Source organism: Petromyzon marinus, chromosome 3 (genome assembly GCF_048934315.1).
Source record: "Petromyzon marinus isolate PM22_M1 ecotype Great Lakes invasive population chromosome 3, UKy_Petmar_22M1.pri1.0, whole genome shotgun sequence".
Classification (NCBI taxonomy): Eukaryota; Metazoa; Chordata; class Hyperoartia; order Petromyzontiformes; family Petromyzontidae; genus Petromyzon; species Petromyzon marinus.
This window is the reverse complement of record NC_133669.1, coordinates 16,484,513-16,628,691: the sequence shown is the minus strand read 5'-3', so window position 1 is coordinate 16,628,691 and position 144,179 is coordinate 16,484,513. Positions and strand designations below refer to the sequence as shown.

The 144,179-nt window shown below is 44.4% G+C and overlaps 3 protein-coding genes across 17 annotated transcripts; 1 reads left to right on the top strand and 2 right to left on the bottom strand.

The window, feature by feature from the left end:
• Positions 1 to 291: 291 nt before the first annotated feature.
• LOC116955448 (mis18-binding protein 1-like) lies at positions 292 to 22,980 on the bottom strand. Of its 8 annotated transcripts, none has more exons than XM_032976535.2 (13): positions 22,799 to 22,980; positions 19,111 to 19,328; positions 18,724 to 18,803; positions 15,678 to 15,814; positions 14,137 to 14,224; positions 13,408 to 13,613; positions 11,784 to 12,564; positions 10,320 to 10,495; positions 7,291 to 7,439; positions 4,843 to 4,988; positions 4,280 to 4,358; positions 2,868 to 2,934; positions 292 to 1,818 (listed from the first exon to the last, which is right to left on the bottom strand). In XM_032976535.2, exons 2-13 carry the CDS (start codon positions 19,261 to 19,263, stop codon positions 1,709 to 1,711), a joined length of 2,172 nt encoding a protein of 723 aa, XP_032832426.2. In that variant the 5' UTR covers positions 19,264 to 19,328; positions 22,799 to 22,980; the 3' UTR covers positions 292 to 1,708. The 8 variants fall into 8 exon arrangements, with proteins under 8 accessions (XP_032832426.2, XP_032832440.2, XP_032832447.2 ...); XM_032976549.2 differs by having other exon boundaries at positions 292 to 1,815; XM_032976556.2 differs by having other exon boundaries at positions 2,868 to 2,931.
• Positions 22,981 to 32,605: 9,625 nt separating this feature from the next.
• LOC116955434 (DCN1-like protein 3) lies at positions 32,606 to 48,702 on the top strand. Of its 2 annotated transcripts, XM_076075083.1 has the most exons (4): positions 32,606 to 32,785; positions 37,605 to 37,668; positions 37,907 to 38,700; positions 43,349 to 48,702. In XM_076075083.1, exons 3-4 carry the CDS (start codon positions 38,240 to 38,242, stop codon positions 43,812 to 43,814), a joined length of 927 nt encoding a protein of 308 aa, XP_075931198.1. In that variant the 5' UTR covers positions 32,606 to 32,785; positions 37,605 to 37,668; positions 37,907 to 38,239; the 3' UTR covers positions 43,815 to 48,702. The 2 variants fall into 2 exon arrangements, with proteins under 2 accessions (XP_075931198.1, XP_032832405.1); XM_032976514.2 differs by lacking the exon at positions 37,605 to 37,668.
• Positions 48,703 to 55,115: 6,413 nt separating this feature from the next.
• On the bottom strand, positions 55,116 to 143,040 carry LOC116955398 (myocardin-related transcription factor B-like). Of its 7 annotated transcripts, XM_032976496.2 has the most exons (17): positions 142,753 to 143,040; positions 131,849 to 131,905; positions 103,925 to 104,062; positions 93,292 to 93,357; positions 88,314 to 88,369; positions 86,736 to 86,811; positions 84,336 to 84,497; positions 81,665 to 81,843; positions 80,138 to 80,344; positions 79,234 to 79,484; positions 77,383 to 77,575; positions 75,458 to 76,837; positions 73,884 to 74,045; positions 71,757 to 71,906; positions 68,617 to 68,775; positions 67,400 to 67,454; positions 55,116 to 66,283 (listed from the first exon to the last, which is right to left on the bottom strand). In XM_032976496.2, exons 1-17 carry the CDS (start codon positions 142,781 to 142,783, stop codon positions 65,736 to 65,738), a joined length of 3,870 nt encoding a protein of 1,289 aa, XP_032832387.2. In that variant the 5' UTR covers positions 142,784 to 143,040; the 3' UTR covers positions 55,116 to 65,735. The 7 variants fall into 7 exon arrangements, with proteins under 7 accessions (XP_032832387.2, XP_032832370.2, XP_032832346.2 ...); XM_032976479.2 differs by lacking the exon at positions 103,925 to 104,062 and having other exon boundaries at positions 142,753 to 142,897; XM_032976455.2 differs by lacking the exons at positions 131,849 to 131,905; positions 142,753 to 143,040 and adding an exon at positions 106,015 to 106,825.
• Between the last annotated feature and the right edge of the window lie 1,139 nt (positions 143,041 to 144,179).

Here is a 144,179-nt window from a genome sequence, read left to right as displayed (position 1 = left end):
AAAATAATAAAAATATAAAACAATAAAATTCTCACGACGTTTCGACTGCAACACAAGCAATCATCACCAGGAGTGAAAACCACAGCAAAAACATTTGAAAAAAGTGGAGTTTTTTACGTTAGCACCACGGAGAGCGATTTGGCAGTTATTCAGATGATGATTGCTTGTGTTGCAGTCGAAACGTCGTGATAATTGTATTGTTTTATATTTTTATTATTTTATTGTTTCCCTGCTACGTGACTTTACCAAAAGAACCAAGAATATGAATCCATGCAGTGACAAAAGCATTGGGACTTTAAAAAAAGGTTTATTTGTTCGAAGTCAACATAGGCAATGTAGTAATAATTAGTTATTAAAATTTGTATTCTCTTTCAAACATTCCTTCAAACTTTACTTGAAGGGGATACGGGCATCATAAAAACCATGTACTGTAGTTTACTTCATGTTCAACCTTTACAATATGTCCATGTCGAGCCCTCTTGTCCCCGCACCCTCCGATTTGCACGGTTGGCTACGTACGGTGCGAACTAAGTTAAACATGCATACAAGCCCCTCGTGGAGGGCACACCATGCGGGTTATTTGAGCATACTTTTCGACATTGGATCCGAAGGAACAGTGACACTGCACATGTGGATTCACCTGATTTACGTGAATATTATACTCGTACATAACAGACACGTGAGCTTTGCAAGATTAATGGCAAAAGCATAGCATTCAATCAACCGTATGACAATTCCACTCGTATTGTAATCAACTTGTACAGATTATTAGTGAGTAAGACTGTCGACAACTATTACATAATTTCCAGCACTCAAGAAGCAAGTGCTGACATGAAAAAATCGAGATGGATACAGATGTATTAAGCAGAATAAAACTTTCAAAGAGAAATCCACACTGCTATTTTAATGTACAAGGCGCCTGATATGCTTATGCATTTGTATGTTTACCTGTGTTGGTCCTCTCAAATACCCATTGTGAAAACTATTTGAATATTGGATTCCTAAAGCCCCTTTACTTAATATGGTTACCTTTACTTGACACGGCAATTTTTAAAATCAGTTTTCCTTCAACATGAAGCATACTGGACATCTGTGAAAAAGAGCTTCATAGCACATCGGATTCCTCCAGTCTAAAATAAAGATTTTGATTTTGAATCCCTGCCAGCTGAGCAACATGAAGCACAAAAGTACCTGCAGGCCATCATATGGCCTAACATTGGGAAATATATGCTTAATTCCTAACTGAAAATGTGACTGTAAAACGTAATGTGTGGAAATGTGCTATAGCTCTGCACGTGTCTCAATATTTTTATTTTACCAACATTGGATAATCATTCAAGTACATAAAGCATTAAGAGTAAACTTAATATTAACATTGTTGTATCTTAACATGTCAACAGTAAACTGGCAAATTCAGTGGCTGAAAATGCACCTACATATTACAGCTCCATATATCGCACGTCGGTTTGTAAGTCTGAAGCATTGTTTCCATTCACTTTTTGCAATTGTTACTTTCTCTTAAAGACGAACTACTGTCAATGATAACTGTGAATACATTTTTTTATTATGATATTCATTAGACCCTGGTTACCTAACGAAGTATGCAAAGTGTTTTCATGTACAGCCAATCTGATATGATACTAAGGCACTCCACGTGAGAAAACATTCAGCTGAAATGTGTTTGAATGTGCTCCAAACATTTTGGAACTCAATCAGAAAAGTAATAATCTTCCTCTTCATCACTGTCCTTGTCCAGGCTATTTTGCAAGATATTATCTTCAATTAAAATACCATTGCTAGCCAGCGTTGGAGCTGCTGCTGGAAGAGAAATATTGTAATCAGTAACCTGTGCAGTGACGTTCATATATCCCTTGTTTATTTATTGCAACAAGCTCAAATTTTAGATCATCATGAATTGGCAGAACATTTCAAGCATTCACGGATGATCGTCAATTTAATTTTTTGGGATTGCAATTGCAGGACACTAAAACATCCTGGTCTACACAACAAGTGACCACGTCAGGTTAAAAAAATTAGTTTAGAATTATTACAATTTTTGCACGAATCCAGAAATTAATGCAGTTGTAATGTTTTAATCTTTCCATTCATAAATAAGTTAATGTTACATATTTTGGAATGCGCCACGCATTTGTGGCCAGCGTTTGAATTACGATGAGCATCTGTTATAAGAGTCTGTTGTAGTGTAATACTGTACATAGATAATTCATCATGTAGAAAAATGTGGGCTAATTAAAAACTAAAGTGTAAACTATTTATTTTACCAGGTAAGGCCCACTGAGCTATATAGCTCTTTTTCAGAAACGACCTGGTCATAAATGATAGCTCAGCGAAGTAGCTTATCATGTGCATATTTATATCAGTCAAATACTCTAAAAGCGTGATTCTAAATGAGGGAAAAACCGGAGGATCCGGAAAAAAATCCACATGACCATGGCATTAGGATCGTGATCAAACCCACAACCTCCTTGAGACCAGGCGAGGTAGTTAACATCTCGCTATTGTGGCGCTCCAGAGTAACAGGAGGGAAAATTCATAATGAGAAGGATGAAGCTCAAATCATGTTCAAAGTTTCAATTCGTCAACGTGGCTCATTCCTCCAGGATTTATAAAATGAGTATCACATTATAGATTGCACATAGTGATTGCCATATTAAAAGACTGGTATTTGCCATATGACTGGAATTGACCACGAATAACTTTGTTCCACCAATAAAGATGCAAAAAGCTACTCTTGGTTTGAGTACGCAGACACAAAGCGCAGTATAAAATAGGCTCTATCGCAAAAGTATTTATTTTTTCAAAGTTCTGTTGGTTGTCTATAAAGAGATGTTTGACTTGCAGCTTACCTCTCTCAGTTATGAAATGGTTTATTGGGGTGTTGACTCTCTTGTGGGAATCATCCTTGCACAACTTCTGAAACAATAAAAAGAACATTTCAAATTTATATACAAACTTCACGTGTGTCTGACGATGGTGGCACACTTTCACGGAACATACCATGTGTAGACATGTAAATATGAACACGATTGGCTACGTACGGTGCGCGAAAGAAATTCAACACACGTAAAACCACTGGGTACAAGTTCAGTCAATGAACCTTTACTTCTGGCTGGTCACCTTTGTCATTATCATATGTATCACTGTCATCGCACTCAGGCAAAAGCGTCACGAGTGAGAACACTTTAGTCAGCTTTCTAAGTTGGTGGCCCTAGATCCTTGATAATGTTTAATAGCGAGTTTATTTAATGCGTTTATGGCGAGTGTCGTCTGAATATTGGCCAAGAGGGGGCACTATTGCATCAACTTCATTTCCAAGGGCTGCAAGGACCTTGTGTGGCCTGCACAAATATCTGAATGCAGTAGACTCTTGATTATCCACGATGCGGTTTATCTGATTTGCAGATTAACCGCGCACCTGAGATTTTGACGTAAATTAATAACGTGGATTTTCCCTTAAGCCCAAATTAATAACCTAAAAACAGTTATACATTATTCTTGGAAATGTTTATTACAAGTCACGTGCTTAAACCGAACAAATATGCGCTCCGGTTAATTCGAAATCCACGTGATCGCCGCTACAACAGTGGGCGGAGTTTGGTTGATGTTGATTGGTGTGACTGTGCGATGGAGCACGAAAGTGTTATAACTGAGCACACGCATCGATCGGTTTGATCGTTAGTTTTTGGCATAGAGATCCGTGAAAATTTAATATTTTTGGATTATTCGTGATTTTTAATTATCCGCAAACGTCCTCCCCGTCATCGAGAGTATGCCCATGGGTCATGCAAGACGAGCAATCTTGAGATTGCGTGTGTGCGCGGCACTTCCTGGCTTAAGAAATTTCCGTTCCATCACAAATGTGAGCGCACAAAAACTTTTTTGTATCAAATCCTATTTACCTATGGGATATTTTTGTTAGTGTAAAAAGTTTGAAAAAGTAGAAATAGGTTTGACCTTTTCTGGCAATAAAACAGGTATTAAGATGTTCAAACACCGAATAAGATACCATTTGCAAGGCATAAATTCTGCATTAATCACAAGTACGTGTGGCAAAACATGCAAACAAACATGCTCTGATAATTTATGCATTGTCTTTGAAACTGATTGGCCTACAACCAAGTCATTTTTGTGCTTATATTGAAGTTTGAAATACATGTGACATGTGTCACGCATGTGCTATAGACAACACTGTGATGAAGCGGCTTTAAGTTCCAAAGATTAAAAAAATCAACCACCGACAGATCCATGAAGTCAATACCTTTTGTAGGTTAAGATTACCCCAATTGCATCCGGCCTTGCTGCGTTGCATCTGGAAGATGTATCGGTCTGCATCTTCCCTGCGGGTGAAACAAAAGGAGGAAATGCCATCCTTTAGTGATGCTCTATTACAATGGAAAGAACTATTATAAACAGTCAAGAAGCAATCCGCAACTTTTACGAGACGCCATTTTTATCTGCACGAGATAATATGGGTGAAAAAAATATTTAAACTGATCAACAATAAATACAAGCATGATATTCAGACACAAGTGTTATTTTGTTTCAACTTTGTTCAGTAAGCCTTTATAGCCCTAACACTATTCAATACAAATTAAAGTTTAACACTTAAATCTCAAAAGCTTTGTAAAGCCACATACTGACCTGCTAAAACTTAAACTAGATATCATATATGATTATATTGGACACACCACCACCTCCTCAGGAGTCCAAACCTAAACATCTAAAGTATATTAAACAATCTCAGCCAGTGCCTGTACATTAAAATAGGAATGCGTAGAAACAGATGCATAGATTGTGTCCTTTCATCCTCCTCAGCCATACCTGTGCACAGGCTCCAGCATTCCAGGACTAATGTGGTTGCTAGCCAGGACACCAAAGGACATTGATAATGGAGACTTAGGCGTTGCTGCCCCTGGAGTTTGCAGATGACCGAGATCATCTGTCTTCATCGCCCTCATAGACGGTATCTGTGCCAGCCACAGGAGAATGGGATTACAGCTGACAAAAAGAGGAAATTTCAAAATAATTTTTGAATAATATACCACAATAGCTAAACTTCATGTACTTTGACAATGATGCAATAGACTTCACATAGTCACTGCTGTTGAGCCCTTTAATAGGACTGGAATCCAGTAATCATAATGTATCATTAGCTTTACATTATTGTAGTGACATCGCGGATGTCACTGTGTAATGCCGGTCCTAGAGGGGCACGGCGTGCAGCTGTATTCACATCGCGGGCACCACTCACATGTGAGTGCAGTACCGGCCCTAGAGGGGCTCGGTGAGCACTGACTGGCAGTGCTGGATGGCACCACGCTCTGCGTGCAGTGCCGACCCCTACAGGATAGGGTGTGAGAGTGCCCGGCCATGGGAATGGGGTTACTAAGGGCCATGGCGCTCTGGTTGACCCCGAAGAACACGTGACCCGTAAAGTCTCCACTGGGTCCCCAGGTGGGGGCTTGGGGTGGTCACGTGTCAGGGCCGAGATCCTGCTCGAGGGTTATCAAAGGTGGTCGTGGCTAAGGGCGGAGCCAGCCACACCACGGGGGATAAGCCGGGTCCCCGAGAGGGACCGGCTGCTGTGGTTATCCTGAAGAATCTACGTTCTACGTCCGAGAAGAGTCACCAACACGTGGACCCAAGCTGGGGTCCTGTCCATTGTAGCTACTCCCAGTGTAATTACCATAGTGTAGTTAGCATGGTGGTCCACCACCCTAGGTTGTTATCTGGTGAAGGGGCAGTTACCCCTTTGTGTTGGTATCAATAAATGTGTTGCCTGCAAAGAGTACGTCTGTGACTCAGTTGAACTCACTACATTATTATAAGCAAGGTAAAATACTAAAATATTTCATTAGACCTCCTTTGCCAGTACCACAATATAATAATAGGGTTTTCCCCCTTTTTTCTGGCAACAAAACTTAAACCTTTTTACAAGGATTCATGTCTGCATTAACCACAATACCAGGCATCCTCTGGTCGAGCACCAATTGGGTCGAGGCTCAAAAGAAAGCCGTCCCTTGGTGTGGACCAATCAGTTTCAAGGACAATGCATATATTATCATAGTATGTTTTTTGTTTGCATTTTGACTGCAGGTATTGTGATTAATGCAGACATGAATCCTTGTAAAAAGGTTTCAGTTTTGTTGCCAGAAAAAAGGGGAAAAACCCTATTATTACTAAAAATATTATTATGATAAAATGATACAATTCCTACGTGCCGTCTACTGCAGCAATGACCAATATGAAGTGGGCATAAAATAACAACGAACAGATGATCCATTAAATCAAGATTTGAAATGTAACTATTTCCAAAATGTAATCGAATCTGTGTTTTTGTAAACAAAATTAGAGGCACTGCTGGATGAAGACCTCCACATGCCGTGTCAGTCACGGGGGTTGTTTAACCACACTTCACCACGGTGGTGAGTACAGGTTGGTGAAGGGGAGGGGGGGGTCAGGTTCAGATATCACTTGCTTAGGTTAGCCATGGATGGGAATGTAACTCAAATGTTCATCATCAATGCATAAAGCACTGTCATGGAAATTTCTAGACACACATTTTTCTTCAAAAAATAAATCCTGTATACATAACATCATTTGAGAGTGATACATTTCGCAGTAAACACTTAAGCGGTAATTATATTTAAATGAAGCATTACTAATTATTATTTGGATTTCAAAACTTGAAAGTCAAGGTGAGAACTCAAGAGACAAAGGTAGGGTCATTTGTAAGTGGGCGTTGTGGCTAGTCATGTCTCTGGGCCATGAAACAGGAACAAATGCCATACATGTTCTGTTCCATGCTCCATTCCACATCCCTAATAAATAATGCCCATCAAATTATTAGCAGTATCCTAATTTAATATTCTTGGTACAATAAAATTATTCCATAGGATTTCCTCCCAAAAGTTAAAATATGCAGCCATGTAAGCCATGATAACAATTAATTATTTTACCAGCTAAGGCCCACTGAGCTATATAGCTCTTTTTCAGAAGCAACCTGGCCACAAATGATAGCTCAACGAAGTGGCTTATCACGTGGACATTTATAGCAGCCAAATACTCTAAACGCATTTTCTGAATGTGGAAGGGAAAAACTACAGGGCCCGGAGAAAAAATCCACGTGACAGGGAGAGACATTAAAACTCCAAATATACAGCAGGTGTCAAGGGGAAGGGATCGATCCCACAACCTCACGTATACCAGGCGATGTAGTTCACATCTCGCCATTATTGCGCCTGTATCATTACGCAGACTCAATCTTACCACAATCTTCTTGCCAACATAGACGGGTGAAGAGCCCAAAGCGAAGGGGTCGCTGTAGTCATCCTTCGTCAGATGGTCGAGATATTCATGCACTTGTCGCTTGCGTTTAAGGGTTCCCGCCTTGGCCGTGATCCTCACAGTTTCCTTTGCTGCGAGACAAGTGTTAACGCAAATTAAATTATCGCCCTTAAAACGGTGATACACTTTAGACTGACTGTACGGTTACACTGCACGATCAGCACTATCCAATGCAATGGCAAAAAGGTAAACAGAAAAATATATATTTCCCAACATGTGTGCAAGACAGAAAACAATACAATTGTTATAAAAATTGTGTAATACATGATTTTTGTACATGAAGATGCAAACTAAAATAATGTATTTAGTATGTACAGTGTATTAGATGCACAAAATACTTTAGTGGTGGGGGATGGAGGGGAGGGGTGTTGGGGGATGGGGTAATTGACACTCGGACTAACCAAGTAATGTAACTACAGTACATGACAATGCAGTATAACAGCTTCATTGTATTTTTGCAGGAAAAGGTTGTATATTTGAATAACAAAAGTGATCAAAATCTATTGCTTTTTATGACAAAACATTTATATACAGTTGTCCCATCGCACAATGCGCGTAAGTCAAATCACACTGTATGAAGCCTATTTTCCCACAGACATGCATTTTATAAGGGGGTATGCGTTACCAAAAAAAATAAGTATAATTTCATTTTTTTGCCCTGGATTTATGTAAAAATGTAATACTTTATAATACTGTTAACATTTTAAAATGTACTTAAGGAGTTTAATAACAAATAAAATAAGATTTAAAAGATTACTACTCACAAAGCATACTTAATGAGTAACTTTAGGGCTTCTTGAACGCTTCCGTGGGCTGCTTATACTCAGATTAAGGTGGCTATGCCCACAGCCCGTGACATTGGGCGCTGCCATGTGGTGGTGACACCATCAGATCAAGACTTTAGTTAGTTAACCTGTACATTTTTACTTTTAATAATTAACGAAATTTTTTTTTTATTAAATTTTACAAAAAACTCTTTTCTCGAGCACGTAACTATGAAACGCGTAGCATGAGCATAAAGTATGTCCCTCAAAGATGAATCGCGTAACTGCGGATTCGCGTTGCGAGTGGGGCGTTACGCGAGGGATGCCACTGTAGGCAAACCTCGCCGAACGCGAAGGTTACGTTCCTGGAAACCTCCGTGTTGGGAAAAAACGTGCTCAATAAATGCCGAGTCGCTCTCCATTTCTTGTGTACACACTTTATTTTTCAATTTTACCTCAACACAAAACCTCCGTCTGCATTACTCTTCCTGCGCTACTCGCTCATGCCTAATGCTCGCCCCCCTGACACTGAGTTTCCAGGAACCACGCTCACCCCTATAACAGTCACTTGAGCGTTACCGATTCGCCATCTTGGCGTCCGTATAACCGACGTCCTCTCATCGAGTGGATGGCTAGATGCATGCGGCAATATATTATTATTTGCATTGTACATGAGCGTATAGAATGTGTGTTAAAATATCACACGAACATAGATGGTAATAAATAATTCACACCGGAGTACCTTGCAACGGATGCAGCACTATCACCTCTCGCAAGCCTAAATAATAACGGCACATTTTGAACTAGTCATCACTTTTTCTCTGCTCTATCTTACTACAATCACCACCACCACTTGATTTATGCTTCGGAACCATGATTAAAAAGTGAGACCCCCATGAGTGTTTGGGGGAGGGAATATGGCGACAAGATATTTATCCGCAGCGTATACAGTACAAGCGGATTGTGCTCTACTTTTGATGCGGAGATGAGAATCTTAGCAGTGTCAAACCGTGTATAGCCAAAACATCACCCCCGTGTTCCAGAAAACCGACCTCGTCAAGTAAATGTGTAATGAGCGACTTTAACGACACGTCGTGTAGAGGGCACTTCTTCTTTATTACTCACACTGGGCACAACACAGGCCAACACTTATCCTTTCCCACACTGAGTACCACACTAGGTAGTAACGTCTCTACTGGCTACACACAGCCGATCACTCGGCGAGGTTCCATCGCCTCCACTTGGCTACGCCGCTGGCTGGTGGCGTTACGATGACGGCGATGGAACTACGCAGGAGATCTTCCACGTGGTCGGACGACGGAGAGAGATGTCGGCGAGCAGCGACGCAGCCAGGACCCAAGACCCCACACACGAGCCCCGAGCCCTGGATCCGCTCCCCCTTATAGCCCCCAGGCGTGGCTAAGCCCCGCCTCCGGCCACGCCGCCCTCTCGTGGAACCTTCGAGCAGGTTCCCGGAGTATCTCAGCTAGCCTCACCTTATACCTTTGCCCTAGAATCCTAGATACACCTCCCTCTCTGATTAGTTGTTACTTAACTGTGCCCGTACCCATGATTCCCCTTCCAGGCCAGCAGGTGTCACCCTGTCATTACAAATGTGTAAAGCTGAAACTTGCGTTCCATAAAACCGCGTTGAGTGAGGTTTTTCCTGAACGTTAATTTCACGCCTAGGATTAGCATGGTTGGTTACGTATAGTGGTGCGAAAGAAGTTCAACAAACATACATAAAACATTTACAAACAACACAATAATACCTGAACTCTGTAATGCAGGCAATACACTTTAAAATCTCCAGGCAAATGTTTACAAAATATTTGGTTAATGACAAAGACCCTGACTAAACAATCATTGAATATCTTAGGGTGGACTATATCTTTGACTGCTTCAGTAAACTAAACCCAGAGAATGACTACATGAAATCCACTCAGACTGTACTAATGCACCACTAGCTTTTCATTGACAAGATTAAGACTAATAAAGTATTAAAGCTTTCGTGACTGCATAAAATTACTCATTGGTTTTTTCGGTAATTTTATTTTATTTCTACATACGTGACTTTGCCGAAAAAACCAATGAGTAAGATTAAGACTATGATTTTAAAAAAGATCACCAAATTACCACAGTTATGGGGCCCACAAGGGGCCACCTGAACCACATACAAAACTGTACCTTTTTCTTGAGGTTTGCTAGAAACCTTGGTTGGCTCTGATGTAAATCGGGAAATCGGTAGGAGCTTGGAACCCATTTTGTAACGTTTCTTGCAGTCATCTGCTGTACGGCAGCCCACCGCATCGGACACTTGATTCCACAAGATCGACTTTTTCTTTGGGAAACTGTCCACAACGCTGGCAAACACATTGTTAAACAGGCTTGTGTGATGTTACAATCATTGCGAATAAGTTCAACTACGTGTTAATATTATGTTGCTTTATTAACTTACGCCAATATACAAAATGCACAATTTTATTCAACACTGCTGACAGGAAAAAAAGTCAACATTGCATTGTAAGTCATCACTTTCTCATGAGAGAGAAAATGCCGAACCTTGTGATCTGCAAGGATCAGCATATTTGCGATTATATTATCTGCAGGACTCCCATTTGCATTTTATGACAAAAAAAACAACACCAAAAAATTCAGTAAACCTCCAAATGCTTCTTGAAAATGTTTTGGGTAAATCCACAACTCATCACAAGTGTCGCACATCAGAAACCGCGAAGGGTGTACCCCCCTTGTTAAAGAACAACTAAAGGTAATATCACCCAAAAGCAGGTGATGTCACTGGGAATGTGCAGCTTTTGTTATCTCTATCACAGATAGACCTTGCACCACAGTGAGTCTTTATTGCCCGCCTTGGTATTCAAGCTTTATACAACAATCTTTACTTAAAGCTTTCATGAATGCAGGAATTAATATTCTCTTTGGGTCTTTTGGCATCTACGTGCCTTTACCGAAATGACCCAAAGAACAAACAACAAATCGGGTGGCCTAATACCTTCGTGTTGGATTAAAATGACTTGTTCTATGCGGTCCAAAAACATAAAAGGAAACAAGGTGACCTTAAGGCAAACAGCACCAAATGTGCAAAATGGACCAAGTGAAAAGCACAGAGTTCTGAGTTTTGGTCAATCGAGTCATGTAGCACATACAAAAAAATATTAAGTGCATTCGTTCAATAACAATGTCCATTTGTCAATTTTATAAGGGTACAACACAGTTCAATGTGGCACGTATGACTCATTGGGTGACTGAGGTATAGGCAGATATTGAAACGTTCATAGGAAATGACAGCTGCTCAGTGCACAAACACTGCAATGGGTGTGGGTGGTTGATTGGTCAGGACGGATATGTGACGTTAGATATGCGACGTTCCACTGTACGTTATTTATTGTGAGCATCAAACTAGATTCAAAGCTTTCGTGACTGCGGGAATTACTCTTTGGTTCTTTCAGTAAAGTCACGTAGAGAGAAATTAAATTAAATAATAATAGAATACGACGTTTCGATTGCAACACAAGCAACCATCATCAGGTACCAATATTTGTTTTCTCATTCATTTGTACCTGATGATGGTTGCTTGTGTTGCAATCGAAACGTCATATTCTATTGTGAGCATTATTCACGCAGACATACCTGTACAACCTTGCCAACTCCTCTTTGCTCCATTCAACAGTGGATTCTCTCTTGCGGTGGTTAGATGATGACTTTATTTTCCTGGAAATACCTCGGGTTTTGGATTTAGTCTCATTAAAGCCTTTCTTCTGTGTCTTAAACTTGTGGGTCTTGGAGGCAGGTTTATCCCTATAGCTTCTGTGTGCATGGTCGTCCTTTGAATGGGTGACTGGTTCGCTTATGTCACTTGCACTGGAGGACACGTGCTTTTTTAGTAACTTTGCCTTCTTCAATCCTTTTCTTTCTAGCCAAACCTTGTCTGCATTCTCTTTGTTGAAACTTTCCATGCTTGCATGTCTTCTCATGATGGATGTGGCATGATAATTTCCTTTTCCACGTTTTTGTTTCAAGTTTTTTCTTTGTTTGCTAACAGAGCTCTCAGAAGTCAACGTCTTTTCCTTATTGGCAAATTTGCCAGGTTTCACTGGGTTCTCCTCGGTGTCTCCTCTTGTTTGCACACCCATAAGAGCACTTAGTTTATCTTCCTGAGATCCTCGGCTCATATTGAGGCACGGGGGGGACTCTTGCAAAGGATCCATGGTCAGAGATTTAACACAAATGTTATCAAGCACGACAAAAGAATGTTTCAGTTTCTTGTCATTGATGCTGCACTTGTGGGACTCCAGTACAGACTTAGCACTCGGTTCTTGGGAGCAGAGAGGCTTCTCCAACGGGTCTTTCTTGCGTTTTGTTCGGGTAGAGGAATTATTTTCCGTGTTGCTTCGCCTGTCTTGTCGTTCACCTGGAGGAAAAGCCACGTATGCCACTTTAAACCAGCTGATGCAACAAAAAAAATCAACGCCATCTATTTCAGTAAATTTAAAGGAAATGATAGGCATGACCTATTATCGTTTCAGGATTATAAAAAGAACTGGAGTTGTAGTCAGTATGAAGTACGAATAAAGTTACTTCTTACGTCACCAAGAATGTTTATCAGCAGGATCGCAAAGATGACTTGTTTTTTTAAACAATATTAATACATACGTATATATAATCACTTGTAAATTATAAAACATTAAAGTTATGAAGTCGTTATAATGGGAAACGATAAGTTACAAAGGCTGGGAATGCATCCTCATAGTACTAATGTTATAAGTTATTCAATATTTGTTTTGATACATGAATGCACCAATTGCATATAGGGGTATTACTGTAACCACATTAGCCACTCGGTTTTATTGGAGAGCCAAATTTCAGCGACATTGGTTCAAAACCATTTCTGGACTGGGTTTCAAAATTCAGTGTAGATCATTTAGGTGTTAACAATGTTAAGTTGGAAGAGATATTTAACACTGTCCATAATGTATTTTTCCATTTCAATTCCAGTTTTATCACACTTCATTTCAAATTGCTTTAAACGGATTATTTGTCCATGTTTTCAATGCCTTCCATTAAATATTTAGCATTATTTTGGCTACAAGAAACAAAGCTACCCATGTCAAAGCCTAGCAACAACCAGAATTCAACAGAATACTGGCATGGTACATAAGACTAAAATGCATAGTTTTAGATATTTGCAGTAGGTTTTTTGTAAACCCTGAAAAGGGTCCCATAGATAAAACATGTTTAGTAATGGTGTCCTCACCAAGTTGCTTGGGCTGGAGAGTATGGAGGTGAATGGTACACGGAGTGATGAGACGTATGTCACGTTCAATTCCTTTCATCACGGTGTCACTCGTCCTCTCCGCCACTTGAGAGGGTAGCTCATTCATTGCAGAAGATGTGAGGTAATCCATCTGCTCATCATGGAGCAATGTGGATTCACCGGTGCTGTTATTCCACCTCTCTTTCCTGTAAAATTGGAGTCCATTATATACAATTTTCTAAAAGTGTGAAATAGGCAATCCCATTATAAGGCACTCCAGTCACACTGATGTTTTGTGAAATATAGGCAATGTGCTGCCCAATAATTCAGATCCAAATACAAGTGCTTCCTGTGTCTCATCAAGGGGAAGCAGACCAATAATAAATATGGGAAAGCAATGCTCCTCTAACTTAAAAATTAAAATTTTATACAATTATTTAACAAGGAATAAAGAAAATATTATGAGACTTGCACAATTCACATGTTACAGTTGTTATTATTTTAAAGTCAAAGTTTTCCCATCACCAGTCCCCATTTGGGTGACATCATGCACTAAATGTATCATGTATTCTCCTCAATAAGTACATCTCATGGTAAACTTCTGATGGCCTTATAGAACGCTCTTACAGACTTCTTATGTTTATGCGACCAACTAAATCAGCATCACGACAACACATTTACAATTTCCGGACTCCAAAAAACGTATAATGCGCGCTACGCAAAACTTACTGAACAGCGAGGTATTTATCAATGAATTGTTTCCAGTCTTCAGGAAATCCATGTTTAAATGTTTTTATCATATTCCAGGAAAAGCCAGCTGTGGATAAAACAAGAAAAGGTATGACGAACAGGATTAAACTTGTTTCGTGCAGATTGCGTAGAAAATGTACCGGTGTTTTTAAACACCACAATCAAGATTGCATAAAATGACAAATGGTAATGTTTATTCTGCTGAAAATATTTATCACACAAGGTGCAATAGTACTCTTAAGCACTTGCAATAGCCACGACAATTGTGTTATTTGTAATAGCAAAGTTTTGGCATATTACAAAAAAATAACAATTATGTTGCTACAACTTTGAAGTCTCAGCATATTGTTACTTTCTCATCTAAAACAATCTGGGCATATATAGTTGTTCGTCATTGAATAAATCATGCCGATGAGCTCCTGTGAGTGTGAAATATATCCTCATCTCCCATGGCGCAAACTGCCTCATGTATTTCTGAAAAACTTGATGGTGAAATGATTATCAGCAAATTTACCCTACCATTATATATACATACTCTTTGGTTCTTTCGGTAAAGTCACGTAGGTAGAAAAGATAATAGATCATGACGTCTTGAAGACAATGCTTGGCGGTCACAAGCAATCGTCTTGAAGACGATGCGTGGCGATCAAAACGTCGTTATCTATTATTTATTCTACCTACGTGACTTTACCGAAAGATCCAAAGAGTATGGATTCCTGCAGTCACGAAAGCTTCAAATCAAGATTATATATATTTTTATCATTTTCTAACTTAGGATGAAGTCGTTAATGCGTTATGTCTCTGTAAAATGGGAGCCTATGCAACTCTTTAAAAAATTATCCAATATGTAAATATATATGATATAGTTGACTTGTTATTGAAAACTCACCTGATATAAAATTGGCTAAATTTACCAAAGGCTTGCCCAAAATATGGCACAAAAACAAGCAATAAATGAATGTACCTGTCCGGCAAAAGCAATAACATTGTTGTGTGTTATATCACACGATAGCCTCATAACACGTGACATAATCTTACTACGTGGCTTGGAATGGAACATTATTTTTACCAAATGAAACCATCCCGAGGACAAACGCATGTTGGAGAGTGTTAGAGAATCCATGAACATACGTGATTTTTTTTTATTTCTTGTTTTTTTACGAAGTGAAAAACAACCAGAAATATTATTATACTTGATACAATGCAAAAAATGAAGGTGACTATTATGAACATCGCCATATTTGCAAAACGGAACCCATTTGTTGAGTATGACATGGAATAACTTGATGATACATTGCATCTGGACATCTGTGAAATAGATGCTTGCATGTAAGTATGTTGACCTTTTTCGCACTGTACGTAGCCAGCCGCGCTAATCAGAGGTTCATAGCTCATAGGATTCCTCCCGGATAAATAAAGATTCTGATTTTGACCTAATGAGCCTAGCAATTCTATTTAAACCACGTAATCGGGGGAAACGGCCTGGCCCAGTATTTAAGTCAAGTTTCCAGTTCAAATACCTTCCATTCGTGCATCTTGGGCATTGATGCAGCCTTCAAGTACGTAAATGGAACCTGAAGCAGTCTCAAATCGTTGGGCCGATATCCGTTTCACTATGGCACTACTGTGCCAATACTCCTCATTCTGCGAGGCAGAGCTGTGGGAACACACAACAACACAAGCTTCAAAGCATTCAAGCAAAATAAACGTATCAAATCAAACGTGTATATGTTTGTGGAAGATGACGTATGCACGATTTTTACATATATAACGAGTCTCCGTGAACTAAATATTCAGCGCTAAGTATAGGCATGGTGTAAATAATGGAACCTGGAGATGAGTAGAGCCCAAGTGAGCAGGCAGGGGGCGGTAATAAGAAAAGTCAGACCCAAGGTAATGTGGAGGGAAAAAACGAGCGATGATGACAGAGGGAGGAAGCAAGGAGAACCGTGCACACATGGTGAGAGGGAGTGGAAAAGGACAGGGCAGGGGACCTGAAAAACACGGGGAAATAAGTGAAAATGCGACAAAAACTTGAGAATGGTAGATTGTGGGCAGTAGAGGGCAGTGCAGCAAAATCCACTGTTGTTCCATTTTACTTCCACGTGACCATGTCTGTTCTCCCCTGTTTCAACAACCAGCATTGCCCAGCACGAAGAAACAGAAAATAACCACAATGACCCATATGGAATGAGGTGCTCCTCATCTAGCAGCGGTTTGACAATTTACATGATCTTTAGTTATATGGACTAGAGTAAAATGCCATGACACCTTGTTGTAAAAATATTACTTAAAACTTTCGTGACTGCAGGAATTCATATTCTTTGGTTCTTTCAGTAAAGTCATGTAGATAGAAAAAATACAATTAAAAAATCATAAAAAGAAAATAAAAAACACCACGACGTTTCGATTGCAACACAAGCGGTCGTCATCAGGAAAAGTTGGTTAGCCTCTCAAGGATTGAATGCTGATGTACCCAATGGCGGAGACAGGATTTTCTGGTAGGGGTGGGCAACCCCTCCAGCAATGAAAAATTATAGTTGTTAGTAATAAGTAAGGACTTGTCCCTTGCTTTTTATTCGACGCGTGTGCGGCGATGGCGCAGCCATCGATCAAGGGTCGAATTCGAACCGCGTTGTGTGATCGGCATCGCACTCGCTGAAGGTGTTGATGCCTTCAGGGAAGCCGTGTACTGTATACGCAACTGCGCACAATTCTGAGTCACCTATAACTGCTTTGCCATCACTTATTGCCAATTATGGACTCGGACTATTGTCCTATCATCTCATCCAGTCGCTGGCACAATAATATGCTACACAATGGCAGTGGGGGTCGCAAAATTCCGATTTATTACTAATAAATTCCAATTATTCCGATCGAAATCCCTAATTTCGATCAGATCATTGAGGGGGCACGTGCCACCCCCCCCCCCCCCCACTGGCTCCGCCAGTGGATGTTCTGGCCCTGGTGAGACACTGCCTCACCAACACATACTTCACCTGCAACGGAACCTTCTACAAACTAACTGAAGGCACCCCAATGAGTTCTCCCTTATCTCCAGTTGTAGCCAATGTTTTCATGGAAAAATTTGAGATGGACGCCAGCCAGGCATCCAATCTACGCCCATCCTTGTGGAAGAGGTACATAGATGACACGTTTATCTGGCCAGATGGCCAACCAGCTCTGAACCAATTCCTCAACCACATCAATTCCATATACCCAGCCATCAAATTCACCATGGAGGTAGAAAAGGATGGCAAGCTAACCCTTTATGGATGTCCTAATCGAAAAGAGACCAGATGGCTCAATGAGCCATTCTGTCAACAGAAAAGCAACCCAGACTGATGCCTACCTAAAACCTGATTCCCACCACCATCCAACCCAGAAGAATTCCCTCATCAAAACTCATAGATCTCAATGTATCTCCGACCACGAACACCTGACCAGTGAACTCGGACACGTACACCAGGCTCTCAAGGCGAATGGATATTCTGACAACACAATACGTAAAGCCATCACCCCAACCATGAGGAAGGAGCCATCTGATGATCCAATCAAAACCATCACCTTACCATACATAGCAGGGGTAACCAAAAAGATTTCCAAAATTATGAACAAACACAAGATCCAGGTCCGATTTAACACAGTACATAAAATTCGTGATCTGATCCTATCTGTGAAGGACAAGATCCCTGACATGCAATATCCCGGCGTCTACAAACTAAGCTGTGTCTGCGGCAGTAGTTACATTGGGGAAACTAAGCGACACGTCTCGAACCGTGTTCGTAAACATAAGGCAGATGTGAAACACGGTAGGACCAATACCTCAGCCGTGGCTGATCATTATCTTAATGCGAAATGTATTTCTCGAAGACGAAGGTACTTTGCAAGCCCACTGGCTATCAACAAAGATTCATTCATGAAGCCATCCATGTATACAGACAGACACAATTTCAACAGAGAGGATGGGTACAAACTCAGCAATCGCTGGAAGGACATTATTAACCAGTTTTAGTCATAACTGGCTGTAATGTTTCTATTTTAGACTTGGCAGCCCTTTAATTGGTGAAAGTCCACTACCAGGACCATCACTACCCACTACTGCCATCATCACTAGCAGTAGCCCTTTATTGGTGGAAGCCCACCACCAGCACTATCACGATCCACTACTACCATCACCTCTAGCAGCAACCTCCACCGCCACCAGTGTGAGTTTGTAATTACCTGGCAGCACCACCCTCACTGCCTGCTGGGTCACGATTTTTCAACACTGAGACTACGCCCATTTAAAACCTTTAAAAACAGCTTGCCTTGAGAGGCTAACCCCTTTTTTTCCTGATGACGACTGCTTGTGTTGCAATCAAAACGTCGTGGTTTTTTATCTTTATTTTTAGAATTTTTTATATATTTTTTTATATCTACGCGACTTTACCGAAAGAACCAAAGAATACCTTATTGTAAGCCCTCGTAAAACAAAATCCAAAAAACATTTTAAAACATAAGACATGAATAAGAAACCATAGCAACAGCAGCACAATAAAGTGATGATGGATAGTCAGTACTTACAGCCGACGGCCTACAAGGCAAACTGCAGAGAAATCATCCAGCGGCTGAACAATCCAGCTCGTCAGCACAATCTTCTTGCCCTAAATCGTCACAAGCCCATCAAGATCAGAGTGCTCAGACAAAAATATGCAAACAACTTTACTTGCTTTCCAAAGAACAGTGATATTAAATCCTACAATAACAGATGAGTGCTACATATACTTCTGTGCATTATCTACGTTAATACACTATGCATTGGGGAGTACGATCACCGAATAATGTCATGCTAGACTTCCAAAAAAACAAGCGGCGCTGCATATGTTGGCAGGGTAGAACGGTGACAAACGAAAACACATGGGAACTGAATTACAGCAATGTGTTGATGAGAGAGTGGATGTGCTGGCGTACCGGAGGTTTGGCAGGCTGGTGGCGGACATCCTTACTACTGAGCAGGTCTTCTTTGTATTCACCTCCATGCATCTGTCTGTAACTGAAGCTTTTCCAGCAAGCCTTGTTCTGATTATCTCGAACGAGGCCACGTTGTCTGCTGGTCTCTGTCATAATTTAATTGTTGGCATATCTTCTTATGGCGATTAAAAAAATAATTTGATCTTGGATTCTCAATCCTGTAAAATAAAAACTTTAATTTAAATTGGCATTATTTAATATACAGCGATGCCAAACTGCACATTGTACATATTACAAAATAAATGGACTTTAGCTCCATACTGCCATTATAACGTAAAATAATTTATGTGGTTTACAATAATCCCAGAATCAAATCTGTATATTACACTCCAAATGTAAAGATCCTTCTTAAAAATTTTTACAATTAAAATATAAGGGTGTTTTTCAAATGATGATGTCGCCTTAGGCAATATTTATTCGGTCTTCGCATCGTGCCTCTCTCGCAACGCCGTATACATGTCATATTATGCATCTGTACTAAAGTTACTTATACATTAGTAGACAAGTCAGCATCTTCCTGGTAAAGCGAACACAGGGTAGCAATTGTATCCAATGGTGGCCCTATATCAATGGTGGAAACTGGACATTGATATGGCAGCGGCCAGTTTTTAGCTTGAGACGGATCCTTGTCATTGTACATACAATTGTAGTAACTAACTCGGAGACGATAAGGCTTGGATGCACTTCTTTTATTTACTCTTTGGTTCTTTCGGTAAAGTCACGTAGAATTTTTTTTTTTTAAATAATAGCATATGACGTTTCGATTGCAACACAAGCAATCATCATCAGATATTAATTAAAGAGAAAACAAACCTAGTAAACTTAGAAATATAATGCTATGCAACACAGAGTCGGCTAACATAGCAGTCATCACCCTACCTGGTTTATTACGTTCTTCCAAAGAATGCTAAATTTGAGAGAGACAAAACACAGACACGGAGATACAAAGACAGACACATAAGCAGCGAGAGATAACAAAGACACACAGAGAGACACACACACATAGGCACACAGAGAAACAATGCCTCTATGTCGAGGCCTTAAATAGAGAGAGAGGGGGACAGAGAGAGAGGGGGGTAGAGAAATTAGCATGTCAATGAGAGATTTGGAGCTTTCGTGACTGCAGGCAATACTACAACACGAGGACACAGAGAGAGAGAAAACACACTTAACCAAACAAACTTAGCAAAATATGGAAATGTAATGCAATGCAACACAGACAGTCGGTCAACACACAATTAACGCATAGCCTGGTTGATTAAGTTCTTCCAAAGATTGTTAAATTAGACGTTAAGTGTGAAATTTTGAGAGAAACACAGACACGGAGCCACAAAGACAGACACACAAGCAGAGAGAGACAACACAGAGAGAGAACACCATCAGTATACTACACTACCCTACGAGGGTACACGCTCTACAGTCGCTCGCCTATACACTACCCTACGTGGGTACACACTATTACTGTTGCTAGCCTATACGCAACACTAACCGTCTTAACACTGACGGCGCTGAACCGAGACAGCCAACAACTATCTAGCACAGACATGGGCAAAGTACGGCCCCCGGGCCGTATACGGCCCGTTGGGCTTTTTAATCCGGCCCGCCGAACTTGTCCAAATATTATTATTAAATTAAATTTTACCTTTCTCCTGTAATGCCCCATTTCCCCATTAGACGGCGGTGTTTTCATGATGTTTGATCAGTCACGTTACGACATGTTTTGTATTGTTCATGTTCGTGCAATTTGTTAAATTGCCTTGCAAATAAATGCTTTGCTACCTGTTAAAAGCCAAATCCTTTCATGCAATGATTTTTACACGTCATTTATATTAGTTCACACAAACACTCCATCCATCTGTTCCTGGCCCGGCCCCTCTGTCAAATTTTAGAACCCATTGTGGCCCGCGAGTCAAAAAATGTGCCCACCCCTGACCTGGGCAGCACAATATCGAGTTTAGACAGCGACGATTGGCGACGAGGCGACAGCGACGATCTTGAACAGCACGACGGCGATCCCACTCCAACAACAGCCCTTGAGGAGGTCCCTCACAGGGATCCTTCTTATACTCTCAGCGTGGCCTCGCTCCGCCCCGGCCACGCCTCCCCTCTGGAACCTACTAGCGGGTTGTTCCCGAGGCTTCCCGATGGGCCCCCCCCACCTCCGTGACCTTTCCCCGAGACGTCCCCATATCGTGCCTATCATGGCCTGCTGACCTCAATACTGCCGTACATCGGAGATCCTTCTATCGCCAGCTGCCAGCACTATTCCACTACACAATGATAAACACTGTTTTGCACGTATTCTTTGGTTCTTTCGGTAAAGTCACGTAGATATAAAAAATAAAAGTAAATAAAATATAAAAAAACTACATGTTGTGTTTCTCCTGATGATGATTGCTTGTGTTGCGATCAAAACGTCATAGTTTTATTTTATTTACTTTTATTTTTTTGTTTCTACGTGACTTTACCAAAAGAACCAATGAATATTAATTCCTGCAGTCACGAAAGCTTTAAATCGAGATATGAAAGACCTTTCTAAGCACACCGACCTCCAACAATGTGGATCTCCAAGAGTCACCAGGCGAGCGCGAACCAGGTCCGCCACGCGTCCCGGTGATGGTTTTTTTTATTCCCTTGCAGTTAACTTTCCTAAGTTAGGATAACCAATATTGACGTTCAGTATTCGTGCCTTTAATTTCTCAGAACCACGTTGGGCCCGGCAACGGGCGGTACTCGGTGTGAAACAAAATTCAAATTAAGTCGCCGCACAAACGAGGTGGAGAACCAACAACGCTGCTCTAGTGCAACACGTGCCACAATCCAGCCCACACAGATTGAATGAAACGTCTCGATTCCGTCATCAATGCAGTTCATAAATACCTTACACACCGTTATTTTACAACAATGTTCAGTGGAGTAGGCACAGGTGTGCTGGGTTAACTTGCGCGAGTGTAGGAAAGTTCAACCACTACAAACGCACACGGTAATAATCGAGGTACCGTACCGCATACACTGCACACCGTACTGTACGGCACGTACAGATCGGGATTCCCGTGCACGGCTGCCATCAGTGGCCAGCGACATCCGCAACCGGTTCTGCGAGTGCCTCGCCCGTTTCGCCAACTCGCACTTACAGTTAATGGTGAAGTATGGTCAAATCACACGACGACCACGACCACTCTCATCACCGACCGCGACCGACAACGGCGTGAGAAGCGAGGCCTCCCATTCCAGCAGTTGTGCTGCCAATGAGCTGAAGGTAATTACTAAACGCGGTCTAACGACACTGAATGAATGGGGAACCGCGAGGCTTACAAATGACCACAAAGCAGAGGGACTTCTCCTCACGGTCGCGAGTGAGGGAGTTGAGCGGCGTGAGACAGATAGACAAACAGAGAGACAAGGCCTCCAGCCTCGCTTCCTCACCGAACAACAAAAACTACAAGTTTAACACGTAGGCTTTCGCGACCAATAGCATCCGTAATAGAGGTTTTTGGGTTAGATCGCGTAAAACCCGCCACCACCCGACACAGCCGACTAGTTAAGGGGGTCGTCACGTAAACAGAACGTGGCCGATTCGTCACACCGGTGTGTTGGAGAGACAAGCCGCGACAATTAACAAACATACCACTTATCGGGGGGCGAGTCGTGAGACTGGTCTTGTTCGGCTCGTTCATGAGACAACCACCACTAACTATTATTACGACAACCACAACAACCAGCCCCACCAACTTCTCGGTCTCTCCAAGGCGGCCACCTGCGGGCTTCCTCCCTCAGCGGTTCGTGCGAGGGTTGGGAGGGGGGGGAGGGTGGTGGTGGTGGTGAAGCAGCCAATCAGAGCACGCGCGGAGTGGAAACCAGCCAATCGCAGGCGCGCTACTGCGTTGCGTCACGACTCGCTTCTTTGAATTTGTAACGGTTCGAAGACTGACTGCTGTTGTTGCAGCTGGTGGAGATGCTGTTGTTGCAGCTGCTGCAGATGCTGTTGTTTAAGCTGGTGCAGATGCTGTTGTTGTTGTAGCTGGTGGAGATGCTGTTGTTGAAGCTGGCGGAGATGCTGTTGTTGCAGCTGCTGCAGATGCTGTTGTTGAAGCTGTTGGAGATGCTGTTGTTGAAGCTGGTGCAGATGCTGTTGTTGCAGCTGGTGCAGATGCTGTTGTTGAAGCTGGTGGAGATGCTGTTGTTGCAGCTGGTGGAGATGCTGTTGTTGCAGCTGGTGTAGATGTTCTTGTATGCAGCTGGTGCAGATGCTGCTGTTGTTGCAGCTGGTGCAGATGCTGTTGTTGAAGCTGGTGGAGATGCTGTTGTTGCAGCTGGTGGAGATGTTGTTGTTGAAGCTGGTGGAGATGCTGTTGTTGAAGCTGGTGTAGATGTTCTTGTTGCAGCTGGTGCAGATGCTGCTGTTGTTGCAGCTGGTGCAGATGCTGTTGTTGCAGCTGGTGCAGATGCTGTTGTTGAAGCTGGTGGAGATGCTATTGTTGAAGCTGGTGCAGATGCTGTTGTTGAAGCTGGTGCAGATGCTGTTGTTGAAGCTGGTGCAGATGCTGTTGTTGCAGCTGGTGCAGATGCTGTTGTTGCAGCTGGTGGAGATGCTGTTGTTGCAGCTGGTGGAGATGCTGTTGTTTAAGCTGGTGGAGATGCTGTTGTTTAAGCTGGTGGAGATGCTGTTGTTGCAGCTGGTGCAGATGCTGTTGTTTAAGCTGGTGCAGATGCTGTTGTTGAAGCTGGTGGAGATGCTGTTGTTGCAGCTGGTGGAGATGTTGTTGAAGCTGGTGCAGATGTTGTTGTTGCAGCTGGTGTAGATGTTGTTGTTGAAGCTGGTGCAGATGTTGTTGAAGCTGGTGCAGATACTGTTGTTGAAGCTGGTGGAGATGCTGTTGTTGAAGCTGGTGCAGATGTTGTTGCAGCTGGTGCAGATGCTGTTGTTGAAGCTGGTGGAGATGCTGTTGTTGCAGCTGGTGGAGATGCTGTTGTTGAAGCTGGTGCAGATGTTGTTGTTGCAGCTGGTGCAGATGCTGTTGTTGAAGCTGGTGGAGATGCTGTTGTTGCAGCTGGTGCAGATGCTGTTGTTGAAGCTGGTGGAGATGCTGTTGTTGAAGCTGGTGCAGATGTTGTTGTTGCAGCTGGTGGAGATGTTGTTGTTGTTGAAGCTGGTGCAGATGTTGTTGCAGCTGGTGGAGATGCTGTTGTTGAAGCTGGTGGAGATGCTGTTGTTGAAGCTGGTGCAGATGTTGTTGTTGCAGCTGGTGCAGATGCTGTTGTTGAAGCTGGTGGAGATGCTGTTGTTGCAGCTGCAATTGCAGCTGCTGACGCTGCTGCAGGTGTTGCAGATGCTGCAGCTGCTGCAGATGTTGTTATTGTTGCTGATGCAGCTGTTGCTTGCCGCTGCTTGCTGCTGCGTAGGACAGTGGCGTCGCACCACCAACAACAACACTGGACAACACCACAGGGGCAATGCACGCTCATCATTCTGCCACGTGCTTGTGAAGGAGACCCATTGCCGGCACGCCCAGTGCCGGGTTGCCTGAATTAGAAGAGAAGTGGGACCACTCCTCGGCTGTTTAGCCGTGCGCATGCACGCGTGATAGTACATTGTAATAACACAAACATGGAAACACTTCCTGGCTTTTTTAATTTATCCTCGAAGACACCGGTGTGACCATTAACTGCATCGGATCATAAACAGACCGATGCGCACATCTTCACAAATGGTTGAAGACGAGCCAAAGTCGTGCGATTTTGGCCCTGCAACGTAAACCATTGGTGGGGTTTGATTTAAAGCTTTCGTGACTGCAGGGATTCATATTCTTGGTTATTTCGGTAAAGTCACGTAGAAGGGAAACAATAAAATAATAAAAATATAAAACAATAAAATTCTCACGACGTGTCGACTGCAACACCTGATGATTATTGCTTGTGTTACAGTCGAAACGTCGTGAGAATTTTATTGTTTTATATTTTTCTTATTTTATTGTTTCCCTTCAACGTGACTTTACCGAAAGAACCAAGAACATTCGTGGGTTGTTCCACTGTAGTTAGTACTCTTTCAAGGTAGGAGGTCAAACAAAACCACACTCTCCTAATGCCCTCTCGTCCTGGCAGGCAGACCTTGACATTGGTTGGCATCTAGCTCGTGAATATATTGCTGCCATACGAAAGAATAGTGTAGGAATAATAATAGCCATTTACTTGAGTTCCTCTTGTGTGTCAGTCAATGCTGAAAGGTTTATCGAGTACAATAATTGATGAATGAGGTGAGAGCCCACCTTCAACCCACGCAGATCAGCGTGGGTTGGAGCAAGGACTGTGTCTGATTGCAGTACAATACAACTTATTCTTTGGTTCTTTCGGTAAAGTCACATAGAAAGACATTTTATTAAATAATAATAGAATACGACGTTTCAATTGCAACACAAGCAACCATCATCAGGTACAAATGAATGAGAAAACAAACATAGTAAACTTGGAAATATAATGTAATACAACACAGAGAGTAGGCCAACACAAGTCAACACCTGGTTGATCACGTTCCTCCAGACATTGATAAATGTGAGAGAGAGACAAAACACAGACACACAGACAGACACACAAGCAAAGAGAGTCTCACACAGAGACAAACAGAGAGAGACACAACATAGGCATACAGAAAGACAACGTCTCTGTGTCGAGGCCTTCAATAGAGAGAGACAGAGGGAGGTTGGGGCAGAGGGGGAGTTGTGTGGAGCTGGGCACTGCTGTGGACATCTAAACAAACAAGTACGGAGCGTTGTGTGGAATTCCTTTCCCATTTCTTTCTACGTGACTTTACCGAAAGAACCAAAGAATAATTCCTGCAGTCACGAAAGCTTCGAATCTAGTTTGAACCACCTCTATGGGGAGGGTTTGCCGTGCTTGTTTGTTTCACACTTAACTAATTTAGCAATCTTTGGAAGAACGTAATCAACCAGGCTATGCGTTAACTGTGTGCTGACTCTCTGTGTTGCATTGCATTACACTTCCTAATTGTACTAAATTTGATTTCTACCGTGCTTGTTCCGTGCTTGTTTATGGGTTTATTCTCTCCTCTGGCCGCTATGGGCAGGAATTCCACACATCTCCCCCCTCTGCCCCCCCTCTCTCTATTTAAGGCCTCGACACGGAGACGTTGTCTTTCTGTGTGCCTATGTGTGTGTCTCTCTCTGTTTGTCTCTGTGTGAGTCTCTCTGCTTGTGTGTCTGTCTGTGTGTCTGTGTTTTGTCTCTCTGTCATATTTTGCAATCTTTGGAGGAACGTAATCAACCAGGTGGGGTGTTGACAATAAAACTTGCCACTTGATGTTAGCCGTGGCTGGGAATCCAACTCGGACAATTGCGCTAAACACTTCGCCACTGCACTACACGCAGTACAGAATTCAAATAAATCAAAGACCATTTTATTGCTTTAAACCTGTAAAATAAATATAATTCGCCTAAATTACACATTTACCTTCTAAACGTAATGCCACACTAATTGTAACATCATTCGTCTGTATAGTGCAGTAATAATAACCATTCGCCATTAAGTGTTGGTAACATCACCATAGCGTAGTGCAAGGCTAGGTGCACATTGATGCCACATGAGATACCAATGCTTGCTGGCAAGGAGGTCACGGGACAGACCCGGTGTTAAGGATTGACTGAGATGACTGACGGATGCACCGCCTCTGACCCCGTCGGTCATCACCGCCCCGCGTTCCGCCCGTTGTTGTGAGCGTCGCTCCTCCTCTGCCCTCCGTTGTTGCTGGAGGGCGACTGCATCCAACTGCCTAGTAGCAGCATCGTCCTTCACGAGCCTTTCTCCACAGAGGCCGATCTTGACACCACTGGTACCGGTCATATATAAGTCCACTCAGCTCCACCACATCCTCCTGGGCCGCATCACTCCATCTCTTCTACAGCCCGTGCTGTGCCCGTTTAGCCCCCTCTATCTGGCCAAAAAATAGTGCAGTAATAAACAGAATATTAACACAACTGACGTGCTTGCGTGCGGGGATGGAATTCCTTTCCAGCTCAGACCCCGCCTGCTTGCCCTTGGCCACATATATAACCTCTTGTTGTAACAGCTCTCTCTCTCTCTGTTCTTCCTGGTTCAGCAGTTCCACTGCTGGATTATTTTTTCCGCCTGAGGACGACCGCTTGTGTTGCGATCGAAACTTCGTGATATATTATATTTTATTTTTCTACCTACGTGACTTTACTGAAAGAACCAAAGAGTATGGATTCCTGCAGTCACGAAAGCTTAAAATCAAGATTAAACAAGCAGCTTGGGAACATGCAGTGGCTGGGGCATGCGGGCTACAATGTAATGATGAGGCTATGAAGCCACTGGGGTTTGTCATAGGGATGAAAGGATGTCTTAGGGATGAAGTCCCGGCTCGCTACACTGCATTTTAAGCCAAGAATAAGAGTTATATTTAAAGTCGTGTTGTTTATTAATTGATTTATTCCTATGTATACAGTTATTACTTTGGCATTTTATGAATGCAATAAATAATTCAGCCCTCCTGAGTATTACTTTGAGTTGTGTCTGGAATCGGCTTCATTAGTTCGACTTAAATCGACAGTGCAGAGTGACCCAGCCAACGGAGCCTCGCCTGCCCGAGGGGCCAATTCACGGCAACTAGGTCCAGATTTTATAATACACTATTCATAATAACAATACGACCTCATTCACATACAGCACTGTGGTAAACGTCTCAACGTAATGATCACTTCTTGCACGCCTGTGTCGGAAGATTATGTGTTTTCGTCTCCTAAACGTAAGGACAACAACGACCTAATTTTACATGAAGTACATATTATCGTAATCTATGCATTTTAAGACGTCCGGAGAGTAAGACGCAGCACACACTTTTGGGTAGTTTTTATGTGTTTTATAGTCGGGACATTACGGTACTATGAAGTGTACTCGTTCTCTGTAATGTTGATGTTTTTGCCGTTTTATTATTTCTGTGCTAATGGACCACGGATCTCCCGTGTACAATAGCCCGGAAAACTGGCTACTCGGGATTATCAGGATAACAAATAAAATCTACTCAAACTGTGGAAGATGTACTGTGTTTTCGATTGTCTGTTCCTGGGGGTAATATATTTCAATAGAGAATCATCTTCCGGAAGATGAATCTGATCCACTAGATCAGGGGTGAGGCAACCAAAATAACAAGAGCTATTTTTCGTTAAAAAAAAGTAGACCCCTTAATATTTCAAGAGCCGCAATGGATATCAATTCGAGACGGTCTATAATAAATAACGTCACGAACCAGTCTATAAAGAGCCGCATAGTAAACTGGACTTCCATGGTCGCGGGTCGGCAACCAAAATAACAAGAAGGGCCAATTTTTGTTCGAATTTGGTTAAAAAAAGATCCATCAATACTTTCAAGAGCTGCATTGCAGTCCTTAAAGAGCCGTATGTGGCTCCGGAGTTGCAGGTTGCCAACTCCTGCACAAGGTAAACACATTTTAAACTATTAAACTTATTTTTTTTTTCACCAGGTAAGGTCCACTGAGCTGTACATAGTTCAACGAAGTGGCTTGTCATGTGGACATTTATACCAACCAAATCCTCTAAAGGCATGTTTATAAATGTGGTGGGTAAAACCGGAGGACCCGGTGTAAAATCCACACGACCACGGGGAGAGAAAAATGCGATATCCAAATATACCCATGAACTCCTGTATACCAGGCGAGGTAGTTAAAATCTAGCCACCGTGGCGCCCCAAATGCATGCTCCGAATTATAAGACGCACCTCTAAATTCTGGTTTAAATACAAACTGGTAAAAATAAGCACATCTTATAGTCCGGTAATCTTCTAGGAGTCGTGGTGTAATAACGAGGCTTTGACGCTACGCACATGGGCGGCAAGAGCTCGCGATTTCTCTGAATTGACCACAATCGTTTGCACCACGGTTTGTAGATCTGTATCAAATTAGCGGATAGAATTAGTCATACGATCGTATATCCAAATCTGAGATCTACTACATATTTAAACAGTATGTTTCAAGTTCACTTCTGAAGCAAGATTCGCACGTATTCAAAACAATATATACTGTATACAAAATATTGTACCATTGTAATTACATTAAATAATTATCGATCGTATGATACTTTATGAATGTGCGAGCTACCCCATAATTGCGGTGGAGTAAAATGTGGGTCCTCCCACCCCTTTCAACACGTCTTGTCAGCGTGGAAGAGTAGACCAAATACCCCAGAGTTCTCTCGAGTAGAGGCTCATCCGCCAGCAGTGCCGTGAGCAAGCAATTTTTGGGCCGTGCCTTTACCATAAACATATGGGATTGGATCCAATATTGCATATGCTTATACTATACAGTACATTATTTATCAGATTTAAAAGGAACTGCAAATAATTTATGAAAATAAATATTATTTTATGAAAATGTTTTTAATTCAACCTGAACTTTTAAAGCACGATAATTTCATTTCCTCATTTTAATACAAATTACAGTATTTGGCCAATTTTGCTACAATTAAGACTGTCATGCCTGGACAAATTGCAAACTATTTCCCTTGTCTTTCAACATTTAAAAGTTGAAGTACAATGAGTACAAATACATTTTATATTTAAATGAACATATGTTTATATTGGGATTCAAGCACATTTTAAGAACTCTCAAATCATTTGGGCATTACAGGTAAAATAAGACATCTGCTTAAAAACGTATATAATGGGATATATAAATGCCTTGTTTGTTTAGGATGTACTTCCGAATTTTAGTGGCAGAGAGGGGTGTGTGAGGTAACAGCAATATTTGTTCATGTCTCTCGTGGTGGAGGAGTGGAGTTTGAGTATGTAGAGTGTGCATCAGCAATGGCTAAGTGTTTACTATAGTACTCATTGTGATTGGCTGAGATGGTGAGAAGTGGGGTGAGTAAGCTGTGTTTACTACACCACCTTGCCCCGTGTGATTGGCTGTGAGATAGTGAGTAGTGGGGTGAGTAAGCTGTGTTTACTACACCACCCTGCCCACGTGTGATTGGCTGTGAGATGGTGAGTAGTGGGGTGAGTAAGCTGTGTTTACTACACCACCCTGCTCCCCGTGTGATTGGCTGAGATGGTGAGTAGTGGGGTGAGTAAGCTGTGTTTACTACACCACCCTGCCCACGTGTGATTGACTGTGAGATGGTGAGTAGTGGGGTGAGTAAGCTGTGTTTACTACACCACCTTGCCCACGTGTGATTGGCTGTGAGATGGTGAGTAGTGGGGTAAGTAAGCTGTGTTTACTACACCACCTTGCCCACGTGTGATTGGCTGTGAGATGGTGAGTAGTGGGGTAAGTAAGCTGTGTTTACTACACCACCCTGCCCCCTTGTGATTGGCTGTGAGATGGTGAGTAGTGGGGTAAGCTGTGTTTACTACACCACCCTGCCCACGTGTGATTGGCTGTGAGATGGTGAGTAGTTGGGTGAGTAAGCTGTGTTTACTACACCACCCTGCCCACGTGTGATTGGCTGTGAGATGGTGAGTAGTGGGGTGGGTAAGCTGTGTCTACTACACCACCCTGCCCACGTGTGATTGGCTGTGAGATGGTGAGTAGTGGGGTGAGTAAGCTGTGTTTACTACACCACCCTGCCCCCGTGTGATTGGCTGTGAGATAGTGAGTAGTGGGGTGAGTAAGCTGTGTTTACTACACCACCTTGCCCACGTGTGATTGGCTGTGAGATGGTGAGTAGTGGGGTAAGTAAGCTGTGTTTACTACACCACCCTGCCCCCGTGTGATTGGCTGTGAGATGGTGAGTAGTGGGGTAAGTAAGCTGTGTTTACTACACCACCCTGCCCCCTTGTGATTGGCTGTGAGATGGTGAGTAGTGGGGTAAGCTGTGTTTACTACACCACCCTGCCCACGTGTGATTGGCTGTGAGATGGTGAGTAGTTGGGTGAGTAAGCTGTGTTTACTACACCACCCTGCCCACGTGTGATTGGCTGTGAGATGGTGAGTAGTGGGGTGGGTAAGCTGTGTTTACTACACCACCCTGCCCACGTGTGATTGGCTGTGAGATGGTGAGTAGTGGGGTGAGTAAGCTGTGTTTACTACACCACCCTGCCCCCGTGTGATTGGCTGTGAGATAGTGAGTAGTGGGGTGAGTAAGCTGTGTTTACTACACCACCTTGCCCACGTGTGATTGGCTGTGAGATGGTGAGTAGTGGGGTAAGTAAGCTGTGTTTACTACACCACCCTGCCCCCGTGTGATTGGCTGTGAGATGGTGAGTAGTTGGGTGAGTAAGCTGTGTTTACTACACCACCTTGCCCACGTGTGATTGGCTGTGAGATGGTGAGTAGTGGGGTAAGTAAGCTGTGTTTACTACACCACCCTGCCCCCTTGTTATTGGCTGTGAGATGGTGAGTAGTGGGGTAAGCTGTGTTTACTACACCACCCTGCCCACGTGTGATTGGCTGTGAGATGGTGAGTAGTTGGGTGAGTAAGCTGTGTTTACTACACCACCCTGCCCACGTGTGATTGGCTGTGAGATGGTGAGTAGTGGGGTGAGTAAGCTGTGTTTACTACACCAGCCTGCTCCCGTCTGATTGGCTGTGAGATGGTGAGTAGTGGGGTAAGCTGTGTTTACTACACCACCCTGCCCCCTTGTTATTGGCTGTGAGATGGTGAGTAGTGGGGTGAGTAAGCTGTGTTTACTACACCACCCTGCTCACGTGTGATTGGCTGTGAGATGGTGAGTAGTGGGGTGGGTAAGCTGTGTTTACTACACCACCCTGCCCACGTGTGATTGGCTGTGAGATGGTGAGTAGTGGGGTGAGTAAGCTGTGTTTACTACACCACCCTGCCCCCGTGTGATTGGCTGTGAGATAGTGAGTAGTGGGGTGAGTAAGCTGTGTTTACTACACCACCTTGCCCACGTGTGATTGGCTGTGAGATGGTGAGTAGTGGGGTAAGTAAGCTGTGTTTACTACACCACCCTGCCCCCGTGTGATTGGCTGTGAGATGGTGAGTAGTTGGGTGAGTAAGCTGTGTTTACTACACCACCTTGCCCACGTGTGATTGGCTGTGAGATGGTGAGTAGTGGGGTAAGTAAGCTGTGTTTACTACACCACCCTGCCCCCTTGTTATTGGCTGTGAGATGGTGAGTAGTGGGGTAAGCTGTGTTTACTACACCACCCTGCCCACGTGTGATTGGCTGTGAGATGGTGAGTAGTTGGGTGAGTAAGCTGTGTTTACTACACCACCCTGCCCACGTGTGATTGGCTGTGAGATGGTGAGTAGTGGGGTGAGTAAGCTGTGTTTACTACACCAGCCTGCTCCCGTCTGATTGGCTGTGAGATGGTGAGTAGTGGGTTAAGCTGTGTTTACTACACCACCCTGCTCCCCGTGTGATTGGCTGCGAGTGGGGTGGCGGGACAGGGGACGGGGGGGGGTGTTGGTAGTCTCCTTCGCTATTGGTGGAGGCCCCGGTTCCTCCGCCGGCCAATCCGCGCCCTCGTAGCTGGAGCCGTGGTTGCGGGGCCCAGTCCCCCCCGGGACGGCCTCCACAGCGGCAGCAGCACCACCAGCAGCACTACCACCACGGGCAAGGCCGCGACACTGAGCGCAGAGACCCCCCCCCCCTCTACGTAGTCACGGTGAGTACCGTCGCGATGGGTACCGCCAGTGGGTACCCGCTGCAGTGTGCGGTTGTTATACGGTGGGCGGCGCGGTGTGGGGTGGTAGCTGTCCTCCCGCACGCCACCCCGTGAGGCTCTGTGCTCGTTGAGATTGGACTGTGGGTGTGGGGGAGCGGTGGCGCACTGGTTAGCGCACTGCGATACAACAACAACAAAAACACCCCAAGAGGAAAAGAAGAGTTCGATTCCCGGCCATGCGGCTAACGGTCGGTGACGAGTGATATCTTCGAAGCAGTTCTGGAGGCTCGCCTCGATTGACACGGCCTTTTAAATGAGAGAGTATGCCCGAAACATCAAGCGCGGTGCTGGGGACAACGCCACCCAGCCACTGCCACCTTCGTGTTGCCGTGCCCCCGGCCTTAATAGGCGCTCGCCAACCACAACAGGCGCTTGCGCCCCTCTCTAACCGCGTGTAGGCTGCCGCCTACGTCGTCTGTGACTTCCCGTTGTGGCCTTTTGTTTAGCCGCGTTCGTTCACTTGCCCGTCCCGCGGTCGCGGATGGAACTTGTCGTGTGCACGTACCGACGAGGTTATCGTTCGTGTCGCCTCGTGTGTACTGTGTCGCACGAGTACTGCCGTACCGGCTGTCCCGCCTGTTACAGTCGCCTCGTGTGTACTGTGTCGCACGAGTACTGCCCGTACCGGCTGTCCCGCCTGTTACAGTCGCCTCGTGTGTACTGTGCCGCACGAGTACTGCCCGTACGCGCTCCTCGGCACCGTATTGTCCATCTCGATCCCGCCGTCTCGTTCCGTGTGGACTTTCTGACCTGCTTGTGCTTCCAATGCTGCCGTATCTGTACCGACCTGTCCGTACTGTATCTGTACCGACCTGTCCGTACTGCCGGTGCCGTCTGTACTGTCTCTGCCCTGCGTCTGTCTCATTTGTGCTGTCGGGTGGTGGGGTACTGCCTGTACTGTCGCGTAGATATCGTCTTTAGCGTCCGCGTTCGTTTAGCACCACCTCGTTTGTACCGTGTGTTGTGTTTGCGCTGCCTGTACCATCCCCATGTGTGCTGTGTCTCCTTTGTACTGCTGGTACTGCCTGTGCTGTCTCACGATATGTGATGGGAGTGCGAGCGATATTTTACGCGAGATTTGAGTCTGGACAGTGTGTGAAACCAGCATGCGGGGAGTTAGTGGAAGTGTGAGCTGTCACGATGCGAGATATCACTCGATGTTACAATGTGGGATGACACACGGTGAGATGTGTCACAGCGTGAGCCGTGTGTCGGCCATATATCTCACCGTAACATCTCACAAGTTGTTACAATGCGAGATGTTACGGTGAGATATGTCACAGTGCAGGATGTCGCCGTGAACTATGGCAGCGTGAGCAGCGTGAATTGTGAACCTTGACGGCGTGAATTGTGAGTGTGGGCTATTACATGCGTAAGCTGCGACAGTGTTGGATGTTGCAATGTGTTGGCAGTGTGAGGTTAGAGTGAGATGTGACGGTGGTAGAGAAATGACGAGGTGAGTTGTGACGCTGAGCTGCGACGCACCTGTCATTACAATGTTAACATTCAGTGCGAGATGTGACAATTTGTGTAAGCTCTTACAGTGTAACCTCTTACAGTGTGAGCTATTACAATGCGAGTGGTTGCATCATGTGCTGTGATAGTATGGGATGGGACCGTGTGCGATGGGACAATTGTAACCTTTGACAATCTATAAGCTACGGCATTTTGTGGGCTGTGATTAATTCGTGAGCTATTACAGGATAAGGTTTGGCAATTTGTAAGCTTGACAGTGGTCAGACGTGACACTGCGAGCTGTGATGTTCGTGTGTATGTTGAACTTCTTTCGCACCGTACTTAACCAACGAAACACAACAAGCAGTTCTAAAGAAATGCATTTTTCAATCTAGACAATGCCAGTTGTAATATTTGTTTGTCATTTGTAGCAAAATTTGCTTCCCCGACCACTTTTTTTTTCAAGCATTGAGAATAATTCCTGTTGCAGGGTTTCTTTGAAAAACGGGCATGAGCTGGCAGAGTATAGTTTTTTTTTACTCTTCCTTCTCGCCCAATGTGTTTGTTATCCAGGGATCTTGTTGTCCATTGGCCAGTCAATCCAAAGTTATTACTGTTACCCAGAGCCCCATATAGTTTAGCATATCGGGAAAGAGCAAACAGCTTTATTATAGTAGTGATGTAATTTTGGTCCCAAAGAAGGAAATGCAAGAAGTTTTCTTCAGTAGCACTTGCCTCGTGTCACCCCTGATACAAAATTTGTCTGCACTCAACATTAATTGTGCGTGGCAGGCTATTGAATCTTTTCTCACCTTCTGAGGGGGTGAGGTAAACACTGAACGCTTCCTCTGGTTGGCGATATTGTGAACCAGAGGGTTTCCTGTCGCATCTTGGTTCTTGCGTCACGGATAATGGATGGAGATTGGGTGACAGAAGTGTCAGAATGGCAGGCTGTTGTGCAGGTCATGGGAGGTGATGCTGGTGTATTCGGGAAGATGGTGGGGGCGAGGATTGGGAGGGGTTGTCAGTAATTCCAAGTACTGCAAGATTTCATCATTGTCAAGAGTGATGTATATTTATACAGTGTTGTTGTCAGCAGTCATGTGTCAGCCATATGTCTGCCAGTGAAAGAATAATTAATTGGACTGCAGGCGGCAAACTCCTCAGTGTTTATGTGAACTTGTAGGCATATTCATGGTGTTAAATGAGAATCGACCTTACAGCTGGAAAGTGAGCATTGTTATTGTTCAAACTTGCCAAAAAATGATACCGAAGCTTTTTACACGTTTTCACAATGTAGGTTATAAGTGCAGGATCAAAGCCAGGTCAGATTTTTGAGGCATGTTGTCAGTGGGCAGGAAGAAGCAGATGACATTATGGATGGGAACAATTTATGTAGTCGTATTTTGTTTTAACCTAAAACACAATCTGTTATGCTAAGCACAGCCAGGAAAATTCTCTAGAAGAGTTTAAATTAGGAATTGTTTGTACTATCCTTGCACAAATGTTCTATGCCTAGAAATGAAACTGCACACTGTGGGGGTGTGTATTGTGTAGGTACTGTATCCGTTTTGTGTTCTGCACAGTGTGGAAATGGCACAGCTAAAACCATAGGTTTTCTTTCTTAACAATGTGTTGCACTGTACCACCATACTAATCTATGCAGCTCGTAGAATGTTTAAATACTTTTGGCCAGTGTTTCCCAGTACTGCAGTTCTCATACTACCCAATAGTCAACTTTTTTGCATGTTTATAATGCAATGGGTGTATCTGCATTCACATACAGCACTCAGTTGCTTCGTGGTCTGTGCACTGATCACCAAGTCGATTGTAGACCGCCAGATAACATTTGCGGCAGCATGTCTTTTTATGTCACTGCAATTGACCAATTCCTAAATTTGACAATTACTCTTTACCCAACTGAAGGGGAACACAGTTAATTGTGGTGAATTCTTTGGACGTCATTTCCTCCGAAACGTAGTTTCCTCATTTTTTTTATTTGACCCTTAACTCCTTTTACAAAAACATAGTTCGATTGCCTAAATGTAAACATGAATGAAGAATACTGGTAAATTCATGTTAAAGGGAGTGATGATTGAAACCTCCACGTAAAATTATTTTTTTACTAGGCAAGGCCTGCTCAGCCATATAGCTCTTTTTCAGAAGCGACCTGGCTACAAACGATAGCTCAAAGAAGTGGCTTATCATATGCCAATTTATAGCAGCCAAATACTCGAAGCACATGTTTCTAAATGTGGAGGGAAAAACCAGAGGACCGGGAGAAAAATCCATGCAACCACGGAAAGAACATGCAAACTCCAAATATACAGTAGGCGTCAGGGTCGGGATAGAACCCACGACCTCCTGTATACCAGGCGAGGTAGTTAACATCTTCGCACCGTGGCACTCTTAAAATCATACATTTCTCTCCCTTTGTGCCCAATAAAATGTAACGTTGTGGAGGCAGCGCTATATAGGATTAATGTTGTGTAGCCTCCCGGAGTGAAGAGCCTCGGTAAGGGAATTCATGATGAAATCGTTGGCGTACAGGGATGAAAAGAGGTCTGGGGTAATAAACCATCCTGTGGCCCACCCGGGCAAGCCAAGGCAAAATACTATCGAGCAATCAAAGTCTTGAGAGGCAAGCTCAGTCAAATGGAATAAAACCATCATGATTACCTTTCGCATTGGCACCATTCGAATAGCACGCAAGGCTGTCACGGAGGTTATCTGTTTCAAAGACAATTATAATTTGCTGTGGTTTCACACTTGAGCAGACGAAGTTCGTATATCGCTTTATCGAATTGGGTAATTTGCAAGTAATTTTCAAATGTGATGAATTTTGGTTCATGCTGCCAACAAACACGTCCTACTGTTTTTCGAAAAATATTATGGGATCTTAAATGTCCACTGTGAGTCATGTGATGTGTATATTTTTTAGTTTACTCACCCGCAGCGTAAATCAAGCAGCAAACGCGCGACTACTAGGCCATGTCCACCGCCCAAAGCCAGCAAGGACACGCCATCAATAATATCTGTAGTCAACGTGTGCACTAACCGAGTTGTAACGTGTGGCCAACTCACTGCAGTGTGCTTGTGTAGAGGATCCGAGTAGTTTAAGTGGAGCTTGAGGACTGAACTACAGTCAATTGACAAGACCCATTTCGTGTAATTATAATTGATTTTTGAAGCTATACTTAAATTACCCATAAGCAAAGTTAATTGTACATTGAGGGCATCCCATCCTGTCGATGAGGTCGATCTTCATTATGAGCCATGCCTTCTGCCCTATTATCCCATTCAGATATTATTCGCCACTGACCTTAGCTTTGGCCAGGACTCAAACTCGTGACTTGATTCGTATCACAGTGAGTGAACCACTGCACCACCATTCCTCCCTGGTAATGTTACCCACCACTTTATTCTATATGATCCATTTTATTCTGCCTCCATATATATTTTTTCAAAATGTATTTTTCATCAAAAATTTTGCCAGCATTGTTGTGCCTTGATTGCTGTTTGGTGTCTAAAATTAGCACAAAAGCATGCAGGACTGATTATTTTAAAAAAATGCCTATAATGGTCTGCCTCCAATTTTTTTTGTAGATATCGATCAAGCCAGAAAAACTGAGTTGCTGAAGCTGTCTCTGGTGATGTTCTAACCATTTCGGACGCCGAATGAACAAATTGCAGAGATGGTCAGTTGATACCACCAACGCACGCATGCACGCGACCATGTGCAATATAAGGGGAAAGGTATGTTTATCAAAACTCGGAATGTCAAACAAAGTTACTTTTACGTCTCGGCCAGGAGGCCTTGACTTGGACTTGATGTGCAGCTGCATAGCCCTTGAGCGACCTTGAGAGTGAGGGTAGGAGAGTGGTGGTAGGTGGTGTTGGTAGTAGGCAGAGAAGCCAAGTGGGGAACGGGCTAAAGCAATGGGCCAGTGCATCTTCCGCTGCCAACGGGACGCCAGCTCTTCTAGTGCGTCTGCGTGGCCAAGCAAGAGCAACTCGAGCGCCGCCGAAAAGTCTAAACGAGTGCACGGCGGTGCCAGTCCCCAACGATCCGGCCACGCTGACTCCCCGCTGGACACGTGCGAGCAGCGCACGGGCGGGGCGCACCTATCCAAACCGGGCAGCGGAGACCTGTCCACCACCATGCTGCTGTCGCAGGATGACCGCTCACCCCGGAACTCGGGCCCCAGCCTGCACGAGTCGGAGTTCTCGCTGGCTCGCGCCCATGCCCTCTTCAACAAGTACAAGGACGAGAGGGAGGACGCCATCCTTGCCGAGGGCATGGAGGAGTTCTGCCAGGACCTCTCTGTGGACCCCACCGAGTTCATCGTGCTCGTCATGGCCTGGAAGTTCAAAGCGGCGACGATGTGCAGGTTCACCAGGTGAGGTGGCTCACGCGACACGAGCAAACGATGATGATGAAGGCAACCGAGGGTTATCAATGTAATGTGAACGCGTACATGCACGTACGTCCCTTTGTCATTTCGCTGCTGGATGAGAGCCTCCTGGTTTCTTTGCTTGTTGTGGGGTTACTTGACAACACTTCACACTTGCCAGTGCGAGTTGGGGAAGGCAGAGAGCATTGATATAGGAGTATAGAAGTACAGTACCATAATATATTTGTCTGCACTGACCCTCTGTTACCCACCACGTATCCTTGCATCCTTTAACACCTATTATGCATGGCGGTCACCCATATAATTACTGTACGGGCTCAATCCTGCCCATCTTCCGAGATTTTATGTGATCGGGTGCATTCTGGGTGATTTGGTCATGGGCAATTTGTTTCGTCATGTACGGTAAGTCCTCCCTTAATGCGTGCGCACACAACACGCTTTCACGATAATGTGTTTCTTCCATTAGGGAACAATGCGGAACGTGCCCATTATAACGTGGAACATGCCTGTTATAACACGAAACGGGCACCGTTATCACGCCATTTCTGAGCAGTCAACGACGAACTATTTGAGCTGCTTGGCTGAGCGGTACGGTACAGTAGGCGGAATGACATAGTAACGCAGCGGCGTACCCTCAATTATTTGTGTACATCGTATCTCGCCAAACATTATTATTACATTATTTATAGGGAAATTGTTTTCGCTAAACGTGTTTTTCGCGAAACGCGGCACTTTTCAGGAACGTGTCTACCGCGTTAAACGAGGTCTTGCTGTACAAATTCTGTGGAGTGGTGGCACATTGCTAAGCGCACTGCACTCTGAACCCAGTATCCTGAGTTTTGATTCTAGGTCATAGCTAATATCAGTGGTGATGCCTGATCCTGTCCCTTCCTTTTCTTTACAAAATCGTAATGACCAGGGTGGTGAATTTGGTCAAACTGTCCTCATGACTCGTGTGGAATTGGGAGACCCTCATACAGTAGTGAACTGTCAACTAGCTGTACATGTACAGGCAGACCCTCGCTTAGCGCGACCCTGTAGAACGCCGATTCGTTATAGCGCTCCTTGTCCTGGAGGAGAAAATGTTAACAAAAAATGAAGAGAAATCCAAAAAGCACTTACGGGTGAGAACTCGCAGTGCTGGCCAAGGAAACCGACTCGCCCCCCATTATTCATTAAGCCAATGAGAGCAACGGACACTCTGAGCCATCCAGACCCCACCCACCGCGATTCGTAGTCACGATTATAAATAAATAAATAAAGGGTGCTTTTTTCTTTTCAATAGTAGCCAGGTGAGAACTCACGAGACCAGGATAGTCTTGAGGCTCCACCTCAAAGAATCTGCACCACAGAGATGTAAATTGAGGGGCTTCACTAAGATCACAGAGGTCTTGGAGCTCTTGGAGCTCTTGGCTGACAGTGACCCTGATAGGGAGCGTAGCTGCTCTTCCAGCCTCATCACCGACTGCTGCCTTGTAAGAGGAGTCCAGTTTGAATGCACTCGCGAGTACAGTACATAATACTGATGTTATGACAATAGTTATGATTTATGAAATAATTTTTACCATCTGTATCATTGTTAACGCTATTACCGATATCCCCGTGAACGCCCTCTTTTACAAAATAAATAACACCGTCAGGAACATATCCCCATATATACAATGGGGTATAATGACCCCTTAGAGCGCCGATTTGATTAGCACTCACTTCAGGAACACATCTTGAGCACTAAGCAAAGCCTGCCTGCACGTGTAATTCACTACTCGTTCATGGGTGTCGCTTGATAAATTGATATTACTGAATGGATGCTCTGATGTTGTAGGCAACCGCATTGCATGTGAAGCATGAGGTCAAAAAGGTTGCAGCAATGGGAGTAAAATTCTCGCCGTGTGCTGCATCGACGCATTCTGCCTTATATAAATGAAATCAGTCAAGGATTTATTGAATTGTAAAAATGAAACGACAGTAATTTAATCCACCAATCGTGGCCCTCCATGTTAATGTATCCCTGTATTGTTAAAACAGGGCAAACCCTGAGAGGGAAGTTTAATCTTGCTTGCGGTTCTGTGGCCATCTGGAACACTGTTCCTTCCGATATTAGAAAGCCACTGCAGCCATGCACTTTTAAATATAGATTGAAATCTCATTTCTCTAGAACTGATATTTGTGTTTAGTTTGTTGTCCTTCCACCGATGAGCACGGTTGGTTATGTATAATGCGAGACACACTTTATACATAACCAGCTGAGTACACACAGAGACAGTAATCTCTTGATCAATAGCGAGCTGGCTCTCATCGACAGAGGATAGCGGGCTTGTTAAACAGTTACTGCCCGGTCACCTGGTGTTTGAAACAAGGTCCAGTCACGAGCTGTCTACATGTATCTGGAAAGCTCATTGTGATATGTATTACCTTATTCTCCGGATTACAAAGTGCACTTTTTCCCCGCCTAGATATTTGATGCCTGAAATCTAGCACCTGGACATGCAGGTTACAATTGTGCTCTGTGTCCAATAAATCTGTACCACTCAGCGTATGTGCCACTCAGTCTATACACTTCTCCACTCGGGTTGTATGCAGCCACTTAGTCCACCAAATAGATAATACGAAGAGACTGGAGAGTTTTAAATAAATATGTGCGTTTTCGTATACGCTCCATTCTTACAGCACAAGGGCTGTCACGAAGGAAGGCACAATGTTGCTGCTTTGTCAACTTTACTAAACGTTTCTGTCTTGCGTTTACAATGGCATAGCTGGGTGAGAGTTTGAGATAAATCGGCAACGGTTCTACTGGCACTCTATACAAACTCATTATAAAATTCTATATATATATCCGTGCTTCTACTAATACTGTAACAAACATGACCATTTTCCACATTAATATTTTTGTTGTAATATTTTGTAAAGGAACAAAAAATTAAGAGCAACCAAAAAAAACAGTGTTTAACCGGCATGTGCTGAGTAATGGTAATGTGATTACAAACTGATGCAGGATTACATTTACCTCCCTGTGGCAATGTGATTACAGTAACACGTTACCAACGCTGGACATTTAGCAGAAATCAATCTCGTTTGGCCTTATTTCCAGAGTGACACTGTGTACAGATGTGTCATTAAAACCGTCTTTATCGCTAATGACATTAAAGGCCAATGCCAGACTCCTCAATTTAGCTTAATAATATATTTGATGATATAAGAACCCCGCTGGCGTTGGACATTACAGAGTAATAACAATTATAACGTTTCGCCCTTTATAAATCCACTGCTGGGTAAAGGCCTCACACATGCTCTGTCAGTCAACTGCGTTCGTCTTTGCAGATTGGTGAATTGGGTGGCCCTCAACTCTGCTTTTAGACATTTACTTGCTGCTGGTGCTAGACATGGCTGGGAATTTAACTCGGGTCAGCCGGGTTCGTAGCGCAGCGTGGCCAACCATTCACCAATATAAATAACGTACAGAGAGAGGTTCAGGTTAATGTTCAAATTGTATTAAAATTATTGCAAGAATGTCATTCGTTTTCACATGCATCTATCGTTGGAGAACCTTGTTAATATTGAACTAGACTTCTAAAAATAGTCCCTCTCCAGTCAGGCTGTAGAATCTCTTCATGCAACAGGATGTACCAGAGAGACCCAGGAAGCAATACATTAAACATGAACCAAAACAAATTAGAAATATAAATTATAATTATAAGCCACCTGCTACTTCTGTCCCTTTACTCTCCTGTCCACCTCATCCCCTGCTCAGGTTTGCGCAATGCATTCAACTATCTATCCCAAATGTTCTTGTCCCAGCCAGTCAGATCCCTGTCTGATAATCAAAACACATATGATGCTTAAATCGCGTGTTTATATTTAACACGGATACAGAAAACCTAAATTTATGTAACCAAACGTTATAACAGCGCATTAAACTGGTCGTGTCGTTTTGAACAATCGCATCACTGTACGCTTAGGCTGGCTATGTCTTTGTCCCACGTGTGTGTGCTGGCATTGTCATAAAGACAACGTGGGGAACGGTAGTGCAGTGGTTAGCGCGCTACGCAACGAACATGGTAACCCAAGTTTTGATTCCTCCTTATGGCTAACATCGGTAACAAATATCCAAACCGTTCCTTTGCCTCCCCTAGGTCTCATTAAATAAGTGCCTGATACATAGTTGGCCAGGCATGGTGCCGACCACCCCCCCCACCCCCTTGCGTGCCGTACCGGCCTTCAAAGAAGCTCGCGGTGCCCCGGTGATACCCCGGGGCACCAAATAATACAAAATGGCCGAGGCAATTAAATATTTTATTTCTGGGACACTATTGTTTCCAGGGGTGTAACTTTACTCCGCGACTGGGGTACCAATCAATCCGAAATCAGTGTTACTCCGCGATGTCGAAACGCAGCGAGGACGATTGCGCTGAAACCCTGAACGCTCGTACGCACCGTAGTGGTGCATCGTGAGTACAGCTCGTCGAGATGAGTCTCTTGCCGCATCGCCGACCATCAACAGACTAAAAATGACTGCATCATGGACATTATGCGAGAGGCGGGGTGCTATGGTACCCCGGGGTCCCCGCCATAAGGTTCACTTGCCGGAAACAGTTTTTAAATAGCTATGTGGCTGATCTTGGTCTTTGTCATTCAGGTCAGAGTTTGTGGCTGGCTGCATAGCCCTGCAGGCCGACACCGCCAAGGCCATCCAGGCGCGCTTCCCCGAGCTGATGGAGGAGGTGCGCGTCGAAGAGCGCTTCAAGGACCTTTACCGCTTCACCTTTCAGTTCGGCCTGGATGCCGACGAGGGGCAGCGCTCGCTGCCGCGCGACATGGCGCTGGCGCTGTGGCGCCTCGTGTTCGAGCACCGGCGGCCGCCCGTGCTCGACCGCTGGCTGAGCTTCCTGGAGGAGAACCCGTCCAGCGTGCGCGGCGTGTCGCGAGACACCTGGAACATGTTCCTGAACTTTGCGCAGACGGTGGGGCCCGACCTGAGCCACTACAGCGAAGACGAGGCATGGCCCAGCCTCTTCGACGCGTTTGTGGAGTGGGAGACGGAGCAGCGAGCCAGGATGCAGCACGGCACGCAGTCATGGACAAAGCCGGAGTGGGAGGGGTAGCGCATGCGTGTTTTCCCTGCTCTTTTCTTTGTAACGGAAGTCATGATTGAAATGTGCAGTACTTTGATTTCATTTTTTTTACATGCACAAAAGTATTATTTGAACATTTGATGCAGTATAAATTGAGCATTTACCATTTCTTGTGCGATTTTGCAGAGGAGAGCGTGGTTTCCTTATCGGGGCGAGTCGCGTGCGGTGTAAATGTTTATTGGCGACGTGTGTTTGCCCGAGTCTTATTGATGGTGGCTGATGCACACGCACGTTTTTGATAATGCTGCCTGAAACATTTTTCAAGTGGATTTTTCATCATAGCAACTAATAGTCACATAGCCAAAAGTTCAGGGAAGTGCACAAAAAGGGAATGGCAAAGCTTATACTGTACCCTGCACACTCATATACCAAATGAATTAAGCCATCTGACACGGCGGTTGAAGACTCGAGCTTGCGTAGATTAAAACTAGACCCATGGTTTTTTTTTTAAAGATATACAGCAGAGCTCCAATAACCGTGATCCAATCATCTGAAAATCTCTGTAATTAGCGGATTATTAGCGGTTTGCAACCGCTCCCGTAACCTACGGCACACTGTAGTGGGTTGAGAGTGCTTGGTGGACCGCAAACTACTGCTGTCCGTAGATGTCGCCAGGGCCAACGTGGAGCTGTAGAGCGGAGCAGCCAGGAAAGCGCGGCAGTCATTTTTTTTTATTTTGCAAAATATTTTTTGGTTTTGTCTCACCACAGACCAGCTGTCCTGACGTGATAAATTTAGTGAAAAATTACTTTTCAATGTTTACACTTGAATATCGAGTCTAAAAGCTGCAAGCAAATTATTTGCAAGTGTACCCCATATGGTGCCTTAGAAAAAATGTGCACCTTAGAAAAAAAGTAGTAACATAATCCGCTAATTGTTTGCCGGTCTAATGGAATCGTGTGGCTAATTCCTCCCGTAATGCGCGGCACAGCGCGTTTTCGCACAGCGGTAACATAAGTTTGACCTCCATGATGCACCGCCGCTGACAGGATCTGTGATAATGTTACCTCCATATCAACGTGGATTACTGTGTTTCTGCTGTGTACCCATTTAACTTTAAAAAGCTATATATTAAAATGTCCCTATAAAGTATAACAGAATTACCATTTTCAGGTGTCACAATTCTTAAAACATGATGTAAGCTCATAAAATAATTCACATTTCTAAATAAGCTTCTAAGTGTTTATTCGTGTAATTTTTTTGTTATGATAGAATTGTTCATGTTTAATCACTTTGACTTTTGAATGACAAAATAGACACTTAATCTACAATGACTGGTAAAATACGTAAACCAAGTTAATTATGACAAAAAGCTTTAATTATGACAAAAAAAGCTTTAAGTATTCACGTGGATAAGTTTGCACCAAAGTGCTGCTGACAGATATTTTACAGAAATTGGCAGAGACGCTTTTTCAACGGACATTGCTTGAGCCATATTTTTTGGTCTGCTCTCGGTAACTGTGAGGCACAAACTCCCGTCAACTTGCGCTCAGTCTGATAGCTGATTGGATTTAAATATGATCGTCCTGGATTGATTGATTGACCAGGTTAGCACTGTAAAACCCACACCGGTAATGTTTTTTTTAAAGATTAGCCAATTGTACATTCAGCTGAAACTAATTGGTATGAATTTCAAGTCCACACAACTGTTGAATGAAAATGTATTGCCTGTTGAATTTTATGTTAATAGTGATTCAACCACATTGTTAAAAGCACACTTTCATTATCAGGTTTTTTAATTATATTTTTTTCATTTGACATTGAGAGACAAATAGAAACTAATTGGATTATTTTTCCATTTGGTCCAGCTTGGCGATTAGCCTGCAGGGCGCCAGGGTTGGAGCCTTCCCCTGCTCGTTACGACAAGATATTGCCTTGGGACGGAAGATCATTTTATAAATAAGAACGGCAGCTGTGATCAAGTTTGGCAGTTTCGGGGGATAATTGTAAAATCCGATAATGCGCTTGTTGAACATGCGCGGTTGACTGCATTGGTGGGACAGCTGTGGCTCATGTCTCGTGGTGCACGTGAGGCAGAGAATGGAGCACGCGTACCCAGAGGCCACACCATTTACTCACCATTGTTTTTGTTATATTTTCAGCACGGAGTCTTTTTCTGGTGTCTTACCACAGGTGTCTCTTGCCAAGGAGAACTCGGGCTGTTATCTGGTTTGTATGTTCGTTGGGAGTTGTCAGCAGATTCAGTTTCCATGGCAGTGGTACAGATGTGTCTGTGTTCAAGTAGTGTGCAACGAGAACATTGGAATCGAACAAGACTCTGTAAAATGGAAGTGTCTGCTTACTATCATAAATATTTTAGGATTGTTAAATTTCCCTTTTCTAATTGTGCTCTCAGTGTCGCCATCATCAGTCGAACACATGCCCTTTCCAGAACCTGCGGTGAGCAGTACCTCGTATCATAGTCTGGGAACGGATTGTGAAAGTTGATGTCACAGAACTACTGTGAAGTAATGAGCCTCGCATGACGAGCGCCCAAATGGTGCTCTGTTTTGGGCCATCAAAAGCGTGGTCCAACATGTTTAGGCCTCAAGCACGAAACGACCGAATGATGTGAAAACCCATTATGCTTTTTTGCGTGCAGTAGTGGGGAGATTGAGCCGCGTTACGCTTGAAAACAGGCATTGGAACCGAGTTGTTTTGGAGGGGCAACTGGCATTGGGCAGGCACAGGGATGGTTGGCATGTTAGATCTCACGACCACATCGGTATCTGTAAGTTGCATAGCTTTTGCTGGAGCTGAACTTGGCTCCACTGGCTGGGAATTATTGGTGCACATTACTTGCATTATAATTGGGCTCCATTACCTGAGCTTAAGGACAGTTAAAACACAGGGGAGTGAAAATTGCATGAAAGTAAGTCAAGTGTTCCTAAAGGGGCATTAACCACATGGCCACTAAATGATGAAGATATTTCAGTTAAACTATCAACTGTGATAACATGTGAACATTATCTCTCTATTCCTAGATCGCCACATAAAATACAATCACTGGTGATCCTTCGTTTTCTGGACATCTTCAGAATTTAGTAGAGAATGGATCTTCTGTATCATAAAGGTTTTCTGTGTCTTAATCCAGAGTTGGACCATCTAGTGTGGTTAACATTGACAGGCAAACACAATCTAGCAAATCTTAGTAGAATCCAACAAGTTGACCACTAAAACGTGCAGTATATTGTTTTTTTTTATTTTTTAAGAAAAATAAATCCTAATAGGTTGTACCTGATTATGTCAACATGGGATTTGTTTGGAAAAAACAATATTTTGCACCAATAAGTTTTCGTCACTTACAATATCCTTGTTATGGAGTCGCGTCATGAGGTGAAGAAGAATCCTGTGGGACTCCCCTTTAGCGGAGCGTCGTGTGACAACGGAGAGTTGACCCCAGACGATCAACCCACACACCTGGGCGTCCGATTATTGCAGGGCGGCATATGAAACCCCACATTTGACTATTTTCGTTTTATGCGGCCATTGGTGACTAGGTTGAAACTGTCAAATCGCACTGTGCTTTATCCAGTAATCTCGTGAAGTCACATGCTGCTGCCCGTGTTTACAGTCAGAATGTCAGGGTGTGGGGCCGTGGGATGACGACGCAGGCGTCAATCCTCCTCGCCCTTCTCTTTCACCACGCCACCTCCCAATCGCTGAAAATGTCACCATCGTATACAGTATTTCATGCAGATGTGTCAAGCCCCTTTGTTTGGTCAGTCCACTGCTGGATGAGGACATCACCGCCACCGCAAGTCACGGTGGTTATTTTGCCGTACTTCGCCAGGCTGGTCGGTGCGGGTAGGTGAAGACGGGGCCGTGTTAACCGAGCCATGCATTTTTCTGCGCTCCGACGATGACGAAGATGTGGCCCGGCAGTGGCCTTGCAACACCAGGTTTGCTTTTTATGCCCCCAAGCACTCTCCAGGCTCAACCCTTTTGCTTAGCTTCCAAGACCTAACGTGATCGGGTGCATTCCAGGTGATGTAGTCCTAGGCACAGTATTTCATAGTTGTAACACATTGTTTGAGTGTCAGTGTTGGGTTTTGTGAGAAAAGAGACAAAATCTTTTGTTTTGAAGTTGTACTGTATACTCAAAATGGCATATTTATAAGCGCAAATGTTATTAGTTGTTTACTTGTAATTTAAGTAATTTAAATCTTATAAAATGGCAATTTTCTGACATTTTCTAGGAATTTTAAATATATTTCTACTTTGATAATAATAAAACCTGTACAATTTGTAAGGATGTCCACTTGGATAGCATTGGGAGTTTGGTATGTGGTTGTGCCAGTGTTGGTATAAAAACGTCTCAAATGAAAGCTACATTTTGCTTTCACTGAATTTGGTGGTGAGGGGAGAAAACTCGCATTGATGGAAACCTGGTCAGCTGTGTGCATTGTCGTTATATTTACCATTGTTTCCTGTGCCATGATTTTAAAACCCAGGGAAGGAGATGCAATACAAAGCTGTAATTTTTTTTGTCGATGTCTGTATGCCTTAAACAAATAGCCAAAATGTTTATTAGGAGATAAATAAAAATAAGCTCAGAGTTGAATACATTCAAGGCAAACGTGTGATATTTAAGAAAATAAATTCAATGCATTTGGTCATTTCATTTTATAATGTAATTTTGCTATTGGCTATCATCAACAAGGGTGGCTGGACCAAACGTTCCCCTGTAATAGTCTGCTGAAGCGTTTTTTTTATTTGTACGGTTGATGAAAACTTGAGATTATTTGCAATTCAAAATGTACATTTAATTGGATCTTTATTCAACAACTGTGTATTGGAATTGGTCATTTACTCGGTGACATTAACATTGCACTCTTGGAATAAATATTTTACTTGATGACAGTAAAGTTGTATTTCACTTGGGTTGCAAAGTGATGTCGGGTCCCACGGGAGCCGAACCGCTGCTCATGCATCTGCTTGCACGTGACCCCGTGCCACCACCACGGGCCCCCCGATATTGCCCCCCAACAGGTGATGGTCATCCGGGCGGCGGTCCCCGTCAGAGCTGCACGTTGCCCTGAGAAGAGACAACTTTGCCTGCATTAGTTGGCAAATAAAAAAATGTTTTCGATAGTCGTTAGCCTTAGCCATATGCTTTTCCAATTGGGCCATCTCTTGTAATTGAATACGTCAAATACCAATTCTAAAACTTGTCAGGTTTTTTTTGTTATCTAAAAATATCTCGCAGCCGGATGAAGTTCTCCCTGCTCTGCTTTGGTCATGGATGGCGGTTGTGTGATCACATTCCCTTTCAATCTCGTGACGCTGCTCATGGTTAAAAAAAAATCGTTCTGCCATGATTTTTTTTTTAAACGTGGATTCCCGAGCAAGGCCCAAACTGTCATGCATTCCGCAACAAACAGCATGATCAGAGTTTAACACGTAGGCTTTCAAAGTTGTAATAGATAAAGAGGTAATAGGTTCCTTCAATTGAGCAAAGTTATAAGAGCTTGGGGGGAAAGGAGACGACGGAGGGAATTCAAAAGCGAAGCAGTGCGAGGGAAGAAAAATAAAGAATTGTAACCTGCGGTATTTATGGCGGATGTGATGAAACAGCCTGTCAGACCAGGTCCTGAACGTGGGTACATTAATGAAGACTTTAAGTAACGTGGGAAGCAGGAACCATGGGAGTAGTGATAGAAGAGTGATAAGGAGGGGGACCAACTAAGTAATGAATGCGTGACTGGAATGAATGAGTGAGTGCTGGATTATTGATGACCCTGACTGCATTATGTATATCGACTGCAGTCAGTTAGGAACTGGTTTCTCCATTCCATATATGACAACAGGATTCCATTGTTGGTTGGTATGGGGGGGGGGATTGAGAATAGGAGAAAACATTTATGTTAAAATAATCACAATTAAATTTTGATTTAAAGCTTTCGTGACTGCAGTAATTCATATTCTTAGCTCTTTTGGTAAAGTCACGTTGAAGGGAAATAATAAAATAATAAAATATATATAACAAAAATTCTCACGACGTTTCGACCATAACACAAACGGTCGTCATCAGGTGTGTCGGTTTTGCATTTATTTATTTCGTGAACACAAAGCAGACCTTAAACACGGTAGGACCAACACCTCGGCCGTGGCAGATCATTGTTTTAATTCAGTAGGCTCACATGACATTGACTTTTCCAAGACAGAGGTTCTTTGTAAGCCATCTGGCTACCATGAGAGATTCGTTCATGAGGCTATCCACATATACAAGCACAGACAATTTCAACCGAGAAGATGAATTCTGGCTTAGCAATCATTGGAAAGATTTGATTAACCATTTCAGGTCTTAATTGATTTTTCACGCTTACAGTGGCTTTCAGACAGCATACATTAATTTTTTGTCTCCCCCCTCCTCTTTTCAGAACATAGATGGACTCGTCCTTCTAAATAAACTGCCAAATCGCTGCCCGTGGTGCTAACGTTTTTATAAATAAATACACCGTTTAAAAATAAATTTATGCAAACCGGCACACCTGATGACGACCGTTTGTGTTATGGTCGAAACGTCGTGAGAATTTTTATTGTTTTATATATATATTTTATTGTTTCCCTTCAACGTGACTTTACCGAAAGAGCTAAGATATATAATCACAATTGTCCACTAGGGGGCGCTGTTTGTGTCACCATTCATGGGGGCGCTGTTTGTGTCACCACTGGGGGGCGCTGTTTGTGTCACCACTAGGGGGCGCTGTTTGTGTCACCACAAGGGGGCGTTGTTTGTGTCACCACTAGGGGGCGCTGTTTGTGTCACCACAAGGGGGCGTTGTTTGTGTCACCATTCATGGGGGCGCTGTTTGTGTCACCACTGGGGGGCGCTGTTTGTGTCACCATTCAGGGGGGCGCTGTTTGTGTCACCACTAGGGGGCGCTGTTTGTGTCACCATTCATGGGGGCGCTGTTTGTGTCACCACTGGGGGGCGCTGTTTGTGTCACCACTAGGGGGCGCTGTTTGTGTCACCACAAGGGGGCGCTGTTTGTGTCACCATTCATGGGGGCGCTGTTTGTGTCACCACTAGGGGGCGCTGTTTGTGTCACCAATGGGGGGCGCTGTTTGTGTCACCACAAGGGGGCGCTGTTTGTGTCACCATTCAGGGGGGCGCTGTTTGTGTCACCACTAGGGGGCGCTGTTTGTGTCACCATTTAGGGGGGCGCTGTTTGTGTCACCATTCAGGGGGGCGCTGTTTGTGTCACCATTCAGGGGGGTGCTGTCTGTTTCACCATTTAGGGGGCGCTGTTTGTGTCACCACTGGAGGGCGCTGTTTGTGTCACCATTCAGGGGGGCGCTGTTTGTGTCACCACAAGGGGGCGCTGTTTATGTCACCACTGGGGGGCGCTGTTTGTGTCACCATTCAGGGGGGCGCTGTTTGTGTCACCACTGGAGGGCGCTGTTTGTGTCACCACTAGGGGGCGCTGTTTGTGTCACCACTAGGGGGCGCTGTTTCAATCGCTCATTTTGGAGCCAAAATAATCTCCGGGAAACTGAGCACCGAGACACAAACAGCTGCGTGAGCGCGGTTCACGTGATTCCCCGATTTGCCATTAAACTCACAAAAAAAACTTCAGAACAATTGCTTACGTTAAAGTTAGAGTCTCAGTTCTCAGTTTGACAATGTGTCCCGCACCAAAACCAGGGCATGCAGCCCAACTGTCGGTAAATCGAGATATTTGCCACAAAGTTCGTGTTTAAAAAAATTAAATGTTTTCGAACACGGCGCCTCTAGGAAAATAAGCGCTCCTCGTGGACAGGGTTTTGTTTGTTGCAAACGAGCAATTCAGACGTCCACCGGACGTTGACTGTCCGTCACTCCCTGCGGACGTTAAAGCCAGCCAGCAAAAATTGTGTTTTCTGATACAGTGTTAAAAGGGTATTTTCAAATCAAGATTAAAAGGGTATTTGTTTACGTTTCATATCGAAGAGTTCAAACCTTTAAAGCTACTCATTGTGATTTAAAAACGCTTCGTAAATTGCAAACGAATTCCACATAAAACCCCAGCACTATAGAAAATCACTGTGATAACCCACTGCTGATACAAACTCACTGCAAAGACAAAGATACCCCGCATAGACTTGACAGACTGTTGGGGCAAGTGCTGTTAGCGAGCACCTATGAAGGCCGATACGGCACACGAGGAGGTGGGTGGCCAGCACCACGTCTGGCCGCCTTTGTCTCCCGAGTGACGATGTTTATACACTGCATCAGGTACTCATTTGAGGTTGAGTCGACCTAGGGGAGGCCCAGAACCGGTTCAGATTAATTGTATCTGGTGTTGACCGTGAGCGGGAATCGAACTTGGCTTGCCGGATTTGTAGTGCAGCGTGCTAACCGCTACACCACGACTCCCGAAAAACACTCACTGCACAAGATCTAACACGGCCACAGTAGACTGGGGAGCCACGTCTCCAACCCAGCCTCGTGGCCCAGGTGCCGAGAGTGGGAATGCTCCGACACGTGGCCTTGTGGTCCATCCCTAACCCGTCTCCCTTTATTCATAACGCTAAACCGTATCCCCAAATCTATATCCTTAAACCCAAACCCTATACCCAAAACAAACCCTATTCCTAACCCGAGGTCTCCTGACAAAAACGCTTGGTCAATCTGCAACTCATTGGGAGGTTGCTCCTCCCTTGCTGCTGCCCCTCTGTCTGGAGTTGCCTTCCCTTGGCTGAAGGTGAGGCTCAACCCTCTCCTCCATATGATGCCCTCTCTCTCTAGGTGAGGTTCCGAATCTTCCTCAGTTTGGTGTCCTCCTGCCCCTCTCCCCCAACTAAAACTGAACAAGATGCACGCGTACTTATGTGTGCGTGGCCTCCCCAAGGTCAACTCACGCCAATGGAGAGATAAAGGCGATCAAGGCGTGGTGCTAGCTACCCACTCCCTCATAGGTGCTCGCTAACAGCACATGCCCCAAGAGTCTGTTCAGGCTATGAGCGGGGTCTGTGTCTTTGTGGCAGTTTCTCCGAGTGGCAGTCTCTCCGAGTGGAAGTTTCTCCGAGTTGCAGTTTCTCTGAGTTGCAGTTTCTCCTAGTTGCAGTTTCTCCGAGTGGAAGTCTCTCCGAGTGGAAGTTTCTCCGAGTGGCAGTCTCTCCGAGTGGCAGTTTCTCTGAGCTGCGTGGGAAGCCCCCACTGTGTCGCGTCGCCTTCTAGTGGCCTACTCGACATCAACCCCAGAGTTCGAAAATAAGAGTTCAATCGCAGACACAGTCCAACTGCCTTGAGCCATTATGCACCCGGCTCTCCTGACTGTAGAAGCAAACTCCCAGTTCAGATGATTCACCCGAGACTGGTCACTGCTACAGAGGTGTCACTCCTGTGGGACTGTAACGGGGACGTCATACACCCTGGGATATGGGAATTGTCAATCACCAGGCCAGGTGCGAGGTCTCTGGGTCCAGGTGTAGGGTCTTTGGTGCAGGGTCCCCAGGCCCAGATGCAGGGTCCCTGGTCCAGGTGGGCCTGGGTGGCCCTTCACTCCATCATTCCCTCTGGAGTGAGGGAACGGTTCCCACGGCCACCAAACTCCAGAGTCGCTTCTCAGCCTCCGCCGACGTTCAGCACGGGCACTCGCCCTCGGGAAGCTGAAACCCGGAATCCAACCAAGTTTGCGGAGACTCCACGGTCTGGGGAATCTATCCTCGGATTCTTAGGTAACCTTCACTATGGCCTGGAATCTTACAGACTCCTAAATGCGTTGATGTCGGCAACATAAACATTGATTTTAAATATATAAAATTATCTTTCCTGTAAAGAGTGAATGAAGAGAAACACATCGACATTGATAATTCATTAAAAACATCGCGTGTTTTTGATATATGGTAGTAATGTTTTTCTTTCGATTCTATTCTGTCCTATTCTTGTGTATAATGGCAATACGTTCAGGAGCTAAATGGCAATTAAAAAAAAATAACTATTTTTTATATTTTACCAGGTAAGACCCACTGAGCTATATAGCTCTTTTTTCAGAAGCAACCTGGCCACAAATTATAGCTCAACGAAGTGGCTTATCACGTGGCAATGTATAGCAGCTAAATACTCTAAACGCACGTTTCTAAATGTGGAAGGAAAAACCGGAGGACCCTGAGAAAAATCCACGTGACCACGGGAGGGAACATGCAAACTCCAAATATACAGGCGTCAGGGTCGGGATCGAACCCACAACCCCCTGTATACCAGGCGAGAGGGCTTCAGAAGTTAAAGTTCGTGTAGTGTTGATATTTTTCCTCCGTTGAAGCAGCGCAGATTTCATTGATTTACTGCACGGGTCCATGGTCCCATCCATCCCTGCTGGTAATACCAAGGAGCAAAGGGGCAAAGCGTGCCCCCGTGTGGCAGCCGTGGAAATGACAGCCACGGGGGACAGCTATTGGACTATTGAGAGCAGATTGTGAGCTGACGGTGGCTAGACGCAAGCTCATGTTGATGGGGATCGACCACACATCAAAATGTTGATGGGGGATATTTATAATTTGTTGTGGTGAAAGCAAACTGCTGCTGCTCGTAATGGGAATTGCCGGTGAAGCGACACTGCCAGGACTTTATTCGAGCTCTTGTCACCGACGCATTGAGCTGTTTCGATTGCCGAAGGTGATCATGGCCAGAGATCAATGAAGTTGGCCGTCCTCGTGAAGGTGGCCCGGCCTTTGCTTTGTGAACACGGCTGCTTAGGACAACCTCAAAGGCATGGCCGGACTTTTTTGTTTGGGGGGGGGGGGTACGGCGGGAGGGGGGGGCAACTTCCTGCCCAAACTGGGCACCTTGGTCGCGAAAGGCTACGCGTTAAACTGGGCACCTTTATATTTTTTTGCAGTTTACAATGAAGAAAAAATATCCACCCGTGATTCCTATTGTTAGGGATAAAGCGAACACCTGCCCTCCCCCACCCCACATAGAAGTCAAACTCCGCCTATGTTCAAAGGCCCAACAGGTCAAGCAGCCAGCAACAAGACAAAACCATGACCAAGTTGTAATAGATGAGAGTTATCCTTGATTTACGGCTTAAAGAGCTTGGGGACAAAAACAGACACGATGGGAATGGAATTGCACGTGGGAACCGGTCTTGAAACATGACTTTCCATCAATGGTAAATGATCCACCAGCAGAGGTAGCGGCATCGCTTTAAACTTCTTCGGGGCGCGTCGCCAAGCCCAACGTTCACCAAACACAAACTTGCACAAGACTGTGGACACTCAAAACTAGTGAACAAGAGGGGTTCGTTCAAGGCATAGGTAAGCAAAGATCACCGCCACACCAGGTTCACTCGAGCAAAGCAATTTTTTTTTATTAACAAAAAATGTTTGTCTACTTGGAATATAGTCAAATAATAACAATGACATTGGCAGCTATTTTTCATTGTGAAGACTATGTACACTACTACAACAACAACGACTAACATGGTTCACAATATGAAAATGATGTATTACAAATATACAAAGTGCAAAAAAGTAAGGCATAATGAACGGGAGATGGGAGTTCACGATGGGGCAATGTGCCTGGGTGCATGCAAATGTGTGATACGTCCACAAGGCCCCCCCCTCCTCTCCACTTCGTCCCCCTTCATCAACTACCTCCGTCTCAAAAGCCACGGGCCTCGAACATTCCTCTCTGAACCGCTCAAAGTCAGGCCGCTCGCAATAGCAAACGGCCAATTACAGTAACGTGAGAGCATTAGGGATCGCGTGGCAATTTCTATGCAAACATGAAAACAACTTATAGTTGTAATGGGTTTCCTGTTCACGGGCGCACACAATTCCACTTAGGACATCGCATGAAGCACCAACGGAGGCGAGTAAGCAATCAGCCGCACGTACATCTGGCAACGCCGCGGATGTTGTTGTAAGACGGCGAGAACGAGCGCACGGACGACACCTCACAATGAATGATTGACACTGGGGAGTTTTCGGGTCACGCCATTGTTATTTTCGAAACCTTACAAGGGGAGGAGGAGGAGGGGGGGTGTTGCAGGCTATGTCGTGTAATCTTTAAAAAAATGACAGATGACAAATTAGACCAAAGTAAATACGTACATGTACAAAGTATTTCTAGACTTAAAGCTTTTGTGACTGCAGGAATTCATATTCTTTGGGTCTTTCGGTAAAGTCACGTGGATATAAAAAATAATAACAATAAAAGAATAGAAATAAAGTGTTATTATTTTTGCTATCTACGTGACTTTAGCGAAAGACCCAAAGAATATTAAGTATTTCTACTTCGTGTGTTTTTATAGAGGGAATTTTTTAGGATTGTGTGGGGTAAAAAAAAAATAACAGAATTATGGGTGACCCCATTTAAGCCCTTTTTGCATAAAACACGGGGCAATGAAAAACAAAATATCATTTGTACCAATAGTATCTGCACCACTTACACAAAACAGTGATGATTCTCATTAACGATATTTTAGCATTGTCAAATTGTCACTTTTATTAAAATCTTTCTTCAGGCATTTGAACAGCTTTGTTAACGTAAGCTTGAAATACAGCACAAGTCTGCCTTTGAAACACGTGTACACACACGCCACCACATATTTACGATCTAGTTTCCTATGAGGCTAAAGCTGCCTGAAGCTGATGACAAATTTAAACAGGCACAGAGGCTGATTACTTGACCATTTTGGCCTCCCGTGACAAATCTGCTGTTTGCACGTAACATACATACATACATATTTGGGTTTACACAGAAAAATAGCTTTCATTTATTTTTTTTTAATATAAACTAGTTTAGACTAAAATTCAAGCTTTTATTTTGAGGTGATGTGCGTACATTTCAATTCCTTTGATAAAAGCAGGCTTTTTTTAAAGGGGCTTCAAATATTACACCGTGAACTAAAAGGGGCATGTTTTGCTGTTGTTGTAAATTCAGGTGCCCCAGGAGGCGTCGAATGCAGCGTCCGCTCGATGTGTGCGCTTCTGCTACACCGCGGTAAAGCAGCGACAATGTCTTCCCTGATAAACCTCGAGGTTCACCGCTGCACAAACACGCCACGGCCATCTCCAGAGGCGTCCAAACGGAAACGTATATAGCGACAATTACGCCGCTCATGTTTGTGCACTAATGAGACCACCCTCTTGGTTACACTGGAATTTTTTCTTGCACATTTCTAACCGTTTTTAGACCGAATGCACCTCCCCCTCCCCGCCTCCCACATCCCCCCAAATATTAATTATTTACAAGAACAAAAAAAGTAAAATTAGTCGCGTTATAGAGTCTGTTTGATTGGCACCAAGGACGATTGCATACCATGCCGCTGATTACAACTACGCAGATGATATCAAACGCGGTGTATCTATATAAGCAAATGTGTGTGGTGACCACTTAAATTTTCCTGGTCAGCAGCCGCGCAGCTTTCGAACAAAACATGCCGCATTGCGCTAAGTTACACAGAAATTATTGTACCCGAAAAAGAAAAATCTCCAGGTTGAACCACGAATACACTATAAGCATTTTTTTTACAACATCCCGAACCATTGCTGCGCGTACCCCGTAAACAAAAATAAATCATTGTTAACAATACTGTATACACAAAGTATCGGTGCCAGAAACACGCCACCTACAGCACACACAAGCAAGACTGATTCAGAAAAGTGCTATGTACTAATTTGGCTAAAGTTCAAATCCTATTTTGGGCACTGTAATCATTTGCCACGAGCGTTTCTTGTTACAACTTGTGTGGAATGGCTTAAAAAAAAAAACTACTTATTTTGTGCCATTGAGCCAGTCGTGCGTAAGATCCGGGTGGAAAGAGGCGACGATGTAAACACTTTTGTTCATTAAAGCAGCGGAACCTCCTCCTCTTCTTTCAACGAATCTTGAGATTCTGCGAGTCCTTTCGGGGATGAGCAGTAGAACTTTGGTTGTATTGGATGCTAAATGCCTGCCTTGTGCGGAGAGAGAAGCGTGCGATCTGCAAGTGTTCCCGTGTTCTGAACCTCCCCTCCCCCCGAGTGACGTCGCCTCCTGTGACTTGGCACTAAGCTACAGAGTGATGGTGCCAGTAGACTGACGGCACTAAGCTAAGGAGTGATGGTGCCAGTAGACTGACGGAACTAAGCTACAGATGGTGCCAGTAGACTGACAGCACTAAGCTACAGAGTGATGGTGCCAGTAGACTGACGGCACTAAGCTACAGAGTGATGGTGCCAGTAGACTGACGGCACTAAGCTACAGAGTGATGGTGCCAGTAGACTGACGGCACTAAGCTACAGTGATGGTGCCAGTAGACTGACGGCACTAAGCTACAGAGTGATGGTGCCAGTAGACTGACAGCAAAGGAGGACGATTCGTTTACATTTCTGCGTGCGATACAAACATTTACCGAAAATAAAATACACATTTTCAGGGGACTCTTGCTGGCAGCGGTGTAGGATAAGCCGCTGATAAAACCTCACCAACATTGGTTACACAGTTATCAAATGCTCCACAATCTGAAATGTGAGGCAATGTTTTGGGCGATGCATTTTATTCCGCGCAAAGCGGAGGGAAGGCACGAGACCGACTCGTATTTAATTGAGCTTTTTACAACTTGATGAGCGGCTATACGATTACAAAAAGGACGGCGGGACTATGCTCTTCCAATAGCAGCTTTTACGCAACGACATTTTTGTTAGGGATTTAAAAACAGAATGTAACATTGATGTAACAGTGAGGAACATGAGTGGCAATGACACGCAGTGCCCTGTTAGCGGCTGAGTCCGTCTCGCTGTGCCACCAAGCCTCTTCCCCACCCATGGAGAGGAGGCCCCACTGAATTCTCCTTGTGCTCTAGTTCACTGGGGTACGTTGCCAATCCAGACGATCCACAATGTGCATTCGCAAACACCACCGGCACCACCACCGGAGTCCATGAGGCCAGAGCAGACGCTTCACTCGTCGGTAACCTCCCGAGGTGGCATCACGTCAGCGGTTCTCCAATTCCTGCGTGCGGGCCAATAGCGGTGAATGATTGCGATTAGCGCTTGGATTGAGCAGGTGAAGGGTAGCGACTCTCGTTAGCCATACATAAACAATGCACGCTACCCGAGGGAGAGCCAGTGTCTGCTCTGGCCCATGGGCTAACTATGAAGAGAGCTCTCCTCAGGGTGAGGGCCTATCCAAGGTGATCTCGCTCGCTTACAAGCGGTCACTGCTTATGATCATGCTGCAAGTTAAACATGACGTGTGGTACACCTTCCAGAATGCACTAAATAACATCTTTTTTTTTTAAAAACATATCTTTCATATTTAGTCATTTTCCTGTGAAGCTATTTAAATGTGTTTGCTTAACATCAGCTAAGGGGAAAACTGTTCTGATGCAAAACATAAAATGTGTTGTTTTTGACACAGACGCACGTAACCCGGTGGAAATGCACCGAGGTATTAATCTCTTTGTAAGAGATTTTATTCTGGGAAAGCTGTGGTTTAAAACAAGCTCTAAAATGCCCTCAGCTCACACTCTCAATTGGATAATAAAGGAGAAACCATCGCTTTGAGTTGTTTCACGAGACATTACCACCAGACTGAGGAAACTCTTTGAGAAAAACCCAGGGGTGGAAGCACAGAGGAAGTCAACGGGAAAAAAAAAAACACCGCCACTTGTGGCCAACTGAACAAAACCCTAGGTAACATCCATATAAAAACCAACGACATATATAAAAGTACAAAAATTAACATAAAAAATGACAAAACTACCACAGCAAACTCAAAACAGCAAAAAAAATGCAAGAAAATCTGGCTGCTGCTGCCTGCATGTCATAAACTAAATACACGTGTACATCATGAGTCGTCGTGACAACACAAAAGGCGATTTCAAATATACAACTCGGATTCTGTTGCCTCATCTCTCCGTCGCCGTGACTAGTTCGGATTCGCTGCCTCGGAGCGCTGCCCCTCGGCGTGTGTTTGTGGAGTTTATTGGGCGGCGTTCATTAAGCGATAATTATGGGTTCTGCTCCTGAGCCTGGAGGGATTACAACGGACAGCAGAGTCACACCGCAGGGCTCACTTCACACCGATATGGCAACGGTAAACGACAGATCGCTCCGACCTATCCGCGCGATAGTGGTCACCGCCGCTAAACGCAGAGTCGCCGTCGGACAATACAGGCCAGTGTTGGACAAGGCACAACGACTGAAACTCCGCAAGGGACCCGTCACCACAAGGCTGCCGATTTAACGCAGTAAAATACGAAAAACTAAAAAAAAATCTAATATTCAAACTTGATTTGAAGCTTTCGTGACACTGCAGGAATTGCTCTTTGGTTCTTTCGGTAAAGTCACGTAGAGAGAAAATAAAATTATAAAATTTCAGCTAAGTAGGAAATAATTATTTATTTTCTTTCTGCATGACTTCACCGAAAGAACCAAAGAATACTCTAAAAAGAATACTCTTTGGTTCTTCAAGTCACGTATTTAGAAATAAAATAAAACAAACCACGACGTTGCGACGGCAACACAAGCGCTTGTGCTGCGGTCGCAATGTCGTGACTCATTTTATTTTCTACCTACGTGACTTTACCGAGAGAACCAAAGAGTATGGATTCCTGCAGCGTCACGAAAGCTTCAAATCAAGATTAAACAGAAGAGTAATCTAATATTCACCGTCCATTCTTACGCGTCGAAACACAACAAGTCTGTTTGCCTAGCACCGAACTTAAAGTTGGCGCGAATTTCTTACTTGGTAGTGGTCTCTTCGCGCACACACACACATTCTAGAGAACGTTTAGTGGTCATAACTTCTGGGAGCGTCTCTCCCTGCGTCACTGTGCTCAATGGGCGCCGGCGTGGTTGGTGCTTCGAGTGGCTGCTGCTGCAGTGGCGGCGTGCTGTGGAGTGTGCGCGGTTGGAACCCGCTGGGCCGCCCGGGTTAATACTGCGGTATCAACCCGTACAAATACGTGCCGTCTGCTTCACACATTGGCCATTAAAGATCCGGTGAGGCCATTCGATAAGTGGGACATTTTGTGCCGACGTCATGGTCCAAATGTGAAAAATTACCTCAAAATAACTCTACTGTGATGACACACAGCGACATCGTCCCCTACTTTAAAACTACTACTATACAGCGTGAAACCATAGCGCCTTCGTGATCGCCTTGTGCTATAGGAATGGCACAAATACCCAATGTATTAATTGTTATCGGCTACTGAACACCACATCCCCCAGACGTGCGAAAGTGCAATTCACTAGTTAATCTGCCATTTGTCGTGCTCCGCAAATTACAAGGCGGAACTCATAACGTCGCCATGAAGCTGGGTGTGGTTGCGGGGTGGCCTTGTGCTTTATGCCGCAATGATACATACGCTCGCTTCCGAGGCTCGTCTTGTTTGGGGGGGGCGACACAGGAGAGGGCCGATGACTTGCATCAAGGAAAGCAGCACACTCCTTTGCTTTGCTTGAAGCAGTTTCTGGAAACCTTAATTTTGGACCCACCTCCTTGGTGGTGGCAGGGGGGGGGGGGTTCGAGATGTAAGGGAGGGCGTCCGCAGTTGTTCTGTAGACCGCGAGACGCGAGAGTGTTCACGTTGGGTTGCTCGAGCAGCCGGTGTGTGACACCCGCTCCCACACTCCTTCACCTCTGCTCGATCAGGGGATGTTTGTACGGTGATTTTCGGCGGTTGTATTATTATTACCCGTTTGAGCTTTTAACTGTTACGTTCTTTGTGTTACTCGTTAAACACCTGTACCAGCGTTGAAAGCTTCGGACAGAGATTTCAGGTCGTGGGCTCATGGGTAATGACGATGTGCATGGCCAGAACTCAGTTGTGGTTCCAGAGTGCTGGTGGCGCAGCTCCGGAAGACGGGGGACGGAGGGAGACGAAGGGGGACGGAGGGGGGCGAAGGGAAACGGAGGGAGATGGAGGGGGATACAGGGAGAGGGAAGGGGACGATGAGGGCTCGTAATCGGCTGGCCCATTCAACTCATCCCATCGTAATGACTAAACTCATGCTTTTGTGCACAGCTATTTTAAACGGGATAATTAAATTTACGCTCTGTAAACATGCATAATAATCCAATGCAACGATGCCACAGATTGACAACTGATCAATTGTCAGCAATACTTTCTGAGAGATTGAGCTCCCTGTTCTGTTCACATGCTGTTGGTAAATAATGTGTCATACCAGAGAACATGCTTTGAGTCTATTATGGCTTGATGCAAACAAATAAGTGATTAATACTTATTGTAATTTGGTGTGATTACAATACAAACAGTACTGTAACACAGGGTGCCATCACAGGGTTATTCGTGGCTGTTTAAAGCTGGAATCAAACATTCATTTGCCAAGGATGGGGAACAATTTAGTTCGTCAAACGCGAGGGCATGTCGTCACTGAAGGGCACAGAAGGCAGGTGAACTGTACGTTCCCGACGTACCGTGCTTGAGGGACATCGACCCACAAGCGTGGGGAAATGACTTGACACTCTGCAACCCAACAATTCAGTTTTTCATGTGCCATTTTAGAGAAGCCATCGGAGCTATGGAATTTTAAATGTCGATGGAAAACTCATTTCTGCAGAACTGTTTGTGTTTAGTTTGTTCTGCCCCCGCTCTTCCGATTAACACGGCTGGCTACGTACGGTGCAAAAGAAGTTAAACGTACATACATTTAATACACTGTAACCTAATATGCGCATACCTAACCCTCATCATGAGATATTTTCCACCAAACACCAGAGCATACAGACTACCTGTTTTTCCTTCAAAGTGCAAGCTAACCCTAATGTATTACCAACACCTTCAAATACTGTCGTGCCATTAATTGTAAGCTGTGTCCAGAAACCACAACTAATCCAATTTAATTAAATGAATCGTGACTTTGCCAACCTATCTTACATGGGAAAATACAGCTGATAAACAGGAACCATAAAGAAAAGGGATAAATGATGCTCAAATAACGGTCTTGCATTTTATCCAACACAAAAGTACTACGATGTAGGATCTGAGCAGCAGAGATCTTAAGATATTGAAACCAGTAAACTGCACGTGGACCGTGATGGTTATTTGACGTTCCACTGCCTTCTGGGGTTGGGTGGCCCTGAGCCCAGCACAGAATGCAGGATGTTCCAATAGAATCATCACATTCTTTCTAAAGTATGTGGTAAAAGGCTGAAGTTATAACTTGCAGCAAGTTTAACAAGAAAATGTCGCTTGTCCTGCAAAGCCTCAGTGGTAGATTTCTAGAGTCACATCGTGTCTGAGGCTTTTCCACTGCACTTTAATGTGAAACAAAAAAAAATCATTGATACTCTATGCCTTGGAGACAAAAAATATACATAACTCAAGCCGCAAATGAGAAGAAATATGTAATTGGGCTTTTTTAACCCATTCTGCGTTGTATAAACACGTTCCTTTATCAGCTACAAGCATTACGAATATACCTACGGGGTAGAAATTACACAAATAAACTGAAAGCAACACGAAAGCAAGCTACTCTGAACAATGTATAATTTGGGGGATACACTGACCGTCCTAGGAACTAATTTCACCCCTGAACGTTGGGAGAAACAGCAATCGTGATGTGACTGCTGCCAGCACCGCCATTCGTACTCCTCTCTTCACGCGACTGATTGGATGCAACGCGTTTTCCGCTTCACCCTAGGGGCATTGTTTGGACCAATCGTGATACAGCAGCGGCATGTGAAAGTGCAATTATGGCAGTGTCTGTTGGAACGGAGCGTAGTTCTGCATGTTTTTTCCACCCCCCCCCCCCCTCCAACATTACTATAGCATTTGGCTACGACAAAAAAGGTACACTGCACGTTGGACCCTGAAGAACACGATGATGATGATGTAAGCGACTGGCTCTCAAGTGTACGATGATGATGTTGCAAAGCCTACGGACCAATAAACACTGACTTGAAACAGCAGCAGCCCGATTGTACAAACATCTCTCTAAATACAGGACCAAGGCATTGACATATCTATCGAGATGTAACTTAAAGAAAAAGTGTTTTCCAAATACCCAGGTTAATATATGTTATTTAAAAAAATGTCCTGCAGATGGGGGGGGGGGGGTATCCACTAAACAGTGTGCCAAGCTAACCAGCTGCACGATATTATCACTACCAGCAACTACATGAAACCAAGATGGCATATTTAATGTGATACAAATATTTAAAAAAAGTTTTTTTTTCTTTTAATTCTGTACATTTACTGAGTGTTCTAAAGTATATCTCTAACAAATTAATTAAACAAAAAACAAAACATACAGCACTTTCCTACACCTATTACTCTGTTGTCAACATCCTACAAATCCAGTTACAAGGTTTAAAAAATAAAAATCACTCATGAGCTCGTGACGGCAATGGGATGAAAGGCGAAGGAACTGCCATGTGATTCACACGGTGTGATGATTTCGCAGCACACTGTGACAGTGTACTCGTTAAAGTAGAAGTCTGAAATAAGCCATCCAGTCTCTCCGTGAAGCGTTCATCAATACAAAACTGCTCTATTCATCAATAAGGAAACCAACACTTGTACAGACAGATCACGCATATTATTACATATCCAGCTCCACCAATGGGTGTGGTCCTTTATGAAGCGAGCACCAGTCAATATTGATATCCAGAAAATAATGCTTAGCAGGAGGTGACCCTCATGGTTCAGAGGTCAGAGCACTGAGTTTGCACCACAGGTGTTGAATCCAGTTTTCAACCTCATATGATTAAAGCAGGCTCTCAAGCTGTAGTGAGAGTTGATGGTCTCAGCCGGGGTCGCCAAAGCCTGCACAACAATCCCATGACATTCAATTTGGTTTTGCAAGTACAGCTGTACTAACGATTACAGCATGGTAGTATCTCATGAATGCCTAACATTACCACAGCGTATATTTTTTTTTGAAATATATCAAAAGCGGATCATAATTTGAATACAACTCCTTGCTTCAGCTTGATTTATTCCAACATCTGCAGCGTTTAAACGAAACATAGTTTCTGCACTTTTGGATTTTCGGTGGCTTTACGTTGACTGCAACGAGGCGCTACCGGGTGACGATGAAGTGAAAGATCTCACGGCATCGCAATTCCACCGAGCCTGTTCACAAGGATGTCGAGTTCACACACGCAGCAGCTTTTTGTCTAATGGGGTGAGATGGGTTCTGGGAAACTACATTCAGCGTTGCCTTCACAAGTGGGAGCTGGAGGCGGAGAGAGCTGCTCACCGCAGCCCCCACCAGCTCATAAAGCAAGGAGACTTGTGTTAAAAATGACACAATCCTGAACAGTCCAAACACTGAGCAAAACAACGTGTTTACAGCCAAATTGTTCGGTACCTATGGCATTCTTTAATGAACAGTACTAAACTAAATTGCGCGGTAAGCAACTTAAAAGAAACAATAATTAATGCCCCCCTCCACCCCCACCCCCTGCCATGCCCAGTTCTACACTTTTACATTTCCCACCACCACCATCATCACTGATTGAACTTTGTCCTTTACCCTGTCCATAGACATTGATGAATTAAATCGGTAAATATTTTAATAAGTATATCTTAACATTCAATACATAATGTAAAAAAAATGCAGTTGTTGAAATCGAGTATATTTGGTTAATATTTACATAACAATAGAAATTGGAAGTGTGCGTGATGCAAATTTTAATTACCCCGAGGGAGCGATGTGTGGTCTATCGCAGCTGGCCGGCTGGAGAGCGAGAGGCATGCATCAGGAATAGTGGTCATAGATACCATGACCGCTTTCCATCATCGCAGTGAACACATGCAGCAGCAGTAGCAGGCACAGGACTGATGTCTGTGGAGTTGCAGACAACACCAATGATTTCTCAGCACTTACGAATGAATGAGTTGATTGCGGTTGGCTTTAGAGCTATGTGTGCAGTTTTCGACCGAAGTTCAAGAGCCCTACCATCAAAAATGCTTAAATTTGGGTGTGGGGTGTGGGCGACCTTCAGAATATTAAGTCGGATGGCGTATTCAGGCTTAGGTCTGCGCTATCCAAGAAGTCTGTAGAAAAGAGGCTGGGCGAATTGACTCCTAGCGGGGTAAGACCTGAGTTGGAGTCCGGCATGGTCAGCTCGGCCCACTCCATGTCCAGCCCTTCCTCGCCCAGCGACAGCACGGCGTGGCCCGTGTCCATGGGTGACAGCGGACTGTCCAGCGACTCTAGGATGCCCGTGGGTGGCCCCAGGCCCCCCGTGGTGGCGTCTGCAGACGGGAAGTCCTCCAGCATGGGAAAGGGGTCGAGTTCCCCGTCCGAGTCCATCTTGAAGAGGCTGGAGGATGGGTCGGGCTGTGACAGGAGGTCCTCCAGTTGCTTGTCGCTCTCTCGGTCTCGGTCTCTGTCTCTGCTGGCACTGGTGGTACCGTGCGTATGGTGAGTGTTGTGCTCGGACGGTGACTGGGAGCAATTTGCGATACTCATGGCCGAAATCGATGCCCCAGAGGAGCCTAACTTTGGAGTGGGAGGAGGATCTTCCTTGGCATGAGCTGGCATCTCTGCAGAAAAAAAACAAGTTTAGCATTCACCAACAAAAACGTGTACCGTCACACAAGTTGGCTAACAATCAAAACAAAACCATTCAAAGTAATACAATGTATTTGATGAACCGTTCTGTAGGGATCACTGCATATCTCTTCAGATGAGTGTACCACAACCATAATGATGTTGAACACAATTCACCAACTCCGCTTACACAGAGCACTGGTTTACAGGACACGACAACGCCTGGCAGAACTGAGTACAAATGTCAGAGTTATCGTCAAGTTATATATATAGAACAGTAACGGTCAGATCAACGTATGTTTAACCCTGAAAATTGGGTAAAAGTTGCAGTTAAGAAGAATGGCATGAAACAGCAAACAATAACAACAAAGTTATTCCGTAAAACCTTAAAATTCACACTGGAAGCACTTGCTGGTAAATACAATGACAGCTCACTATCACACTGCCTTGTCATGAACACAAAAAAGTGGGCTTACATTTCAAGTAATACCCATTACTGTTTGGGCAATGATCCTCATGAAGAGTAGAGGTTAAGTGTCATTGGGCTGCCGTGTAACTAATATTGTCAATGAAAAATCCATTCAAACACTTCAGCCCAATTGTGTTTTATCATCCACCACGGGTGATCCGAGTGGATAATGCACCGCGCTTTAGTGGTAATCATACGTTGCGACTGGTATTCACGCAAGGCTCTAGCAAAGGAGGGCACTGTTTCGCAGGCACAGTCTGAAGTAGTTTCACAGTGGGGGTGGGGGGGTCATGTTGCTGTAGGCACCACGGTGGCGAAATGTTAACTCCAACGCCAGGTATGCAGGAGGTCGTGGGTTCAATCTTGACCCTGACGTCTGTATATTTAGAGTTTGCATGTCTCTCTCTCTCTTTGAGATTATTTGGCTGCTATACATTTCCATATGATAAGCCGCTTTATTGAGCTTTCATTTGTGGGCAAGTTGTTTCTGAAAAAGAGCTATGTAGTTCAGTGGGCCTTACCTGCGTGTAATCCCGGTTGAGCGCTTTGCTAGAAATATTTCATATTTGCCAAATTTGGACTATGACGCTGGCACACAATGGCCTACAATTTTCAAATGACTTATGAGCAAGGTACTCACCTCCATTCTCAATGAGAAGGTCCAAAACTTCATCCATCTGCTGACTCCGAGAGCTCTGCAAAGAAATATGAATGAATATTTAGGCGATCTAACCGAAAAAAAACCCTCTATTATGGATAATATTGGTCACGAAAGCCGACGTGTTAAACCGAATATGGATATACACTCAGAACTACGAATGCCAGCCCCGAATGTGCAATATGACTGCTATATGACAGAATGGGCCTCAGAGCTGTTGGTGGACAAAGCAAGAAGACATCACATCTACAAAGACATATTCTTAGTTCTTTCGGTAAAGTCACGTAGAAGGGAAATAATAAAATAAACATTCTCACGACGTTTCTATTGCAACACAAGCAAACATCATCAGGTGTGAAAACCACAGCAATAATTTTTTTTCAAAATTCTATTATTATTTCCCTTCTACGTGACTTTACCGAAAGAACCAAGAATATGAATCCCTGCAGTCACGAAAGCTTTAAATCAAAATCTACAAAGACAATGATTTAACGTCCTGTTTACAGATCCTGCCATCACAAAATAAATTGTCATCACATCAAAAATAACTGAACGCGTGACTTCAGAGCCACCTAACATAGTCCATGTGCAGGTGAAGGTTTTGTGTCAATGACTAATTGAGGACGAATTAAAACCCAAACGAAAGAGGAATGGAAAACGTGTAGGCAATCCCTCAGGTACGAAGATGACACGTCTTCCCGCAGATGGTGGAGATCATCGTGCATCTGCAGACGGCTGAATTGACAGATCTGAGATCCACATTCACGATTGTGACACAGCCAAGTGGTTGGGGGGGGGGAAGGATTGGGTCACTATCGCACTTTATGTCCATAAGATGCATTTCTGTAAATGTTTACTCTTACAGCGGCCCTATGCCAATCCACTGCTGCATGAAACTCTTTCCATGCCATGAGGGCTGATTGAACATACTTCACCACACTGGTCGGTACAGGTTGTTGAAGGGGTTGGGGGTAGGACCAGGATCATGGTCAGGAATTTGACTCGAATATCTGGGCTCTCAACATAGTGCGCGAACCACTGCACTACACCGCTCAACCCAGATTTATACACATTCACAGTCATGTTAATATCTCTGTCCGGATACACAAACGTTGAGATTACACGAACGTTTCTCCATTCAGTAAAGAGAACATGATCGATATGTAACTTATTGGATGCCAGTGAGGTGCATTACTAACATGCTGCTGGTGATGCTGGTTCTTGGCCTGAAGAACCGCGTCCGCGTACGACGGAGGCTGCCGGTGTTTAGAAGCCGTAGTCTGCGCCATCGGAGAGAATATGTGGTCGTGGTGCATGTGGAAGCTGGCTTGGTGCAGCGAATCCGGGACCGAGATTGACTGCAAAGAGAGACAGCGGTTTACTACCGTGGCGGAATACATCCAGGACAGTCGCCCTCCACAGCAAAATGTTTCTAGAGAGTGTGTGGCGACTGTGTTTACACACGAGAACAGCCACTGGCCCTTCACGGAGCCTGACGCACAGATCCCCATAGTTAACTGGAAAAATCTCACATTCATCAATAACACTGCATTAAAAAATATATGATAGGTGACGATAAGCCATAGCCCGAAACGTCGCCCATTACATTACCTTTCATTTTAGGGCAGCGTTATTGACTGAGAGGAACGTGCCAGGCTTTGTGTTGTTTGTGCTTGTGCACCACTGGCATGTCAAGTGCCTGTCCTGTGAAGAGGCTGGCCCCCACCGTGAGAAAACGACGACAGGGCTGGGCCCCCTGGGGAGCATGATGCACGTACCGCATTTAACAAAGTATAATATTTCCACCGAGGGGAGTGGTGGCGAAGTAATTAGCATGCTGCGTTATAAAACCAGTGACCTGAGTTTGATTCCTGGCCACGGCTACCACCAGTGGTGAGGGATATCTGAACCAGTTCTGGGCCCCCTATTCGCTAACCTGCAATAAAGTATGGTCAAACAACCCCCATGAACGAGAAGGCAAGGAGGAGGCCTTAATCAAGTGGTGGAATGACAGTGAGCTGTAAATAATTAAAATTATTACATTTCCACCACTGGCTCAGGACCATTGGCGATGAGATAAGTGTAGCACAGCGGTCCAACAAATAGGAATGCACAATTACTTTTATCAACGTAATCTATATTGACAGAGAACACAAATGCCAGTGTAGTTTTTATATTCCGTACAGAGGAAGAACAATACAGGGTGGTTGAGGGAGGTGGTGAGGGCTGAGATCTCAGAAACAAAAATGGTCAAGAGAATGTGTGCGAAAAGACGGAGGATAATGATGCAGAGGGGTAATGTGATGGCAGGAAAAAAGAGAGAGCACAGCGAACAGCAGGAGATGTGACTCGGGCAAAGAGGTGGGCAGAGGATCTTGACAGAGAGAGAAAACTGTTTAGAGTTCATCCAGAATTGGACAGGAAGCCAATGGAGGGATAGTAACAAAAGGCAGATGTGGTGGAGCCAGCGTTGTGGGAAGACGCGTGTGCAAATACACACAACGGTGTCTGGCAGCAGCATTCTGGATCGTCTAGGTTGCAGCGATGAGAGATATTTTGGGCAAAATTGACACTGGAATTTAAGGGCAGCATCGAGGCAATGGAATCTTTACAAATGGCAGACTTATTGGCCTAAAGTAGAAAATACGTTATTGATTTGAAGAAATGTAACCAATCCACAAAGGGGATGGAATGTTAATGTAGAGGACACAAAGCAGATGGTGAGGATGGGGCATTGGAAAAAACAAGTGCGTATATCATCAATGCAACATTTACATTCAAATGTTTGTCATTATGTAAAACTAAGGTTTCACTGACGAGAAGAAAAAATACAGGGATTTGATGTGTACACACGAGGATAGCAAAATCTAAGACATTAGCTGTAATCTTTTAAAGTTTTAATCAAGCTGATGATTAATTTTAACAAATGGCAAAGTATATTTTCCCAAGTGTAATTAATACATGGAAGCTATTATCTCATCAGAATATTCACGTAAGGAAAGATAACCTATTTTATGTGTTTTTTTAAACAGTGCTTTATTAATTAAGGACAACCTGAGTCTCGATATGATTTAAGTAGGTTCCTTCTTTAAGATATTTCGCCAGTTCTTTAAGTAAAGGTTTTTCACGTGGGAGGGAAACATGAATTCTCAGCAGAAATAAGAGGCCAACACAACAGATAACAAACAAAATCTGCACAAGTGTGTAACCTGATGTCATCCACCAAATTGGCCTGGCTTTCAGGAATAATGAATGGTCTAACCTGCATTTGATCCCAGAAACGGTTAAGCCTGGGCACCAAATTGAGAGTCTACCAGTGCTGTGTTTTGTTAGTTTTGCTGTATGGTGCGGAGGCCTGGACATCGCTTTAAGCTGATTTGGATCGGCTACAGTCCTTCCACACGCGATGCCAAAGAGGCCTTCTTGGCATCCGATGGTTCAACTTCGTCAGAAATGTCACGATTGTATCTGCGACCTGTCTTCTAGTGATTGAGAGCTTAGTTCGAGCGAGATACCTGTAATTTTTTTGGACACATCGCCCGTCTTGATGCGCAAACTCCAGTAAATTGCGCACTTCAGTTGGCAGTTGATATTCGAAGTGGGCTGCGACTCTCAAAGGAATGGTGCCGCACCCGTGGTTGTCCCCCGTGGTTGCCCCCGTAATATGTGGATCAAAAATTGGTATGGCAGCAAGAGCAATTTTTTGCCAATGCTGTCGCAAGACGTCACACGTTTCGCGCAACGATCCTTCGCTGACTACGTGATAAATGAATGCGTGACGTGTCACCAACCCAACTGCTGTACTGCCATCTCTGAAACCACATCAGAGCCCAGTGGGCTGGGGAGTCCCACAGCAACATAACCCCAGGGCCCACCTCTCAAGCATTCACTAAAGGGGTGCAACCACCACTGTTGGATGTTTCGGCACGGTGATCAAAATGACATGCAGCTCTGATTACACAGGAGCTGTGGAAGTGAAGCAGGCTAGTGCAGGGGTAATGCTAGTGCCCCACAGCATGCAGTGTCCGGGTTCGATAGTCGACATGGGTGGTTTTCTGTGTGGACTTTGTATGTTCTTCCCCCTGTTCTGCATGCGTTCTCTGGTTTCCTCCCCATGGTATAAAAGAAAACACACAATGTAACTGATATTGGCAAAATATCCCAATGCTGAAAATGTACCTGCAAATTCATCAATTAGGATTACAAATAGCAACATTGTCCCCAACTATTGCCCCTCCTAAATAACATTCTTGAGACTCACAGAGGCATTCCTGGGAAACCCAAAGTGCGATAATAACAAGATAATAATAATACTGAAAGTGTGACGCGACGAGCCTACCTTGGCCGACATTGTCCCATTGGCCAGGCAGCCCGGCCGTTTTCCATCCACAGTAAAGAACGGCTGCAGGGAAGGTGGCGCAGTTGGGCACGAGAAGAGTGAGCCCGCCATGGAGGTTGGTGTGAACATGGGCAGAGTGTGCTTTAGGACCTGGGCAGCGGAAAGCAGTGGAAAGAGTACGGCAGAGGGAGAAGCCAGGAGAAACAGAGGGAGAGTTAAGAGTGAAGGGCAGGAGCATTTGCAGGGTGAAAGTGTTTTACAAAATTTGGAACATGAAGATTGAATAGAGAGGTATGAGGTGACAACGAGTGAGGAATGTGTAGGAGAGGGGACAAGGGAGGATGACGAAGGAATAAGTGAGGTTAAGGAGAAGGGACGGAGGAGTAGGTTAAGGAGAAGGGACGGAGGAGTAGAATGAGACCAAGAAGAAGACGAAGATGTGAAGGAATGGATTTGAAGGTCAGATAAAAAAGGGAGAATTTTGAATGACAAATGTGCATAGGGTGCACAGGAAAGACGAACACATTGGTTAACAGCAAGGCCACAAACGTGATGATGAAACATAGTGACGAATTTGTGTTAAAATTTTAGGGCAATTACGATAATCATTCTACCACGATTGGCAACATGACTGCCATCGGTTGTGACAAATTCAAATCGGATGACCACAGAAGATCACATTTACATTCTCACTGCGTTTTCTTTCACTCTTTCACAATAAGAGTTTAAATGCCATACGACATTCGTAGGCCAACTGTCAACAGTCAGCAAATGCATGCTGTATGTACAATGCATTCTGGAAGATAACAATTTCATTGTAAGGGACTGGAGCGACTTTTTCTCTTCATTTTTTTTATGCAGCAGGGTTGGCTGCTCATTACCATATTATCGCATCATCTAAAGCCAACGTATAAGAACGAGTATCTCCAGAAGATAAGAAAAGTTTTATCTTTCATGAGTGGCTGCTCGCTTATGTTCAGCTCAAACATCAAATTAAGTAAAAAAAAAATTGTTTCACATTTACGATTCAGTCCGTTCAGGCATTTAGTGCAAGCTGGCAACGTGAGTTGTCACGGCAGGGAGACAAAGGCCCCTGCCATGAGCACTGCTGCAGCTGATCATGGAGATGGCTGATGCCATTATGCCCATTTGAGCTTGAAGATGCTCCGACTTGGCACAACAACATGAGATGCACTGCAAGCAGATTGTACTCGTTTCTCCCGCACCCGCAACCCCATCCTGTCGTAGACACTGTCATTGAGATACAGAGTCCAACACAAGCCCTTTGCTCTTCCCATGAGTTTGGGAGCGGGATTGGCTTTGCGCAACAAAGCTACTCAGACCAACCCCAACATCTCCTTAACCACCCCCACCTGTTCTTCCATCACCATAGCTATACCACCCACTTTTAATAACCCCACTCATTACCTCAACCACCATCATCTTATGTACAAGTTTTTAATTGTCGTAAAACGCCTTGTAATAAAGTGCTATATAAATATATATCGCCTGATATACAGGAGGTCGTGGGTTCGATCTCAACCGTGACGCCTGTATATTTGGAGTTTGCATGTTCTCCCCATGGTCGCGTGGATTTTTCTCCGGGTCCTCCGGTTTTTCCCACCATATTGAGAAACAGGCATTTAGAATATTTAATTGCTATACACTTCCACATAATAAGCCACTTCGTTGAGCTATCATTTGTGGCCAGGTTGCTTCAGAAAAAGAGCTATATAGCTCAGTGGGCCTTACCTGGTTAAATATATAAACAGTTTATGGTTTTAGTTAAGTTCATATAACAACAAATCAACTTTGCTGCTGTGACAGGTTGCGTCATCCATGTCGCTTAATGCGAGGTAGAAGGAACAACACTTTTGTGAAATCAAATTAAGCAGCATTCTTGTGAAGTATTTTAAAACAACTCGTCCACAAAAGGGCCATGTCCATTAAAGGACACTTAACACACAGCCCGCATAATTGTTTGTTTAAAGCGATCAGACTTATGATTTAACCCAGGACACCTTTACGAGTAAGACCATGCATCTTGACAGGGTTTATTTCAATCCCCTGGCGAAAATAAACGTCTATGGTGGGCCTTAACGAGCTGCTGCTGCTGCTGCTCGTTACCTTGGACTGGTGCTGGCGACTGGAGGAGGAGTGGAAGAGAAGTCCGTCCTGTGGGCTGGCTGCCTTGTGAGCCATGCCCTGTGCGCCAGCCGCTCCAGGATGGCCCTGGGCTTGTCCTGCCATGTGGCCCTGTGTGAAGCCATCGGCCATCTGCTTAAGGCTCTGCGACAGGACGAGATAAATCGTTGAACTTGGGCAATTCAGACACTCCAGCAATGTTAAAATAATTCGTCAGCCTTACTTCGGCATTCAGTGGCGTTATTGATACGTTTGTAGCGGTTAAACAGAAGGCCCTTTTGAATTGGTAAGTACATCTGTCTGTTAGTTTAATTTTTCTAAATAATGTCTGCCCTATTTCACCACCTGCTGACAAGCTGATGAGTGTAATGTTGTTGGTAAAGTGGCTTAAGATCATAAAAAAACCTCTTGAGTGCACATGATCTACACTCGTGTGTAGTTTACACTCGTGTGTAACCTACACTCGTGTGTGTGTAACCTAGACTAAATCTCATCACCGCTCTCCGTCCGTTGCCCCACATGGCATAACACAGCACTTGCTCGAGTTACTGCAAGGATTTTCATAAAACTCTTAAGTTTAATAAAGGCATTCATTGAAATGATTAAAATCTCAGTGCTATTTTACAGTCTCCTGTTTAACAGGCTGTACATTATTCGGTTTGATGTCCATTTAAACTCATTATTCTGTAGGCGATACAAGATAGGATCAGAGGTCCAATTCATATCTTTGCAAATTAAAAGTACCCTAAACAAGCAGCACAGCACATATATCTATAAATAAATAAGGAGAGCCTGACCCAAAATGCTCTACATTATGGAAAATATCATGACAATTTTAGGACAGCTTGGGTAAACCTGATTTAAACATTTTTAAACCGTTTTTAATTTTACCAGGTAAGGCCCACTGAGCTATATAGCTTTTTTCAGAAGCGACCTGGCCACAAATGATAGCTCAACTTAGTGGCTTATCACGTGGAACTTTATTTCACCAAAATACTCAAAACACATGTTTCTAAATGTGGAGGGAAAAATCAGGGGACCCGGATAAAAATCCACGCGACCACGGGGAGAAAATGCAAACTCCAAATATACAGTAGGCGTCAATGGTTGGGATGGAACCCACGACCTCCTGTATACCAGACGAGGTATTTAACACCTCGCCACCGTGGCACCAATACAAATGTTTGATGGTGTGGATCCCACACCATCAAACGTTCCTTTGCCCCCCCTCCAAAATTCACTCTCCTAGGCCAGGGGTCGGCAACCAAAATAACAAGGGTCATTTTTTCTGAATGCGGTAAAAAAAAAAACAATATTTCAAGAGCCACAGTGCACGTGTAAACGAGACTCATGCGGCTCCGGAACCACAGGTTGCCAAACCCTTGCCAACCCCTTTTCCGAGGCAGTGCATCATACTTCGCAGTGAGTGGCATGCCACTGTTATGGTGCCCCCCCTCCCGCCCCCACACAACACCTCTACTGCCCCCCCCCCCCACATCCGAGAGCAGCCGCGGCTGGGCCCGCTCTGAGTGCTGAAGTACCACCACCCTACCAACCTGCACATGAACTTCACCAGCAGTCAACATGCAAGGCTTGGACGGGGAGGCCGAGAGCTCCCTCTGCTGCGTGTGGGACGGGGAGGAGTCGCCGCTCGCCTGGGCGGCGCCGGCCATTCCGAGGGACAGCCCCGCCGGGCCGTGCTGGGGGCTGCCGTGCACCTGGCTGCGCTGCATGTGGCCGCTCTGAATCTGGTTGTGCTGCAGCATCTCCAGAGCTTTGTACGGAGGGGCCGTGTGGCTCAGCAGCATATTTTTGGGTGAAGAAGAGAGGGCGGAGTCACTGTGACTGTGAGTCAACTGCTGCCCATTGCTGCACGATCCAAACTGTGCGCAGCTCATAAATGGTGTCTCTTGCTTTATCGCAAAAATCTGCTGCTGCTGCTTCTGATGCTGCTGCTGATGCTGCTGTTGTTGTTGTTGCTGCTGCTGCTGCTGCCCCTTTCCGGGACTGGACTGTTGAAGCTGCAGGTGAATCATCGGGGGAGCAGCGATGTGCGATAGCTGTTGTTTTGCCGTGGCACATCCATGACCCTGGAGCCCAGCTGTATCAAGATGCTTTGTGGAGGAGTTAGTGCTGTGACCACCATCACAAAAATTATGTGAGGCTGAGCCAGGTGCTGCGGAGCTGGGCTGAGTAGTATGTTTCTCGCGCTCGATCTGCATGCGGATCTCCTCTAGCTGCCGCTGCTCCTGCTCTATCATCCGCGTCAGCTCTTCGATCTTGCGCTGCTTTTCCAGCAGCATCTTGTCCTTTTCATCCACGTCCACCTTGACGGCAGAAGCTAAGACGGATCCATTGCTGGAGGCGATGGCCTGCCCCCCTCCTCCTTCCTTTTCCCCACCGCCAAAACCACTGGCAGTCATCGCGCCGCCATCTTCGTCCATTTCGGTCTTGGCGATCAGAGGCGGAGAGCACAGATGCAGCGACGAGGCCATGCTGTTTGCCGCCTGCGGAGACATTGGGTAGTCGGAGAAAGGGTCTGCAAAGCTGCCGAAGTCTGTGCTCATCAGGCTCTGCTCGGAGACGGCCGGAGAGATGGGTGGCGTGCTTCCGCTGCCGCCGCAGTAATTCCCCCCCGCGCCCATTATCTCTGGCGAGAAGCCGGCACTGCCGCCACTGCTGCTGCCACTGAGGCCACTGCGGCTGCTGTTGGTCGCAGGGGAGGTGGCGACGGTGGCGCTGCTGAGGAAGCACTGCGAGAGGCCGTCCCCTGCCATGCTGGAGAGCGTCACGACTGCGGGGATGCCGGACGAGCCTGACGTGGACGGAGCGATGTAGTTCGGGTCCTGGAAGGGTCTCAAGCGCTCCACCAGCGTAGGCTTGGTGCCAGAAACGGGCAGCCCTCGGGATTTCAGCTCCTGCCGTAGCTCCGACACCTAATGTGGAGGGGAGTTTGCATGAATTTTACCAAGAAGCTGTTCCCAACTGTACGCTGGTTACTGTTTGTGCGCTTCAGTGAAGTTCAGGTATATATACATGCAGGGAATTAAGGGAGCGCAGTTGGGCAACTGCATTTGTAATCTCGAACCAAATTGCAACACAGCTGGAAAATTACCTATTAGCAAATAGAATGCATCCAATAAAACTTGTATTTATCAGTGGTTGAAATGTCTTTTACCCAATTATACAAATATACTATCCTTTCCCCCCCCAGAATCATTCGTAATTATTTTGGTGGATGACATGTGGTATGGCTCTAGCAACAATGGGTATAAAAAACATCAGCTTTGCTCAACAGAGTATGGCACTTTTCACACTCGTGTTAATATATCTACTCAATGGCATGAGGAGTTGGGAGTCAAAATAAAAAGCTCAGTGCGATATCTGTTGTGAAATGCGATATGGCTCGAGGGCCATTCTGGGTTCTCATTTGGATGGAGACTGTAAAAGCACCATGCTCCGGATGAAAGCAGCAAATCACCTTGAGCTCTTCCAGGTTGGATGGCAGAAGGCCGGGTTTTGCCGGCTGTGATGGTGCCGGGCTGGGCGTGTGCGTGTGTCGAGGAGGAGCCGACGAGAGGGACGGCATCGATGACAGCGAGGAAATGGAGCCGCTCATGCTGGTGCCCAGCCCTCTCTGCTCTAGCGTGCAACCGTTCATCATCGCGTCACACCTGCAGGCGTCACGGTGGCGAGATGTTAACTACCTCGCCTGGTATACAGGAGGTTGCGAGTTGGATCCTGACCCTGACGCCTGAATATTTGGAATTTGCATATTCTCCCTGTGATGGCGTGGATTTTTTTTTTATCTGGTTCCTCCGGTTTTTCCCTCCACATTTAGAAACATGCGTTTAGAGTGTTTGGCTGCTATAATTTCCCACTTGATAAGCCACTTCACTGGGCTATCATTTGTGGCCAGGTCGCTTCTGAAGAAGAGCTTTACAGCTCAGCAGGCCTTGCCTGCTAAAGTAAAATAACATTGGCAGCGAGGGAGGTGGACGTGGCAGGAATGAGATTTTGATTGGCTAAGAGATGCGTCAACTGTTGGGGGGGGGGGATGTTGGGAGAAGCTGTAGCACAGTGGTTCATGCACTGTGCTGTGAACAAATAGATCCTGAGTTTGATTACCAGCCACGGTTGGAATCAGTGATATCTAAACTAGTTCTGGGCTGTCCACCACCCCACCCTGACCCTCTGCTCCCCCACCTTCCACCACTACTCCCTTCACCAACCTGCACTGGCCAGAGTGGGGAAGTTTTGTTAAACAATCCCCATGACCAATATGGTATGCGGAGGCCTTCATCCAGCAGTAGATTGACAAAGGGATGGAAATAATAATAATACGTATAAGATAACGATCATGCAAGAATTTCAGTAGAGGAATGCCAAATCTAACTAAACTGTTTGTGCATAAAAATAATTACGTTTCAGTTTTGGCTTACAAACTATAATGCTTATTTCCAGTAAATGGTTATGGTTTTTGTTTCAATTCCACGGTAAATAATATATGAATGATGTTACTGTTTTGCAGCTATATTTTGCACAAGTGGACGATTATTCAATATAAGCTTGACAATTATTATCTAAACCCACAATTCAATACAGCAAATATTGCATGGGTGCGTGGCAAATTTCATTGCTGCACAGAACTTCGGGGGCAGTTAAAAGTTCTTCTTAAAATTCTCAAGAGAGATGAGAAAAGCAAGCCGTGTTCCTTAACGTTGAAAATAATACTGCAGAATGTCCGTGAGTTTTACTTTTAGAGCAAAGGATCACACCACACTTAAGGGTCTGCGGATAAGTTGACTCCAGACCGACAAACAATGCCCATGGCTCATAAAGCAAAGTGGATTGACAGCACGCAAAAGGTCAGTAAAGAAACTGTAAATAAGACCATGTATAAATAACAGCAGCTTTGAAGCCACAACAACAATGGGACTCATTGCTCTTGCATTATTTTTTATAGCACTTAAAAGTCGGTTATAGGTCACACTTGGCAGGTCACAAATTGTAGATGCCTTAAACACCATCTGAATATGACATGAGTAAAACACGATACTCATGCAATCAGGACTTGCATTATGCCCGGCCCACATAAACAAAATTAACAAACAGTCGCTGAATAACAAAGCTTAAAATTGGGGTATAGTGACAAAATCAGGATAAATCAATAGCAGAAAAAAATCAACAGGTAATCTGCTCAGCCAATCCAAATCTCCTCCTGTCCACAAATGGGTAAAACCACTGCAATATACATATATATAAAAATACTAAATGGTTGCAAAAACCTGCACACCAACAGTCACAGCTGTGGTGCGCAGCGGAGTTTTACTTTGGCGGGGCGGGCAGGATGGCTTGATAGTTGTAGTGCTGCTGCTGCTGGTGGCTCATGATCTGCAGCTGTAAGAAGAGCTGCTGTTGCTGCAGCAAGCGAGAGTACGCCACGTCCATGGGGGGCGCTGCCTTCTCCAGCTTCTGGTCGGGTGGGATGTACTGATGGTACTTGAGCTTGCGAACCTTCGGCTTGGGGTCTTTGGACTTTTTGCGGCTCTTGCTGTCAGAGCCCGGCTTGCCCTGGCTCTGCTGAGCGGGTGAAGCACACGGTAGCAGACACAGGGCCGCGGCGTTCAGTGCGTGCAGCTACAGCCAAGAGAGTACGGCACGTGTTAAAATGGAAACAAATACGAGAGGGTTGAATTCTGGTTTGATGAATGGGCTCTGCCAGCCACCCGCCCTCCCGTAGATGCTCAGGGATCCATCCGAGAATGCCCTGGGACTTGTTGGTGCAGCCCTGGCTAACCCTGGGGTTCGTTGCTGGTGCGGGATGGTAAAGGTGAGAAAGCACAGATGTTGGAGCGTAGTACAGTTCAACATTTTCCTGCACTCCCCTTTGTTGATGATGCAAGTTGAGCCATTACAATGACGAGTGAAACAAAACAGAACCAACTTTGCTGGCAGTGGGAAGGTCACCGCCTGTCTCTGAGTAATTGCTTTTGGGACGAAGTACTGAGCTCGTGGCACCATTGAGAGACGTGTGGAGCAAGTAGCAGCACATGGTGATCTTTACTTATTGAACGTGTGGCACCACTGACTCACACGCAGACTCAGCAGCAGGCGATGGACCAAAATTGTTGAACACTTGGCACATTTGGAATTAGGACCAGCGACACGGAATAAAACATTTTAACGTAAAAATGCAATGCACGAATAAGACTCACGTATGGAAATGTACTTACTTTAATGAGCGTGGGCATGGACTTGCTCGGAGTGGTCATCTGCCCAGGGGACGACTGGTTGTGGTTGACTGCTGGCTGGGGTACAGGTGGAGGAAGCGGAGGCGGAGGTGGTGGTGGTGGTGGCGGCGGCGGCGGCAGCTGCTGTGGTGCCATGACAGCAGCCGGGGGCTTTGATGTCTCCACTGAGCTTGGCAGCAGTGGCAGGTACTAGAGGGATACAACGTGAGGTGACCACTCATCCTTCAACAACGTTCCGGTTCAGACAACACAACTACCGTATTATCTGGATTATAAGACGCACTCCCATCCCCACCAACCTTGTGCCAGGTGTTAATAAAGTTATTCGAAGCTGGTCTCACAAACTCACAGCTATCAGATTACAGGAAGCACCCCACAAACTTTTGCTTTAAAATACAGGGGAAAAACTTCTTTTTTATAATCCGGAGAAAAGGGCATGTGCAGATATACAGTATTAAATATACTCAACTTTGTCAGATATTCTGACAAATCACACAAGTTCACATGCCATACGTTTACAACTAGCAGGACTGCTTGCTGTATTAAATTAAAACCAGAACATTGAATGGAAAATGTTTATTTCCTGTCAACCAAATTTATCTTAAAAACTTGACCATTTACCACACCGCTTGATATTTAATAAGCATAGATATCTGTCCAGATGATTTAATTAACCTATGTAATTGTAAAAAACAAGTTTAAAGTGTGATAATGTAGAGTTCATGGTTAATCAGTGGCATACATTTATTGAAATTGTCGAGTTAAATTAAATGTCGGCATGAAGCAGGCATGCTCAAAAACATACCCGCATACTTAGATTTGCCTGGCTTAAGTATACAACACTTCACACGCGTGTGTTTATATTTATGTGTTTACATTTTCTTGAAGGGAAATATATTCTACTTACAGATCCAGTTTATTTTCCTCACAGCCATCAAAGTGCTCATGAATGTCATCATTAAAAGCACTATATGTTGCATGTCGCTGTGTGGAATGTGCATTAGCTGGAACATTTAGTAACGTGTACATTGGGGAGAAAAAAAGCAAGGACTGCTAAAATGCAAAAAGAAAAGTTTACTGATGAAGTTCAAGCACGACCTAAAGTGAACTCTGGTAATTCTTAATGAGACGAACTGTTGAACAACTTGTTAAAATGGACAAGAAATATGTTTAAAGCGTTTCATTTTAGAATTTAGAAAACCTTAAAGATTGATTAATAATTGATGTATTGGGTCAGATCGCAGCGTGATGTACAACACACCGTCCGTGTGTGTTACACCCTCCCTCGCCTTTACACAGCCAAATAAATAAAGACGTAACGTGAACAAACGCGGCGATTCATACAGAAATCAACTTCTATCGTGGCGCGTGCCGTGCCAATGAACTCAAGAGGGGCGGTCGTGACCGTTGCATACGGCGGCAATAACATCACCAATCGCTGCCGTCGCCTCGACCGCTTCCTGCATGGCGACGCACGCGTGTGCGTCTCCATGCAAGCGTCACGCTCACCTGTATGGTCGCGGAGGCGATGGGCGACAGCGACTCGGGGAGCTTGTGCTCCGGAGGAGAGGGCACCGAGGACGCCTGCGACTCCTGCGAGGCTGGCTGCTCCGGGGACGGCGCGTCGCTGCTGTCATCGTCGGCGTACGAGAAGATGTCTGACGTCTTTGGGTACTGCACCTGACCGACTGCCACGTGGAGATGCAATTCAAACTATGGTTATTATTGTGGCTACTACTACTGCTACTACGACGACGACGTATTGATTTGTACGTGTACGCGTAGAGCCCTTTTGGTGAATTCACGACCGGATAGCGGCCTCCCACCACATTGTGTGGGATATCCGAGCAGAGAAGCGCAGCACGACAAAATATTTTGTCGAACTGGCCCCTGCTGCCCACAGCGTAGCATAGCCTCATGTAGTCTGTGACAACCTTGGGTGCACGGTGATCATCCATCCAAGCAGTATCCGAGGATGAACCCTGCTTAGCTTCTGAGATAAGACATAGGGTGCATCTCGGGTGATTGGGTCACAAGCAATGATGGTAATCCCATCACAAAAGCAGTTGAGCTTGCAGATATATTTAAAGCAGACCTATGGTGTGGAGTTTCAGCATGGAGTTCCTATGTGATGCAGTGTGGACATGCCTGCACTAAAAATAACCACACGCGACTCCTCCCTTGCTCAAGGGATGCTTCCCAAGCACAGGGCGCACTCATTCCCTCTTTATGTCTCCCACCCACTACCACTGAGCTCATCGAGCAACTGCTAAGCAAACTTCTGCACATCTACAACATATTGCAGATGAGGCACAATGCTTGCCACATAACGAGAAGCGTGCACATTATGGGGGTGTGCCCTCAATGAGCGCACAGTTAACCGAGGTGCACATGGGGCACGCGTGCACGTTGAGAGGTCACCCGCACGTGCGAGCGTTTTTTTATTTCATCTGCCCCCGTGTATCTGGTGCTGGCGGCTATGCTGCACGTGGCCTCTGACACAGCACTGTGGAGGTGAGAGATGGTGCAACACGCAGATTCGTGAAACTCCTCTACGAGTGGGCATTGAGATTGCCACCTGTTGGTTTGATAGAAGTAGTACTACAGCAAGTGGACGAATTCCCATCCACCCATCTATATTGCATCTGTACAGGGATTGTGTGTGACCCACCGCCTCCCACCCCACAGGCATGGGTTTTCTATTTTAGATCAAACAATAATTAAATTTTACCAGGTAAGACCCATTGAGCTATATAGCTCTTTTTCTTAAGTGACCTGGCCACAAAAGTGATTCAAAAACACCCCCCCCCCATGCTCCCACTTTTCATGCGAATGCAGGAAGATATGCAGTCGGGGGGTAAGCAAATTACAAGTAGGGAGGATGGGTCATTTAAGCACGGTGTAAGATTGCTCTTTTTCCATGAGCTGCGCCAAAATGTAGCACTCTGCCATACTTACATGGCCCCGCACCAAACTAAACAATAAAAAATGTATTTGACCAGGTAAGGCCCACTGAGCTACAAAGCTCTTTTTCAGAAGCGACTTGGCCACAAATGACAGCTCAACAAAGTGGCTTATCAAGAAGGACATTTCTAGCAGGGAAATACCCTAAACACATGTTTCTGAATGCGGAGGGAAAAACCGGAGGACACCGAGTAAAAATCCACGCGACTACGGGGAGAGCATTCAATCTCCAAACATACAGGCGTCAGGGTCAGGATGGAACCCACAATGTTCTGTACACCAGGCGAGGTAGTTAACATCTCGTCACTGTGGCACCCCCTTTTCTCTGGGTACTCTCGTTTTCCTCCTTCCACATGCATAAACACTCTTTAATGGATTTGGCAAAATATTGCAATATAGGACCACAGAGCAGTTTTGGCTGCCTTTGCAACTACCTTTGGTTTCTCGTGCAAAAGACATACACGTACAGAATTCGACATCATTTTGAGACAAAATTTTCATGGATGACGCTATATTCATCTGTTGAAATATATTATTATGTATCTGATGCAATGTGGATTTCACACCAGGAAGATAGACTTTCCTGTTTTGCAATGTCCTGGTCTTTCAGCGGTTTTAGCACACACAGTTGGGACTGTTGTCACAGAGCAATGGTTTAACTATACTAAGCGATCTGCAAATAACAAAAACGGCTGCTAATATTTCCCATGCGACAACAAGATCGTGCCTAATATTTACATAATAAAGTTCAATGCATTTCAACGTACATGAGCTGATCTCCCCCCAATATCAACGGCTGACGGTCGCGAGACAAATTAGCGCCGGGAAATGAGCAAGTGGCACAGAGCACGCACGCATATGGGCTGTGCGTAATTCACCCTTTTATATTTCTATTTCGTACATGTATGCACACGTACGTCATCGGAACAAAATCGGAAGGTAAAAATAAAATAACTTTATTGGTACCGTGGCTTCCATAAGCCCAAGTGGGAGGGTGTGTAGCACAGTTTGGCGCCAGCTATCATAAGAGTGCGGTTGTGTCGCTACAGTTCTCTATGGTGAGTATGTCTTTGAAAACGGCGCTATGCCTCTGAATAAAATTAACGCTAACCGCTTGCGCGTCCCGCGATTCAGCGGTGAACGGGGCCCCCACCTTGCAACCCGCAGACGTCTCGAAACGGGAAAGGATCAATGGCAAATGTGCAGCGGCAGTGACCTTTGATGGCCTCCTTGAGGGTTGAGTCCACTGGGAGGATGTTCTTTTCAACCAGCTCCATGGGCCCCGGGCGCTGGGCGATCTTCTCGTTGAGATCGTCGGCGAGTCGCGCTCGCTTGAGCTTCATCTGCGTGGCCTGCAGCGAAGGCTCGGCCGAGGTATCTGCGCACGACAAGAGACCAGCAACACGAAAGCTCGCCACGAGCGCTTCATCACTCATGCCTCTTGGGCCAGAGATTGCGTAGCCTGACCCAAACGCTAGCCATCGTACAGTATTCCCTGGTTATTCATAAACTTGCTATCCGCGAATCCCATCCGGAACTCTACATGACTACATCAACAGAGAGAGAAAGTGATGAAGTAATGAGATAAAGTGATGAGAGACAATGTAATGCGAGAAAGTGATGAGATAATTTACGTTTAATACTTTATTTATTTTTATTTACTTTGTTTATTATAACAAACTAGCTCTTTTGCCCATCCAAGGACGGGTGTATATTGCAGTAAATCTGAAATATTCAAGAGAAAAATTATTCAGCTCATGATTATTAATGAGGGGGTTTGCCCGATGTGGAGTGAGAGTGACGTCACCCATTAATGGTTGTGGAGGGGTGCGGTATGTGAAGTGACGTCACCCGCTCATGATTATTAATGAGGGGAGGGGTGCGGCATGTGGAGTGCGCGACCTTCTTGTGCGCGAGTGTAAATTTCCACGCGGCATGAATATTAATGAAGGGGGGGGGGCCTCTTTTGCAGTGACGTCACGTACAGATGTAGCACTGTGCTGAGTATATTTATTTTTTACATGCTTTTTATTAACTCACTTTGTCTGTTGTATCCTCCAATATTGTAACTAATTTTTTACCCACTTCCCAATGTGGTATCGACTGCAAACTTGGCATACTTATGTCATACTGATGACAATACTATATTCTATCATTAAATATAAAAAATATATATATTTTTTAAACATTATTTTTTATATGTTATGTTTCGGCTTGGGTCTAATTGTCCACGCTCAACTGACGTTGGCTGTAAATGACCACGGCCCCTCACGTTGTGGCAAGCTTCGGGGCCACTTCCTGGAGTCATCGAGTTCTTCCATTACTAATACGGTACATTTCATTAAAGCGTGTTTTTTAAAATATTATTTACCGGCACTTTCTGTTAAGAAACATCATATTTGAAGCGACTTTGTGTAATAAATTCTTTAAATCAGCTCGACCTTCCTCTGCGTTAGTGAAAAATCCACCCACTCCTGAATATTAATGAGGGGGGGTGGGCCTCATGTGGAGTGATGTCACGTGAAGGGGTGGGCCTCATGTGGAGTGACGTCACGCCAGGGGGGGTGGGCCTCATGTGGAGTGACGTCACGTGTGGGACATTCTTGGCTCATGATATTAGTAATTCTGTTGTGATAATTGTCATGTATGTATTTAATAGTTTATTAATATTACTTAAGGTAATTCATTGTTAGGCCAATATCATTATCTGCTAAATTAGCTTTTCACGAGCATCTCTGGAACGTACCCCTGGCAAATAACGAGGGGATACTGCAATAGCGGCTCATCGTTGTGCTAAATAGGCAGGCCCTCTATTCGCAAAACGGAGCACCGGGGAATACGTTCAGTAGTTATACAGCACTCACTCACATTCATAAACATGAACGGGTCACACAGTGAAGCCGCTAATGATGTCCCTCTCAAAATACACAACACTCTTATTATTTAGATTGTGCTGCTTTTCATTCATGTTAGTTTATGTTTGTTGTTTTATGTAAGAAATGTATTCAGCCAGCCAGATTTTGCTGTAGAGTGCACTCAATAAGCAATAGGAAGGTTAAAGGTGTTTCATAAACTTTTCCATTAAAAGAAAAAGAAACCTAAAAGCCTGTTTTTCTACCGAGGTCCTTAAGCAAGACAATATTTCATTTGAAGGGGAAACCAAACAAATTCTACGTAGCATACCCAATTTGTAATTTTTACAAAAAATATTACTATACCAATGATAGATATTCTACACAATACAGAATATTCACTGCCTTGCCTCTTGCTTTTTGTGTTTCATTACTGGTTACTGCAATGACAAAGATCTCCCATATAGCCTTAACAAAGTGTTGGAGCAAGTGCTGTTACTGAGCAACTTATTAGGGCCGTTGCAACCTATTAAGGGCTATAGCTGGGCTCATGGCACAGCGTGAGGCCCGCTGCAGCAGCATCTAATCCCCTCTGCCAAGTCGTGATGTGACTACATCAACTAATTTTGTGCATGACATTGATCGTGATGTGTTTAATTTATCAGATGCCACCCCAGCCTTGTTTTGTTTTTCATGTTAAACGAACACAGGCGGCCGCAGGAGGACAGGCGACATTACGATCCCCCGATCAGCAGCTCACACACCTTCCAGGATGTGCATCTTCACCAGCTCGGCACGCTCCGGCCTGCTTCGGATTTTGTGCTTTAGGTAGTCCTCGGTCTGTGTGACACACACACACGAGTCGCATGTCGTTAAGTAACGCGAGCCAAACGTCATCGGGTAAACCGGTAAATAATTCACAACCCTCTGTCAGTTATGGGCAGGGGCCGGCAACTTGTGGCTCCGCAGCCGCATGCGGCTCTTCAAAGGCTGATTATAAGGATCACCGTCTTGAATTCACACTAGGCCTCGGCAAGGTAAGGTAAAAACAACGAGCCTACCTTCACCCTACCTTTTACCTTACCACAATACAATAATTCTACCCTACCTTTTACCCTTCAGCAGGTAAGGTAAAAGGTAAAAAGCAACGAGCCTACCTTTACCCTACCTTTTAGCCTTACCCCATACAAATTACCCGATCACAGGGTAATTACTGGGGTACTACACATGAAAAGGTTTATAATAGGTAAATTCTAGGTAGTGCTTTATTCATATAGAATACTCTCGATTATTCCAATTTTACACGCTTTCTTTAAACTCACTCTGTTGTTGTTGTCATTGTTGTACCTTCAAATCTTGTAACTCAATTTTAACCCACTTCTCAATGTGGTTTCGACTTCGAACTCGGTATACTTGTCATACTGATGACAATACTATATTCTATCATTAAAAATAAAATAAAAATATTTTTAAACATTATTTTTTATATGGTATGTTTCGGCTTGGGTCTAATTGTCCACCATCAACTGGCGTTGGCTGTAATTGGCCACGGTCCACTTATGTTGTGGCGAGCTTTGGGGCCACTTCCTGGAGTCGTGGAGTTCTGCCATTACTCGTAGATTTCATAACAGTGTGTTTTTAAAAAAGTTGTGTTTAAAAATATTACTTATTAAATGGAGGCCACGGACTGCGCCACGGACTGCGCCACGGAGCTTTTAGCGGTAAACAAGGCACCGTATTTACCGGGTAATACTTCGCGCTACCTTTACCCTACCGGGTAATTCTTCCGAGCTACCTTTACCCTACCCTTTACCTTACCCCTTGGCATGTCGACACCTTTACCCTTTTACCCGGTAAAAAGGGTAAATTACCTTACCTTGCCGAGGCCTAATTCACACGCATTGCGGCTCTTGAAATAAGAGGATTTTTTTATGCCGGATAAAAAACATGGTTCTTCTTGTTATTTTGGTTTGCCAACCCCAGGAAATGGGGGATTGTTTAACCTTGATTCACCACAGTAGCCAGGGTGGGCTGGTGAAGTAAGGGGGAGCAAGACAAGTTCGAACATCACTTGCCACAGACGTTAGCTGTGGCTGGGTATCAAACATGGGCTACTGTGTACGTAGCGCAGTGCACGTGTTTATTTCGGCAACATGGGGTCAATCATAATGACCACAGGTATATTAAGATTCACCCAGCTAGCGATTATGTCATGATTTGAATCAAGAATCGTATCTCACGTCTCAGTTGAACGATGTCGTTTGCATTGTTTCTTGTTTATTCCGTGTCATTTGCACCGTTTCCTTTACTGTGTTCTAATACAAGGAGAGGAGACAACTCACCCTTGCGCGCTCCAGGCTTTTCCGCTGCTCGTGAAATGCAGCCGGACTCTTCAACGCTGCAAGAAAATAACAGTCACGTGACGCACATCGACAAACAACAGCAACCAGACAGCCTGAAAAATGGGGCGAAACAAAACATTTTTCTACGAATGCCAAAACCATAATTTGTAAACATTCTGAGTAACGTGCAGGTCGTTTTTCAGCATTGGGACGTTTGGCCAAAACAAGTGACATTGAACATTGTATTTTTTCCAGCTTGAACTGCATTTCAAAAGGGTACTATAATGAGCGCGTGAATGCTCATCACAACTTGATGGATGCACGCATAGATGTGTCGAATGTGCAGGAAATAGTGAGCAGGTATGGGTGCGAGCCACACGCCGTAAACGTCGCAGCGAGTTGGGCAGCTCAATATGCTCGTCTCGTCACCCCCCCCCCCCCCACTGAGCCGTCATGGCGAGCACTCGTATTCGGCCATGTGCCAACGCCAGGGGATCATGACCAGGTTGTTGCACGTTATATTGGTCAGAGGGAACCATCTGTGAAAAAGAGCTTCATAGCTCACAGATTCCTGCAGTCTAAATAAAGATTCTGATTCTGTACGCAACATCCATTAGCCGTGACAACAAGTGGCCTCACCTGCCATTACCTACGTAATGGCAGGTGAGGCCACTACGTAATGGCAGTCCCGCAAGCAGCCATGACGGCTGCTCGCAGAAGCCATGATGTATGTGGGTACGCTGAACTTCTTCCGCACCGTACGTAGCCAACAGTCCTAATCGGAGGTGCGGGGGAAGGACAACAAACTAAACACAAATAGCAGTTGATGCTTAAACCGTGTGTTGGACAGTCAGATCAGAGAGCAATGCGGTAGTGGACGTGGCAGCCGAAGTAGCAGCAGTAGTGGCAGGGAGTGAAGGTGGCAGAGGCTTTGGGGGAACCAGGCCCTCAGCGCGTAGTGGCCACCTCAGGAGGCCTCGCTGAACACCTCTGCGCGCCCTCCCCGATTCCCTTACCTCCAAACTCCAAACGATCCAAAATGCTACAGCAAGACTCCCTTGCCCACATTCAGGAGACAAAAGTGCCCCCATCCTGGCTCTCGCCCCACTGGCTTCCCAATCCGATGCCGAGTCCTCCCCATTAAGATCACCCTCGCCATTATCGGAATCTCCGTGAACTCGACCTTGCCTAGACCGCGCCGCCCTCTAATCGCGCTCCACTCCTCTTCTCGTGCTCTCCCGCTCCACCAACCAAGGCCTTTGGGAAAAAAATACTCAGCCTCTGCTCAACGCAATGTCGCTCATTTTCTGCTTCTATCCCCATGGTTTATAACTCCCTCTCCCCATGCTACGAACTCCTAGACCGTTCTTTAAGTGCAGGATCCAGACCTTCCTCTTCTCCTCCATCTATAATGGTTTGCCATCGAAGAAGTATTTAAAATCACGCCCTACTGAACATATACATATAAAAATAATTCTTTGATAATGTTGGAATTAAAGAAAATGTAATGTTTTAGCTTTTCAAGTGAATCCTGTATTGCACAAAGGTATCAATGGGCTCTCTCTCACCTGGTAAATTAAAGTCTATCGTTCAATCATGCGAGGTTTTCATGGGTCAATAAAAAGTTTTTCATATGAATGAGTCAGTCACCGTCACTCCTCTGGAGATCAGTGAACTATCTTACGTGCATATTATGGGCTTTAATCAAGTGCTGTGATCATCTTAGAAGTGTATTCATGGTATAGCTCTTTCTCCAGGTGATTGTGTAATATTACCTTCCATATATACAGGGATACAATTAAATGCAGGCTATGAACACCTGCCTACAACGATGAATTAAAAACCCTAGATGTTTGTCAGTGGGAACAAAAAACAATCCATGTAACGGTGCCTCACAGTATTAGCTCACTTTTTAAGAAAGAGCTAACGACCCACAGATACGAGGAACCACAGACAAGCGGGAGGGAAGACAGACAGTGAACAGGCACCAAATTCCCCCCCAAGCTCTGCGGTCCTCTTATATATTAAGGTGAAATCTTTATTTATTTTTGTGTGTTTCGTTTGCTGTCCTTCCCCTGCACCTCCGATCAGTACGGTTGGTTATGTACGATGCGAAAGAAGTTCAACACACATACGTTATCGGTCAATTCACGAGTGTTTATATGTGGGAGGAAACCGAAGCAATCAAGGAAAGACCAAGTGTGCGAGGGGGAAACACTTTATCCCATACAGACAAAACAGGTGGAGTCCACAGTTTCAGTTCCATACCTACTTGACGCCCACGGGTAAAAAGAGTTTCACGTCATTTGTGTAATCAACCAAAACTCGCTACCTCCGTAGTGCTGCAATACGGGCCTGCAGAGCCAACACTGCCACCCCGGATAAAATGAGAAATGTAACTGGAAAAAGGGAATTAAAGGACATGCGTTTAAACACAAGAGAGTGAGCAATGTGGGTGTATGCGTAGATATGGTAGAGATACAATAAAAAAACATAACTACACATGAAGACCCATTCAACTGGCGGAAATGGTGCGGTTGCAGTCCAATTACTGGACGTGTAAAGAAGAGCTTCATAGCTCATCGGATTTATCCAGGTTTAAATAAAGATTCTGAATACCCTGCTGAGAGAACAATATTGTTGGTCAACTGACGTCTGACAGCAGAAGATCACACTGCAATTGTATGGGTTAAAGATACGTTGCGCCAAGCATGTTGTATGTTGAATAGACCAGTAAAATTACCCCTGTGTAACGTGATATGTTTATTTATTTGCATTTGTCGTGATATAATTTTTACCATTTGCATATTCACATGAAACTGCTTGTAGACTTATCTGACTAAAATTATTAAAACGCAGCTCTTGTGGGACTGGACGCAAGCAGAAACAAAACCAGCGCTGCCTGTGGACACTACATAGCAATATACAGTGTGCGCGGAGAAACTGAGAAAGTTAAAAATAGGTTGAATTAGGGGTGGCCAGGTGGCTCAGAGGTCAAGAGTGCTGAGCTGGCACCGCTGAGAGAGAATCTGGCCAGCCTGTGATCAAACTGGGTTCTCAAGTGTAGCGAGTTGATGGCCTCAGCCTGATAACCCATTGCACACAAAACAATTACATGCACTTGATTTGGATGCATTCCAGCTCTGGGAATTAAATAAGAGTTTGACTGTCACGTGACAAACTATTTTCTTCGCAGTGTGTAGCGGAAGAGCTCGCTGCCGCTGCTGTTGCGCACAGAATGAAAAGACAGTTTGAAGGATTTTTTTAGAGAAATTTCTTGACAAATGAGCTCTTTCCCACTGGGCCATTTCCGGACACAACATGTGGGGGACCCACCGCTCAGAGATTCCCAAAGGAATTATCTGTCTCATGATCTGATGCCCACCGCAGAAGTGAAATTGGGGGAAAAAGGATCAAAATAAAAATACGGAACCAAAAAAGTGAAGACGCATTAGGCTAATAGCAAGTTACACTCAATACATTCCGCTTAACTATTATTCACTTACCGCCTACAGGACCCCGTCATGGAATGTGCTATCCAATGACTCCAACACCCAACATTATTAATCTTCCAAAATACGTGGTATAGTATTGTCCGCTCCAAGTACAATACAGTACTGTGGTTACATTTTATTTTATAATTTAAGGTATGAACTGCATACTCTTGCAAATCGCAGGCTTAAATATCAACCTATCAAAATAAAATTAAATCCAGAGACATATACACAATGCCTGCATTAAAAACAAGCAAACTGGATTAAAAAAACGTGCAAAGCTTTGAAGGAAACCCAGTATAATGACCAACAGTAGCTGAGCAAAAGCTGAATAATATAGCTTGACTGCACCTATGAGGTAACATCAAAGCTCACCAAAAGTGTTGCAATATATAGAACACATAGAATCTACTCACTCGTGTTGCAATATAATAAACTTACATACAAAATGACCTTCCAGTATTTTTGTGGAACAAAAATCTTACAAATTTGTTTCTAAATTTGACAAATGGGCGACAGAGACCGTAAGCACCACACTCGCACACAAACTGCAGGGGCATCATGTTAATCGGCTGAATCACGTTTGGATGCAATCTACCAACGGCGTCGCCAATGGCATGACAGAAACCGCCAGGCGCGTTTTGCGTGTTTTCATACTTGTCATCTTGTGCAACGCACACCAAAAAACGAACCAAACAGCTGCATGCTTGACATATTTTCCCATTAATTGAAAAACCTGTGCACCGATAAGATTAACATTCTGCCCCGAAGCCACTGGTGTCCCTGGCAGAACTACGCCCTGCCCAGCCCAGAAACCAGGAATTCAGTTGGAGACCTACACGAAGCGCACTAACCACCAACACTTCTCCTGCACACTGTGCCTGTTTCTACTTATATTGCTCCAGTTCCTTGCTCAGTCCAAAACCCTGTCGCTGCTGCTGCTGCTGCCGCTACAGTGCATTTACATATCGGCCTATACAAATACGCTTAAAATAAGCCGCTCAAAACATTTATAGGGCATTTAAAAGCTCCCTTTGTGGCGAGTAAATGGCATGTAATTTATAAACTGCCGTATTAGTGTTCTGTTCACACAAATGTAGACTGTTGTGAGCGTGAGACGCATGTTTTAATAGCCCACAAAACCCTAACCACAAAACAGAGAAGCAACGGAGCCTTTTTTGCCTTTGCTGGCTGCTAACGGCATGAAGTCCAGACACCTATCAAGACGTTCATGACACAGCGCGCATAAAACGACATCACTGGGTCCGTTAGGCACGAGCGTGCGTCACCCCGACACGCGCTGGTGCCTAACGCAGGCAACGTCTGAATGTGAGTGAGAGAATGCCGCTCTTCCTGCAGTAACGTGGAGCGCGTGCAGGGGAGTGGCAGTGGCGGTGAGTTTCAGCGAGGGGACTTGCTCCGAGGGTGGCCAGCAGCAGCAGCAGGCACACACGAGAGTGATGTGCTGACGATTGTGTACTCACGCGGCATGATGCCCTGGTCCACGAGCTGCTCGCGAGTTCTGCGCTGCTGGAGTTTCAGCTGCAGCACTGCCATGAGACGGAAGAGTAGGAAACAGGAAGCGCAAAGTTGCAGTCACAACAAGAAAAAAACGCACGGCATGGAGGGGGGGGGAGTCGGTGGCGGCGCTAAACGTAGCATCTGTACACGACACATTTTTTTTTTAAAGCAAGAGTTCCCTTTTCTCCACACCCTTTTCCCGCGTTGCATAAGTCAACACAGCCATACCCGTCTCTGTGACACTCACAATGTACAATGAAGCGCTATCTTGGTCAAACAACGAATTGGGGGGGGGGGCAGTACTCGTCTCTATAGGTGACCATGCTGTAAGGTTAAAAATTCCACTTTCCCATGGCAGGGAACAGTTTCTCCATAAGGCAAACACTATTGATTTTGCGTAGGGAAGTACTAATTCTTATACATCCCCTGTTGGAATGATCAAACCCAGTTAAACCCTGGCTGGAACTTGAACTCGCAATTTTCCGATTGTGAGTCAAGCCCTCTAAACCACACGGCCACCCGGCTGGACGGATAAGCACCTATCTGTGAAATGACACAACACACTCAACAATATTGCTAGATCCATAACAGAGAGTCATGTGTATTTACACATGCAACTGAAACAGCTGCTGCGATGGAATAAGCATAATCAGGGACACGCATTGAAAATGGGTCATTGAGGTTCTTAGCCACACTGCTTGAATAAGTAATTCTATCCCGGTTTTACCGCACTGCATATCTTGAATCCAATGTGTATTGCTTACAGAGGCTATAATTTCTCTAAAAATTATACCCGGTCACATCGCTGCCCTAACAAACTCGATCGCAGAAATGGGCAGCATATGAAAGTGAACGTAAAAAGATGCACTGGAATTATGTATACTTGTTATTCATATAGCTTATATATATTTACCTATAATGTACACGTTTCCAGATAAAGTTCGCTTTGATACTTATAGTATTTCACAGTTCAGAACGCATCGTTCTATCAATGCTTTGTCTCATACCAAATAAACACAATAACGGTAGAGATCTTGTAATGGACTAAAGCTGATAGGTTTTACATATAGACATCTCTAAGATTTAGGATGTACAGTTCAAACACTTTAAAGATATGTGGGTAATGATCAACATATTAACTTCTGGCATAGTATATTAGCCAATCAGGAATGTAATTAATTTGCCCACCTTTCTTGATAAGTGAGAAATGCTGATAAAATAAAACGGTGTACTCAGTAGAAATCGACTTGTTCATCCGTGCTGGGACGATGGTGATGGGGCATTCAGTTGTTTGTATCAACCCATTGACTTGCTTCAGAAATAAACCATACGTAATAGGAGGGTGATGTGGAAATATTAGCTGTCAGGTTGCAGATTAATTTGAGGCGTGGAACTGAAAATATATCATACAACCATATTTATTCTGGATTGAAAACCAAATTATGTAATTATCTATTGCAAAAGACACCTCAATCGAGACCAAACGATTGCACCTCTTGGCTTTGATATTCGTAGATGACACCGGTGCAGCCATCAACAGGACGATGCGCCCATCTCCATCAGGAATGGAAAATGAAAGTGAAATGACAGTGGCTAAAGCAACCCAAACTATGAACCATGTAGTATACCACTGTAGTCTGCAATAATTTAAACGTATGAACAGCAAAAAATTCTACAACCTCTCTCATAAAGCGCTCTTGTGGCTGGCAGACATCGACATTGGCATCCAGCTCCTGACCATATCGCTGCCACGAGCAAGATTGGAAATAGAATGGAATTGCAAAATAATTCCGTCAAATGGGCCCAGAGAACAAAATGGGAGCGAAATGAAACTTGGTGAACTTTACAAGTTATTGGTGCTGGAAAAGACTCGGGAAGCAACACCCAAGTCAGGGGTAGACTAAACAATATTTGTTGTCTCTCTCCAGCTTAAACAGACACATCACACCCCCTTTACAGCTTATACTGTACAAGTTCACAAGGATACAAAAGGATTCAGTAAAGGGAGGCCTGGATTTTGTCCGTAAAAGGTAGACCTAGCGTGGCACATTTAAAACTAATCGTGACTAATAATGACCTCACAAACCCGTTCGGAGAAAAGTAAAAAATTTAATTTAATAAACGAGATGACGATTTGACATTTGTGGTGCCCCAATCGGATCAAAGGGATTAAAGAACCGCCCCCACCGCTCCCACTTTTCATGCGATTGCAGAAAGATAAGCAGTCGTGGAGTAAGCAAATCACGAGTTGGCAGATGGGTCATTTAAGCCCGGCGGATTTTGCTCTTTTTCCACGAGCTGAGCCAAAATGAAGCGATCTGCCACGCTTACATGGACCCGCACCAAACTAAACAATTTTTTATTTTACCAGGTAAGGACCAATGAGCTATATAGCTCTTTTTCAGAAGCGACCTGGCCACAAATGATAGATGAACGAAGTGGCCTATCATGTGGATATTAATAGCAGCCAAATACTCTAAAACATGTTTATAAATGTGGAAGGAAAAACCAGAGGGCCCGGAGAAAAATCCATGCGACCATGGGGAGAACATGCACATTCCAAATATACAGCAGGCGTCAGGGTCGGGATCGAACCCACGACCATGGTGGCGAGTTAACATCTCGCCACCATGGCGCACAAACAAGTGAATTGTATGCATGGTGTCTCACGAAGGCTATGGGAGGGCAACATTTGGATCGCACCCTCCAACCAATGTTTCAATAGATCGGGACACATTCGGGGTACTCATGACCCCACCGGTCCATCCATGGACTCGAAATGTCCACAGATATTACCATCAGAGGTTCATCTCGATTGTGGTTCCTGGCAGCCTAGCGCAACACTTACAGTGAGGGAAAAAAGTATTTGATCCCCTGCTGATTTTGTACAAAAATTGTATAAATTGATTTGCATTTTAATGAGGGAAATAAGTATTTGACCCCCTCTCAATCAGAAAGATTTCTGGCTCCCAGGTGTCTTTTATACAGGTAACGAGCTGAGATTAGGAGCACACTCTTAGAGTGAGTGCCCCTAATCTCAGCTTGTTACCTGTATAAAAGACACCTGTCCACAGAAGCAATCAATCAGATTCCAAACTCTCCACCATGGCCAAGACCAAAGAGCTCTCAAAGGATGTCAGGGACAAGATTGTAGACCTACACAAGGCTGGAATAGGCTACAAGACCATTGCCAAGCAGCTTGGTGAGAAGGCGACAACAGCTGGTGCAATTATTCGCAAATGGAAGAAACACAAAAGAACTGTCAATCTCCCTCGGCCTGGGGCTCCATGCAAGATCTCACCTCGTGGAGTTGCAATGATCGTGAGAACGGTGATGAATCAGCCCAGAACTACACAGGAGGATCTTGTCAATGATCTCAAGGCAGCTGGGACAATAGTCACCAAGAAAACAATTGGTAACACACTACGCAGTGAAGGACTGAAATCCTGCAACGCACGCAAGGTCCCCCTGCTCAAGAAAGCACATATACATGCCCGTCTGAAGTTTGCCAATGAACATCTGAATGATTCAGAGGACAACTGGGTGAAAGTGTTGTGGTCAGATGAGACCAAAATGGAGCTCTTTGGCATCAACTTAACTCGCCGTGTTTGGAGGAGGAGGAATGCTGCCTATGACCCCAAGAACACCATCCCCACCGTCAAACATGGAGGTGGAAACATTATACTTTGTGGGTGTTTTTCTGCTAAGGGGACAGGACAACTTCATCGCCACAAAGGGACGATGGACGGGGCCTGTACCGTCAAATCTTGGGTGACAACCTCCTTCCCTTAGCCAGTGCATTGAAAATGGGTCGTGGATGGGTATTCCAGCATGACAATGACAAAAAACACACGGCCAAGGCAACAAAGGAGTGGCTCAAGAAGAAGCACATTAAGGTCCTGGAGTGGCCTAGCCAGTCTCCAGACCTTAATCCCATAGAAAATCTGTGGAGGGAGCTGAAGGTTCGAGTTGCCAAACGTCAACCTCGAAACCTTAATGACTTGGAGAAGATCTGCAAAGAGGAGTGGGACAAGATCCCTCCTGAGATGTGTGCAAACCTGGTGGCCAACTACAAGAAACCTCTGACCTCTGTGATTGCCAACAAGGGTTTTGCCACCAAGTACTAAGTCATGTTTTGCAGAGGGGTCAAATACTTATTTCCCTCATTAAAATGCAAATCAATTTATAACATTTTTGACATGCGTTTTTCTGGATTGTTTTGTTGTTATTCTGTCTCTCACTGTTCAAATAAACCTACCATTAAAATTATAGACTGATAATTTCTTTGTCAGTGGGCAAATGTACAAAATCAGTAGGGGATCAAATACTTTTTTCCCTCACTGTAAGAGGCTCTCACCGGGCTACCACCTATGAGTCCCATTAATTGCGTTTTCAACGAAGATGGCAATGACAGGATAATGATGAAGACTCTGATGCTGTTATTGATAATGGTGAAGTTCATTATAACATGTGAATGACACTCATCAAGCTATGATAGCAAAGATAAACATTGTCATCATTCATATATACGATGAGGGTACATGTACAGCATCTTAATCACTCCACCGCCAGATGAGGGAACTCGATGCTTATGCACAGAGGTCATCAGTGCGGGTTGGTGAAAGCGGGCAGCATAGACATGAGAGCACGGACGAACAGTACAACCACAGATATTTCCACACACCCAGCCACCACGTATCCCTACAGCAGCCTACAACATCTCATATTCCCTGTCAGATTCGTACCATACAGAAAATGACTACCTGCTGCCAATGCGGTTCAACAAACAGAATATCATAAATATTGATCGCTCATCATATTCATCCAAAATGATATCTTGCAACTCTTTCCTTCCCTTGCCATAAGTTAAACTGCAGCAGAGCTGCATGTCTTTGTAAAAAAAAACATCCTTCATGAAGTTTCCATTTTGCGGCAACGGCTACCGCTTTGCGCATCCGTGACCTGGGTAAGCATGAACCTTAAAACGTCATCAAACGTCAATGGCGTGGATTTGTGATAATCCGCACGGCGGGGCGGGAATACAGTCGGGCGGCGCTGCTGCGTTGTGCCCGCGTGCACCTCTCTGCGGATGTCCTCACCCCTGACCTGGTTTGTGGTGCGAGTGGACGAGCTATTTTTTGCACTGTGAATAGTTTAAACAGTTGCCCTTGCCCAGCGCCGCGCACCCTGGTTGAGGAACGGCAGAGGCAGCTGGGCTCGTGTAAACACAGGCAACAAACATTATTATTTTTAAGTACAAGCACCCCTTTCCGATCTATCATAACGCATGTTATATGAGAAAGGATGCACCGCTGCACATACTCTTGTGAGAACCGCTTCTCTTGTGTGTAACCCATTTTTATCACCACCTCCCATCTTCCCATGCTCTCACAACCCCTCTCCTTAAGCCCCCTGTGCACCACACCCCTCCCCCCAGCCCACTCATTTCACCACAGGGCCCTCAACGAGTTCCCATGCAGTGCGCCTGAATTTGATGCCGTCCACCCCACCCCACCAGCACTCCCTCACTATCAAAACAATGGCCCCCCAATTCACCTCTCCGGTGACGATGGATTTTTACGGACAACATTACGTGTGTGCATGTGAAATGCCAACATTCAGGGCTAACGAGGTGACTGTAAGATGGAAGCACATCAAGTTGGTTGCTGACAGAATATTCATTTTGAATTCCCCGACTGCATTTAAATCGTGCCAAGCGGTGCAGGGTTAGGAGGCGCGGGAAAGCCCCCGCGGGGCGCTCGCAGGGAACGGTACATCGCGGCGCACGTGGGAACAGACCCTGGAATATGACATCATGGGACTAACTCTGAAGTCACCAGAATAAGCGTCTCACATCAGCAACTGAGAACAGTGCAGCCTCTGTACAAACGTGTCAGCGCTATCCTCCGACGGGCACTTTTTTTGTTCCCTCCAGCTGCTGCGTTTTTTTTATATCCATTACAACTTTAATAGATGATGTTTGTTGCTGGCCGCTTGATGTTATGGGCCTTTTGAGCAAATGCTCGGCCACTGTTAAAAAAGAAAGTTTCATTCCACACACACACACACAACATGCACAATAAATAAATGTCTAAACTCTCACGACCGGCCTGAAAAAGTCCTGAGACTGAATGGGGTTTTTTTCTTGCTACACAGACTTGGTTTTCATGTTATTTACCGAAACTCATCCTAAACCCTTCACTCGCTCTGAACTCCCCATTCACTCTTACTTAACCTGATGGACGGCAATGAGAATCCTTTGAAGTTATCACAAAATAGCAGATGACAAATTATATCTTACATCTTGATTTGAAGCTTTCGTGACTGCAGGAATCCATACTCTTTGGTTCTTTCGTGACTTTACCGAAATAACCATATGTAAATGAATGTAGAAAAAAACTCGTCTATATATTTTTTCTTAATAATATCACAATGTCAAAGCATAGCATCTTACATGCAAATCTTCAATTTGCATAACACTTCTGCATAATTGTGAATGCCGTACATTATCACTGAGGGTTGGAAAATAGTGGGGAAGAAAGCACGCTGAAGCTGGCAAGAAGCAACAGTAGTGTAACCAGAGTACCGTACAACAACAACAACACGAGCGAAGTTGGCTGAGAGAAGAGGAGTAACATTCAACGCAACAACACGCTATATACGGTATGCTGTAATGGACGGGGTGAGAGAGAGAGAGCAGTAGTGCAGTGGGTGCCACAGTGCACTACCAACTCGGCAACCAGAGTTTGATTTCCGTCCATGGCTAATAACATCAACGGCGAGCGTGGCATCTCTCAACTGGACCTGGGCCTCCTCTTGCTTCACTCGGCTGCATATATGAAAAGATTGAAGTATGGTCAAACAACCCCCTTGGTCAAATAACCACCGATTAGCATGGTTGGCTACGTATGGTGCGAAAGATGTTCAACATACATGCATGCATCCAGCACTGGGTTGACAAGGCGCAAATTATAAAATGATAGTGGATTGACTTTTTACAATTCGTATTATTTACCATACCTTATGAGATTAAAAACTAGTGGCAGGAAAAACCAAACCTGCTTTGGAAATACAGTATACAGAATTCACATACAAAACAATAATCATGTTTTTCATGCATTTTCGGGTTTTTTCTAGGAAGCGAAAGCTGCCCACACTTGGAGCGAAACGTCGGATATCGCGCCGAACAGCACGAGCGGTACACGGCACCCAAAGCACATTAGACAGCCACGCGCACAACCGCGAAATCCCACACAACGCATTAAGCATTAATCAAGATGGTTTATGAAGAGTACCCTCAGAAGGAGAACGTTTTATCCTTCGATTTACATATTACAATGGTTATATTTCGTAACCAAAAGATAATAAGAAACTGTAAACTCAGCACAGAGGAGATGGCTCCGTGTCACCTGTTAGTTATTTAACAGACGAGCCTTGCGGGTTGATAAATTCTTAGTCATCACGCAACGGTGCGTGAGTACCGGTGCACTTTAAATACACTGTGCGCAATTTTTTATCCACGTAAATTGGAATTTTTCAAACGTTAAAAGGTCCCGTGTACAAATCACGGGACGAACAATTTGCCAAAGGCGATGACGGTTTCCAGGCACCTTGGCGTTCGGTGTCTGGCGTCAGGATTCTCCCAGTGTATACAAGCATTAGGGGGTTGTTCAATATTTCACCGGCGCAGGCACCCGGGGAGGTATGCTGACACGGTGATTCCGAGGTGCTGACAGTGAAACATTAAAGCTGAAGCATAGAGCAGCTGCTTCGCGGCAGTCTTAACAGAGGAGACAAGCCAGCAGAGCCACGATTGCCTCCAGCAAAAGGTAAAGGTGCAGCATTGCAATTACTTGCTCGTGGCACTGCTGCCAGTAGGGCCTCCACGACATTTGGGAGGGTATTTTGGCCCAATCCTCTACACGCTACCTTGAATTTCTTGGAAGACAATGGGAACACTCACATTTTACCCCACCACACACGATCTGCCACCCATCGACGAACTGTGGCACGCCCATTTATACCGCTGGATCGAGAGGTGTGGGAGGATTTAAGAATCCTGCCTGTTGTCCCAACTGCCACATTGGGGCGATCGGGACGGAACGGACAACTTCTGGTATTGCAAGTGCGGTGCGCTAACGATCCCATCCCCTGCCTGCAGGAAATACGTGCGCTAATTTAATCTGGTGACACTAGCCGGGAGCGGAAGCGCCACTGCCAGTAGTTTCAAACGCCACGTCAAAATTCAGCTAAAATATGAACTCATTAATGCGTGGATGGCACAGACTGACCAATTTACATACGGCTTGTTTTATTCATGAAAAAAATGTACGGGCATTGTTTTTTTTTGCATCTGCAAAACTACATTCTTATTTTCTCGGACCTTTAAAGCAAACTTTAACACCAATTACTTAAAACATCTTGTCATCGTTCGCTATAAACACTGCCTTGTAAGTAAATAAAAACATATTTCAAAGTGTTCCACACATAGTTGGACCAATTATGCATTGTGTTCCATTCTGTTTTAACACAGTTGCTGAGCAATGGTCCACACACCCAAAACGTCAAGCGGCCAGTTAAAGCACACCATTGAAAATGCAAATATACAAAAAGCATCACAGTGATTCTTGATTTTGCGCAATGCTATTTTATGCAGAAAAGGGCCTGTGAATAGAGGCACTGGGGGAATTCAAACGTTGTCGTCCGGAGCTCTGGCCAAATATTTGCCTTTTCTTTTTCTTTCCAAATCTGACCAGACAGGCAGCACGGCAACTCAGGGTGAGGCTGCCCAGTTAAACAAAACAAAAACGAGGAAGCTGCTGAAAAAGCCACGTTTTTTTTGCACCTTTCTCCCGTGTAACCACTGCTACGACTGTAACATCTGCTGCTTCGGTGGGTTTGGTGTCGTGACGGTGGCCTTGCATACCTGCAGCAAGGCAAATGTTGAGTAATTAAGCCATGAGATCACATCGTCACACACACACACACGTGCAACGCATTATGTTTGACACTAGCAATGTGCTCCCGTGCGTGCCGTGGAGGCAGGTGCTTGACACGTGGGTCTCTTCCGAGCTACGCTCAGACTGCAGCATTAAGCCAGCCCAGCGTGAACACTGCGGAACTCTGTATATTAAACTTCACAGCAGGCAAGCACACGAGGTATCATTGATGTAATTTTGTTGATATTTTTTTGAAAGCTATCTTCTAGTTATTTGTATGTCAAGTAATTGAACCGGTAATTGGTCTAGTAATATAATCGATTACTCAATAAATCATTGGGGCGTCCAGCTCTAAGACTATATACAGATCCCCTAAACAGCCTTAACAGACCTTTACACAAGTGCTTTTTCGAGCACCATTGAAGATCGGCATGGGCACATTAGGGGGTGGGCGGCCAACATCACACCTGGCCGCGTTTATCTCCCAAGTGGCGATCTTTACACATCGCACCAGGTACTCATTTGAGGCTGAGTCGACCTATGGAAGGCCCAGGACCGGTTCAGATAATCGTCACTGGTGTTCGCCATGAGTGGGATTCGAATTCGGGTCGCCAGGTTTGTAGCGCAGTGTGCTAACCACTGCGCCACCGCTCCCCACAAAGAATACACACTCATGCAATCTTGCTCAACCACCTTCTTGCATGCACTCTAGCTCACTCGTTATGCCATGTTTACTCTCTATCCGATACACGCCCGTTTGAGCTCCCATATGCACATGAAACTCGATTGCTCCCAGCATTCTCACTCGCTCAGTCTCTAATGAATGACATCTGCTCTCCCAAACACGCTCACCTGTTTACCCACACTCCCTCACTCACTCGTGCTCACCTACTCACTCGTGTACTCGCACTCACTCACGTACATAGGCTCACTAACTCACTCACGTATTAGTGTTCACTCGCTCACTCACATATTAGTGTTCACTCGCTCACTCACGTATTAGTGTTCACCGGCTCGCTCACGTATTAGTGTTCACTCGCTCACTCACGTATTAGTGTTCACTCGCTCACTCACGTATTAGTGTTCACTCGCTCACTCACGTATTAGTGTTCACTCGCTCACTCACGTATTAGTGTTCACTCGCTCACTCACGTATTAGCGTTCACTCGCTCACTCACGTATTAGTGTTCACTCGCTCACTCACGTATTAGTGTTCACTCGCTCACTCACGTATTAGCGTTCACTCGCTCACTCACGTATTAGTGTTCACTCGCTCACTCATGTATTAGCGTTCACTCGCTCACTTACGTATTAGTGTTCACTCGCTCACTCACGTATTAGTGTTCACTCGCTCACTCACGTATTAGTGTTCACTCGCTCACTCACGTATTAGTGTTCACTCGCTCGCTCACGTATTAGTGTTCACTCGCTCACTCACGTATTAGTGTTCACCGGCTCGCTCACGTATTAGTGTTCACTCGCTCACTCACGTATTAGTGATCACTCGCTCGCTCACGTATTAGTGTTCACCCGCTCGCTCGCCCACGCTGACTCAACGACTCGCGTGCTTGCGGTGACTAGCTCTCTCATGCTCATCCACTCACTCACGTACTCAAAACTCACTTTCTCACTCACTCACGTACACGTGTTCACTCACTGTTCCGTAATCCTGTGCTTTTGCTTGCTTGCCAGGCCTTTTCAAGAGAGAGGTGGACTTGGGCAGAATAAACGTGGACAATAGGATGACAACGCCTCTTATCCACAAATTTGTTCATCTGCCAACGGTGCCCTCCACCTAAATGCGGATAAGAGGAGTTTCACTGTTTCAATCAAAATGCTGGATTTCTTTAAAAATTATATCCGCATATAAAGACAGTGACATTCGCTGCAATAAATATGCGCTACGCATCTTAAAAGCATAATTTACGGATCTGAGATAATACTCAAGCGGTACTGGACCAACATTACACTGCCTCGCTTGAGATATATCCTCCACTTCACCCAGGTGGGAGCCCAATGTTGACAACATTTAAACTTGTGCAGTTCAAACGCTTGTTAAGTTATGCATATATTTTTTACATAACGGACACCCTGTATAATACTGTAAAATTTACATTTTACCAACGTCATAGCCGATCTGCAATGAAATCTTATGACGAAGCTTAGTATGGTTAATGCATTGGTTTCCTTGTCAACTAGCCTCAGTGCATAGCCTTAAAATCAATTTATATCATCATGTCAGCTTGTAATGTGCACAGCATCCACTCACTCTCAACAAGAGCGAGAGGACAACTCAGAAGCACGAGGAGGAACCAAGCTCTGCGGTTCTCTATTTATGAAATCGTTTACACGTGGGAGGAAACCAGGGCACCTGTGGAGACAACCCACGCGTGCGAGGGGGCAACACTCTATCCCATACAGACAGAACAGGCAGGGTCCGCGTTCGGTATACCGCCTTCTGCTGACAAGCCAGGGTTTGGGCACCCCGACGTCCACGAGAAGGGAGTTTCACAACATTTGTGTGTGATCCATCAAACCTCGCTGCCTCCACAAGTGCTGGGCTTACAGGCCACGTGCGTAGCTGCCACCACCACCGCTATCCGGCTAATTCTGTTTCCCAGCTCGAATGCTCACGTGCGTGCTCCCTGCGTGGTTACACAGCACCTTATTATACCCACCACACCTTATTATACCCACCACACCTTATTATACCCACCACACCTCGTGCCCCGAGACTCACTGCGCCACCAACACGATTACTGCGATAACGCTGTGAATATGCTTACGGTACGAGGATGTGCTCGGAAATCACCCGAAGGATATGCGATGTATTTATATTAAAGCCACGTGTCAAGTTTTATGTGACGGGCTGGAAATGAGCTCCCTCATCTCATTCTAAACAATGTCACATAGTGTACTGACTGAAGGCGGTGAGCAGTACAGTAAGTATTGTAGGGCAAGTTCACCAAGCTGTAGCCAGGTTGTTGCTATTGTCACAAACGCTTTCGAACAGAACAAACATTGTAAAAGGGTCGAGAGATGAGACTATTTGTTAAGGGTTGTTAAGGGCTATGGTGAGGCGCTTTCAGACTCAGATTATCAACATTAGGAAGTTAAATGCGATTACTGGTTACAAAGATACACATAATTACAAAACTGATGTACTGTAATTATTCACAGAGAAAAGCGTAACTTCACCATACTCTCACATATTGAAAAATCAGTCAGATGCACCTTCATATTACGTATTGACAATTATTTACAATATTTCCAAATGTAACAATGTATCGCCTCAAACACACACACACACCCCCTAGACATAGAAGTCAAAGATTCCCCGAATAGCCTGAACAAACTGTTGGGCCAGACGCTATAAGTGAACAGCATCACCTATGAAGGCCGGCACGGCACACGACGGGGTGGGTTGCAAGCACCACACCCGACCGCCTTTGTCTCCCCGGTGGCGATGTTTACACACCGCAACAGGTACTCATTTTAGGCAGAGTCGACCCAGGGGAGGCCCAGGAGATAATCGTTCCCGGTGTTGGTTGGTTGTCGTGAGAGAGAATCAAACTCGGGTCGCCGGGTTTGTAGCGCATCACCACGCTAACCATTGTGCCACCACTCCCCTAGACATTGGAGATACTGTCAAGCACCCACAATGAATATAACAGATTACCCTACCCAGTCCGTTATGCGACAATGCCATGCGCGATGCCCATGCAATGCACACACAAAAAGCCGCACCTTCCTTTAGGCTCTTGTAGATTTCCCTTCCATTGTGGCAGTGGCTTCCGTTCCACTGCTTGAAATCTTTACCGCCGTGCGTGCTGCAGACGAGCGCGGCACGCCGCTGCTGCTGAAGCTTCTTGCTGCTGTCAATCATCTCGAGGCCGACGTGTAACAACTAACCCTCGAAAAGTGTGAGGAGGAGGCGGAGAAAAAAAATGTGCGCAGATTTGTCCTCTTTTTTTAATTATCTTATTTTCTCTTTCTACGTGACTTTACCGAAAGAACCAAAGAGTAATTCCTGCAATCACGAAAGCGCCAAATCAACTTTGTCCTCGCTAATTTACCCTACTCTCTGCCGAAAACGTCTTCATCCGACACAACCAATGCACGCGTTCGGCAATTCGCGTAAGCAGAGCGCCATGGCTAAGAGCGGCGCGGTGGTGGGGTTTTGGCCTCGCAAGAACAAAAATAAAAAAACAACTCCACGGCTTGACCGGGGAAAAAAGAAAACGGCGCAGATTTCTTGGAACTACGGACAGCCTCGAATCATCCCCTCCCCCCCCTCCACCCCCTACCGCACACGCCTACGAGCGGACCGTGCCGGAGATATACGCGGTTCGACAAAAAAACAAATGAAATAAGTAGAGAACCTCGAGATATAACCGCTTAGCCTTCTCCAACACAAGCCGTTCCCGTGGCTATTGCTCTACAGCGCTTCTGTCGGAGTCGGCTGCGTGGACGCCTCTTTGCGAACAAATTGAGTCAGCAGGGCTATTAATACCCCGCTGCAGTTGTTCGAATGACGTTTGCGTGCGCGCGTGTACCTGACGTGCACCCACCCACCACCCCAGAATAACCCACCCCAGGCCCCACACCAATGCCCCAGTGCCTGAGCGCAACTTCAAACCAATCGCTGGAGCTCCAAGCGGTGAGTAATGGTCCTCTGCATGTTATTTATTATATTACACCCTGCTTATCCTGCCAAACAATATTGCTCCGTGATGTCCAACATCTATTCCCCCCCCACCACCACCCCCGTTTGTAAAATAAAAAAAGAAACCCACTGAGACACGGGGTTTAAACAGAACATGTTCCTTTACCACGCCCAATATAAATGAATAGAAATATATAACACTGTACGGTTTTATATGTTGCTGCAGAAAGTGTTTTACCGTTAATCCAGGGTATTTGCAATGAAAATATGATATTTCATAACGTAGAGACTGTAGGAAATGTCACTTTGGTAATGTTCATGACAATAACACCATGACAATAACACACTAAAGACTTTGTAAGCGCATCCAGGATTGAGGGAGGGAGGGAGGGAAGGTTTACAGATCTGGGGTAAACTACAACTGTAATTGCGTCATGCGTAACGAATTACAATCACAGTGTGATTGTAATTTTGGGTCAACAATACAGCTGTAGGCGTCACCATAACTGATCCCAGGTTTTCAAATGACATCGACGCAAACTCCGCTCATCCTCACAGAAGTGGCTCTGGCTTGGCGTCGAACAAAGGTGGTCACTGCATCGCGCGCTTTCAGATGCGCTTCTGCGCCCGTCTGGAATGCTCTTCCTTCCGATATTAGGAAGCCATTGGAGCTATGCATTTTTAAATTATCCAGACTGAAACATAATTTGTCTAGAACTGCTTTTTGTGTTTAGTTTGTTGACTTTCTCCCGCACCTCCGAATAGCAGTCGGCTACGTACAGTGCAAAAGCAGTTCAACATACATACGAGATACGGAGAAGCTGGTGCCACAGATGAACAACCAAGAAGAGGTGGCAGTCACCCCAATTATCCACGCTTCTTTGTGCAGATAAATGGAAGTTATTGATAATGGTTTAACTGTAAGCATAACACGTAATGGTACTTGTATTGCCATAGTGGCAGGGCCATCAAATAAGGTAAACACAACTTTAAAAAGGTTAGAGTCCCCATGAGTAACACGCACAGCACAAGACAAGACATGAAGCTAACATGAAGGCTCTTGTGCAATTTACAAGTGAACACAACGTCACGGCCTAAATCCCAAACTTTAGTGTGACCTACGAGGAGATTATAAAAAAAAATATATAGCAGTCCTCCCCTTGTATGGACATCCAGGTCTCCAGGGCAAAAAATACTACATGTCACCGGGCTTTTGGTTGTAAATTAGGAGGAAAAAAACAAATAAATGCATCGTGGCGCCTTTCGCTCCCCTGCCTCTAGATAGCGCATTCCACACAGGCGCTGCGAGTACCACACATAACCATGGCCTGAGCGGGACTCCGAACTTGCGAAACAATAATTCAGTCTGAAACCCCAACCGACGCTCCTCTCAAACCGAAATCTGGTCAGTAAAAGCTTATTTAAGAACGTCATATAATTATTCTGGGCATGTTTTAATGTTCCCATGCTTAACAGGGCGTCTCAAGAGCCCACATTTTATAAATACACATTACAGGCCACGCTCGCGGCATTATTTTTGTATTTATTCATTGAGTCGATGTATTCCACGAGGAAGACTTTGATTTAACATCTGGTTTGCAGTTGGATGACGGGTGATTAGCCGGACGTGGCATTCCTTCACAGGCCTGACAAACGGAAAGTGTTACACAACTTGTATGTGCAAAGGGAGACGGGAGGCTTCATTGGCGGGCAGTGCCCTCTGCGCCTCGAAACGAGCAGAGACGCAATCTTGGCAGAGCCCACAGGAACGACGGCTCGACTAATCAACATATCAAGAGGCATCAATCTAGCCTCGTATATTTATAGCAAGAAAAACTCAAGATATTTCTTAATATAACTTCCGCCGCAAATAATGTGCGTGGGTGGTGAATCTTGTGCGACATTTAGGTGGGCCGGTAACCCCCTGTCATAATACAAGCTTTAATGGAACATCCACAATCGGGCTCTATCCGAATCCCACTCAAGTAATCCGAGATCTACACGACGCAAAGATGTACGCAGACATTGGCTTGAAGATGTGGCGAGCCTCTCCATTTAATTTGTATCTGTTGGCACCCCATCCCCCCCACTAAAACACTGGGGAGACAAAGGCGGTCGGGCGTGATGCTAGCCACCCACCCCCTCGTGTACTGTGACGGCCTGCATAGGCGTTGCTCATTTACAGCACTTATCCCAACAACAATCTGTTCAGGCTATTCGGCAGATCTTTGACTTCAATGTCTAGGGGGGGGTGTGTGCGTTTGTGTTTAAGGCAACACAGGCTGGCGGTATTGTGCTCTGCGTGCCGTGCTGCAGACGAATAAAAGAACCCCAAGTGTACATTTTAATCTATTGACTGACCTCGTGTACGTTTGCTGATAAAAAAAAGGTGACATTGCCTTCGAGAGACTGAAACGCTTCATCCTCTGGCTCTTTGAGCCCAAAGTCTCGCACGCTGTGCACGCTCCTCATGTGGCGTCGCACCAGCAAAATCCACGTGCTCATTACGGTCTTAGATCTGCAATGTGCGCATGATTTTTAAGGAAGCCAATCGACGACTGATTGCTATGTGCCGGAAATATTGTCCGTACAATAACACTTCACATGTTTTTACAAAGACGACAACCCCCTCCCCACTAAAACAATCATTCCAGCTTACCAGCAACAACGCCCACATCTGTAAAGTTTCGCAGCAAGATTGGCAACAAAATACTTTAAAAAAATATTTTAAGAGTAACATACTGCGAAGCAACATGATGTGGGTGGATGGGTGTGTTAGATTGTGTGTGCATAGGTATAATAAACCTGGAGGCCAACTCAGCCTCAAACGAGTACCTGGTGTCGTGTGTAAACATCAGCACTAGGCAGAGGCGTGGTGCTGGCCACCCACCCCCTCGTAGGCCTAACGTTTGTGTCCGTTCGTATATGTGAATGCATGTTGCGTGCACACACCACACACGTGTCCCTCCACATAGAACATAAAAATACACTTTTTACAAATCCCACCAGCCACATCGGGGCCTGGGCCCAGCAAGGACCTGCGCTCAGTGTTTCAAGTTGATCTATCGGCATGTGATCAGCCTGGCTCTGGGTCTTACGTAATGTTTATTCATTTGTGATTATGATTAAATATGAATCTAAATTATAATAGCGTCATTTGTAATGCGCATATTTCAGACAAAATTTACCATGACTCATGATGCGTGGAGCCTGCTCGTATGGCACGTGAAGGAGGTGGGCCATGTAAGTGTCCCTTACAAGTCGGTGGAGAGTTGTACTGTATGTTACGTATTGCTCCCATACATTATGTGTTGGTCCTGCCTAGAGGCAACGAAGCTCCGAGTAATAAGAGTTCAATTTGCCTTTAATGAGATCGCTTCACTTCCTTCTGACAAAAACACGCATCCCAAACCAAACCCCATTTCTACACGAACGAGAAAATATTACGCGCGTTCATGGGAATCTGCACTGATAGAACGTAAACGTGCATCACGCAACGGGGAGTGTGTTTTCGGGAAAAATAAAAGAAAACCCCCTTTAAATGTGTTCAAAATGATGACTTGCTTATTTGGCCAGTCACCCAGTGTGAACGTGTGGGGGGCTACGCGTTTGGGAGGTGTTCATAAACCGCATGGCAATTCGAGGATTAAAAGTGCGATCTTTGTCTTTGTGCACACCTACCACATGCATTCAAAACAAAAGCTCGTGCGCAGGCGAAAAACAACAGGTGGGGATTGCACATTTATGCAATCAAATCACCCTAATTATAGACACATGGACACATCTCTAAGCGCTAGAGAAGTACCATCAACGCTGCCTGCGGAAGATCCTTGAAATCAGGTGGGAAGACAGACGGCGCTAACATCAGCGTCCTCGGGCAAACAAAGACCACGAGCATTGAGGCCATAATCAATCGAAATTGGCCACGTCGTCTTTATGCCCAAATTCAGACTCCCGAAGCAAGTCTTCTACTCCCAGCTTAGTCAGGGTGTGCGTTCAAGAGGCAGGCAGAGAAAGCGCTTCAAGGATGTCCTCAAGGCCAACATATCAAGAAGTGCACCATCGACACCCACTCACGGGAGACTCTTGCCTCGGATCACCTCAGATGGAGACTATTTCAAGGATCCAAACATTTAGAAACTCAATGGCGGAATCAGGAAGAGGAAAAGCGGGATTGGCGGAAACAGCACGCTGGAGCCTGACTTACTAATCCAGTTCCACCCACTCTTTCTGGACACATGTGCCCTAGCTGCGGTAGAATCTGTCAATCACAGACCATCTTCGGACCCACAGATAATCCAAATTTTCTACGGAAGACAATCATCCTTGATTGTGAGGGATAGCCTATGATGATGATGAGACACTCGGGACACATTCTCTTTACATAAAATGGGAACACACATGTCGAATTCCACACTGACTCGCAGGTTTTAAAAGCATACTGACAATAAAGGGCACATGTAATATGTAACAGGTTAAAGGTTTGGGAAAACCCAAATGCTGTGTTATCCCAGAGTACACAGAGCTCTCTCTCTCTCTCTAAACATGCAAAGAATTGACAGTGCAGTTGTAAAAGTAATTGCGTGGCTTCTCTCTGGCAGAGAGCTGCACTTGCGTAAACTATGTAAGCGGTATGATCTGGATGGAGAAATGTCGGGTGCAAAGCAGGACGTGCTTGTATTGTTGAAAATGCTAAATGTCGCACGTGCACACACGTGTCATTACTCAAGGAGACATGTATCAAGTACAGAGTTTACAGCGAAACCAGAGGTCAGAGTTCAAAGGCAGGTCAGGCCACTTACCAGACTGCATTTTAAGCCGCTTAAACCCCAAATAGTCAAAAGTGTCTCCCAACTCCAGTGAGATCGGTGCTCATCTCCACTGGCGACCATACTCATTCTCCCAGGACGACTCTAAGAACCGAAGCATCACTCAACTCACTTTCACAGTCTCAGCATTATTTTAACTTGAACACAGATATAACATCACTACATTTCTGGACATCTGTGAAAAGAGCTTTATAGCTCATTGGATTCCTCCAGTATATATATACAATTTCTGATTCTGACATTTCTATACAATAACCATATCATCCAAGACACTTTTGATCAATGAAACCCGACTTGAGTTAAAAAATTCATAGTTTAAGTTCTCTCAATGTCATGATTTTTTATTTTATTTTCACAACTTAGATTTCTCTAGTCATGGGTCAATTGTAAAAATGTACAAATTTGTCCGCTGGAAATGCAGGGAGAACCTCCAGATCTCCTTTCGGTTATGGCGGGATCTCAGTGGGTATGTCACGGCACGTGCTCCCACATTCCAGCCTGGTGTCATCTAGATCGGCACTAGAATCACCGTGCAACATGACCACAATGTTCGTGTTTATTTTGTGAGTTTTTACTCTGCGGGAGGAGGGTGAAGTGGGTTTACAAGGGCTTGCAGCTGCCAGTTGGTACGGCCAGCTAACAGCATTGTCAGAATGAACAGTCTAGGGCAGTCATTAACTTTAGAATGGGTTCTGTTCCCGAGACCCGTTGATAAGTGGAACGGTTTGTAAGTCGAAACACAACAATGCACTGGATTTAAACGCACGTACGGTCAGTTTTATAAAATGTGTCACGGTTCAATAAAGGGAAGCATTGTTAAACTTATAAATAAGATTAAATATTATATATGTGCATGTAATACTGTTATAGTAATTAAAACATAAAATAAAGTAACATGAAAAGAAAACAAATTATCCGTTTTATTTTTACTTATCTTGAGTCCTAATGCAGGTTTTCTTGTTGGAAGGGGTGCAATAAGCCCCCACAATTGTACACATACGGGGCATGCGCGCGCATGCACACGCACAACAACGATCCCCCCATATAGCTTTGACAAACTGTTGGAGCAAGTGCTGTTAGCAAGCACCTATGAAGGCCAGCACAGCACACGAGGGGGTGGGTGGGCAGCACCACGTCTGGCCACTTTTGTTTCCCTAATCGTGATGTTTACACACCGCACCAGGTACTCATTTGAGGCCGAGTCGACTTGGGGGAGGCCCAGGACCGGTTCAGATAATTTTCACTGGTGTTGACTGTGAGTGGAAATCGAACCCGGATTACCGGATTCGTAGTGCAGCGTGCTAACCAATACACTACCGCTCCCCATGGTGTGTGTGTGTGCGCGCGCAAACACTCATTCCCAGTGCAAGGCTGACTCATTACATCTCACGCAGGAGTACTCCGCTGAACAAAATAGTTCCGGGATTCAGTTAGCAAGTGTGAGTTCGCATTAGCAAGTCGACATTTAAAAAATTAATATCTCATTGAAGCTGGTTTGTACGTGCGGATGTTCTTAAGTCGGTGCTCATAAGTCGAGGTCTGCCTTGCAGTAGCGGCAAAACATATCCAAGGACAACTCCCGAACTATGAACCAAGGGGGATTTTTTTCAGTTTCAATTCAATTCTCAGCCAACGTTTGCTGGAAACAATGAAATTCATGGATTTAAAGTAAATCAGGCCCAACGGATGAGTGGTGGCGCAGTGGTTAACGCACTACACTACGAGCCAGGCAGCTCGAGGTCAATTAACCCCCATGACTGGCATGGCTTCACTCAGCAGATGATTGAAAACGGGGCAGTAAACAATAATTATTATATCAAGTGCCAAGTGCAATTGCCAATTTAAGAATGTGTTTGTTTGCACAATTAACAATTGTTGAGTTTATTAAGCAGGAGCACTCAAGCTAATCTTAAGCTCTCAGGTTCGCGTGTAATACCGCGGCACAGGAATGAGCTCCCTAAACCACCGAGCCATTTCACCTGGATAACTTTCTAAGCCAGACCAAATATTTCATTTTCTATTCTTTGGGTCTTTCGGTAAAGCAAGCAAGATAGAAAAACATATAAAAACAAAACAATATCACAACGTTTCGATCGCAACACAAGCAATCGTCATCAGGTGAAAAAAGAGGGAGAAAGCTGCTGAGGCAGGCTGTTTATAAAGGTTTATAGATGGGCGGGGCAGCTAATGTTAATGTACGCTCTCTCTCAACCAATCAGGCGATCATTCCAGACCACGCCCTCTCTCTCTCAACCAATTAGGCGATCGTTATAGGCCACACCCTGTCTCTCTCTCTCAACCAATCAGGCGATCGTTACAGACCACTCCCTTTCATCGCAACACAAGCAATCGTCATCAAGTGAAAAAGAGGGGGAAAGCTGCTGAGGAAGGCTGTTTATAAAGGTTTAGAGATGGGCGGGGCAGCTAATGTTAATGTAAAAGTCTCCATAACATGCAGTAGGTCTACACCAATCAAAGAGCTGTTTACAAAGGTTTAGAGATGGGCGGGGCAGCTAATGTTAATGTTGGAGAGGTCTCTGGAACCGGAAGTAGGTCTACCCCAATCAAAGAGCTGTTTACAAAGGTCATTATTCCCTTAAAGCCTCACTTGAACAAGCTGTGGTGTGGTAAAATGCAGTCTTGCGTAAAGTGGTTTCCTTTTTTGGGGGGTTATTTGGGGATTTTAGAATAATTATTTTAAAATTGCGAAATCGGCATCACACGACCTGAGAATAAGACATTTCCCATTCACAATTGTTGTGGCAAGAATTATAAACGCGACTCGACCCTCGAAAATACATCTTTAACTGCACAAGGGGCAGCACACCTTTTATTGTCTTGAAACTCAAAACATTCATCAACAACACCGTGGCCTTAAACGGGAAAAATAAAAAGGCAACGGTTTGGGCAGTGTTCCTTCAGCATGGCCCGTTTTTGTTATTTGTGTTTTTGCACTGCTGCCGATGCACCATCACCAAATAATAATGGCTTTATTAGTCTTGCTATGATAAAGAACATGCATTTTATATATTTCTATATGTCAACTCAAATTATTTGTCAAACCAAATTTAATGTTTTTTATATATATACAGCCATTAGTATCCAAGCTAAGACCATCAACTCACTACACTTGAGAACCCAATTTGGTGACAAATGGCTACCTAGTTTTGAACCCAGGCCCCTCAGCGGTGCCAGCTCAGAACTCTCACATGTGGAATTAGACCTATAAAAATAAATCAATCTGTTTACATCTCTGGCCAAACTGGTGACCTTGGTGCAGCCATATTTTACGTATATATCCCACTGGAGAAGAAAATTTGGTCTACAGTCTGGAATGCCAAAGGAAAAAAACATTTACTTTTCTTCTTAGATCAACTGAACTTATGTTACTCAATAAATCATGTTTTGCCACACCAATCGAATTGAATTAAATTCAGTTTACTTCCACTCAAACTGTTATTTGAAAAAAGAAATATGCAAGGTTGTGTTAATCTTTGCAATAATAATAATGAACATATGTACCTCTATAGCTTACTTGACAGGCAATGTCCCACAAAACACTTCAACACATTTCGTTTCATTATTGCCAACCTAAAGCAATTGGGAAGAGCTTTCGTTACCAAATAGCGCCAATACACGGTTATTTAAATCTGTTTATGTTAATAACAAGACTGCTGCCATCGCAGGTTTTAAGGCCCCTGGGAAGTGCCAGCCTCCATTGGCTCAATAAGGTTTAGTTGTGGACTAACCTCGCCACTGGCACCCATGTAGCCAGCTCCCATCATAATGTAACCACTTCTTTATCATGGTAGCTGGGTGAGAAACACGGTAAAAGAGTGAAAATGATGGGCGGTGAGGCCAAACACAAGTAGGATGACCTTGATAGTACGCAGAAATGTACAAAAAACATTTCTGTTACTACGTTTCACTTAAAAGTGACGCATAGCTGCATTAATGCATAAAGTGGCGTGTTTACGACGAGCAGGAGTGATGCCATGTGTCCGTCTCTCCTTGTGCGCTTCGGTCACACACCCACAAACCTGGTCCCTTCAAACTTGCTTCAAGCCAAAAGGCAGTTTTATATATTCTAATACTTTTTATACAGAAAATGTTCAATAAATAAAACCATCTCTGTGTAAGTTCTTCATATTGTAATGATTGCAGAGCATCTGGGCACGATGTTGCAAATATGAAGGATACTGATAGGAAATGAGATTTTTTTTTAAACAGGTTTTTCACATTGGTCCAACATGCCCATAAACATTTCAAATATAGTTGTGAAAAGAGGTGCATATTACAAGTGTATTGCAATCACTAATGGTGACTGCATATTTCAATAAACACGAGGTAATATTGAACCTTGCCATGGACGTGTGCTACGAGAACACTATTTCCATAAGTCTTTGATCAGTATTGTTAGAGTGTAACTACGGAAACCAAAAAACAAGGTAATTAGAATGACACGATTGGAGAGAAAAAAATTAATATGCCAATTATGACCATTTCAACTTCAATTTTTATCCAAAACGTTTTTGCACACTGATAAAAACGTGACTGTAAAAAAGCCAATATCTTATATTCTAAACAAATTTAGAGACCGAATGCATTTTATTTCTGAGAAAGTGATTTGGAGCAGCACCATTTAAATATGGCTTTGCAAACTACATTTGAGCTGATCAATTTGAACTAAAATAAAGTACATGCACATGTGTGAACAATGATAATTTAAATAACATTTAAGGAGATAAAATGCACCTACAGCACTATGTATCTCACAGATTAATGTTTTCCTGTCGTATTTGCAGACTCTAAACTAACTATGCTAAACTACACCATTAGAAACCTCATTTGCCAGTAACAAAATATGATAATTGTTTTTTTACCCTTTTATCTGGCAACAAAACTGACACCTTTTTTTTTACAAGGAGCCATGTTTACATTGACCACAATACCTGCGGTCGGAACGCAAACAAAAAACACAACTCTGATAATGTATGCACTGTCCTTGAAATTGATTGGTCCACACCCGAGACAGCTTTCTTTAGAGCCTCGTCTCACATGGTGTTGGACCAGAAGACGCCAAAAGGCGCACAACTCAAAGACAATGCACTATCAGAGTATGAGAGCTCGGGGTAAGCATTTACACCATTGGAAACCTCATTTGCCAGTAACAAAATATAATTGTTTTTTTTACCCTTTTATCTGGCAACAAAACTGACACCTTTTTTACAATTATCATATTTTGTTACTGGCAAATGAGGTTTCCAATGGTGTAAATGCTTAGCCCCGAGCTCTCATACTGATGGTACATTGCCTTTGAGTTGTGCGCCTTTTGGTGTCATCTGGTCCAACACCATGTGAGACAAGGCTCTAAAGAAAGCTGTCTCGGGTGTGGACCAATCAATTTCAAGGACAGTGCATACATTATCAGAGTTGTTTTTTGTTTGCGTTCCGACCGCAGGTATTGTGGTCAATGTAAACATGGCTCCTTGTAAAAAAAGGTGTCAGTTTTGTTGCCAGATAAAAGGGTAAAAAAACAATTATCTTATGCTAAACTATTTTTTATTTTACCAGGTAAAGCCAACTAAGCTTTATATCCATTTTTTAGAAGCGACCTGGTCACAAATGATAGCTCAACAAAGTAGCTAATCATGCGTAAATTTATAGCAACCTGAATAAACTCTAAACGCATGTTTCTAAATGTGAAGGAAAAAACTGGAGAACTCGGAGAAAAATTAACGCGACCACGGGGAGAACATGCAAACTCCAAATATACAGGCATCAGGGTCTAGATCGAACTCATGCCCTCCTGTATACCAGGCGAGGTAGTTAACATCTCGCCACCGCGAGGCCCCCTCTTGCCTTAAGGAAAGGGCCAAAAGGGGCATATTTGTCAAAGGCCTTATGCAAAAGAGGGCCGCCAATGAATAAGAGGGTGCCATGTGGCATTCTGCTCCCAGGTCTCCTGCCCAGGGCCTCCAGGAACCTCTGAGTGGACTCAAGTATTTGTTCAACAAAAAATATCTGGATGGATTTTTGTGAGAGCGTGAAGACAGCACCTCTAAGTACGTAAGTTAGAATCCAGGTAGCGACCATCACATGTGATAAGCTTATCAAGTGGAATCAGTTTTATGCCTCAGCCCGGTTAATAATTAACGACGTGAAATTATGATTTAGTCGTCACTTATTGTGACAACACTCCAGTTCAATGGCATTTAAAAAATATCTCCACAGCCTTCTATATGCTATGAAAAAGGGCAAGTGCCAGAAACGTCGCCTTTTATATATTTTCCTATCAAGGCCAAAGTATTATTGGCGAACATGTTGAGTTTTTAGTGTTTTTGTGCTTGTGTACCACTGCCAATGCAGCATCACCAAAGAATCTGCCTCCTGTGTAAGATGTCCATCGAAGGGATCTGACAAGTGATTCTGTGATATCACTTTCTAAAGTAAGTAAGGAAAGGTAGTTGGAAAATATTTGAAGTTGAGGGGGAGTGCATAAGAAACTGTAAAATGTTCATCTCAATGCAGACAAAACAACTGGAAGCAGCCGATGCAATGTGACTACAGTAAAACCCTCGTGAAGCCGCACTCATTAGAGACTTTCCGGTTATGGAATCAGAAAATGTGTTTATACTGGAGAAATCCGATGAGCTAGAACGCTCTTTTTCACAGATATCCAGGATGTCAGCATAACTGAAAATTAGACAATTATTTATTACTTAATTTTAATATGTATTACAGCAGGGGTGGGTGGAATGGTGGTACACTCTGCTATGAACCTGATGACCCAAATAGGATGTCAAGCCATGGTTAAACACGAGTGGCAACTCAGCAGCTACTTCCCATAAGAATTAACTACAATACAGGAGAAATGTTCCAGCATTCCAATACTCTCTATGTAAGGTGTTAATAAATCACAAATTATATACAATTTAAGTAAGAAAAATAATTCTAAATAATAGAGGAAAGTGCAATATATTATTACACACAAATAAACATATATTACATCAAACAATCGAAGTAAAATACGTAATAGGTACTTATAGAATCATAGGTACAAAAATATTTACATAAGGGGTATATTTGCTCACATTTACATGGGGGGGGAGGACGATGTGGCTCAAGTGAGTCGAGGTGGTGGTGAGTCGAGGTGGTGGTGAGGCGAGGTGGTGGAGAGTCGAGGTGGTGGTGAGTCGAGGTGGTGGAGAGGAGAGGTGGTGGTGAGTCGAGGTGGTGGTGAGTCGAGGTGGTGGAGAGGCAAGGTGGTGGTGAGTCGAGGTGGAGGTGAGTCGAGGTGGTGGAGAGGCGAGGTGGTGGAGAGGCGAGGTGGTGGAGAGGCGAGGTGGTGGAGAGGCGAGATGGTGGTGAGACGAGGTAGTGGTGTGTCAAGGTGGTGGAGGGGCGAGGTGGTGGAGAGGCGAGGTGGTGGTGAGGCGAGGTGGTGGAGAGGCGAGGTGGTAGTGAGACGAGGTAGTGGTGTGTCAAGGTGGTGGAGAGGCGAGGTGGTGGAGAGGTGAGGTGGTGGCGAGTCGAGGTGGTGGCGAGTCGAGGTGGTGGAGAGGCGAGGTGGTGGTGAGGCGAGGTGGTGGTTGGTCGAGGTGGAGAGGCGAGGTGGTGGTGAGGCGAGGTTGTGGTGAGGCGAGGTAGTGGTGAGGCGAGGTGGTGGTGTGTCAAGGTGGTGGAGAGGCGAGGTGGTGGTGAGTCGAGGTGGTGTTGAGGCGAGGTGGTGGTGAGTTGAGGTGGTGGAGAGGCGAGGTGGTGGAGAGTCGAGGTGGTGGTGTGTCAAGGTGGTGGAGAGGCGAGGTGGTGGTGAGGCGAGGTGGTGGTGAGGCGAGGTGGTGGTGAGTCGAGGTGGTGGAGAGGCGAGGTGATGGTGAGTCGAGGTGGTGGAGAGGCGAGGTGTGGAGACAAACATGGTGGGCGAATGACAACAAATTACGCAGCATAGTACCACTACGCTGATCATTGTAGCCCCTCTGCCATGCGAGAGCAAGTGAGAGCAGGTGAGAGCAGGTGAGAGCAGGTGAGAGCAAGTGAGGGCAAGTGAGGGCAAGTGAGGGCAAGTGAGAGCAGGACAAAAACACAACTCAGTGGTGAGTGATCGAGCAACTCGCAAGTGATAATAAACTATTTTGTCGATTATTTAAACTGGCAATAATGTCCCCTATTTGCTCACGACGTTAAAACAATACGACGTAAACTGATACGACTTAAACTGATCATTGCCGGTATTTTAAGTGCATCGACATATGACATTTGAAAATAATAATCACACGTGATATTTAATTATGACTTAAGAATCGCGAGCTAAAATGTTTACAAACTAACAACACAAACTTGGCTTCTGTACAGTTTAATCCGAGTCCCTCAATCACCATGAAGTGGAGGCAGAAGGAAGGCTGCGCGTCACTGGGCATCAAAGGCTGACGTTTTTATGTTGGGCTAAACAAATGTAGCTTATTTAGTTGTAAAATAAATTCAAAATGGAAAAGCCAAGCGAGAGAGCCCCCCTCGCAGCGAGAGAGCCCCCCTCGCAGCGAGCGGACGTGGTAATTAAGGGAACACATCTTTGAAATCCATACAACAGCTCGGTATGGTGTACGTATCGTATAACATAGCTTTAGAATTGCTCGTGAACATAAGCATGCTATTTCCTATTGCACACAGCTCCGTGAACAAACAAAAAACTCATTCAATTATTAAATACATAACATGCGACATTTATGGGTTTTCGCTTAATTTGCCTCAAGTACAAATGAGAAATAAAACATTGATCCGACTGTGATGAGCACCCATCTCAAAGGAGGGCGTATGGGAAAGTCGACCCCATATTGTGTGAAGATAAACAGGTCACACAAAAAGAGTTTTCAAAGCAGTTCAGTTGAACTTTTTGTCACGCCGTACGTAGCCAACCGTGCTTATCGGAGTTGCGGGGGGGAAAGACAACAAACTAAACACAAAAAAGCAATGGGCTTTCTTCATTGCGTATTCTGCATGGCACAGGTCAATTAGTATATGAACATTGGTCTGGCCAGAATGTTTTTGGGTAAAGTTTTTACATTTTATTCAATAATTTACTGCCAAAAGTTTTGTTGCTTGCCCTGAATTCTGGCTTACTCGAGTCTGGCTTCGAGGGGATTTACCTAACTTTTTTTTTTACACGTGACATTCTAATTCGTGTTTAAGGGAGAAAACAAAAGATACGTATTTTTTTTATGAATCTTAAAACATGAATTCACCTTAAATATCAACAAAGCAAGTCTGAACAATCACTGTTGAGATGGTGACTATTACAAGGCTATGTGCAGATCATAGACATGAATGATGCTGTTATCAAGCCAAGAAGGGCATGATGGGATTCCTGTTATGGTTGCGTTGGAGACACTGGTTTTATCATTTATATATTCAACCATATTTTTCAGGACAGGCCCAAATGCCCAACACGTCAAACGGCCAGTAACAAACGGCACAATCAAAGTTGCAAAAAAATAGCGATGCTAAAATAACCATGAGTCCTTGAGGCTGATTTCCATCGTGACACGTGACGACTGAACTGTGCCAAGTATCAAGGTTGTACGTAGTAATTGAGTGGGGCGGTTGTGCGTGATCGAGAGGAAAGCAGTGCCACATGTCAGTTGGGTCCATCGGTGTTGACACCAGCCTGTTAAGTTCACTGTAAACACACACGGAAATTCTCTAAAGGGGGGGCTGCATAATGAGTGCAAAAAGCTTCAATACGGAGGAAGGACCCTCGCACCTTGCCAGCAGGTTGAGAAAATAAACTTCAAAGGAGGCTCCCTTCACCATGTGACCCATTAGCTTCTGGGCATTAAAAAAAAGCACATGTGCTAATAGCAGTTATTAGTAAGAAAGCAAGCCCGAGGAGAATTAATACCTTGGCTGACATTTCAGCAGATAGTATTTCAAGGTATTTGTTTTTGGTGGATTTTTTTCCGACTTTCCATGACCCGAGTGGTTGTGATAACCTGGAGGTTGAATTTGGAGCGCACCAGCCGAGCAACGAGCACACTGCTGTGCGCAGCTAGCATGCATGACAAAAGAGCTTGAGAATAGAGCATTCCATCACAGCGACCTAATGCCGCGGTGCACTTAACAGTCACACTGTTTACAGCGTTACCATGCCACGCGTCACACATATGTAGATGACTACTACATTAACGCTACCATCCAATGTGATAAGAACATTTAACTGAATGTATGTATTCACCTTTGTCAGAATAAAATGTAGCAAAAGCCACGTGGCCATTTCTACCACCCGTCAAATATGTGTTGCTCTTGCACATTGCCACTTGAAGGGGTATTTTAGCGGCACTTGAACTGCTCGGTAAGACAACAGAAATAAAGACAATAAATAAACCACTCCAGGCTTTAAATAAACAGTCTGTGGCACGCAGTTTGATTAAAAAAAAACCAGTGCTGCCAGCTGGTTGGATGGATCAGGGCTCAAGGGGCACGGGAGCTGGCAACGCTGAAGCCCATGTTCCCATGCTGGCAGCCATCCATCGTTAAACCGAACCCCTGCGTGCACTGAGTTTATGGTCTAAGCCTGGTCACTAATGAGGAGTGGGCGCGCACACACACACACAAAATAATAGAGGTTTTATTTTTTGGGCTACATCGCGTAAATATAAACCTGCCACCACCCGGTCACGAAAGCCTACATGTTAAACACGCAAAATAACAAGCCACATTTCACGGAAATGTGGGTTTTCGCTTAATTTGCCTCAAGTACAGCTATGAGAAATAAAATATTAATCCTACTGCTATGAGCAGCCATCTCAAAGTAGGGTGTATGGGAAAGTGGACCCCATATTGTCTGAAGATAAACAGGTCATACAAAAAGGGTTCTCAAAGCAGTTCAGTTGAGATATCTTGCACGGCCATTCTCAGACAACTGGGGGTCACACCAATTGCTCTCTGAGATTTCTTAAGGGCATCCTTGTCGAATGACCCAATGGCAAAAGCACACCAGGAACCAAATTTGGGGAAAAGACTGAAAAATATTTGAAAATAAAAATACAGTACTGCCACAACTCTAAATAATGAACATCTCTGTGGAATAACTGTTATCAGCTTAGAAACATCTGAAAACAAAAAAAAAATATAAATGTAGGCACCGGTAGTTTTATTACTTTCTAATCCGGAAAAGGATAAGAATTTAGTCGTCAAAAATATCCGTTTTAGCTATAAGCAAGGCAGAATGATGGACATTGGTTCAGAAAAATAAGTCTTGCACATCTGTATGAATAACAGGATTTTTATTTTTCAACAGGGTGACATCAGCCTATGACAAAACAAAAACAGAGGCTTATCTATTTAACATGTCGGGCAAATATCTCGTCAGGTAAAAGTGGCATGAACCGTCTGAGGGAAATGTGACTGTATCCAAAGAAGAAACGCCAGTTATGCACGTGTCGTATGCGTGTGTAGTATGTGCATCTGTACAGAGTATATGTGTATGGGTGTGTGTGTGTGAACTGGGGGAGCGGTAGTGTAGTGGCTAGCGGAATGCACTACGAACCCGGTAACCAGAGTTCAATTCCTCCCCACGACCAATAAGAGCGGTAAAATATTTGCACCGATCCTGGGACTGCCCGAGGCCGACTCGGCATTGTGTACAAAGCAGCACTGCTGAGACAAAGGCGGTCGTGCATGGTGCTGCCCCCCCCCCTCCTTCATGTGCCGTGCCATCCTTCATTGTCGCTCAAATACAACACTTGCCCCAAGTCTGTTAAAGGCTATATGGGGATCTTTGTATTTGTGAATATGCACAACCACAGCTAAGATTAAAATTTCGAGCTCAATACTCTCTAGTGTAAATGTCTGCCATTGGCACAAGCCTACAAACACTAAATGTGGAGAAACCCATTGCGGTTAAAACAGTCACATACAAATTCCATGGCTCGCTTTCATTTTATTTTTATAAGCAACATATTGCTCCCCTTGTCTCGCAAGCACGACGAGGTGGAGAATTACTTTCTCAGCCCTGTAAGATCACAGGCCAAGCAATTTGTGGCAGTACCTTCGGCAGACATCGTTGCCTCGCATAGGATGACACCGAGTTGCCCCTGTGAGTGGGGGTTTCCCCATTCAAATCCTGGGTAAAAAACAACACGCATGAGCTCCTGCAGCGCATTCATTGGGCAATGACGTGGCCTATTGGTAGCGGGTGCACAGCTTGTATCAGAGATTTCGTTACGGCAGGCTGCCCTGGTTAATACTGCGGTGTGTATTAACCATGAAAAATGCACACTGTCTGCTTCACAGTGAATGTCAAAGATCCCCGACATCATTCGGAATGAGGACATTGTGTCGGCGTCATAGAGCAAATTTTCCGAATTCGGAAAGTCTACACGCAAAAGGCTTGGATTGGGATTACACGTAGTACCATTGCCCCCTACTGGACAATTACTGCAGACTATATATGCGAAACAAATAGCTTTCATGATCGCCCTGCACGATAATAATGGCATAAATACCAAATGTACCACATTAAACATTTCATTATTATCAAGTCAAAATGGAATTAACACTTTACCTCCGATTAGCACGGTTGGCTACGCACCGTGCGAAAGAAGTTCAACATATGTACAGTATTCTCTCGTTATTCACGAGCTTGCTATCCGCAATTTTGGCTATACGCGAACAGCATCTGGAACTCGACACTGCACTGAGAGAGAAACAGTGATGAGATAAAGTGATGAGAGAGAATGTGAAGTGATGAGATAAAGTGATGATGTATAGCATCATCATAATTTAAGGTAAGTTAATTTAGAATTACTTGATACTTTAATAGTTTTTTTTATTTACTTTATGTTCATAATAACCAATTAAAATGTTCGTGTTATTATAATTTTAATGCTTTTAACAGCTTATTTGTCAATTTCAAATAATTCATAAAAAATATAAGCTTCCATAGGCCAATACCATCCGCAAAAAATGCAATACACGACCATCTTTGGAACGTGAATAACGAGAGAATAATGTATATACGTACAATATCCACCTCTCTCCGCTGCACCAATGGTCCCTGCATTGCGAGGGAGAGGCTCTTACAGTGCAGACCTAAGTCTCTGAATCTCTTTTCCCTTAATGTCGAGTAAACATCAGCTGGATAGTTAGAACCAGATCGGACGGATAGGAGCGGGTCAATTATCAACTTCTGGCCGAGTATAAACAACGGTAGTGGGTCTTGGTTTAAACATTAATTTATTTTCATGGAAATCAATTCATGCAATTAAAACCTTACACATAAAAAAATATATTTTAAAATAATTGATCCAATTTACCATGCTCTTTGAAGACCACTTTGCGTCATGGGAAAAAAAAAAATGTTCAGTTTAAATGGTCAGCAATTTATCATCTGAGTTGCGGCAATCATTTTGTTATGATTACCACTACTTTTAACATGCTTATAAAGATGCTTTTTTTTACAACTGCAACATATATCTGAAGGTCTCAATACTTTAAAGCATTCATGGTCACGAGCTACAGGAGTTAAAAAGTTAACCATACCCCCCTTTACTAGTGTAAACTTGAAAATTACCGTACGTTAATCCCACAAATCAGAGCTATGCAGCTCTTTTTCAGAAGCGACCTGCCCACAAATGATGGCTCAACGAAGTGGCTTACCACGTGTAAATGTACAGCAGACAACTACTCTAAACGCATGTCGAGTCTAAATGTGGAGGGAAAACCGGAGGGCCTGGAGAAAAATCCAAGCGACCACGGGGAGAACATGCAAACTCCAAATATACAGACGTCAGGGTAGGGATCGAACCCATGACTTCCTGTATACCAGGTGAGGGAGTTAACATCTCGCCACCACAGCGCCCCCACTGTCTTGGTCCACTGCGCTACTACTCCCCCACCTCAACCCCCCGCCACCTCAACCCCCCGCCACCTCAACCCCCCGCCACCTCAACCCCCCGCCACCTCAACCCCCCGCCACCTCAACCCCCCGCCACCTCAACCCCCCGCCACCTCAACCCCCCGCCACCTCAACCCCCCGCCACCTCAACCCCCCGCCACCTCAACCCCCCGCCACCTCAACCCCCCACCACCTCAACCCCCCGCCACCTCAACCCCCCGCCACCTCAACCCCCCGCCACCTCAACCCCCCGCCACCTCAACCCCCCGCCACCTCAACCCCCCGCCACCTCAACCCCCCGCCACCTCAACCCCCCGCCACCTCAACCCCCCGCCACCTCAACCCCCCGCCACCTCAACCCCCCGCCACCTCAACCCCCCGCCACCTCAACCCCCCGCCACCTCAACCCCCTGCCACCTCAACCCCCCGCCACCTCAACCCCCCGCCACCTCAACCCCCCACCACCTCAACCCCCCGCCACCTCAACCCCCCGCCACCTCAACCCCCCGCCACCTCAACCCCCCGCCACCTCAACCCCCCGCCACCTCAACCCCCTGCCACCTCAACCCCCCGCCACCTCAACCCCCACCCCTCCACCCACCCCCCCCCCCTCAAAAAAACAATAACTTAAGCAAAAATGAAAAGTAAAATAATGACCGTGGAAGAGTGCCTTGGTCAACAATATCACCCCATTTGAGACGATAGAACAATCCTTTTAAAATACTACGCGTGTGATGTAATGAGCCCTGAAGCAGGATCTGGTTACATAGCCGGGCTCTTGACTTTGAAACCAGGTGTTCCCTTTATTAAGAGGCTACATCATCATCGTCATCCTATGCTACTCCACTTACACCAGTCTCTCCTATTCCAATGTTAACCACAAAATTACATTCTCGAGAGGACTGTCAACAAAACGGATGAAAAGAAAAGGTGACAGCACATAGACTTGCTTGACCCCAGCCGACACTGAGGCCTACTCCCTGAGGTTCTACTAATTGCTCATGGGGCTGCCACTTTCGAAACTTTTAACAATAACCCGATAAGATAGCTCGCTCTTGCATATTCCAATACCTATTCATACAACTCCCTGATGACAGCTATGAAACCTTCAGAATGTTTAACGTTTTATATACAGAACTCCAATTCTTCCAAACTCTAAAATTAACGGGGGCTGTTGGTTTATGCACAAGTGATAGAGGTTGTTGTTTAACCATACCTCACCATGCTGGTTAAGTGCACAATTAAGGCAGGACATTTTGTCAAAATTATCATGACAAATGATTCTATCCAAAGCTCTTGCTAATACTTTTAGCAATTTCAGTCATCAAAAATGTTACATTTTGCTCTAAATTGAAAAGCCCTAGGATCCCAACACCTCCTACTCCACCCCCCAACTATTGTTCCATTTACACTGAATTTGTCACAAATAACACCCGAGGAATTATCTTTATCTTTGCGACCTGTGAATATTGGTCTTGTATAATTCTGTGCAGTCGTACTATTAATGCCTGGTCACTTTCAAACAGTGACATCTGTTGATGAATCCGTTGAGGACTTATATATATAAAAAAAATTCCAGGATATAGTAATCCGAATTTATGTTGCAGATTGCTGGAGTTACTCATTTGCACCACTACGCCTACAATGTGTAAATTATTTATTGAGCAGCCCCAGAGAAAAAAACTCCCAAAAAAATTCCCGTGGATTTTTGGAGCTAAATCACGATGTGCCATAGAATACAGGGTCCACAAAAACCTCCTGTCTATATCCCTAGGGAATTTTGGAGTTCAACTCTACATGCGCATCAAACTTTTGACAATTGTAAAAACATCTCTTATTTAAACATCTGACCACAGAAGTTCCCAAGTGCCTTAGACTACCTTGATCCTTACTAATTTACTCATTAATATATTGGCTTATAGCTTCAATTACTAAAAGCTGTATTTCCAGCAACATTAAAAAAGGACAAACTAGTCCCGTTAATAATTATTTACAACTTACATTGTCATATGTTTAATAAGTGAAAATATTCTAATCCAATCGCCAGGATCAGTTACACTAATTAGATACCAGGGAGGAGCCATGCCCCATTTAGATAGCTCGTGAGGCTGCCAAAGTGCACATTCGGAAGCACTACATTTTCGCAGCCAAGATTGCGATTCATAATAGGTGTTTGGGTGTGGTCACGTAACGACCTGGTCATATTTGTGTCGTTAAAATCCTCCACCACCTGCCATAACAAATTAAATCGTCACGTGGTGTACAAGCGTTACCCCACCAATTATTATTGTTTCAGCTCTACCGGTAAGTTAAGTTGAAAAAAAAACCCAATCCTTACAGCCAAATTTTGCAGTTAGGTACGACGTTTTGTGTGAAACTCATGTGGTCGTATCGTGAAGGTGTAATGTGTCAATGTAGCCCCCACTCACCACCCTTTCTTGAGAGCTCCCCAACCCTTGGTTGTGCTCAGAGAACATTTCAATAGTGACAAGAATATTCTGATCCAATCCCAGAGTGGATGTTGCCCCCAGTACCGCCCCCCCCCAGCTCCCCCTCCAGGTCGTACCACAACCGCCAAACTCGTTTCGTTGAAACAAACACTTGGTGCAGTTGAGTTTTGGTATCATCAATTCTGTCATCGTTGGCGCATCCCAACGATGACAGAATATTTCTAGCTTCTCCATTTATGAGAGGGTGCTGGCAGAGGTGTTGCTGGTGAACAGACCTTCCCCTTTGCTGGATACTTTGCGTTTCAGTTAATGTAAAAATGGACAACAAAATAAATTAGTTATAGGCACTTTAGGTCATTACTAATTTATCCCAAGGGCTAGGTATTACATGAGCATATGTAAACAATGGGATTTACTAAAGATAGGATAGACAAGGGTAACAGGCCGCTTTCCTTCTTCTTTTCTACAGTTATATGCTAATTTCCCACACTAACACCATGCTAATTCCCACATTTACATCATGCTAATTTCCCACATTAACATCACTAGCCTCGGCCACTTCTTTATGACCCTTGGGCTACACCCATTTCAAACCTTTTAAAACAGTCTGCCTCAGCAGCAGAACATGCTTTCCCACCTGATGATGGACGCTTTTGTTGCGCCCGAAACGTCGTGATTTATTTAATTTTATACCTACGTGCTTTACCGAAAGAACCAAAGAGTAAGGATAACAGAGTAAGGGTGCAGCAATGCAATTTCTTGGTCATGCCACTGCTGGCAGAAGGGCCTCCACTCAAGGGCCTGCTAGGGAGCATTGGTCTACTCTTTCACGCTAGTGAGACATTTAGGTCATGCCACTGCTGGCAGCGGTCTCCACTAGAGGGCCTGCTAGGGAACATTTGGTCTACTCTTCCACGCTGGTGAGACATCTATGGAGTGTTGGGAGTACCCACACACTTCCTGTCGTATGGAGTGTTGGGAGTACCCACACACTTCCTGTCGATATTTGGAATTTAAGAAACTGACCCTTTTTTTCAACTGCCCTCACCAGCAGTTTGAACCGCCAACCTCTGGATTGCAAGTCCAGTGTAATATTACACTAGGGCAGCACCCCCCATATTTACTGGATGCAAATGCAGTCACACTTTGAGAGAGACACAGCATTCATTGAGCAATTGTAGAGCACAGATGATTTAATGATGTGTATAGGAATGTATCTTCAGGCTTAAACAAGCATGGGTAACAATGCTCATTTCCACCTGTATGTATGTTGAACTTCTTTTGCATTATACATAGCCAACCGTGATAATCGGAGGTGCGGGGGAAAGGACTGCAAACCAAACACAAAAAGCAGTTCTAAAGAAATTAGTTTTGTCAATCTAGATGATTTAAAAGTGTCATAGCTCCAGTGGCTTCCTAATATCGGAAAAGCGTTCCAGACGGCCCTGAGCCGGCAGTAAAACGCCACATTCCCGCGAAGGATGGCAAATGTCCTCCATAGGACAGCCACTGTTGATCACAGGTAAGACACGTAAAACTCTTGTACAAGTAGCACATCCGCTGACGGGGAGTATTCTACAGCTAGCGGAACCCGGTATAGAGACATACACACGGCACAGGATGCATGGAAGGCCACACACAGGGCCAATGAAAAACAGCCTTAAGAGGGATTTGGGTGCCTGCACACTGTCATTAACGCTCGTCTGCAACCAGAGAGGGACAAGGAGACAGCGAGCTCTGCCAGGGTGTCTTCTTCAGATATGTTTCTCCGCAAGAAAAATACAAAAAGCATATTTTACACGACCATCAGATCCCGCTGCTTTCTGGTCAGTGCATAATTTCAGCATCACGGGGCTGACAGTTGTGTAGAAAAATACTTTTATATTTTTACGTGGAGAGACAGATACATGAAGGAGACGTATCGTCTGCTTATCTGTGTTGTTACTTTATATTCCGCGCAATGACGTGCGAATGCTTATTTTTCCACCAGCGGGTGACAAGTCGAGGTCTGCCTTCGCACGAAGCATCTGTAGCCGCAGGCTGCTGGTGAGACGCTAAGCTGGGGCTGCTCAGTAAAGACTTAATTGCACGGGTCAATTTCGAAGTCTGCTAAGGGGTTCTGATCATTATACATTAAGATATTATCCATGTAAGCTGTGACAGATGATGCTAGCAGCCATAATTGTGGACACATTGTGGAGACGTGATTGCGGCAGCTCAGCGTCAACGTGACACTTAATTAATTAAGTTATAAGGTATGTGCTTCAAGTGGTGCGCTGAGCCTGCATAATGAATGAGTCGTCAACAGTGTTTAGTGTGGGTATGTGTGTATGCATGTTGGGAGCGGTAATGTAGCGGTTAGCGCACTGCGCTACGAACCCAGCGAGACGAGTGCGATTCCTGCTCACGGCCAACACCAGTGACGAGTATCTGAACTGGTCCTGGGCCTCCCCTAAGTCGACTCGTTGGTGCTCATTAACAGCAACTACCCAATCAGTCTGTTCAGACTATATGGGGGACATTCGTCTATCTTTGTGTACGCATGTGATAGTGCAGTGGTGAGCACGTTGCCCTAGCAAACCAGCGACATGAGTTCTATTCCTGCTCATAATGAACATCGGTGACGAATATTTGAACCGGTCCTGGGCCTCCCCGAGTTCGACTCAACCTAAAATTAGGTCCTGATGCGGTGTGTAAACATCAGCATTGGAAAGACAAAGGCGAGCGGATGTGGTGCTGATCACCCACCCCCTGGTGTGTCGTGCCGGCCTTCATAGGTGCTCACTAACAGCACTTGCCCCAACATGCTATTAAAGGCTAAATGGGGGATCTTTGTCTTTTATGCTTGCATGTGAACGAACAACATGATGCATTTAATATGTATTATGTAATGTCCATGTGCACATACAACCATATAAAGGCTAAAAATGAGAATTCACGTGGCTCTAATTAACATCGCTAATGATAACCATACCTGTAGAGCTATAAAGCACAGTTTTATTCACTTATCCCAAACGACTAGAGGAGACTGAAATGATTTATACTGCAGATTAACTCACATTTAACATGGATCACACTTTTAACCAAACGGTAATGCTTCACCCCATCAAGCTTTTGTGTTGCTGCTCTCAGCGTACACCGTTTACTTTAACTCAACTTTACTTTTATGTTACACCGACGTTTCAAACAATATGCTCTTACCGTACGGCGCCATCGTTTAAAACTTTTTCCACATCGTGAGTTTGTTCACCGCCGGCGTTTATTAATGAAGAAGCGGGACAGCAGTAACACAGACTTTTAAATTCAAATAATTTTTGCGACGCTGCTGCGTTGGCAAGTGGTGCACAAGCACAGTGAACAACACAATCTCAACACATTCGTCAATACCACTGTGACCTTAAAAGAAATATGGATATATATCATACTGAACTTTTCGGGAACTGGATCATCGCGCACTCCTTCTCCCTGACCTTTCTGTACTATGTGCGATGAAGAAGGGCCATTCCCCAAAACGTCACCCATTACATATTCGTTTCTCTAAAGGCCACAGTGTTGTTGACGAACGTGTTGAGATTTTCAATGCAGCTTCGTCGCATTAAACAAGTGCCAAGCAAACATTTACTGATTGCCAACACTGGAAATGCACTGGCAACAGATCACAGCAGCTACATGTAACAATGACTCGTGGTCTTCATAAATAACGATGAAATGAACAAGTAAAAAAAGGACCCGTGGAACTAACCTTTGTTGATTTCGATCAAACGGTGCGGTTTTGTTTCCTGATGTTTTCTATCCGGCTCTGAAACGTGACGTCAAAAATCAAAGATGAAAGTGGAAATCAGTTTTTTATCATAAAACAATATTGTCAAGCGCACAGCCACACATGTTAACAAATGAGTTGAAGCTAGAAAACACGAAGGCTTGCGTGCCTCCCAATCGCGATTTAACTTGCTCAACCTGCCCACTCTCGCTCATGCGCAACATATTCCTGATGGGCCTAAAGCTGTGCAAGCTGGCATAACACGAGGAAGAACATTCTTCAAATGCTCTATCACAGCACACACCGAATGCAAATAAATATATAAAGGCCCCATTAATTTTTTTCACTTTCATTCAATAAAACCTCCCTCTCCTGTACGGGAACGTAACTCAGCCGCCATCACATTTCATGGGAAAACGCATTTTAAATTTGTGACACGTTTTAAAACAGTGCTGCAACCACATTGTTTTATTTGTAAGACAGCAGCGCAAACAGTTTTTAAGGCTTCCCACATTGAGCAACACCGGTAATCATGCTTGTAATATTGAATTACAATAAGAGTATACTTTTGTTCAAGGATATCCTTTATTGTTACGGTCTGTATTTACGGTTTTTACGGTATGAATGGTTACGTAACAATACATTATTTACGGCCCTTTGTCAATCGCTCGCACGTGCAGGTTATTTGATCACACTTTTGACGATGCCGCTCCGTGTATTTTAGCGAAGGGTAAAAGGGCCATGGATCAGTTCCAACGTCACTTGCCGACGGAATCGGCCATAACTGGGAATAGCTCAGTGGGCTAACGACTGCACCTTCATTCCCCCCCCCCCCCTCCATGAATGGTCACGCAGGGCAAGATGTAACACTGTTCATTTTCCCCTTGGCAACTGTCTATTTGGATTCATTGCATTTCAACCGTAGAAAATGTGTGCAACTGTAGTGATATAGCAACAATTATTTTTTAAGAATTTATTTTTGCAGCAATTTGAAACTATATTTGAGCAGGCAGCGTATAAGCATTACGTATTATACATTGGTATTCGTCTTCATAAAACAAACAAAACTTTAGTTTGTTCTCTTAGAGACAAAACTGTTTATATTGTAAATCAATAAGAACATTTTTTGAAGTTATATGAACAATGCAACAGAGTAAAAGATGTGTGAGAAATTGCGTGAGAATTAAAAAATACATAAATCTGTAAATGATTGTATCATCTCTCGTTGTAAACATTAACACTATAATGAGACAAACGTTTAATTGTACACAACATGAAACGCACAATAGAAAACGCCAATGACAATTTAACAGTGGTGTAAAAGTCGCTTGATATAATTTAAAATATAATTTACTTGGGTAAGATGCAATCATTTACTGCATCACTCGTTCATGAAACATTTGTTATTAAGAGAATCAAATAGAAATTAAGATTGATTGTCATAATAAGAGCAATAATAAACATAATTTATCATCAAAGGATGGCTTTCCAAGTCTAATACCATTTGGCAGAAGGATCTTGCATGAGAATATTTCGCAAATTTTATTTTAAGTAGTTTTTTGTGGATATAATACAAGAAGTCAATCTTAAATATATTTTGCCATGCAACTGGAAGCATCATAAAAGATATACACCTCTCCAGGACGGGCTTTGTCAATACTCACCTCTATACGAGTTCTGTCCTGAGCTGTGGTGAAAAAAAATCTACATTATGGGGACCAGTCTATCCACATAACAACTTCTGCCGACTACCCACAAATCAAAAGTTATTTGATCAATGATAATAGGTTTTTCCCATTTTTCCTGGCACCAAAACAGGTGTTAAGATGTTAAAACACCAAACTGAAACCTTTAACAAGGAATCATGTCTGCATTAACCACAATACTTGTGGTCAGAATGCAAACAAAAAACACTGATAATATATGTATTGTCTTTGAAACTGATTGGTCCACACCAGAGACAGCTTTCTTTTGAGCCTCGTCTCAAACGGTGTTAGACCAGAGGACACCAAAAGGAGTTTTAACATCTTAACACCTGTTTTGCTGCCAGAAAAAAGGGGAAAAACCTATGGTCATATTTTGGTGCTGGCTAAGGAGATCCCAAGATGTTATCTGATCAATTCCAGAGGGATGATAGGCTGAGTTGATTTTAACTCGTGAATTTTTAGTTATAAAGCATGGAGTGACTTCTGGGCTCTGTGACACAAGTCACAGACATGTCACAAAGCCCACCATATCTGTCCTAGAGATTCCACACACAAACTGCATTTGGCCCAAGGTTTAGTGTTTACTACTTTTGTTGATACCTGAAAAAGAACACTCTCTCTGAATTACATTGCGCAAGGGGGAAGGCGTTGCCAGCGAACCGAGCAAATGATTTAAGTAGAGTGGAAACATTTTTGTATAAGCCGTTTTTATACAAATAGACCAATTTAAATGTATTTTTGAAGCCACAGGTTGAAAGCTTGCTTGAGTGGTTAAAAAAAGAACCGTGATGGGTGGAATGACTTTTTATTTAATATACTATAGCAATGAGGCATTACATATTGGATCTATTGCACTTAAGGAAGAAATCATAGGCTATATACTACAAATATTTATATACTACAAATATTCACTTTTGATACTGGTCTACCAGCACAACAACATGGTTCTTGCATGCAGACCATGAAACGAGTTGAGTTTAGTTTAACACATAGCAAGTTTAGTTTAACACATAGCAAGCTTTCGCGACCAATATTATCCATAAGAGTTTTTTTTGGATTAGATCGCATAAAGATAAATGTGTCGTGAAACCCGCCACCACCCGACACAGCCAGTTAGCAATGTTTGTCAGGTAAATGAAACATGCCAATTTGTTACTAGTTCAGCACACCGGTGTGTTACATTTACAATTCGAGAATAATTGTAAATGTTGGTTTACTCTCCAAAACACAGGTGTGCTGAACTAGTCACAAATTTTACGTGACAAACTTTACCAATTGGTTGTGTCGGGTGGTGGCGGGTTTCACGACACATTTATATTGACACAATCTAACCCAAAACACCTTTATTATCCATGAAACGGTGATTGATCTCTAACGGTGGAGCAAATATGAATGCACTTTTTTCATAACAATCCACGTCCTATTATTTATTTGCAAGCAAATGTTTTAAAAATTCTTTCTCAAGGTTTTTATCATTTATTTAGATATCGTAGCTTTTTTTGACGTGATATCCAAAAAAATGAAAAAAAAATAGGTGGCCCAATCGATCTGTAGGTTTCTGAACAGTTATTCGATGCCAGTGACAATCGGCATAATCCATGTTTTGTTGGTTCAGCGGACAACAAGAGTGACGTTATGCTTTTGCTAACACATTTTTTAAATCCCCGGGAACTACAACAGATGCAACATTTTACTATCAAAAGTTTCCCAGTTTATTTTGTTTAACTGCGTGGGCACGCAAGGGACCAGAAAGAGTCTCATTTGCAAGGGTGACCTGGGCCATTAGGTCTGCCAGTAGTGGGCGATGATTGCCAAGGTTAAATCGCAATTGAGTAATTGGCAGGTAATTCTTAGAATTTGACAAATTTTGACGCTGACGCCGGCACACAATGGCCTAACTCATACGAATGACGTCATTTGACCTTTTATTGTCCACTCTGAAGCAGGCGACGGCGGCGTTTATTGCTATAGTTGTTACACCTGCAGTAATAACCAGGGCGGCTGCTGGATTCGAACCGCGAACCTCTGCAACGGTCAATGAATGCGCTATCGCTAGGCCAAGAAAACCTTAACCAGCTGTGGGCCACCGTTTGCAACAAAAAAAAAACATATACCAAACAGAGTAGGGTCACGTCCTAATGTACCGCTGCACGCACTAGAAAGAACATTTTTAAACGGGACCTGTTCCTTATTTTACGCCATTCTTTGTTTGTAATTGAAATCCTAACTCTGTTGCACAGAAACTAAAACAGTTGTCATTAACTATGAACGTCACTTCCCTGAAGACAGATTGCAGCATGCTGCGTATGATGAATTAGCCAATTTACATAAATAAGAGCTGCCATTGCAGCAAACATTGTCTGAATGTTCAAATAAATTCTACATTTGTCAAACAGTGCTCGGACAATCATTGAGCATGTTTACAAGCCTAAGGAGCAGTGTTTTAGCAGTCATTCATAATAATTATCTTTCTTTTTCAGGCTGGAGGTACATCGGGGGGAGCCAGAGGGTCGCGTCGGTAATGTTAAACACGTTTATAAACAGACACAAAAATTAGGGCACGATCGCATATTTATCTACCGTGCACCTTTGCCGCGTAGATTACATTGGACATGGTGGAGCTTACAAATACACTTTGAATAGGAGCCAATTATATTTCCAGAGGTTTCTTTTTTCAGTCAGTCCAAACCATAAAGGTCCCCCCCCCTCCCCCCTCTGCTTGATGATGCGATTTTTCTAATATCAATTCTTATTATTAATTTATTCAAAAATTGTAAATGCATTGACAACACCTCGACACTCTTCACCTGTGCACTCTGCCACCTAACACCTTTCACCTGTGCGGGTCAAGTAGTGTAAGAGTCAGGTTATGAACAGTTGGCCTATTGATGGTGGCGGCACCACCTGAAACATGTCCGCCCCAGCAGTACAAATAAGTCACTCGTCAGGTCACCTGTGGTGGGGTAAAGTGCGAGCACGCCCACCTCTTCCAGCAAGTCTGGTCAGTGTTGAGATAACGACTGTACCCCCCTTAGAGCTCTAGTGGAGGCCTGTCCACCATCAGTAGCATGAGCAAGCAATTGCAGGGCTGCACCTTGACCTCTACATGAAATTAGAGGAAAATGTACCACACCGTGACCGAGGTCTGCCGCTGGTGCCTTAAGATCGCTGCCACTGACCAATCGGAGTCGCACGCAATATACACGTTCCAATCAGTTAATTCATTACAATCGGTCCACCTGGCATCGATAAGTGATTCCCGAATCGTTGATCGATTCTGAAAACGGTTAACCAGTTGACAGATTATAGTTTAACAACCCCAGCCAAAACCCTCAGTCGTTCTTCACTCACGGGAGGATGTTCCTTCTTGGCTGCTGTCTCCAAGAGCTGGAGGCCTCTCCCTGCACTGCCGAGACCCTTCCCCTGTTCACGTTCAGGCTCAAGACCTCTGCAGCACACGGCTGCTGTCAATAACTGAACGTCTTTTCCCATGAGACGTCTTCCTTTGTTCATCGACTACGATGTTGCCTCTCGCCTCAGGCATTGTAACCCTCCTTCCCCGATAAATAATAATAAAAACTATCCACAAATAAAAACCTCCCTAGTCCTCAAACTTTCCAAACGCACATCCCCCCCCCCCCACCCATTGTTTGTACCGCCATCTTGAGATGTAGTTACATTTAGAAAGGTGTAGAGATACAATTTCCCACCTAATTCAATTATTTGGTATTGGAATTACAGTATTAAAACTGAAGTCGAGCTATGCCAACATCAGTGTCCAAGCGTTAAATAAAAAAAACTTTATATTTATACCTACTAGTTTCCATGCTCCATGCACACAGCAGCTTTACGAACAGCACGTTGACTCTCTGCACTTAAATTAGTGCAACGCACGAGGATGTAGCACGTGCACATCGTTCCGTGCACGTAAAGTGGCTTTCGTAACAACCGGTTCGTGCAATGACCGCGATGATTGCAAAGATTTAGAGCACACCGCCCACAATGCTATTCATCAACGGTGGAACAAAATGTGTAGAATTTAAATATTTCTAATTCCGTCTTATGCTTGAAAAGGAGACCGATCCAAACCTCTGCAGCTTTCGTCCAGTTACGTCTCGCAGCCCTTATTTCCCTACTTTTAAAAAAACTATAACGCAGATTATGGGGAGATAGGATGAGCCAGCCAGCGCTTTGTGAGATTAAACGTTTTAAACATTATATCGAGTGGAACTCTCCGCTCCTCCGAGAGCCAATTTAGGCTTACATACAGGAGCAATTTACACAGCATCAACAGCAGCTGCATCAATATAACTGACTGAACACATGTTTCATTAGCTGTAACAACACCGCACCCTTGTGCAAACACACACAATAGCTAATACCTGCTTGCATAAAAACGACCAGTTCCACCCTACATACCATCCAACCCATAAGTAAGCTAATTAGGTGAAATTACCCAACTACCACACATGTTGGAAACTAAAGCTAGGAACAGGTATGCTGCCATACAAGTTGGATTTACATTTACATTGCATTTCTGCAATATCAAGATATAAATATTTGCTTTGAGCTATGTATGGATGATGCTATCTGCGTGATGCATTGCACCGTGTTTGCGGACAAAGATTACGATTCAATTTGTTAGAGAAAAAAAAACGTTTCACTCTGTACTTGTTTTTTATTTGACTGTCAATGTTGTCGTTCAAGACTGACAAAGTTCAACAAGTGCAGGTATCTGAACGTGATCATGTGGCAGAGTATTGAAGCTGTCGTTTAAAGTTCTACATATTTTTAGCGTGCTAAACGACATTGAGTTTTACAAAATAATGTTTAATCTTGCATTTTAAATGTTCGGTGGAGATGAGATATGAAATCTGATAGCCCTTTGTAAAATCAGGCGTATAAAACTGCACTCAATGGTGCACTAACGTACAGTATAATAATGCTCTGCAATCAAATAACGTCAGTACCTTTAGAACAGTAAAGTATGCCCTCTAATTATTAAGCGAGATAATTAAATGTAGCGGCCATTCAAGTGAACCTGACCAGATGCTCATTTTATGAAGGAATGATCAGACCCAACAGCACTAATGTCCACTGCTTATCATGAACATTCACAGCTTGAAAAGGTCATGCATCAGAGGCTGCTGCTGCTGCTGCCATCCGGCAGTCAGTCTCATTCCTCGATTCAAACATCATTCTTCGGTGTATTAAATGCCTCTTAAACGAAAAGCCAGCAATTGCTTGAGACTGTTTCATTTGTCTGTTCAAGTGAACAAGTCGTTAAGGTTTTATTAGAGCAGCCCATTTAAATAACACCTTTATTCATTTCCAGACTGGTTCATGATCATCTTAGTAGACGAATTTAAGTAAATATTCTGATTTTATTTAGCGATTTTCCCCAGTGCAAAGACAAAGACCCCCATATAGCCTTAACAGACTATTGGAGCAAGTGCTGTTAGCGAGCACTGATGAAGGCTGGCACGGCAAACGAAGGGGGGTGAGTGGCCAGCACCACGTCCGGCCGTGCCTGTGTCTCCCTAGTGGCGATGTTTACACATTACACCAGGTACTAATTTGAGGCTGAGTCAACCTAGGGGATGCCCAGGACCGGCTCAGATACTCGTCATTGGTGTTGAACTCGGGTTGCTGGTTTGGTAGCGCAGCATACTAACCGCTACACTACCGCTCCCCGCAGTGCACAGACACAGACTACCCGTGTTGTGTAAGTGGCAAGCAACCATATGGTAAACCCTGAAAGCCGTGGCCCTCATCAACAACTGGTCCCTGGGATCAGAGGTCCGTTACCTCAGCAGCCTTAATACCCCCCCCCCCTTGATTTGACAGGTGCATGTTTGTTATTTGGGAAGTCAAAGGCTAATCTCACACACACACCCACACCTCTTCGACATCTGGAATTCAAAACTGACGGCTCCTGCGAGAGACAGCGGGTAAAAGCAGCTACGACATTTTGCTTTAAGGTTAAAATATTTTTTGACGAATTGAAATATGCGAAGAGGCTTTACATCATCTTGTCCACATTTCACGTGTATGAAACCTGATATTTGCGATCTGAACTTGACCCGAAATCATCTGGGTTGACTCAGCCCAACTTACTGTGCAAACATTAGCAACGTTCACCCCTTCGCCTGTGAGTCATGCCGGCCGGACGGAACAGGAGCCTGCCAACAGCAGTTTCCACCAAACAGGGAGGAAAAAAACGAAATGCACAAGTGTGTTGGTTTGGAGATGGGAATTTCCTGTAAGTCGTGCAGACCGGATCTGTATAGCGAGGGACCAAGTCAGATCGGCTCACGACAAGCCTGTCGTGAACCTGATGCACCTAACTTGTTAACAGACGTCCTCATACTATACTACCATGAAGCAAAATATACAGCAGATACTATACTACCATGAAGCAAAATATACAGCAGATAATTGATAATTATCCGGCAGCTTTGGGGGGGAGGAGCCGCATTTTCAAAAAGCCAAATAATCGCATCATTATTTAAAATTACTTATTTTTGCATTCTTGCATAAAATGTTTTCGGTGTTGTTATATGTTTTTAAATGTTTCTACGATGTGAAAATGCCACCAATAAAAATATATATCGTACTTTAAAAAGTTACTGTATTTACTGTTTACCGTACTTACCACTCCAATCTCGAAGACTATGCATGGGGTGATGTATATATGTGCAGTATTTTCATTGTTAAGTTGGATGCAGTGTATAATGTACTGTATATAATATTTAACACTGAAATCAAGCATAGCTACTTTTCTTGTTACGCACATTGTGCCGATCGCCAGACAGGTTACATCCTTTGGAGCTGTTTTGCCGGTTTCACCGATCAGCCCGGGACCGCGGATAATGTTTTGTAAGCCAGATAATCGCGTGCTGGATAATCGATTATCAACTATAACATGTGCGCATATTATATGTTGCTTAATAGTAAGATGTTCAACATACACACATGATAAACTGCTGTTGTAGTCTGAATACAGTATTCCCTTGTTATTTACGAACTTGCTGTTCACGAATCGCATCTAGAACTCTACACGACTGCATTCAGAGAGGGAGAGAAAGGATGGACTGTGAAAAAGATACTCTTGTAAGATAATCTTGTTACTCGTGAAAGTAAATATTTCAATACTGAATATGTAAATACATGAAAAACAATTTTAAATTTCATTTTGTTATGAAAATAAAACAGAATAATAAATAGTAATATAGTAACATAGTTAATGCTGCAATTTGTGTGGAAGAACATACAATGAAAAAAAATAACTGGTTATTTAAAATTAGTCATTGTTTCTGAGGCTGTTAATAAAGTAGTGTGATTACCACTGGGGATGATGGGAGATCGAAGCAATGCCACAATGCGCCAATTAAAATGGATTCTTACCTTCGAGATATATTAATTTTTTAAATGTATAAACTGTATTGGTTCAGGTAACCCCTGCAGACAAAACAGGCGCTACATTCACCACGATATTAAAACGGATCTTTGAATTGCACCGCAACTCAGAGTCACTACAATTCATCATATTGTGAGGGGAGGGAGCTAATCGTTGCACGCCAAACGATCGATAACACCGTGATGAGCTAAATCTAAGGTACGTAACGACTGGCAGTTCACCAGCAATTGATTCAAGCAAGCCTGACTGCTGATGAGACTATATATGTCAAATCTGCTCAAGTTTTCATGTTTTGTGACAATACTGCTGAAATGATGCATTCCCATAAGGCAGGTCTGGCCGATTGGTTATGTACGAAATACTTTAACATTTTACGTGGAAAGATGAATATTTTAAGAAGACGTATTGCCTGCTTATTCATTTTGTTATATATATGATAGGTTTGCAGACTTATTTAAAATGAATCTGCTGCTGAGATACAGTATATCTTTTTTATTATGCTTTGCGATCTCCAAGAAGCCTCGATGTTGAACAAGCGCAAAGCTGAAGGTAAAGCCAAAAGATTTCACAAGGGCTCACCTTAGCGGCCAAAGTTCTCGCCCCATTAACTCACACCTCGTCCTCTGTACCGTGCACTGTTACAACAGAGCCAAATAAACAACACCAGCTGGACATCGCTAGATTTGACTCGCCTTTCGATGAAGGGAAACTTAAGTGCTGACTTTAAAAGCCAGCGACTTCCTCCAAAGCTCTCTTTGTAAATAAAGTTAAATCATCTGCAGCGGGCACTCAATGGTAATTTTAGCTGAAACCCCCCCCCGCCCCACATTTAATCATACGAAACAATAAAATATAACAGGTAAAGGTGCAGCCCTGCAATTATTTTTACTCGCAGCACTGCTAGCAGAAGGGACTCCCTGCAAGACGGAGCTCCAGAGAGCCCCTCTATGGGGTATTTGGCCTACTCTTCTACGCTGGCCAGATGTCTTGGAAGAGGTGGGCGTACTCACACTTTACCCCACCACCACATGCGAGCTGCCCAACGATTGACTGCAGTGCGCCCGATTAGCCTGCCGAGTGGCTCAAGGAAACGTGCCTGCTGTCCCCCCTGCCGCCATGGGGAGACCGAACAGAACAGGCGATGACCTCTGGCATTGCAAGTACCATGCATCCGAGGATCCCATCCCCTGCCCGCAGTAAAGGCGTTGCGCTACTTTGATCTGGTGACACCATCAGCTGGGAGCGGAAGTGCGGTGTTCCACTCCAGTTACAAACACCCAGTTTCAAACACGTCAATATTCAGCAAAATATCAACTTATTTCAGGCATCGCACAGCCCCATGCGTGTTTATTTAACATGCCCCTTCTTGTATTTATGGAAAAAAAATCAATGTATTGGTAGAAAGCATTTACTTGTTTTTTGAATCTGCAAAGCTATCTTGTTATTTTCTTGGACTTTTAAAACCAACTTTAACAGTAATAACTGGGTAAATTTTTCTCCATGCCCTTGAGTTTTGCACTCCACATTTGAAACACACGTTTAGACGATTTCGCTGCAACTATAAATTCCCATGTGTGATGATGATGATGATATCAGCCACTTCGATGAGCAATCACTTGTGGCAATGTCGTCTCTGAAAAGAGATATAATATGCTTTGTGGGCTTTATTTAGTAAAATAGTAAAAGTTATAAAGTCAGTTCGTAATTTTATAATTCATAAAACAACGCGAGAACGCAAAGCACACAGGGACACTACTCACCGTTGCGGCGCTCGTTGAGCGTCATCATCATCCTGCGGGCAGGCGTGAGAGAGAGCTCGCGGAATTCGCTGGTGACGGCCTCGCTCTGGGGGCTGGGCGCCAGTCCTGCCGCCACGCCGCCACCACCACCACCACCACCCGCAACGGCCTCCCCGGAATCCGCGGGATCCCCGGCACCCCCTCCCTCGGCCCCCCACAGGGCCGTGGAGGGGGGCGGCTTGCGGTCCCCCGCCTGCTCCGTCGTGAGCGGAGTGGCCGGCTTTGTCTGTGCGCAACCAACGCTGGAACTCCTGCCGGAGGGGAATAAACATCCACACACGGTGCCTCGTTAATTGTGCCTATTCCGAGTAGAATCGTGCGCATTGCCAGCTGTGTGTGCACCGAGCATCGGCCCGCTCTATTCTCAACTCATGGCAGTGTCACATGGCTCCTCCTCTTCTCACTGTGGCAAGACCCATGCGACACCCCCTCCAAAGCAGTAGATTGATAAAGGGACATTTTATTTTTATTAAAAATACATTTTTGGTTTTCTATCTACGTGACTTTACCGAAAGAACCAAGAATATTAATTCCTGCAGTCACGAAAGTCAAAATTTGATAAAGGGACGTTAATTACTTTTATTCTCATCAAGTTTTACTCGCATTTGTTTATCAGTTTCTGCTTAATTTTTACTCAGAAAGTAAATGTACTATGTATGCCAATGTATAGCAGCGAGGTACACGGTCCTAAAAGGAGGAAGGGGATTTCAGACTTAATAACCCACCTTGTTTGTGTTCTTAGTTCAAGATTACACTTCGTTTAGCCCTGATGACTGAGCAGTGTGCAGTTTGAATACAAGGCAGCTCTCTGTCCTTTTGTAAGTTTCATTACCGTGTGAGATCACAGTAATGATATGTACGGTACAGGCAAACCATTGGGGCTACGGTCACCACGTGCACCGTTGTCTGTTTTCATGCTGAGTAAAATGGTCACGTTATACTGGTTAGAGGGTTCTGTAACTTAGTGTGTGATTTTACTTGAAGTGTAGTAGGTTCAATCTGCACGAGCCAACTTTACGATCTGGCAATGATTTGTGGTTTGTGCTTTTGATTTATAATGTGACACGGTTGTTTATGTTCTGATTTCTGTTTTCTTCATTGCTGTACTTTATTTAGTTTGTTTTGCTTTTGTCCATTTTAGTGACCCCCCCCCCCCGGGTCAGTTTTGCAAATGAGACTCCATCCTGGTCTCTTGAGTGCACACCAGGTTCAACAAAATCAACTACTGGCTGGACACACCTCGCTGTCCCCACACCACCAGGAAGAAAGGGGACGTTTCAGGACCCCCATACCGCAGCATGTTGCTCATATATTTTAGTTTTAACCCAGGAACTCGCTCGCCCACGGATCCACAGATAACAGACAGGCTTTGAGTCCCGGTAGTTCAC

Coding starts and splice junctions, on each gene's coding strand:
- LOC116955448 (XM_032976535.2), bottom strand. CDS start 19,263: ATGACAGAGACCAGCAGACAACGTGGCCTCGTTCGAGATAATCAGAAC. Junction 13,614..14,136: donor GATAAATACCTCGCTGTTCA/GTAAGTTTTGCG, acceptor CCAATTTTACAG/GAAAGAGAGGTGGAATAACA. Junction 2,935..4,279: donor GTAATCTTAACCTACAAAAG/GTATTGACTTCA, acceptor TTATTGTTTCAG/AAGTTGTGCAAGGATGATTC.
- LOC116955434 (XM_032976514.2), top strand. CDS start 38,240: ATGGGCCAGTGCATCTTCCGCTGCCAACGGGACGCCAGCTCTTCTAGT. Junction 38,701..43,348: donor ACGATGTGCAGGTTCACCAG/GTGAGGTGGCTC, acceptor TTTGTCATTCAG/GTCAGAGTTTGTGGCTGGCT.
- LOC116955398 (XM_032976455.2), bottom strand. CDS start 106,153: ATGATTGACAGCAGCAAGAAGCTTCAGCAGCAGCGGCGTGCCGCGCTC. Junction 84,498..86,735: donor GAAGATGCACATCCTGGAAG/GTGTGTGAGCTG, acceptor TGTCGTGCGCAG/ATACCTCGGCCGAGCCTTCG. Junction 80,345..81,664: donor TCGCCTCCGCGACCATACAG/GTGAGCGTGACG, acceptor GTATCCCTCTAG/TACCTGCCACTGCTGCCAAG.